General features: G+C 37.6%; 17 protein-coding genes, 1 long non-coding RNA gene and 3 other non-coding genes across 35 annotated transcripts; 8 read left to right on the forward strand and 13 right to left on the reverse strand.

Moving 5' to 3' along the window:
* Nucleotides 1-11,137: 11,137 nt before the first annotated feature.
* On the forward strand, nt 11,138-12,845 carry LOC103974989 (cytochrome P450 71A1). The gene is made up of 2 exons (XM_009389897.3): nt 11,138-12,060; nt 12,141-12,845. Exons 1-2 carry the CDS (start codon nt 11,158-11,160, stop codon nt 12,759-12,761), a joined length of 1,524 nt encoding a protein of 507 aa, XP_009388172.2. The 5' UTR covers nt 11,138-11,157; the 3' UTR covers nt 12,762-12,845.
* Nucleotides 12,846-20,795: 7,950 nt separating this feature from the next.
* LOC135633495 (cytochrome P450 71B26-like) lies at nt 20,796-22,588 on the reverse strand. Its single transcript, XM_065143019.1, has 2 exons — nt 21,653-22,588; nt 20,796-21,572 (listed from the first exon to the last, which is right to left on the reverse strand). Exons 1-2 carry the CDS (start codon nt 22,553-22,555, stop codon nt 20,952-20,954), a joined length of 1,524 nt encoding a protein of 507 aa, XP_064999091.1. The 5' UTR covers nt 22,556-22,588; the 3' UTR covers nt 20,796-20,951.
* A 4,849-nt stretch (nt 22,589-27,437) lies between these two features.
* On the reverse strand, nt 27,438-29,103 carry LOC135633227 (cytochrome P450 71A1-like). Its single transcript, XM_065142441.1, has 2 exons — nt 28,223-29,103; nt 27,438-28,132 (listed from the first exon to the last, which is right to left on the reverse strand). The coding sequence occupies exons 1-2, from the start codon at nt 28,892-28,894 to the stop codon at nt 27,512-27,514; spliced, it is 1,293 nt and encodes a 430-aa protein (XP_064998513.1). The 5' UTR covers nt 28,895-29,103; the 3' UTR covers nt 27,438-27,511.
* An 8,627-nt stretch (nt 29,104-37,730) lies between these two features.
* On the reverse strand, nt 37,731-37,814 carry TRNAL-CAA (transfer RNA leucine (anticodon CAA)). Its single transcript has one exon. It is a non-coding gene; the product is annotated as a tRNA-Leu (tRNA).
* Nucleotides 37,815-39,591: 1,777 nt separating this feature from the next.
* Nucleotides 39,592-39,675, reverse strand: TRNAL-CAA (transfer RNA leucine (anticodon CAA)). The gene has a single exon. It is a non-coding gene; the product is annotated as a tRNA-Leu (tRNA).
* A 1,510-nt stretch (nt 39,676-41,185) lies between these two features.
* Nucleotides 41,186-41,269, reverse strand: TRNAL-CAA (transfer RNA leucine (anticodon CAA)). Its single transcript has one exon. It is a non-coding gene; the product is annotated as a tRNA-Leu (tRNA).
* Nucleotides 41,270-42,032: 763 nt separating this feature from the next.
* Nucleotides 42,033-47,288, reverse strand: LOC103977843 (ASC1-like protein 1). The gene is made up of 6 exons (XM_009393478.3): nt 47,061-47,288; nt 45,237-45,463; nt 44,993-45,148; nt 43,672-43,857; nt 42,744-42,928; nt 42,033-42,522 (listed from the first exon to the last, which is right to left on the reverse strand). The coding sequence occupies exons 1-6, from the start codon at nt 47,211-47,213 to the stop codon at nt 42,491-42,493; spliced, it is 939 nt and encodes a 312-aa protein (XP_009391753.2). The 5' UTR covers nt 47,214-47,288; the 3' UTR covers nt 42,033-42,490.
* A 642-nt stretch (nt 47,289-47,930) lies between these two features.
* LOC135632293 (uncharacterized) lies at nt 47,931-50,350 on the forward strand. The gene is made up of 5 exons (XM_065140731.1): nt 47,931-48,085; nt 48,680-48,783; nt 49,759-49,813; nt 49,882-50,027; nt 50,106-50,350. The coding sequence occupies exons 1-4, from the start codon at nt 47,988-47,990 to the stop codon at nt 50,003-50,005; spliced, it is 381 nt and encodes a 126-aa protein (XP_064996803.1). The 5' UTR covers nt 47,931-47,987; the 3' UTR covers nt 50,006-50,027; nt 50,106-50,350.
* Nucleotides 50,351-51,005: 655 nt separating this feature from the next.
* LOC135633483 (pentatricopeptide repeat-containing protein At5g48910-like) lies at nt 51,006-53,566 on the forward strand. Its single transcript, XM_065142965.1, has one exon. The coding sequence runs from the start codon at nt 51,108-51,110 to the stop codon at nt 53,022-53,024; it is 1,917 nt and encodes a 638-aa protein (XP_064999037.1). The 5' UTR covers nt 51,006-51,107; the 3' UTR covers nt 53,025-53,566.
* Nucleotides 53,567-56,561: 2,995 nt separating this feature from the next.
* Nucleotides 56,562-60,264, forward strand: LOC103977846 (transcription factor bHLH49-like). The gene is made up of 8 exons (XM_009393482.3): nt 56,562-57,050; nt 57,158-57,916; nt 58,004-58,228; nt 58,314-58,379; nt 58,462-58,530; nt 58,625-58,696; nt 58,868-59,065; nt 59,804-60,264. Exons 2-8 carry the CDS (start codon nt 57,254-57,256, stop codon nt 59,894-59,896), a joined length of 1,386 nt encoding a protein of 461 aa, XP_009391757.2. The 5' UTR covers nt 56,562-57,050; nt 57,158-57,253; the 3' UTR covers nt 59,897-60,264.
* A 4,782-nt stretch (nt 60,265-65,046) lies between these two features.
* Nucleotides 65,047-70,664, reverse strand: LOC103977848 (putative U-box domain-containing protein 42). 2 transcript variants are annotated; one of them, XM_009393484.3, is made up of 4 exons: nt 70,527-70,664; nt 68,602-69,741; nt 67,486-67,795; nt 65,047-66,723 (listed from the first exon to the last, which is right to left on the reverse strand). In XM_009393484.3, exons 1-4 carry the CDS (start codon nt 70,530-70,532, stop codon nt 65,141-65,143), a joined length of 3,039 nt encoding a protein of 1,012 aa, XP_009391759.2. In that variant the 5' UTR covers nt 70,533-70,664; the 3' UTR covers nt 65,047-65,140. The 2 variants fall into 2 exon arrangements, with proteins under 2 accessions (XP_009391759.2, XP_009391758.2); XM_009393483.3 differs by lacking the exon at nt 70,527-70,664 and having other exon boundaries at nt 68,602-70,503.
* On the forward strand, nt 69,267-72,444 carry LOC135633090 (uncharacterized). Of its 2 annotated transcripts, XR_010494893.1 has the most exons (4): nt 69,267-69,398; nt 71,636-71,716; nt 71,985-72,156; nt 72,226-72,444. It is a non-coding gene; the product is annotated as an uncharacterized LOC135633090 (long non-coding RNA). The 2 variants fall into 2 exon arrangements; XR_010494892.1 differs by having other exon boundaries at nt 71,985-72,444.
* Nucleotides 72,445-73,927: 1,483 nt separating this feature from the next.
* On the reverse strand, nt 73,928-75,541 carry LOC135633207 (flavonol 3-O-glucosyltransferase UGT89B1-like). The gene has a single exon (XM_065142401.1). It carries the CDS (start codon nt 75,484-75,486, stop codon nt 74,080-74,082), a length of 1,407 nt encoding a protein of 468 aa, XP_064998473.1. The 5' UTR covers nt 75,487-75,541; the 3' UTR covers nt 73,928-74,079.
* Nucleotides 75,542-76,107: 566 nt separating this feature from the next.
* LOC103977850 (uncharacterized) lies at nt 76,108-82,442 on the forward strand. 3 transcript variants are annotated; one of them, XM_009393488.3, is made up of 3 exons: nt 76,108-76,581; nt 79,644-81,267; nt 81,998-82,442. In XM_009393488.3, exons 1-3 carry the CDS (start codon nt 76,195-76,197, stop codon nt 82,141-82,143), a joined length of 2,157 nt encoding a protein of 718 aa, XP_009391763.2. In that variant the 5' UTR covers nt 76,108-76,194; the 3' UTR covers nt 82,144-82,442. The 3 variants fall into 3 exon arrangements, with proteins under 3 accessions (XP_009391763.2, XP_009391762.2, XP_009391764.2); XM_009393487.3 differs by having other exon boundaries at nt 76,124-76,581; nt 82,014-82,442; XM_009393489.3 differs by having other exon boundaries at nt 76,388-76,581; nt 79,637-81,267; nt 82,014-82,442.
* Nucleotides 82,443-86,873: 4,431 nt separating this feature from the next.
* LOC135582925 (transcription factor BIM2-like) lies at nt 86,874-91,252 on the forward strand. Of its 6 annotated transcripts, none has more exons than XM_065144481.1 (11): nt 86,874-87,074; nt 87,156-87,334; nt 87,405-87,508; nt 87,834-88,113; nt 88,983-89,153; nt 89,271-89,382; nt 89,702-89,771; nt 89,852-89,947; nt 90,065-90,372; nt 90,530-90,653; nt 90,872-91,252. In XM_065144481.1, exons 3-11 carry the CDS (start codon nt 87,440-87,442, stop codon nt 90,932-90,934), a joined length of 1,293 nt encoding a protein of 430 aa, XP_065000553.1. In that variant the 5' UTR covers nt 86,874-87,074; nt 87,156-87,334; nt 87,405-87,439; the 3' UTR covers nt 90,935-91,252. The 6 variants fall into 6 exon arrangements, with proteins under 6 accessions (XP_065000553.1, XP_065000550.1, XP_065000552.1 ...); XM_065144478.1 differs by having other exon boundaries at nt 87,425-87,508; nt 87,820-88,113; XM_065144480.1 differs by having other exon boundaries at nt 87,425-87,508.
* Nucleotides 89,639-94,476, reverse strand: LOC103977853 (protein TIC 20-v, chloroplastic). 2 transcript variants are annotated; one of them, XR_010495261.1, is made up of 3 exons: nt 93,790-94,476; nt 91,239-91,342; nt 89,639-91,167 (listed from the first exon to the last, which is right to left on the reverse strand). XR_010495261.1 is itself a non-coding variant. In XM_009393496.3 (2 exons), the coding sequence occupies exon 1, from the start codon at nt 94,417-94,419 to the stop codon at nt 93,796-93,798; it is 624 nt and encodes a 207-aa protein (XP_009391771.2). In that variant the 5' UTR covers nt 94,420-94,476; the 3' UTR covers nt 89,639-91,342; nt 93,790-93,795. The 2 variants fall into 2 exon arrangements, 1 of the variants encoding a protein (XP_009391771.2); XM_009393496.3 differs by having other exon boundaries at nt 89,639-91,342.
* Nucleotides 94,477-96,226: 1,750 nt separating this feature from the next.
* LOC135634360 (rhamnogalacturonan I rhamnosyltransferase 1-like) lies at nt 96,227-100,353 on the reverse strand. Its single transcript, XM_065144777.1, has 8 exons — nt 99,454-100,353; nt 98,541-98,608; nt 98,333-98,421; nt 98,034-98,199; nt 97,651-97,940; nt 97,340-97,544; nt 97,094-97,251; nt 96,227-96,901 (listed from the first exon to the last, which is right to left on the reverse strand). Exons 1-8 carry the CDS (start codon nt 99,770-99,772, stop codon nt 96,658-96,660), a joined length of 1,539 nt encoding a protein of 512 aa, XP_065000849.1. The 5' UTR covers nt 99,773-100,353; the 3' UTR covers nt 96,227-96,657.
* A 12,810-nt stretch (nt 100,354-113,163) lies between these two features.
* LOC135634251 (dof zinc finger protein 4-like) lies at nt 113,164-114,398 on the forward strand. The gene has a single exon (XM_065144592.1). The coding sequence runs from the start codon at nt 113,354-113,356 to the stop codon at nt 114,140-114,142; it is 789 nt and encodes a 262-aa protein (XP_065000664.1). The 5' UTR covers nt 113,164-113,353; the 3' UTR covers nt 114,143-114,398.
* Nucleotides 114,399-115,642: 1,244 nt separating this feature from the next.
* LOC135582936 (uncharacterized) lies at nt 115,643-122,597 on the reverse strand. Of its 5 annotated transcripts, none has more exons than XM_065144725.1 (5): nt 121,592-122,490; nt 120,630-120,784; nt 119,339-120,073; nt 118,248-118,750; nt 115,643-115,979 (listed from the first exon to the last, which is right to left on the reverse strand). In XM_065144725.1, exons 3-5 carry the CDS (start codon nt 119,921-119,923, stop codon nt 115,886-115,888), a joined length of 1,182 nt encoding a protein of 393 aa, XP_065000797.1. In that variant the 5' UTR covers nt 119,924-120,073; nt 120,630-120,784; nt 121,592-122,490; the 3' UTR covers nt 115,643-115,885. The 5 variants fall into 5 exon arrangements, with proteins under 5 accessions (XP_065000797.1, XP_065000795.1, XP_065000796.1 ...); XM_065144723.1 differs by having other exon boundaries at nt 120,630-120,832; XM_065144724.1 differs by lacking the exons at nt 120,630-120,784; nt 121,592-122,490 and adding an exon at nt 122,515-122,597.
* Nucleotides 122,598-123,751: 1,154 nt separating this feature from the next.
* LOC135634406 (uncharacterized) lies at nt 123,752-128,897 on the reverse strand. The gene is made up of 3 exons (XM_065144859.1): nt 126,810-128,897; nt 124,923-125,207; nt 123,752-124,186 (listed from the first exon to the last, which is right to left on the reverse strand). The coding sequence occupies exon 1, from the start codon at nt 128,689-128,691 to the stop codon at nt 126,835-126,837; it is 1,857 nt and encodes a 618-aa protein (XP_065000931.1). The 5' UTR covers nt 128,692-128,897; the 3' UTR covers nt 123,752-124,186; nt 124,923-125,207; nt 126,810-126,834.
* A 2,914-nt stretch (nt 128,898-131,811) lies between these two features.
* Nucleotides 131,812-135,180, reverse strand: LOC135633041 (tRNA (guanine(9)-N1)-methyltransferase-like). The gene is made up of 3 exons (XM_065142092.1): nt 134,725-135,180; nt 133,253-133,612; nt 131,812-132,304 (listed from the first exon to the last, which is right to left on the reverse strand). The coding sequence occupies exons 1-3, from the start codon at nt 135,124-135,126 to the stop codon at nt 132,020-132,022; spliced, it is 1,047 nt and encodes a 348-aa protein (XP_064998164.1). The 5' UTR covers nt 135,127-135,180; the 3' UTR covers nt 131,812-132,019.
* Nucleotides 135,181-137,257: the final 2,077 nt, after the last annotated feature.

Consider the following 137,257-nt stretch of genomic DNA (forward strand, 5'->3'; position numbering starts at 1 on the left):
TATCTCAATTTGGTTCAACCAATTTGTTATTCCGATTTTCTAGAAACTAATAGATTGGATTCAATTAAATATATTTTTAAATTTCTAATCCAATATATTAGAATATTTGAAGTTATTTAGATAACTAAAAGATCATTTAAATAATTATGACATGATTAAACATAGAATGAATGAGGATACTTTGAAAAGAGAAATATCTCTAGATAATTATGAGAATACTCGATATATGTGATTTGAAATTACCATCTATCCCCTATATATAGATAAGGGGTCCATGTTGTATAAGTGTGTGGAGAAATTGTATCAAATGAAAAATGTGAGTGACTATCAAGTGAAAATGTAAGTGACTGTGAGGGCTTTTTTCCACTATATTCCTACCACCTCACAATCAGCTATTCCTTTCTTATCAGTTATCTTTCGGTATCAAAGAATCTTCTTCTTATAAATAGTATTAGAGTCTATAACATTATATCTATAACTCGTTCCTTTAACATTATGATATATTCGAACAAAGCCCTTCTAAACTATATCATAACCTTAAAAACAAAAAAGTTTTACCATACATTAAGATAAATCTTTAAATGTTTTAATCAAAATGTTGATGTAATATGATAGAATTAGTACAATAAAGGGAGGATCATATATGAGTGTGACCCTTCCTCAAATAGTAATCTAATCTAAGACGGCAAGAATAAATCCAGATAAACATATAAAAAGTTTTATTAATTTTTTAAATATCTTAAGCTATAATTTTAGACTTGATTATCATAGACTTCGGTGCTATAGAACTATATGATCTCTAATTAGATATCACAACTATAAATACTTTATACAAAGATAAAGTTATTTTATCTTATCATATTATATTTATATTGTTATATTAAAACTCTAGCACATTATCTGAGTAAGTTATTTATAATATAATTTTTTTTATTATTAGTTGTACCTAGAAATCAATGGTAGTATTATAATCAGTAAGTGTCCTTTGTCTCTTTCTTTCTTTCAATTATTTTCTTTGTTTAGACCTTTTCTTTGTCCTGTATATATAATTTCTCTTAGGAAATCATTAGACAAGGACATATAAACTTGCTTGTCCTTCTTTCTTTTTAATTTTTAATCTATTTAATTAAGGACAAGAAAACATATCCTCTTTATATATATATTTATATGTACCTTTCTTTCTACCATCAAGCCATGACTTGGGCAAAAAAAAAAGAGCCATCTACTTTTGACAACACAGGTTGAGTATCTTCTGGAGATTTCTTTTAGATGTTTGCACAAAATATCTAATCCTTGATGAAGTATTATTACTTCCTCTAACGACAGATGTGGTCTGATAACTGTGAGATGCCTTAATAGATGATGTTTCAGGTGCCAAAGGATAAAATGCAATTGGAACTATAGATTTCTTTTGTAGGTGGACAAAAGATTTAAGCAAGGTGTTGGCCAAGGCTTTTATGATCATAATTTTAGTTGTAGGTCCCGAGTATAGGTATTGAATCTTAATAAGCATAGTTCCACAAACCACCAATAAGGTAGATCGAGAATTCTTGACCTCTCAAGAAGGTCTTTAACAAGGTAACATTGATTGTATATTAGCAAACAAGTTAAATTGAAAGAATACAATAAAACCTTAACAAGAAGCTTGTATGGAGGAACCCATTTTCTCATAGAAATCATCCACTTATTTGATAAGGTCGAGTGATAGCTTGCACTTAAATTATTTTAATTTTTATAAGAATATATATTCTTCTCAACTTATTTGTTCTATTTTAATTAAATTCAATTATTTTAACAAAAGCTCAAGTCAAATCGTATATTTCAATCCTCCATCGGTCTTCATATGACATGAATCCCATGTCGAAGCGACTACATATAAACTTAATAAAGGAGATGAGAAATAACTGGTTGTAGTACTCGAGAGTGTGTGTCTTAAATACTTCTATGGCTAGTTCCGTTAAGAAGATGACTATAATAGAAACCTTATAATTGATCTCATATAATAAGAAATTTAATTTTTGCTTGAGTACATGTGAGTAGGATAACTTAAGTATCTTATAATTAATTTCATATAATGAGAAATTTAATTTTCCACTACCGACTTAGGTGAGAGTTGTTGAACTACATTAATCGTTTTTAAGTATCTTATTGATTGTTGATTATTGATCTTTAGTTTTTTTGTTTTTGTTTTTGACTTTTAATTTTTCTTCTCTCTCTCACCTTAACACTAGTGAATATTTATTTTAATATTATTTATTCTATAATCAAACAACTCTGAGTTAATTTTTTATTATTGTAACTATATGTGAGTTTACATATTGTAATCCAAGCCCCTTTAACATTAATTTTCTAATCAACAAAATATTAATCACAATAAATCTCACTTTTTTCATAGAAAGATCAAATTTTATTATAGTGCTAGTTTGTACAGTATAAACCATGCTTCAAGCAGCACAAATAGACCCAGCTAATTTTATCTATATTAAAAAAAAATTGGTAGAATTTGACATCAAATTTACTTGGCAAAGATTTTGATAATTTATCTTAAGATCTTGAATTTAAATCCTATCTTTATTATTTATTCTTTTAAAAAAGAATAATAGATGCATGCGAATAAGGTAGCAAATGATTACTGCGAATACATCAAAGAATTTACACTCAATATTCTTAATATATTTCCAAAGAAAACAATAGGATTCTCCTCGTTCAATATTTTGATTATGATCTCTGCATAACATTCCACTACCAATCTTGATAGTCCAAGTTGACAGCATATTTCAACATAATTTTTGTCCTCATCAGTTTGATAGCATGCTTGCTGCACGCGGAAGTTGATAGCATATTCATAGGCCAAATGGCTTTCCATCGGAGAATGCATCTCCGGCAATTGAGCTCCAATCATATGAAGAAGTGCCATGCTTGTGCTTTGCGATGGTTTCCTAGTTATTTATAGCTGCATCTCACGCTCAAGAACGAAAGGCCGTGGTAAATGGGGCCCGGAGGGGAGATTGCATGGTCTGTCTTGTTTTCATTTTCTTTTTGTTTCACAAGATTTTAAGATGACGGAGGGAGTAGGTAGAATAATTGATCGAAGATTGACCTAAATTTTCTTCCAACCAAAAAAGGTCAACCTATAAAGCATAATTAATTGGTCATGATTATGATCAGAGTCATTCGGTATGAGTCTAATTAGTTGATCAATTGATAACATAATATAATACATTTTAAATAAATATTAGAAATAATAAAATATATCTATCACATTCCATTATCAACTCAATAAATCTATCAACTTAAAAAGAAAAAAGAAAATCCCATCAAGTAAACTTAGAGTATTCCTAATTTAATTCAAAATCTTTTATTTTGGTTAGAATCTCAACATCACATTCCATTATCAATCTTGATATTCCAGGTCAGCTTTTATAGTCATCGAGTTGATAGAATGCTCCAGTCTCACTAATTTCTTGAAAAATGTAATCAAACATATGAATAAGTTTCTTCAAAAATGATTTAATCTATATATAAATAGGTGTATCCACCAATTAATGATGGCAATATAAAAAAAAAAATGTCTTGCTCTCTCATAAATTGTGAAAGATTTTATATATTGTGTCTTTTTTTTTAATCAATGAATAAGATCCAGTGGCAGGACAGAAATCCGACAAAAAGTTTTCTCTCTCAAAATTGTAGGCACAATTATCATTCTTTGATCCTATTTAACCCCTTCAAATTGGTCAGATTTTTTTTTTTTTGACCTTTATACTAACGTTACATACTTAGGACATTACTCGCGGGAGGGGAAAAAGGATCGTCAGATTTTTTGTTTTTGACCTTTATACTAACGTTACATAGTACATTACTTGCGGGAGGGAAAGAAGGATCTCCACGACCATATCTTTTTGTCCTAATAATGTATTATATTCATAGTTCAAATGCCTTTTGGAGGAGACATCTCTAGGATGTTCTACCCTTGTTCAACAAAAATAAGCGTATGCTGCTTGTGAGTTGCCTTCACACATTTTTCATGTTTCACAAGCCAACGAACGCAAGCAATAATTCTATCTCATGTTTATCTTGAATCATAGATTGACCAATGAGAAGGCCAACAAGTTGTTTACGATCATAACTGCTGCATGGACACCTCATTTTTCTGGATGTAGGCTCGCTCCATTGTGATGTGGACACATCGGCATACGTAGAATCTTAATGATCAATGGAAGCACAGTTCCACCAAACGCCAAAGAAGTTGGATCGAGCATGGCCAACAATTCTATGCATAAAGCCATGACCATACTTGGACCTATTTTGCGAGATTCTTATTCCATTAGAATACGTTAAGTCATTAGTAATAATTCTATGCATAAAGCGTCCTTCTCTATATTGATGGCTGCAGATATATCATGAATTCAGCAAAGGAGTAGTGCAGTAAATGCAGTATCAAAACAATTGACAATATGCCAAAAATAGCACTTATTGTTGTTGCTAACCAAAGCAAACGAAACAGCTGATCGTATGTATGTATACATAACTGTTGATGCAACCACAATGTGTGATAGTCTGATCAATTCAACTTAGATTCGAACTCCTGGAGAGATCTCTAAGACAAACATCAAGTCGAAAGCCCCAAGCATTATGTTTGCTGAAAACCGAGTTGGTAGAAGCACAAATTTACCGAGCTGGCAAAAACACCTAAAGGAAACAATCCAAAAGAAACATTAACGGACGTATAGCTTCGTACCATCCTCCAAGTCCAAAAAGAGCCATAATTACTCAATGTCATGCCGTATGAGTAATCTGTTGATCAATGATTAGCTATCGTGTACATTCATACCTCATACCGTCCTCCACGTCTTAAAAGAGCCATAATTAGTCAATGCCATGCCGTATGAGTAATCTATCGATCAATGGTTAGCTATCTTGTACATTCATACCTTATATCGTCCTCGAAGTTCAGAAAGAGTCATAATTAGTTAATGCCATATGAGTAATATGTCGATCAATGGTTAGTTATCGTGTACATTCATACCTAATCTGGTTAAGTGATAAGATAAGAACTCAAACTTAATTGGATTTTTGACCATTGATAAGATAAGAACTCAAACTTGGTTAAGTGGTTTCTATGTAAATATAAAAGCTGTCAGATTTTTATGGACTTATGTATGGAGTATACACTTTACTCAAAATGAACAATCCAACCCCAGATTTATGAAATATAGTCACACAATTCTTTTCACAATACAATAAATCATATATATATGTATATATATATATATATATATATAATATACGTAATCTCACAAAATTTTTTGTATGTTATATAATAAATAAAAAATATAATCATATAAATAACTATAAAATAATTCTTAAAACTAAATAAATAAAATTTTAAGATAAATCATGTTGGTTAGTGGAGACTCGATAGAAGGAGAGAGAAAATGAATGTAGTTGTGTAATGATAATTTTAGAATTTTAGAGAATATCATAATGTACTTTACAAATTTTTAAAAAAATTATTAGTATCACACAAATATTGAAATATTAATGCTACCTCAGTGTGTAGCATCATCATTTCGGTAATTTGCAATGTAGTATTCGGGTCAAATATGATTTTAAAAAATTATCAATCATTAATTTATATTTAAAATATGATTCCACTCTCAATATATATTTAAAATATATATATATTGTTTTAAGTCACCAATCTTTTAGGGCATGAGATCTCATTCTTTTAAGTCACCAATCTTTTGTTTGCCATAGTAGAGATGACTTTCCATCCATATCCATAATATAACATAATAGTATAATACATGTAATATCGTTAAATTTAAATCATCTGATGATGATTATAAGGCATTATTAGTCATCATTCCGACATCATCCTAATGATCTTTATAGATGATTCGTTATTTGAGTTTGCCATAAATTATTTATGATTATCGCTTGTGTCAAAGCGAGTAATTTTACTTTCAAAATTCAACTAAAATTTAAAAACCTAGTAATCGTAATCTAACTCACATCCAACGTATAATTGATCGGATAAGGATATGCTGATTAAAATTTTATCCAAAGATGTCCAAAAATAGGTCAAGTATGCACATTGATGAATACCATGCTCAATCCATCTTCATATGGTAATCAAGAGTGTATCCCTCTTTGTCCTGTCCAAAACTTGATATGCCGCTACATCACAATGATATATACCCTAACAGCTTCAGTTATCACTCGACTTTAACAGCTTAGTGGATGATTTCTGAGAGAAAATGGGTTCCTCCATTCAAGCTTTTTGTTAAGGTTTTATTGGATTATTTCCAACGTACAATTAATACGTTGATAAAGACCTTCTCCCGATGTAATCATCGATAATGTCCTTAAATATCAATTAATTACTATAAATAATGTATTAACTTATTATTAACTTTTTATATTGTGTATTATAGTTAAGGAAATAATTAAATTTGGTTTTTGGATAAATTAAATATTTTACTAATCAGTTAATATTAATTGATTTATTTCTTAATGAGTGATTTGATTTTTAGGAAATAAATAATTTACATTCTATTTATGTGAAGTATAAGAAATAAATATTATATTTCTCTAAAAAATTAAAAATAAATTAAAAATAAGAATTATATTATTACTTACCTTTTGGGAAGATCTCATCTTCTCTTATATAAAGGAGACTACTCCTCTCTCAAAACTTAACAATGAGAGGATTAAGGAGAGGACAACCCGAAAAGATAATATCGAGGAAAGAATAACTAAGGAGAGGTATGATCTTTTCTTTTTTTAACTAACTTTGATTTATATTTTAAAATCTTGATGTTGAGATTGTTATAATTTTTGATGCATAATGATGTTTTAATTTTAAAATTCATGATTAGTAAATAATGATAATTATTTTATGATGTTAGAATGATTATTTGATTTATATTGATATCTTAAGCTTAAGTGAATTTTAATATTAATTTAATTATTAAAAATTTTATTTTTAAATTAGTATACTAGTTATAATTTATTTAATTAGATATATCTATGTTTTAAGAATTATGTGTGAATTTCTATAATATAATTAGTTTTAAATTTAAGATCATGAATTTAAAGTTTTAATTAATGGATTTGAGTCATTATTTAATAATTTTAAATATTAAAATTTAATTTGATAAGAGGAGTGCAATTGGGTTCTGACTTGAGTCAAGTTGATCAATCAAATCGAATCGACTTATCCCATGTGGTCATGTACGACCTAGCTCATGTGACCAAGTATGACCTAGCTCATGTGACTCAACATGACCCAATATATGTGGCTGGGTAGAAGCCAGCCCATATGGTATATATAATCCAACCCATGTGGCTAGGCATGACCTAACCCATGTGGTTAGGTACGATCCAATTCATATGGCTATGTATGACTCAACCCATGTGGTAAGGTATGACCCAACTATGTGGCTATGTATGATTCAGTTTATGTGGCCATATATGACCTAACCCATATGGTAAGGTATGAACCAACCATGTGATCAGCATGGGCCAGTTCATGTGGCTAGGTATGATCCAGCCCATGTGGTTATGTATGACTCAACTCATATGGTAAGGTACGACCCAATCATGTGACTAGGCATGGGCCAGCTCATGTGGCTAGGTACGACCTAGTCTATGTGGTCAAATACAACCTCAACTGATGTGTCTAGATACGACCAACTCGTGAGCCAAGCATGGCCTAGTTCAATGGTAAGACTCAGCCCAACTTATAAGTATGACTTAGCTTAGTCCACGAAGTTAAGCTTGTCCAACTATACGATTGACATTAAACATATCATCGCTCCTTTTATATAACCTGTCATACCTCAACTCAACATATTACTTGGAATATGCATATGCAGCGTATGTGCCCATCCAAGACTTAGGTGGGTTGGTTCGGTTTGGGTTAGCACTATACAATATAGTCTGATTTCCTCTCTCTCTTTCTCTGTTAGTTGGAGCTTGTTAATTAACTAAATCAGATAGGTTTGATCAGTTAAAACCAGTTTAGGGTGATTCAAAACTAGACCAGTCTAGAATGATTCCAGATCGATTCTATAAAGATTTAAGGTTGGTTCCATTAGATCATAATTGAATTGAGTTTAGTTTAAGTCAATTAACTTATTCCAATTAAGGTTTTGGTTGATTATGGACTATTGAGAGATTGATGTTTCATGCATTTATAATTTAATGAATTTAAATATTTTATCTAAAGATGCCATTTAAAAATGATGATTAGTTTTTAACTTTCTTAAGTTTATGATATTGATATGATTATTATTATGTAGTAGATATGACTAGGCTAGTAGTTCACATTGGAAGTGCAATCCATGAAAGGAGCTACGGGCTCATCACAATGCGAAGCCACCAATGAACATAGTATAGCATATTTACATCAAGTATGGTCTCATAATATTTAATCATATTGATTTCTTGATACATGCGTGAGTGAATGGATGAGTGTAAATAAATGATCATGGATGTTTATATATCCTTGCCGAGAGCAGCAATTCCCTTTGGGGATTAGCGGACCACCATCAGACGTAATGGTTAGACGATTTCTCCATCTGCTGTTGGGAGGAACGTGTCTTCACTTGAGCGGGTGAGGGATACCACTTCATTCGTTATTAGAAGTGCGATATGGATTATCTCCATCCATTGTTTAGCGAAATCCATCCCATAGAATATGGCTCACCATCCGTTATTCGAAGAGTACACCATCGGGTGATGTACACATTTGTTATTACGTATGTGTTGTATGTGGTCGATATATAATTTTATTTATTATGTAAGAAATTATCATCTTTTTTTCATGAGTTTTATGACGAATAGATATATTATTATTTTTAATAAATTATTGATATTTATTTTTATTTTATGAATATTAAATATTATTTTAATGATTATTTTGAGATTCGTACGAGAATTTATAGTTATTGATATGTTTTTATTTTATATTTATTTTCAGAGCAATCTATTATTTTGCAATAAATTTGTGATCCTTAAGATGTGATCATTTTGTAATTAATAGAATATTAACTATTGTAAAGATAATAATTTAAATTTAAAAATAAATAAAAATATAAATATAAATTATGAATAATAAATTACTGATTTATTATTCTTTTTATAAATCCACATCAAGAATACTTTAGTTGGTGGAACTATGCTTATCAATATTCTGTACTCTATGGTGGGACCTACACCTAAAACTATGGTCTCTCTAACCAACACCTTGCTTAAAATCTTTTGTCTAGCTACAGAAGAAATCTATAGTTTCATTTGGCTCTAAGGTGTGAAACATCAACATTTTAGTATCTTAGTTATAGAGGAAGTAAGGATTAGATATTTTGTGCAAACATCCAAAAGAAATCTCCAGGAGAGACTCGATCTGTGTGGTCAAAAATAGGGGCCTCTTTTGTCCTTGCCCAAGTCATGATGGTTGAAAGTAATATATATATATATATATATATATATATATATATATATATATATATATATATATATATATATATATATATATATATATATATATAAAGAGGATATATTTTCTTATCCTTAATTAAATAGATTAAAAATTAAAAAGAAAGAAAGGCATGGAGTTTTATATGTCGTTGCCTAATGATTGCCTAAGAGAAATTATTATAGTTAAAAAAAAATCTAAACAAAGAAAAAAATTGAAAGAGTCAAAAAGACACAAAAGCACTTGTTGATTATACTATTGATTTCTAGGTACAACTAATTAAAAAAAAAAATCTATATTGCAAATAGCCTGCTTAAATGATGTGCTAGAGTTTTAATATAACCATATAAATATAATATGATAAGATAAAATAACTTTATCTTTATATAAAGTGTTTACCGGTGTGATAGATCACCAAGATATTTTAAAAAATAATAAAACTTACTAATGACGTAAGCTTACTGTGTGATCTAATCATCATAATTATGAAATCATAGGTTAATAATGATACTCGGACGATTTCTATAAGAAAACTACCAAGTTTTTAATTTTTTTTTCCAAAATGATACTCATACTTCAAATAATACATAAAGTACCTCTCAATAACCTCAATGATATTTTGTCTATCAATTTTTCCACTTATTTTTTTTTATCAGTTTTGAATTACAACGGTATTTTCCAATTTATTATAATATTTTATTAAGGTTCTAAAATAATTATAAAACTATTAAAAAATATAAGTGACATCATATTATGTCTTTTTTATTGTCATTCTTAATACAGATTATTGAGGGATATTTCAAATATTATTAGAAATAGAAAATCATTTAAAGAAACATCTTTTGAAAAAAATATTAAAAAACAATTAAGAAAATCGCACATGATGACAAATTGGTGTTTGCTTGAGAGGTTGGTTTTCCCATTGGAAGAAAATTTAGATCTAACTTGTCCTGCTATTTGGATATACAATTATCGTACCTATTATTTCCATTAATATCAAAAGAACAAAGTACTTGTTGTAGAGCAATTAATATCAAAACAGATCCACAATATTGAACTATAAATTAGAAGGGGATTTTGATCTAACTTATCCCGCTAGTTAGACATACAATTACCTGCTTAATATTTCCATTAATATCAAAAGAATAAAGTACTTGTTCTGAAACAATTAATATGACCACAATATCCAACTATAAGTTAGAAGAGAATTTTGATCTAACTTATCTCTCGCTAGTTAGATATACAATTGTCCAATATATTATTTCCATTAATATCAAAAGAATAAAGTACTTGTTGTGAAGCAATTAATATGACCACAATATCCAACTCTAAGTTAGAAGAGAATTTTGATCTAACTTGTCCCGTTAGTTGGATATTCAATTATCCTGTCGACTATTTCCATTATTATCAAAAGAACAAAGTACTTGTTGTGCAGCAATTAATATGAGAATAAATCAACTCAGTGCCCCAATATCCAACTGTCATTTAGAAGAGAAGAATTTTGATCAAACTTGTTCCGCTAGTTAGATATATAATTGTCTTATTTATTATTTTTATTAATCTCAAAAGAACAAAATACTTATTAGCTCGGTACAGTGTCACAACTATAAATCAGCAGGCACTCCTACCATTCCCTTATCAACAACATACGTGAGCTACCATCACAAAACGCAACCATGGCAGTTCTTACCCTCCTGCTCTCCCCTCTCCCTTCTCTTCTCGTTGTTCTCGCACTGCTGTCTTCACTTCTTCTCGCAGGTCGGAAGGCGAGAGGTGGCTCGGCGACCTGGAAACTCCCTCCAGGCCCACCCAAGCTCCCCGTCATCGGCCACCTCCACCTCTTGGGGAGCAGCTTGCTGCATCGCTCCCTTTGGGAACTCTCCAAGAAACATGGACCTCTCATGCACTTGAAACTTGGTCGAGTCCCCGTTGTCGTCGTGTCCTCGCCGGAGATGGCTAAGGAAGTGCTCAAGACACACGACCTTGAGTGCTGCAGTCGGCCTTCGCTCCTCTCCTTTTCCAAGTTTTCATACGGTTTCTCCGACGTCGCCTTCATCCCATACGGAGAACGATGGAGGCAGCTTCGGAAGTTCTGCACCGTCGAACTCTTCAGCACCAGGAAGATCAACTCTTTTAGGGACATAAGAAAAGAAGAGATGGAGCGAGTGACGAAACTGATATGTTCTCACGCTCGCGCTTCATCCATGGTCAACCTGAGCGAGTTGCTGCTCTCGCTTTCCTGCAATATGACATGCAGATCTGCCTTTGGCTCTGGCTTCGACGATGGAGGCGACATCCAACTCCACGACATGCTCAGAGAAGCCCAAGCGGCGGTGGGAGGCTTGTTTTTGTCTGATTACTTACCATTGTTGGGGTGGGTTGATAGGCTAAGTGGGATGAGATCCAGACTTGAAAGGGCCTTTCTTAAGCTCGATAGCATCTATCAACGCCGTATAGATTACCACCAAGATCGATTGAGGCAACAAGGTAAAGAAGATGGAGACGTCTTAGATGCTTTGCTCCGCATGCAAAAGGATGAGGAGGGTCTAACAGAAGACCACATCAAAGGAGTTCTCATGGTAGTTGATGCCACCCTTTTCACAGCATCCAGTTCTTGTTAACGCCTTTTCTCTTTCATAACAACCAAGCTCAAGTGCAGGATATTTTCATTGCTGGGACGGACACATCCTCGGCAACCGTGGAGTGGGCGATGGCGGAGCTCATCAGACAACCTGAGCTGATGAAGAGAGCACAAGACGAGGTAAGACGAAGTGTCGGAAGCAAAGGGGAGGTGGAGGAGAGTGACCTTCACCAACTTCATTTCTTCAAGTGTGTCATCAAGGAGACGATGAGGCTGCACCCTGCCGCTCCGCTGCTACTTCCTAGGGAAACCATGCAGCACTTTAAGCTTAATGGCTATGATATTCTACCAAAAACATGGATGTATGTGAATGCTTGGGCGATAGGAAGAGATCCCAATTCGTGGGGGAGGCCTCATCTCTTTGATCCAGAGAGGTTCATGCATGACTCCACGGAGGCAAGTGGGCAGGATTTCAAGCTCATACCATTTGGCGAAGGTCGAAGGATCTGCCCCGGTAAAAATCTTGGAATGTTAATGGTGGAACTTGTGCTTGCCAACCTCCTCTACTCCTTTGATTGGCATTTACCACCTGGAATGGTGAAGGAGGACATCAGTATGGAGGAAGCACCTGGTGTCACCGTGCATAGAGAGTATGCTCTTTGTCTCATGGCCACCAAATATGATGCAACAACAGCCTGAATTGCTTGTGCATGTTAAAGTACTAATATGTCCAAGTATTTTAAATGATACGCTTGTTTACTTTACAAGTGATTTAAATGATTAGTACTAATATGTTCCTGTTAAAGTATCAGATTGAATAAAGACAGTCATATGTGTCGATTTGTGCAATTAAAACATCTGGCGATATCTTCTGTTTGTAATTTATTGTTTCATGTAAAGAAGTGCGTGACTATATTTCATAACTTTGTGGTTGGATTTTTCATTTTGAGAAAAGAGTATACTCTTCTATCAACTAACCTAACATCACCTTCTGTCATTGTAAGGTTAAGTGATAAGAATTGAGACTTTTCTTAGTGGGATTATGGCATGGCATTGACTAACTATGGCTGTTTTATTCCTTAGGGGTTTTTGCGTTGAAAGTAACCGTGAAGAAGACAAAAGTAAATTTGTGCTTTCACGAGATTGGTTTTGAAGATTCATAATGCTTGGGGCTTTCAACTTGACGTCTGTGTTAGAGATCTCTTAAGGAGATCGAATCGAAGTCAAGTTGTGGCCCAGTTAAAATATTATTCAAACTTAAATAATTAAAAATCTCAATATAGTAGTAAAGTCGGATGATGCACGAAAATAAGTTGGATTAATGGATTTGATTGGACATGGCGTGGATAATGATCAAAATTGAAGTAAAGGTTGCTTGAAGTTGAAGAATTGTAACATAATGATTAGTCATATTTACCTCATAAAGAAAAATATTTTATTATGTCATAATTGATTCTTTACATTTATTCTTGATTGTAAGCGTCTCTTATATATTACCATGTATGATTAATTAGCCTTTTATGTAGGTTTTGAAGTCTACCTAAGTGTATAGTTGGGTAACACAAATCATAGAGGTGGATAATAATTTTCGTGTTCTCCATAATTCTCTTTGTGGTTCTCTACCTTTTCGCCCGTCACAATATGTTATACTTTATGTTTAAGGAGTAAACCTAAAATACTTGAGCCTAATTATTGTAATAATTAAAAATTATAATAATTCTTTTATTTTGTATTTTTTTTATCTAAAGACTTTGACTCTAGAAATTTAAAAATACTTAAGATATTTCATATAAAATAATTCATGGTCAATTAAAAGATCTTCATTAAAATATTTAATGATCTTTTTATTGAATCTCGTATTTTGATAATTATTTTATGATTTAATCTGTGTTTTGAGTGACGCAGGATGCTTCAATCAGGATGAGACAATCAAAGTAGGAAGAATCATGTTGGGCTGGAGGAAAACATGTCAGAAGATTGGATGTCGGGCCGGAGGATCAGTCGACTTATCGACAGAATGCTTCGGGCCATGGATTCGGGCATCGGGCCAAGAAGAGCGGATATTGTGCTAAGGATATCGGAGTTGCGGAGTCAACTGGCCGATTGGGCAATAGGCCGTAAGAAAGGACGATGCGCCGAAGAATCAAACGAAGCGTCGAGGGACCAATGACATGCCGGACAACATGATTAATGCTTAGTATTAATTGTATAAATCGAAGTGTGTTTTTACATGTGTAAGATTAACTATGATAGTAAGGTATGAAGTAAAATAAAGTCCCAGAGTCAAAGACGCGATTTCATTGGGAGTTCGAGAGTTCGTCGGAAGTCCGGTCGTTCGTCGGAAGTTCTGTCGGAACCAGCCGAGAAGTCTCGGAGCTTGCCAGAGAAGCTCGTCGGAACTCGCCATAAAGATCATCGTGAAGTGCAGGAGCTTGTCGGGAGTTCGCTAGAACATTGCCAAGAGATCGTCGGAAGTTCGCCGGAAGAAACTAGACTTACGGACTTATTTAGCTTAGAATATGTCTTAGGAATCGTAGTTAGCATGTAATTGGGTTTGGATTTGTGCCAACCCAATTAGGAGCAGTTGAGCCCATGTAAGGACTGTGTCGGGCCTAATGAGAGGCCCAAATAGTGCCCTAAGAGGTGACACCGTCGTGGCACAGTCTCCAAGACTATCAATCGGTGGTACCGTCAAGACATAGCCTCTGAGAGGCTACAGGCAATGGCACCGCCAGTCTGGGCGGTGGTACCGCCTAGTGGCAGAGTGCCAGGCAATGGTACCGCCCAGTGCAGTGTCAGTGTCAGACTGACACTAGCGGTAGTACCACCCAGCGTAGGCGGTGGTACCGCCCGGACCTAGAAAACCCCGGATGAGATATTTTTAGGCTCCAAGTTTGAATCAACTTGAAGTCTATAAATACCCCTCTTATCCCTAGTTAAAGCACACAAGCATAGAGAGTTTAAAAGTGAAGAAACGTTGTTGTAATCATTTGAGAAATCCCTCCTCTAGATCTAACTTTAGAATTCTGTTTAAGAGGAGTGTGAGTGCTTGTAAGGGTTGTCTCCTAAACCCAGTAAAAGGAGAATTGGGGTGTAAGAAGGAGGTTGATCTTCGCCTATTAAAGGAAGATCGATAGTGGATGCCGGTGGACTCGACGGAAGAGGAATCAGAGTAGTGGATGTAGGTCACGATGACCGAACCACTATAAATCGGTTTGCCTTTTCTTTTGTATAATTTATCTTACTATAAACCTCTTTACTTGCTTTACAACTACTATGCTCTTCTGTACACTTTCAAAGTTAATACCTTTACGAAATTTTCGTCGAAAACGAATTTAATCGTAACGAAGTTTAGAACCGACGTGATTTTTAGTGATGACCCCATTCCTAACAATTGGTATCAGAGCCTTATTATTTCTCACTTGGTTTAACACCTAAGAGAAATGGCTCTTTTCGGCTTTTAAAAGGGTTACTCTCTCATTCGTCCTTCCTTTTTCAATGGGATGGAGTACACTTATTAGAAAACTCGAATGAGAGTTTTCTTGCTTTTATTAAATCTCGATTTATGGCACATAGTCAAATTTGATTTTTAAAAGTCTTCTCTTCAAACAAATCATTGGAATGATTTGGAAAAGAAGACATTTTCTTTAAATGCAAAGGTTGTGAATGCCTTATTTTATGCCTTAGACAAAAACGAGTTTAATTGAATTTCTATTTGCGAAACGACTTTCAAAATTTAGCATACTCTCGAAATCATACATGAAGGCACTAGAAAAGTTAAATATTCGAAAATCAACTTTTTGATGCATGATTTTGAACTATTTCAAAATGAAACCAAGCGAGACTATTGGAGACATATACACCCATTTTACGGATATCGTCAATAGTTTAAAAGCTCTTGGCAAAACTTTTTCAAATTTTGAACTTGTTAGTAAAGTTTTACGATCACTTTCTAAAAATTGGGATTCGAAAATAACGGCTATTCAAGAATAAAAAAATCTAAATACTTTTTTGATCGAAGAACTTATCGGGTCTTTAATGACTTATGAAATGACGTGCAATACACGTGAAGAACTTGAGAACCACCTTCCAAAGGACATGAAGGATTTCAGATTAAGAACAATCGAAGACCACTCGAGCATAAACTCAAGTGATGGTGAACTTGAACTACAAATGAAATTTAGAAAATTCATGAAACAAAAATTTAAAAGCAAAAAGAACATAACTACTTGCTTTGAATGCAAGAAGAAGAACATTGGGATGAATCGAGCTCCTCCGAAGACGAGGAGAAAATCAACAAAGGCGTGGTGGCAAACTATGCCTTAACAACTTTCAACGATAAGGTAATTAAAATGCCCTTAGTTTACTTCGAAATTGCATGATGTTTTTCATGATGCATTTCTTTTTTATTTAGTTTAAAAAAACTATTTTTTAAAAAAAATTATATGTTTAAAAATGTAATGAAAATGTAAAAAATTGAGATCTAGTAATTTTGAAAATGATAATAAAAATTACATGTTTAATAACTAAATGATTTTGTTTGAAAATGTCTTATGCCCAATAAAACCATGATTAATGAATATGCTTTGTGTTTAATGGTTTCTTTGGCTTGTATGCCCATGATGAATGTTTTGAAAATAAATGTTTATATCATACTTGTATGCATGAGGACTTGAAGCAATGAGTTGAAATTATTTTTTTTTTGAATTATGTATAACACTATTTGAGCTTGATGTTTTTTTATCTTTCCGTTTTAAACGATGATGCATGGATTTGAAAGAAAAGAATATGCATGTATGAAATCAATCAATAAGTTGAAACAAAAGGAGGAAAGTATTTTTCTTGAAAATTTCTTTTTTCTCTATCTTATCGATTTTTCATTAAGGGACCAATAAAATTATTTATGCCATTTTGAATCTCTTGAAAGAAATATTGAAATTTTGATGATTTTGATAATTTAAATTTGAAAGAGTTTTATCAAAATCATGATCTTGGTTTCTTGGAATTACTTGAGATTTTTTGAATCAAGATCTCTTCTTTATACACCTACAATTTTTTTTGGTATTTTATTTACAAAAGAAATTTACTATATGAATCATACCTTTTGGTATTTAATTGGTCTTATCCTTCATGACATGATTTCTTTGTATTTATTGCTTGTATGTCTTGAAAAGTTTTGGAATGATACATGCAACACTATGATTTTTTGAAATAATATGAAAATCAATAATTATCATTTTCTGAAATAATACTCTAGAATGATGATTTGGAATCATGCATGTAATGATGATTTTATATTTTATATACATGATGATTTGGTATTATGCATGTAATACTTTAACTTATGATAATGATGCATGAAATGATGAAATATTCATGATAAAATAATTATTTTAATATTCATGATTTGAATTTTCATCTATACTATTTTCCTTTGTCATAATATGAAAATTCATATAAAAGAGTCTTCTCTTCTTTTTAATAATTTCAAAGGGGGAGATAAAAGATGCTAGCTCGCACAATTCAAGAAGAAAATAAAAATTACACTTCTCAAAAAAGAAGAAAGAACTTATTTCTTGAACATCTCAAATTGTTAGCTTCCATGTTGTAAAATAATGTAATATTTTGTTAGCTTATGTTATTACAAAGGAAGTACTAGCTTATGTATTGAAAGGAGAAGAACTTGATATCTTGAACATCACCAAAAATTTGCTACCTTGTATGATGTAAAATTTGATAAAATTGCTAGCTTGTGATATAAAGAGAAGCAAAGAGTTGCTATCTCAAAAGAAGCAAAAGTGTTATCTTACCTATCTTAAAAAGTAAAACATGCTAACTTGCATATATTTAATTATTGCTAGCTTGCATAATGATAAAATTGAAAATTATGTTTATTATGCAATGACTTAAATTATGTCCAAACACTTGATAGTTGAAACTTCTCCTTTTTTTGATGACAAAGGGGGAGAAGTATGATCATGTTATGCATGATAAAGTGTTACAAATATTCATGATAAAATTTGTAATGACTTGAATTCAGTTTGAATTCAAGGTTCTATCAATATGACATATTGATAGGGGGAGTTTGTTTAAACTCCGGGAATTTGTTTTAACTCCGTCATCAATTGGTTGTCATCATCAAAAAGGGAGAGATTGTTGAATCTCGTCTTTTGATGATGAAACCAATTGATAATTATTTTATGATTTAATCTGTGTTTTGAGTGACGTATGATACTTTGATCAGGATGAGATAATTAAAGCAGGAAGAATCATGTTAGGTTAGAGGAAAACATGTCAAAAGATGGGACGTCGGGCCGGAGGATCAGTTGATGTATCGACAAAAGGCTTCGGGCCATGGATTTGAGCATTGGGCCAAGAAGAGCGGATATTACGCCAAAGATATCGGAGTTGCGAAGTCAACTGGCCGATTGGGCAATAAGCCGTAAAAGAGGACGATGCAATGTCAGTGTTAGACTAACACTGACGGTGGTATCGCCCAACGCAGACAATGGTACCTCCCGGACCCAAGAAACCCGGGATGAGATATTTTTAGGCTCTAAGTTTCAATCAACTTGAAGCCTATAAATACCCCTCTCATCCCTAGTTAAAGCATACAAGCATAGAGAGTTTAAAAGTGAAGAAATATTGTTGCAATCACTTGAGAAATCCCTCCTCTAGATCTAACTTTAGAATTCTGTTTAGGAGGAGTGTGAGTGCTTGTAAGGGTTGTTTTCTAAACCCGGTAAAAGAAAAATCGGGGTGTAAGAAGAAGGTTGATCTTCGCCTATAAAAGGAAGATCAATAGTGGATGCCGATGGCCTCGACGGAAGAGGAATAGGAGGAGTGGATGTAGGCCACGACGACCGAACCACTATAAATTGGTTTATCTTTTTTTTTGTGTAATTTATCTTATTGCAAACCTTTTTACTTGTTTTACATCCACTACGCTCTTCCGTACACTTTCAAAGTTAATATCTTTACAAAACAGTTTTTTGTCGGAAATGGATTTCCTCGCAAGAAGTTTTGAACCGACGTGATTTTTACCGCTGCACTAATTCACACCCCCCTCCCCCCTCTTAGTGTCGCCCCCATTCCTAACACTTTTGAATAATAATTTTAATAAATAATATTTACATTAATTGATATTAAAAATATACTTTTATTTATTATTTATCAAACACAAAGAATTCTACAACACATTTACTCAAAGCAGGCGAAAAATTAGAGGGCGACACATCGCTGTTTTCCATTGGCTGCTGAACCGTATGCATATGTTTCTTTGCGCTTGCATCTCCAATCAGTCATTATCCCTCACCAAGGATCAAAACATATCCTTTGGATTATAATTATTGTACCAATTATAATTCATGTGACCATCCATATATACTTTTTTATTACCGGTCATCCTTGTCCATATGACTCGCCTAATATAAGTTGTTGAGACATCAAATTATTTGATTCTTGAGTCAAATTAATTAGAGCTATCATATATGATGCTTGCATTATTAAAAATATTCATTTATGTGATATGATAAAAAAATATGTGTCAAAAGATAGACACATTAATGTAGACCGAAAGAGTTAAGCGACATGTAATAAGTTTGATTCATGATTTAATGTTCAAATTTTTAGATCGTATTTGGTGTCTATTTTCGTTTGCATTAGTTCCGCCCAGCCCAGTTTAGTTATTAGAGTCTTGAAAGAATAAAGTTGATATGATTGGATTAAAATATTCTAACAACGAGAAAATTATAAATAAATCCTTAGATGACATAATATCTTTAGTTTTTTAATCATTTTCTCTGACCTGTTTAACCTAAAAAATTTATATATAAAGATTTTGGACAACTCCTATTTATAGCTCGACAATATCTCTTTCAGAAATTTGAGACTAAAATTATAATATTTTCTCTTTTTATGTATGGTTCAATTGAATTTGATATCTTCTTGTTATTTTTTAGGCTTCACGTATTAGTGAGACGTATCCTTAGTTTACTGACATAATAAAATATTTTTTATGAGGTAAATATGACTAATCATGACACAATTCTTCAAATTCAAGCAACCTTTAACCAAGTCAACCAACAAGGGGACATGCGATTCAATTCTATACCAAAAGCAGTCAACAAAGATAAAGATGAGGAAGCTTACGACGATGATGAGAAGGAGGATGACGTGAAACGAGATGACGAGTTCTATGAGCTCCTTGTGGCCCCTCACACCCGATCTATTAATAGCACTAACAGAGGAGTCCTTTGTCGGTTGACACTGAGCTTCAGGACTGTTGGTGTCCTTATGAGCATGATGTCATAAGTGACCATACTTTTAGAAGAGGGCACTGAAAGCTATGTGGTGACTCTCAACTTAACTTGATTTGAAATCCTTGAGAGATCTCTAACACATACGTCTAAGTTGAAAGCCCCAAGCATTCTGCATCATTGAACTCAATCTTGCGGAAGCACAAATTTACATTGTCTTCTTCACAGTTACTTCAAAGGAATAAAAGAGCCATAATTAGTCAATGCCATGCCATAATCCGACTAAGAGAAGTCTCAATTCTTATCACTCGACAGAAGGTGCTGTTTCGTTTAGCTGATAGAAGCTCTCAGATTTTTTATCGCTGGAGTATACTCTTTTCTCAAAATGAACAATTCAACCACAAAAGTTATGAAATATAGTCACACACTTCTTTTCATGAAACAATAAATCACAAACTGAAGATATCACCAGATGTTTTAATTGCACAAATCGACACATATGACTGTCTTTATTCAATCTGATACTTTAACAGGAACATATTAGTACTAATCATTTAAATCACTTGTACACTAAACAAGCGTATCATTTAAAGTACTTAGACATATTAGTACTTCAACATGCACATGCAATTCAGGCTGTTGGTGAATCATATTTGGTGGCCATGAGACAAAGAGCATACTCTCTATTCATTGTAAAACCAGCTGCTTCCTCCATACTGATGTCCTCCTTCACCATTCCAGGTGGTAAATGCCAATCAAAGGAGTAGATGAGATTGGCAAGCACAAGTTCCACCATTAACATTCCAAGATTTTTACCGGGGCAGATCCTTCGACCTTCGCCAAATGGTATGAGCTTGAAATCCTGCCCACTTGCCTCCGTGGAGTCATGCATGAACCTCTCTGGATCAAAGACATGAGGCCTCGCCCACGAATTGGGATCTCTTCCTATCGCCCAAGCATTCACATACATCCATGTTTTGGGTAAAATATCATAGCCATTAAGCTTAAAGTGCTGCATGGTTTCCCTAGGAAGTAGCAGCGGAACGGGAGGGTGCAGCCTCATTGTCTCCTTGATGACACACTTCAAGAAATGAAGTTGGTCAAGGTCGCTCTCCTCCACCTCCCCTTTGCTTCGGACACATCCTCTCACCTCGTCTTGTGCTCTCTTCATCAGCTCAGGTTGTCTGATGAGCTCCGCCATCGTCCACAGCACGGTTGCTGTGGATGTGTCCGTCCCAGCAATGATAATATTCTGCACTTGAGCTTGGTTATTATGAAAGAGAAAAGGCGTTAACAAGAACTGGATGCTGTGAAAAGGGTGGCATCAACTACCATGAGCACTCCTTTGATGTGGTCTTCTGTTACACCCTCCTCATCCTTTTGCATGCGGAGCAAAGCATCTAAGATGTCTTCATCTTCTTTACCTTGTAGTCTGAATCGATCTTGGTGGTAATCTATAAGGCGTTGGTAGATGCTATCGAGCTTAACGTAGGCCCTTTCAAGTCTGGATCTCATCCCACGTAGCCTATCAACCCACCCCAACAATGGTAAGTAATCAGATAAAAACAAGCCACTTAACGCCGCTTGGGCTTCTCTGAGCATGTCGTGGAGTTGGATGTCGCCTCCATCGTCGAAGCCAGAGCCAAAGGCAGTTTTGCATGTTATCTTGCAGGAAAGCGAGAGCAGCAACTCGCTCAGGTTGACCATGGATGAAGCGCGAGCGTGAGAACATATCAGTTTCGTCACTCGCTCCATCTCTTCTTTTCTTATGTCCCTAAAAGAGTTGATCTTCCTGGTGCTGAAGAGTTCGACGGTGCAGAACTTCCGAAGCTGCCTCCATCGTTCTCCGTATGGGATGAGGGTGACGTCGGAGAAACCGTATGAAAACTTGGAAAAGGAGAGGAGCGAAGGCCGACTGCAGCACTCAAGGTCGTGTGTCTTGAGCACTTCCTTAGCCATCTCCGGCGAGGACACGACGACAACGGGGACTCGACCAAGTTTCAAGTGCATGAGAGGTCCATGTTTCTTGGAGAGTTCCCAAAGGGAGCGATGCAGCAAGCTGCTCCCCAAGAGGTGGAGGTGGCCGATGACGGGGAGCTTGGGTGGGCCTGGAGGGAGTTTCCAGGTCGCCGAGCCACCTCTCGCCTTCCGACCTGCGAGAAGAAGTGAAGACAGCAGTGCGAGAACATCGAGAAGATAAGGGAGAGGTGAGAGCAGGAGGGGAGGAAGGGCCATGGTTGCGTTTTGTGATGGTAGCTCACGTATGTTGTTGATAAGGGAATGGTAGGAGTGCCTGCTGATTTATAGTTGTGACACTGTACCGAGCTAATAAGTATTTTGTTCTTTTGAGATTAATAAAAATAATAAATAAGATAATTATATATCTAACTAGCGGCGGAACAGATCAAAATTCTCTTCTGACTTAACAGTTGGATATTGTGACACTGAGTTGATTTGTTCTCATAGCACAACAAGTACTTTGTTCTTTTGATATTAATGGAAATAATAGATAGGATAATTGTATATCCAGCTAGCGGGACAAGTTAGATCAAAATTCTCTTCTAACTTATAGTTGGATATTGTGGTCATTTTAATTGCTTCACAACAAGTACTTTATCCTTTTGATATTAATGGAAATAATAGGCAGGATAATTGTATATCCAACTAGCCGGATAAATTAGATCAAGATTCTCTTCTAACATATAGTTAGATATTGTAGCAGATCTGTTTTTATATTAATTGTCCACAGCAAGTACTTTGTTCTTTGATATTAATAAAAATAATAAGTAAGATAATTGTAAATCCAACTTGCAGGACAAGTTAGATCAAAAATATCTTGTAATTTATAGTTGGATATTATGGTCATATTAATTACTCCATAATAAGTACTTTATTCTTTTGATATTAATGAAAATAATAGATTGGACAATTGTATATCTAACTAGCGAGAGATAAGTTAGATCAAAATTCTCTTCTAACTTATAGTTGGATATTGTGATCATATTAATTGTTTCAGAACAAGTACTTTATTCTTTTGATATTAATGGAAATATTAAGCAGGTAATTGTATGTCTAACTAGTGGGATAAGTTAGATCAAAATCCCCTTCTAATTTATAGTTCAATATTGTGGAGATATTAATTGCTCTATAACAAGTACTTTGTTCTTTTGATATTAATGGAAATAATATGTACGATAATTGTATATCCAAATAGCAGGACAAGTTAGATCTAAATTTTCTTCCAATGGGAAAACCAACCTCTCAAGCTAACACCAATTTGTCACGTAAGAATCATGTGTGATTTTCTTAATTGTTTTTATTTTTTAATTCAAAAGATGTTTCTTTAAATGGTTTTCTATTTCTAATAATATTTGAAATATCCCTTAATAATCTGTAATAAGAATGACAATAAAAAAGACACAATATGATGTCACTTATAATTATTTTTTATTAATTTTATAATACTTTTAGAACCTTAATAAAATATTATAATACTATTGGAAAATACCGTTGTAATTCAAAACTGATAAAAAAAAAAAAGCAAAAAAATTGGTAGACAAAATATCATTGAGGTTATTGAGAGGTACTTTATGTATTATTTGAAGTATCAGAATCATTTTGGAAAAAAAAATTAAAAACTTGGAAGTTTTCTTATAGAAATCGTCCAAGCATCATTATTAACCTAGGATTTCATAATTATGATGATTAGATCTCACAGTAAGCTTGCATCATTAGTAAGTTTTATTATTTTTTAAAATATATTGGTGATCTGCAATTAGATATCACACCGGTAAACACTTTATATAAAGATAAAGTTATTTTATCTTATCATATTATATTTATATGGTTATATTAAAACTGTAGCAGGCTATTTACATTATAGATTTTTTTTTCTTTGTTTAGATCTTTTTTTTTTAACTATATACAATTTCTCTTACACAATCATTAGGCTTGGACATATAAACTTCCATGTCCTTCTTTCTTTTTAATTTTTAATCTATTTAATTAAGGATAAGAAAATATATCCTCGTTTTTTTTTTTTTTTTTTTTGATATATTACCTTCTTTCATCAAGCCATGACTTGGGCAAGGACAAAAGAGGCATCTACTTTTGACCACACAAGTTGAGTCTCTCCTGAAGGTTTCTTTTGGATATTTGAATAAAATATTTAATCCTTGATGAAGTATTACTTCCTCTAAAGACAGATGTGGTATGATTACTGTGAGATATTAAGATGTTGATGTTTCATACGCCAAGCCAATTGGAACTATACATTTCTTCTGTAGCTGGACAAAAGATTAAACCAAGGTATTGGCCAGAGCTTTTATGATCATAGTTTTAGTTGTAGGTCCCACCATGGAGTAAAGGTATAGAATCTTGATATGCATAGTTCCACCTACCACAGATTGAGTATTGTTGAACTGTCGAGAAGGTCTTTATCAACATATTAATTGTACATTCGCATACTAAGTTAAATGGAAAGAATCCAATAAAAACTTAACAAAAAGCTTGCATGGAGGAACTCATTTTCTCTGAAATCATCCCTGATAAAGTCGAGTGGTAGCTTGAACTCAAATTATTATAATTTTTATAAGTATATATATTATTCTCAACTTATTTAACCTTCATATCGTCTTATCAAAATTTTTTTCATCACTCTGTTTATTCCCTCACTTAAAACCCTTGACATCTCCTTAATACAGAGATTCTTATAGTGATTATGCACAACTACTTGATAATAAGGGTTAGGAAAGAGATGAGAATTACAAGAGTCAATTGTTTAAACTATATTCATATATTTTTATTATATATAATATATCAAATTTATTAGTGATTTATTATTTTCACAATTGTCTGTTTCATGGTGATCGTTATTATGGTATGACGTCTTTATTCTCACTAAATTTTAGATGTTATAATTATTTTTACCCTCGTGATTATGATAGAGGTTTTAATCATATCTTTTTACCCAGAAATTAATGATGGTAATATAAAAAATAAATGTATTGCTATCTCATAAATTGTTAAAGATTTTATATATTGTGTCTTTTTTTTTTAATCAATGAATAAGATAAGATCCAGTGGCAGGACAGTAATCCGACAAAAGTTTTCTCTCCAGAAATTGCAGCCACAATTATCTTTGATCCTATTTTAACCCCTTCAAGTTAGTCAGATTTTTTATTTTTATTTTTTGACCTTTATACTAACGTTACATACTTAGAACATTACTTGCGGAAGAGAAAGAAGGATCTCCCCGACCAATTTTTTGTCCTAATGTACTATATTCATAGTTCAAATGCCTTTCGATTGGAGAAGACATCTCTAGCAATTGAGCTCCAATCGTGTGATGTTCTACCCTTGTTTAACAAAAATAAGCATATGCTGCTTGTGAGTTCCCTTCACACATTTTTCATGTTTCACAAGCCAACGAACGCAAGCAAGCAATTCTATCTCATGTTTATCTTGAATCATAGATTGACCAATGAGAAGGCCAACAAGTTGTTTACGATCATAACTGTTGCATGGACACCTCATTTTTCTGGATGTAGGCTCGCTCCATTGTGACAAAGAGGTATACATTTTTTATTACCATACCAAGTGGATTGAGCATGGTATTCATCAATGTACATACTTGACCTATTTTTGGACATCTTTGGATAAAATTTTAATCAGCATATTCTTATCTGATCAAATCTACATTGGATGTGAGTTAGATTAGGATTCCTAGGTTTTTGAATTTGAGTTTAATTTTGATAGTAAAATTACTCGCCTTGACACAAGCGATAATCATATAATGGCAAACTCAAATAATGAATTTGATGCCATTGAAGTAATCATCTACGAAGAACATGTCACGACTTGGAATTTGATGCCTTATAATCGTCATCAGACAATTTAAATTTAAGGATATTCAATGTATCATATTATTATGTTATATTATGGATATGGATGGAAAATCATATGTAAGCAAAAGATTGGCCACTTCAAAGAATGAGATCTCATGCCTCTTTTAGAATCTCCCGAGCATTACGATTCGATAACGTAAGAAATAGTCCAAGAATAAAAATAAGAGTGAGTAGAAAACACAACATTCGAGAACGCCAAGAGAGTGAGTTTGTATCAAGGAAAAAGCAAAACAATTAAGTGAAGGGAATATCTACAAACTTACTGGAGAAGAGAGTGGAAAGAATATTATTGAAGTAGATAGAGATAGAATGAATAGTTTTGCTTTCCATAATTTCATACCAACACGTAATTCATATATATATATATATATAATCCAAGAAATATAGTAACATAAACACAGGTGATATCATTTCTGACTGTTTCAAATAAAATTATCCCTGTTATATCTAATATAATTTGCTAACCAATTGGTGCATTGGTTACTTTTTCATACACACATATATTATATTAAAAATAGTAAATTTGCACAAAAGAATAAACATCCCTTGTTACATTTAACAGCTTCCAAGAGGACCTGTCTTACACTCCTTTCCCGATGACACAAAGGTTATTGTAAACAACCCCTACATGCAACCAACATCCATCGTCATCTCTAAGAAGAAACCAAGCCCCACCAATAGTGGTATTACCCTCAAAGGAGCCATCTGACCTAGACTCCCTCGTACTCATTTGTCCGCTTACCCTTTGTCACATCAACAATCACTTAGCAAGAAATTGAGATAGACAATGATTAAGGGTTTATTTGAAAACATAATATATATATATATATTGTGAGTACAATCATATTTTAAATATAAATTAATGATTGATAACTTTTTAAATCATATTTGACCCGGATACTACATTGCAAAATGCTCAAATGTGTAAGCATCTCTTATATATTAGCATGTATGATTAATTAGCCTTTAACGTTTGTTTTAATGTCTATATAAGTGTATAGTCATGTAACACAAATCATAGGGGTGAATAATAATTCTCATGTTCTCCATAATTTTCTTCATGGTTCGCTATCTCTTTCGCCCATGACATTAAGGAACAAACCCCAAGTCCACCTAACACAAGTTATACTTTTATGTTCAAGGAGTAAACCTAAAATACTTGAGCCCAACTGTTGTAATAAATAAAAAAACGCAATAATTATTTTATTTTGCAATGCAATCTTACACCAAGACCCTCCACAAAAGCATATTATCTCTGATCACCTAGACAGTGAATATACGTAAATTAGTCCTCTTTTCCTTCATATTCCGTGGCCATGAGACAGAGCGCAGACTTCCTATGCACAGTAATACCGGGTGCTTCCTCCATGTCAACGTCCTCTTTCGTGAGTCCAAGTGGTAAATGCCAGTTGAAGGAGTAGAGGAGGTTCGCAAGCACGAGCTCCACCACTAACATTCCAAGATTCTTACCAGGGCAGATCCTTCGACCTTCGCCAAATGGTATGAACTTGAAGTCTTGCCCCTTCGTGTCGGAAGAGCCATGCATGAACCTCTCCGGATTGAAGATATCAGGCCTCTCCCACGAATTTGGATCCCTTCCTATCGCCCACGCATTCACGTAAATCATTGTTTTGGGTGGAATAATGCATCCATTTAGTTCTATAGTCCGCATCGTTTCCCTCGGAAGCATCAGCGGAGCCGGAGGGTGCAGTCTCATCGTCTCCTTGATCACACACTTAAGGTAGTGAAGTTGGTGAAGATCACTCTCCTCCACCTTTCCTTTGCTTCCAACGCATCCTCTTACCTCGTCCTGTGTTCTCTTCATCATCTCCGGTTGCCTGATGAGTTCCGCCATCGCCCACACCACGGCTGCTGAGGATGTGTCAGTCCCACCAATGAAAATATCCTACACGGCCATCACAAACTTGAGTTTGGTGATTATAAGGGAAATAGCGTCAACAAGAACTCGATGATATAGAAAGGATGTGACAACTACCGTGAGCAGTCCTTTGATGTTGTCTTCTGTTATATCCTCCCCAACCTTTTGCATGCGGAGCAAAGCTTCCAAGATGTCTTCATCACCGTTACGTTGTTGCTTCTTTCGATCAATATGGTCATCGATAAGTCGTTGGTGGATGCCATCAAACTTAAGAAAGATCCTATTGAGCCTGGCTTTCATCCCCCTTAGCGCATCAACCCACCCGAGCAGTGGAAAGTAATCAGACACAAAGAAGGCGGTCAACAACGCCTGAGCTTCTCTGAGTGTGTCATGGATATCGCCTCCGTCGTCGATGCGACTGCCGAAGGCAGTTCTACAAATGATATTGTAGGAAAGTGAGAGCAACAGCTCACTCAGGTTGACGACGAGAGACTGGCGAGCGTGAAAACATATCAGCTTCACCGTTCGCTCTGTCTCTTGTTCTCTGACGCCCTTAAAAGAGTTGATCTTCTTGACGCTCAATAACTCGACGGTGCAAAACTTCCGAAGCTGCCTCCATCGGTCTCCGTACGGCATCAAGGCTATGTCGGAGCGACCGTATGAAAACTTATCAGTGGAGATGTGAGAAGGCCGGGTGCAGCACTCACGGTCATGTGTCTTGAGGACTTCCTTGGCCAGCTCCGGCGACGACACGACGACAACAGGGATTCGTCCAAGTTTCAGGTGCATGAGAGGGCCGTGTTTCTTGGAGAGTTCCCACAGGGACTGGTGCAGCACCTTGCTCCCCAAGCTGTGGAGGTTGCCGATCAGGGGGAGCTTGTCCGGGCCCGGGGGGAGCTTCCAGGCCGCGGTGCTACTTCTTGCCTTCCGACCTGCGAGAAGAAGTGCAGACAGCAGCGCGAGAACAAGGAGAAGAAAGGGAAATGGGGAGAGCAGGAGTGCCATGCTTGTGCTTTGCGATGGTAGCTCGTGTACGTCAAGGGAAAGGAGTCGCTGCATATTTATCGTTGGATCGTCACACTAGCGGCCAAGATGAACCGGGGGGGGGGGGGGCCACGTGGTTTGTTATTCGGTCAGGTTTTCATATGTTTTTTTTACAATATTTTAGAACGAGGGAGGAAGAAGGTCGACTGGCTCATTCAACTCCTCGTAAGTCAATTCGGATCAAAATTCTCTTCCAATTAAAAAATAGAATCATCCTTTGCAGAAAAATCAATTTCCCATCATTAAATGATCAGATTTTTAAAATAAATATTATAAATAACAAGATATAATTATTCTAATACTATTATTTTAGTATTTTTAAACATAAACACTCTAAAGTATTAACAAAAACCTGCCAAGTAATGAATATTTCTGATTCAATAACTCGATTGATGATAATCCAATTTTAAATTATTATAGTCTAACTAACAAGTCTGATCCGATTCTAATAACTATACCTGACTTCACTCACATATCGTAACTCAAGTCCTTTTTATCATTAATTTGATATAATTTCTTAAAAGAAAATACATATAGATTAAATCATATCCTATAAGAAATCAAATCTCTAATTTTCTTCAAAACCTTAATCACATGTAATTAATCGTACCCAGCAATTAAAGGTAGCAAATATATTCCCTTTCAGAAATTATCAAACACTTTTAGATACTGTGTATGTCATTAACCTCCATGATTTCGATTCCTTCACAAAAATTAACGTACCAATTTTTTTTGTCCTTCGTATGACAATTACGTGCTTGGCTATGGCTTGGGGAAGGAAAAAGAAGGATCTCTTTGACCATCTTACCGTCCTATTCGGTCCATTTTTAGAGGCAGTGGATTGGTCGACGACAAACTACGAAGCCTCTCCCGGCCATCGTTTTGTCCAGTGTCGTAGGACAAAGACATGCACGTCCAAGTACCTTTCATTTGGCCATCGAGCTCCATTCACATGCTACTCTTTCCTATAAAGAAGGAAAACCTTGTGGTGAAATTACCTTGTCCATTTTTCTTGCATGTTTCACAAGCCAGTTCTATCTCATGGTTCTCTAGAATTGTTCGTGCATGTCCAGAACTCCATCAATCGGCTGGCTCAAGTTGACCGAATCAAAGCTTACGTAGCTGGCTACTTCTTCTGGCGTGACACACAGAGAGTGCGAAGAAAGTCGGCCGTCATAGAAGACGAAAGCATGCTTGCGACGCAAACTAGTGTTGCACATTTCGATCGAGTGTGTTAAGAGGGCGCTCTCGATTAGGCTATGGTGCTGCGGAGTACACATGAGATTTAACGAAGTTACGCACTCGTGAAGCATGCTTTGCATGCTGCGGCCGCAATCCAGCTGAGAGAAACGACTGTCGACGATGACAACTTCTGCGAAGCTGCGGTGGGGAATTTGAAGCTTCCAAGAGTGTGTGTTACACGTAAAATAGCAAAATGAATCACGATCGCTAAGAAGAGAAGAACCTTAGATTCTGATGGATAGGGTCAACATACATAATTCAACCAAAAAAAACTCCTATTTTTCTAGCTCCTTGTTTTAAAATAAAATAATTAAAAAATTATTATATTAAATAACATACAAGACATTCAAAGTACATAGTTGGAACTTAAGATATACATCAGATTGAACATCAATTCAATCTAAAAATATTTAATTTATGTTTTTTACAATGTGTAAGTGACGAACGTGGGATTTTAGCTTTATATGTTGCGATGATATGTCAAAATCTTTATCAACTAAGATGATCAAAACCTTAAATTTATTAAGTTATGGATCGAACTCGATATATATCTGATAGACTTCTTTAAGTCTTAACGATATGATATCGTTCATTTATTCTTATATTAATCTCTGTCTCATACATGAATATTTTTTAACAATATATAGGTGAGCCTCCCGATCGTTGGATCGCCTTTTAATCTCTGTCTCATAAGATGTAAAAACAGCAGCACGAGAACAAAGAGACTGTAAGGGAGAGTGAGGGGAGCAGGAGAGGAGGAGGTGTCTGTCATGCTCGTGCTTTGTTATGGTAACTCGTGGATGTTGAGGGAATAATATCGATTCCTGCTTATTATTTACAGTTGGATCTTGTGGGAAAAGAGAGGGGTTGGAGATGAACTGAGTTGGTCTTGTTTTGAGATTATGTTGTTCTATTAAGATTAATGGAGAAAATAGATAGGATAATTTCATGTGCTCCTCGTGTGACAATTCAAATGTAAATTTTCTTCTAATTGGAAAACCAACCTCTAAAGCAAATATCAATTTGTCACGAAGGAAACATCATAATCATGTGATTTCAATTTATGAGAATGAGATTGGATAAGGACTTGGCTGAGCCTTGAGTCATTAGGATGATGTGATAATCGATAGATCAATTTGGTCGTGCCGAATATTTGATAAAATACTTAAATTAGTAATATAAATATAAAAAAAAATATTGTGTAAACTTAAATAAGTGAGAGTTATAGCTTGGTTACAAATTGTAGGGGATTCTTAGAATTAAATATAAATTTTTTCCAATAAATAAATATTATAAATAGGAGAGAGAGAGAGAGAGAGAGAGAGAGAGAGAGTGTGTGTGTGTGTGTGTGTGTTTATACCTTTTTAAGGTATTCAAAATCATCACCTCTATGACCTGAGCCACTTTAAATTTGATGATCAAAATTCTTAAAAGACACCTTCAAGTAGATTATCCTTAGAAAACATCAAGTCTCTAATCAAAATAAAGTTCTTATTTTCTATTAATTAATCAATATGCTCGTTCGATGTCATACCAAAGAATTCTTAAATGAACGTAATCTAACCTATAATTAGTTGTCACTAGCAACTAATGATAGGAACATAATCAACAAGTATATTACCCTCTCAGTGAATACGAAACACTTTCTTTTTGTTCTATATTACATAACATTCTAATTTGGCCGCAATGACATATAAACCTCTCCTTGACTGTTTTTTAATCTTTTTTGGTGCTATACATAATATTAGATTTCTTAATCCATTTATTTGGTTAAAATTAAGTAGATCTGATGATCTCCTTGTGTCTTTTGGGATATTTGGAACCAATGTCATAGGAGGACAAAGAATTCTAGTGTGAGAATAAGTCTTACAGAGAGCAAGATGTGAGGGATATTTTGGGTACTTTTGATTTTCAGTGTCTAGAGAGATACTTTTAGAATTTCTAAAGAAGGGTGAAAGAAAAATGTAAATTCTTCGGAATTTTTATGAGAGAATGAACAAAAAAATTAATGCTTGAGTATGAATAACTTAAACACCTCATAATTGATTTTACATAACGAAGAACTTAGTTTTCTTAAAAAATGTAGGCGAGAGTTATTAAACCATCTTATATTTTATCTCACTTTTTATTATGTTTTTATTGAACCGCATTATTATTGAACCACGTTAAGCCTCATATCATATATTTAAAATAAATATTAGCAATAACAAGAGATAATTATTTTAAAAATATTAGCTTGATTCGAAGGTCTAAGAAAGTTTTTTTGTATTTTCAACACTCTAAAGTGTGTGTGTGTATATATATATATATATATATATATATATATATATATATATATGTATATATGTATGTATATGTATATATATGTAATTATAAAATAAATATGTAATACATATATTCTAAAAGAAAAAATAAATATAATCATATTTTATGATTAACTGTAGCCATACATATACATAATTGTACACAGCAATCAAACGTAGAAACATAATAATCAAATCTATTGCCCTTTCAGCACTTACCAAAGACTTTTACGTCTTGTATACGTCTCAATTCTTCGTGATTTTGATTCCTTGTAAAAAATTAAGGTTTCCCATCCCTTTTTTATCCTTCGTATGATATTACATTCTTAGGCTATCGCTCGGGGAAGGAAAAGAAGGATCTCTTTTCACCATCTTATTGTCCGTCCTATTCATGATCATTTGTTTGATTGGTCAACGTCAGCCTGTCTCCGACCATCGTTTTGCTCTAATGGAGTTCGACAAAGACATGCACACCCGAATACCTTTCATTTGACGAAGCCATTTCGAGCCATCGAGTTCCACACGTACGCTGCTCTTTCCTTCAAAAACGAAAGCCATGTGGTGAAAGTACATTTTTCACAACCCAATTCTATCTCATGCTTCTCTCCAATTCTACGTGCATGACCAGAACTCTATCAATCAGCTTTTTATTAGTTGGGCAACTAATAGATTGGATTCAAAGTTCATTTTTTAAAATTCCTAATCCAATATCCAAATCAACTTATTAACTTTAAAAGGAAGGATCATATATACAAGTATAATCCCATTACCACTAACACAAGATCTAATTCCATAAAAAAAAAAAATACTTTATTTAACTTCTTAAAATACTTAAAATACCTTAAATTATGTCATGCGTCAATCTGAATAAGTACGTATCATTAACTTATTATCAACTCTCATACAATATAATCATCCCACTAGATATGAACATGATAATTCACTTTAAAAATAATATATTTAAATCATATTAAAATTTTGACCTTCATAAGTCATCTTTCTAAGCATATGGAACTCATAAGTATCAACCAAACTTGAAAATTTTTCGTAAAATCATGTATGAAGAATATGATATAATGCCACAAATCCTTGTATCATTCAATCTCACATAAAATATCATTGAGTATAAATAGATTTTTAAATTAAGTATAACTCCAATGGATCTATTACTAGATATATAGATATAAAGTATATCTAGTAGCTAAATGATTTCACTAAATACCTAGTGTTGACTTTACATAAATCTTCAATCCCGTTATTAAACTTATGATAATTTTAGTTTAGCTATCACTCAAGGTTGATAGCTATAATAACTAAATATTAGTAATATTTTTTTAAGAGATTTTGATTTATGATATCTTTACGTAGTAATCTCCTAACTTTGTTTATTCTTAACATCCCACTAAACATTGAAAAGCTAAAGCTATATATAGATAACTAAATGTTAACTAACTTTGTTAATTCGAAATATGATAGCTCCTTATTCCTTCAACAACAAAAGGGTTACACCATATATTTACTGGTCTAAATGGATGATGTCATTATCATAGGTAATAATTCTATTGAGATCAATCGGTTTCTTAAACAATTGACGAATCAATTCTCTATTAAACAATTGACGAATCAATTCTCTATTACTGGTCTAAATCGGTTTCTTAAACAATTGACGAATCAATTCTATATTTGTATTTGTATTAAGCTTTTTGTATTTGTATCTGCTTATCTTTTTATCTTCAAATATATTCAAGATCTCCAATCAAATACAAATATATAGAATACTAAAGAAGTTGTTACCCTACTTTCTTATCACTCAAACTACGTAATTACAATCCTACTACGGATTCACATACTATCGACAAATGTTTACTACGGATTCACATAGTTGTATCGACAAATATTTGGTTCCCTATAGTACTTATTGCTTATTTATCTAGATATCTCATTTACAATCAATAAAATTTCATAATTCATGTATCGACCCTCCACAACTCATCGGACTATAGTGAAGTATATCCTACAATAACTTAAAAGGAACCCTCTGTTAGGATCAAGATGACTAAGAGGGGGGGGGTGAATTAGTGCAACGGAAAACTTTTGACGTTTAAAACTGCGTTCATACGACAAGAGCAATTTCGGTAGAAAAACCGATTCGTAAATTACTTTAACTTGAGATCAGGTAAGAAGCAGTTAAAACAAATCTATAAATGCAGTTTGCAGTTATGATGAAAATCAGAATATAAGCGCAAACTGAAATACAATGTTCGTACGAGAAAAGCGATTTACGTCTAAACACCGATTCGGAAAATACTGAGCTTGGAAATGCAATCGTAAAAGCGCAGAAGGTAGTAAGCTATGAAGGAGGTTTGCAGTAAAGATAATCAGCTCAAAGTAAATGCAAACCAGAGAAGACGGGAGTTTACAGTGGTTCGGTCAATCGTGACCTACATCGACTCCTCTGATTCCTCTTCCGTCAAGGCCACCGGCATCTACTAATGATCTTCCTTTACTAGGCGAAGATCAACCTCCTTCTTACACCCTTCTTCTCCTTTTACTGGGTTTAGGAGACAACCCTTATAAGCACTCACTCTCCTCTCTTAAACAGAATTTTAACACTTAAGCTAGAGGAGGGAAATTCTAAAGATTGCAGCAGTATTTTCTCTCTTTTAATCTCTCTGTGCTTGTATATTTTACCCAGGGATTGGAGGGGTATTTATAGGCTCCAAACCAGTTTGAATTTGGAGCTCAAAACTGTCATCTCCCGGAATTCCGGGGTCTGGCGGTTGCACCGCCTGACAGAGCTCGAAGGCTGAGCCTCTGGGCGGTGCCACCGCTTGTCAGGGGTGGTTGCACCGCCTAGCAAAGCTCGGAGACCGAGCTCAAGCGGTGCCACCGCCTGATTGGGGCGGTTGCACCGCTGTCAAAGGCGGTTGCACCACTGTCAAAGGTGGTTGCACCGCCCAGCCAGAACTCGGAGATTGAGCCCTGGGCGGTGCCACCGCCGACCCAGGCGGTGCCACCTCTAGGCGAGAGATCTGGGTCCGAATGGGTTGATCCATTTGGTCCAATTTGGTTCTTTCAAGGGCCTAATTGCCCTTGGATTAAGTTAATAGGATCACCTCCCATTTCTAACTTAATCATCATGCTAACTACGATAATTCTTAAGACTTTTACTACAGCTTGCTCCGGTGCGTCAATCGCTTCTTCCGGCGAGCTTCCGGCGAACATCCGACGGACCTCCGGCGATGCTCCTACGGACTTCCGGCAAACTCCTGGACTTGCGACGATCCACTTGGCGAGTTCCAACGAGCTTCTTTTGGCAAGCTCTTGGACTTCTCGGATTTGTTCCCGCAGAACCTCCGACGACCGTCCGGACTTCTGTCAAGCTCTCGAACTCCTAACGTGATCATAGTTTTTGACTCCGGCGCAACTCCTACTGCATGTCTTACTTTCATCGTAGTTAATCCTGCACACTTAAAACAAAACTTCGATCGAGACAATTAATCCTAAGCAATTAACCAAGTTGTCCGGCATGTCATTGGTCCCTCGACGCTTCGTCCGATTCTTTGGCGCATCGTCCTCTCCTGTGGCCTATTGCCCAATCGGCCAGTTGACTCCGCAACTCTAATATCCTTGGCACAATACCCACTCTTCTTGGCCCAATGCTCGAGTCCACAGCCCGAAGCCTTCTGTCGATACGTCGACCGATCCACCGGCCCGACGTCCAATCTTCTGACATGTTTCTCCGGCACAACATGATTTTTCCTGATTTAATTGTCTCATTCTGATCGAAGCATCATGCGTTACTTAAAACACAGATTAAAACATAAACACATATCAAGTGGTTTCATCATCAAAATACGAGATTCAACCTCCTCAATCATGATATTTTTCTCTGAAAACAATCAACCCCTCATTTTTATACCTTTGCTAATAGTAGGTAACGTTGACGATACAACATCCATGTTGGTAAGTATTACCTACTATATTAGCTGGAGTTTCAAGAAATAAAAAAAATTACACATTTTACATGTGAGTAAGTATTACAAACATCACTCTACTCCAATAATCTAATGTGATAATATCAATGCTACCAACTTATGCTCAATATAGTATTTTATTATTATATTAAATATATTACTATTAACTTCTACTTCAATAAAGATCAAGTTATCTAATATCAATTATGTGCATCTCATGTCTATATTTCTGACTAATTGACAAGACTTCCCTACAAAACTGTTTACTTATGAGATGTTTTACCCATATTAGTGAGATTAATATCTATGATGAAAGCTTAATCTTATGGAGGTATGATAGAGAATGAGCCATAAATCAAGCATCAAATGGTTAACTAATTATGATATAAATACACTTACCTTTTGTATGTTTATTATGTTAATCACCATGATTCAAGGTAATCACATTAATTCATGAGTATGATTCAACCTAGATAATTTTAAGGAAAAAAAAAGTCATTTTTATTATAATAATTCTTCTGCTATATTCGCTTTATACGGTTTCACTAAATTCATCATTTGACACCCTACTGAGTTCATAATATTTGACTCTTCATATTAAATTCAACATTGAAGACGAAAGATTAACTGAGTTAGTTTATAGGGTAAAAGTGAACATTCTCATTAGGTTGGTATTAAGTATTTCATTCTCAAATGGACTAATTTCTTACATTCTTTAAAATAAAATAAAATAAAATAATTAATTATCTTATCAGATTGAATCGTGATAAATAGTATTAGAACAATAACACGACAAAAGGATCTATGTTTAAAATAAATTATTTTTATTAAACGACATAACATTGTTAATGAGATTTACTATCCTTTTAATCAGCATACAAATGATCATTTATAATCATATAAATTTTGAGCAGTGAAAAAATATTGTCTGATTTAATTCAAGAATAATTTTTTTCTAAAACTGAAGAGGTGTTTATTATGCATATTGTCATGCTTAATTCAGAAAAACAAAACAAAACAAAACAAAATCTTGTTATTATTAGAAAACTATATAAAAAATGTCAGAAGTGGGATTTGAACCCACGCCCTCTCACGAGGACCAGAACTTGAGTCTGGCGCCTTAGACCACTCGGCCATCCTGACTTCATATTAAATCTGGTACTAGATATAATATACATCTAGTAGCTAAATGGTCTAACATTACATTTATGTATAATAACTAAATATTAATAATTTTTTTGTCAGGAGATTTTAACTTGACTAATGATATCTTTATGCAGTAATCTTCCAACTTCATTTATCAACATCTCACCATATATGTAAACATTGGAAAATTATATATATATTTCATCAACCTCTAAGAGTATGGTACCACTGCTTTTAAGCTTTTTATATTTATATCTGTTTATATTTTTATCTCCCAATAAAAATATATTCAGGATCTCTTATCAAATTCAAATATACAAAATATTAAAGAAGTTGTCATCCCACTTTTTTATCACTCAAACTATTGAGAAATGCTTGGCTCTTTATAGTAATTATCATTTATTTATTTAGATATCTCATTTGCAATCAAACTTTCATAATTCATGTATCGACCCTCCATATCTTATTGGACTACAGTGAAGCAAATCTTATGATACCTTAAAGGAACCTTCAAGGTCTTTTTCTTCGAAAATAATCAACCCCCATCTTTATACATTTGCTAATGTTGACCGGATAGATAACATTGACGATAGGATATCTATATTAGTGTATATTGTATATCTCTTGGTAAATTCTATTAATTGAAGTTCTAAGAAATAAAAAAAATACACGTTCTACATGGAAGTCAAGTATTACAAACTCCATTATCAATCACTCTACTCCAACAATCTACTATGATAATATCGATCCTATCTACTTATGCTTCAATCTAGGATTTTATTCTCGTATGAAACATATTGCTATTAACTTCCACTTCAATAAAGATCAAGTTATCGAATATATTTCTGACTATGTCTATATTTCTGACTAATTAGTAGACTCTTCTACAAAATCAATTACTTGAAAGGTGTTTTACTCATATTACTCTGAGATTAACATCCATGATGAAAACATAATCTTACGGAGGTACGATAGAAAACGAATCATAAATCAAGCATAAATAGTTAACTCATTATGATCTAAATACACTTACTTTTTAAAAATTTTATCATATTAATCATCATGATTCAAGGGTAATCACATTAATTCATGAGTATGATTGGAGGACTATCAAATCCTCCTCAACCTATAAGTAATGAAAAATAGGTTATTTCGTTGAATTCATCATTTGACACCCTACTAAGTTCGTAATATTTGACTCTTCCTATTAAGTTTGACAATGAAGATAAAAGATTAAAGATTAACTGAGTTAGTTTATTGGATTAAAATGAATATTCTTATTAGGTTGGTATTATGTATTTCATGCAGACTAATTTTTTACCTTCTTTAAAATAAAATAAAAATAAAATAATTAATTAATTACCTTTATCATATTGAATCGTGATAAATGATATCAGAATAATCTATGTTTAAAATAAATTATTTTTGTTAAACGACATAACAGTGTTGATGAGATTTACTATCCTTTTAATCAGTATACAAAGGATCATTTGCAATCATATAAATTTTGAGCAGTGAAAGAATATTCTCTAATATAATCCAAGAATAATTTTTTTTCTAAAACTGAAGAGGTGTTTATTTGTAATCAATATAATCCAAGAATATTGATTTGTAATCACATTCATTCTTATCAGTGTAAGTACTTTATCTGGTTTGGCCTACGATATTTCCTTTATCAAGTTAATGGACTAATTAAGCATGATATACGCATCATGCTTAATTCAGAACAAAAAAACAAAACAAAATCTTGTTATTATAGAAAACTATAAAATGATGTCAGAAGTGGGATTTGAACACACGCCCTCTCACGAGGACCAGAACTTGAGTCTGGCGCCTTAGACCACTCGGCCATCCTGACTGCACAATAGATTTATTACTATATATAATATATTCTAAGATCCAAATGGTTTCACTTAGAAATATATTCATGATCTCTTATCAAATTTAAATATACAAAATATTAAAGAAGTCGTCATCCTACTTAATTGTCACTCAAACTATATGATAATAATTATACTAGGGATTTCATATAGTATTGAGAAATGCTTGACTCTCTATAGTACTTATCGTTTATTTATCTAGATATTTCATTTGTAATCAAACTTTCACCATTCATGTATCTAACCCTTCACAATTTATTGGACTAAACAATCAACCCCCAATCTTTATACCTTTGCTAATGTTGACTAGATAGGTAACATTGACGATAGGATATCCATATTAGTGTATATTATATATCTCAGGATAAATTCTATTAATTGAAGTTCTAAGAAATAAAAAGAAATGAACGTTCTACATGGAAGTCAAGTATTACAAACTCGTCGTTATCAATCACTCTACTTCAAAAATCTACTATGATAATATCGATGCTACCTACTTACGCTCCAATCTAGGATTTTATTCTCGAAACATATTGCTATTAACTTTCACTTCAATAAAGATCAAGTTATCCAATATCAACTATGAATTTTATGTCCATATTTATGACTAACTAGTAGACTCGCCTACAAAACCATTTACTCGTAAGGTGTTTTACTCATAATACAGGCATCATAGAGAACGAATCATAAATCAAGCATCAAATGATTAACTAATTATGATCTAAATAAACTTATTTTTTATAATTTTTATCATATTAATAATCATGATCAAGGGTAATCATATTAATTCATGTGTATGATTGGAGGACTATCAAATCCTCCTCAACCTGTATATAGATGTACAGGATACGTAGCTTTAAGGAATGAAAAAAAGATCATTTTTATTATAACAATTCAATTCATCATTTGTAGTATTTGACTCTTCATATTAAGTTGTTCGACAGGTTTGTAGTATTTGACTTTCATATTAAGTTCGACATTGGAAATGAAAGATTAATTGAGTTACTTTATAAGGTTAAAGTGAATATTCTCATTAGGTTAGTATTAAATATTTCATATGGACTAATTTCTTATATTCTTTAAAATAAAATAATTAATTAATTATCTTATCAGATTGAATCGTGATAAATGATATCTGAATAATCTATGTTTAAAATAAATTATTTTTATTAAATGGTGTAACATTTTGTTGATGAGATTTACTATCCTTTTAATCAATATACAAAGTATCATTTGTAATCATATAAAATTTGATCATTGAAAGAATATTGTCTGATTTAATCCAAGAATAATTTTTTTTCTAAAACTGAAGAGGTGTTTATGCATATTTATTTGTAATCACATATACTTTATCTGGTTGAGCCTACGATATTTCTTTGATCAAGTTAATGGACTAATTATCATGTTGCAGAGAACTATAATCGTATATCATGCTTAATTCAGAAAACAAAATCTTGTTATTATTATATTAGAAAATTATATTAAAAATGTCAGAAGTGGGATTTGAACCCACGCCCTCTCACGAGGACCAGAACTTGAGTCTGGCGCCTTAGACCACTCGGCCATCCTGACTTGATTGCTAGAATCTTTTGAATAATATTAATAATTAATGACTCTATTAACCTGCACAGTTTAACATTCAACCCACAAGTTACCAGAGTTGGTCTGTCTCTAGCATACAAAGGTTGGGGAGAACCCACCGCAGTAATCCACTCAGATCCAGAGCCATCTCCTGACACTAATCTTTATGGCACGAGAAAGGAGTAACGAGGTTCCTACTCCCTCACTCCATAACGCTGGGGGGATTAAGAGGAACACTCTTTTTCCTCTCGCTTCATGCTTTATATGCTAACTTGGTGAATGAGGCTTCACCACACATGCACATAAATTGAGCCTTCTGTAGATTTATTGCACTCCTCTTACCTTATTAATGGATCAGGAGATTCATCGATACAACAATTCCATTGCTTATGAATGTTTAGACTCCCAAGTCAGCCCTGCTCCAAATTTTACAGCACATAATATGGATATTTGTTCAAAACAAAATGTTCTTCAGACAAATTAGTATATGATGATCTCGACATAATTTTACTTCGAGATGCAGTGACTCTGTTTTAGCTAGAAAGGAGTGCCAACTTTTGATCGGCCATGTATTAAAGAAAATGTAGGTGGCTGACGAGTGTCAGGCTCACCGTTCAGTTGTTAGATGTACAAAGCACGAGAGATAGCAGAGTAACTTCTCTTTGCCACACTTAAGATGAACAATGAGAAGAACAGGCATCATTCCGGTAGATCAGCATCCCATCTTCAAACTTAAGATGTGCAACTTTAAGGATTGAATCAATGAGAAGAATCAAATCAGCAAATAGTTTGCAACTGTTGACTAAAATACAGAATACAGCATGCATCAGCACTTTTGGTTGACAAAAGATGTGCTGCAATGGAACAAATGCCTATCAGAAGCAATCTCTATGTGGATCCCATCTGTTTCTCTTGTAAAATATACAGATGCTCTCTGGTATGAGGAGGTATCTCTAATGACAACCACTCACCAATTGGGGAAAAATCATGCTAAAGAAGTTTGATTCCATATAACCAAGCTTAGTTGTGGAGCCAACCTAAAAATAGAGCAGAGGCTGATCTTTTGGCCAAAACTTGTGAGCCATTTGAGTACTAGCAGTTGGCAGATCATCAACAAAACACAAATCGAGACACTAATAACGATGAACTTGAATCGTGATCTTTCATGGGATCATCATTCACATATCAGCACTAGTCAGAAGATATCCCCAGTCAATCTTCATGTTCGTCTTCACCTTCTGAATCTAAAGAAATAAAAATCAAGAACATTAAAACAACAGACAGCATGGAATATGTGTAATATGGCACCTAGAAAAACAAAGGTAGACTGCTATAGAAAAGGGCAGACCATCCCAAGATAAAAATTACAAGCATTCTTGTGTATTTTGTTAATTTTCTGTAGAAATATGTTGGTCATTCATAACAAATTTGCTTTTCATATAAACGCAAATGACAGAGCACTTACCAGATCGAACATCATCACCGACATGGCCTCTATCCTGGATTTGCTTTACAAGCATTCGGTAGATTAAAACCCACCAATAGATGTGAAGAACAAGCAGTGAGAATAGAAGAGTGTTAAAGACATAATAGTATATAGGCCCTTCAAATTTGTGCTTTGCCTTATCCAAAGTCAAGACGACTTCATAACTGCAAAACATAAGGTTAGAAAAAATCACTGAATCTCAAAACGTCGGGTCTAATGAAAAATTCTTCAGAATACAACAGATGCAAGAAACTTCGTTGAATTTAGATTTTCTTTTTCCTTTTCACCGTGCTTCCAGAATTCTGCACCATTGCCTAAGGAACTCATGGTTAGCAGTTCTTTGTCCATTGATTGTAGCATATATTGTTGAATTGTTTTTCCCATCAAGCAATGTCAAGTAGATTGAATTGTCAAAGTGAAAATAAATCTCAATGTTGCAAAACATTAGAAGTTGGAAAATTCATGCCCATTTTCATAAATATTTTAGAGTCCTACCTTGGAAGTTGGAAGCACATCCTATAGAGGCCATATGATTTCATTTAGGTGAGCTTTAGCCATATAATGAAAAAACAAATGATGCGCCTGCGCAAATTAAGCTGTTTCTAGTTCTCCTCGTTGAGTCTGTGGATGGGGCACTTAATCCTTCTTATTTTGATTTTCTACATAAACTGATGTTCAGTAAAAAAGATGTTGCATGTATTAAATGAGTCCAGGGACAAAAAGAATCTTTATCTTCCACAAACATAGATTTAACTCTCAATACCAGGCAAATATATTGAATACAAGCTGACCATTGTGGTTGCCAACCTATATAAGCTGACCATTGCAGTGTTGAAAAGCTATTTAAGCAGCATCATCTATTAAAGTAAGTCAATCAATAACAAGTGGATTAGCATACGATACTTACCTTGTACTTCGGAGGATCCAGAATGGGAAGTATGTAAGACGAAGTAAAACCCATGATGCAACAAACAGAAGAAATGAAGTGTTAGCAAGCCATTCAGAGCCACTATACTTAGCCATCTTTCCCACTTCCAGAAACACATCACTTGCATCATGTATGGCTAAAACAACTGAACCAACACGTGCAAACCTGTTCAAATAGAAAGATAAAATATACATAGGCACCGAAGCTGTTAAATGAACTTTAAAAATCACTGTAGGAACATCATCATCCAAGCCTTTGTGTATCAAGGAGTTGTTTATGAACATAATGAATTCCATAAGTTGTTATTGATTGATATGCCAATTTAACACGCAAGAGCAAATTTTAGTTCACTTCTGGGCCAATCTAAATTGATAATAGAGTTCACATTGTAGCATGACTTAGAAGCAACCATTTTGTTTGATCAATTACCAAGGTTGAATAAGCTTGATTAAATTGTGTTTAGCCTGTAGTAGTAGAGCCACATAAACCTGAGGTGGTGCCCTGACATGTCCAATCCAATTTGTACATGAATACATCTTTTAGAATGGTAAGATTGCAACATAACGGCACATAATGTTAGCAATTTGTGGCCCTTTGTTATCAAAATCCTACCAGGACCACCTTACTTCACCGACTATTGTATCATCATTTAAGAGATATTTCTCACACTTTATTTATATGTTTATTTTTTACTATATTTTAATTAATCATCTCCTAGACTTGTATTTCCTTATATAATGGGGACATAGATGGGCTAGTAAATGAGACAAGTTTCTCGTATTGTCATCAATCCCTGGGATTTTTGGTCCTTGCTTCTTGTTATCTATCTTTTTTCTTTGTTTTTTTTTTTTTTTTGTTCGGTGGGAATGAGATGACCACCTTGGCTAGCAATCTTATAAAGGTGGTAAATATATCCTGAGGATCTCAAGGATCACATCAATTGGTTGATTATTTTTTATTGCAATTTCTGTAACTAAAAATGGAGTTCAAAACATTAGCAATCTTCCATCTTAATAGTTCATGAAGACTCCATTCTCTGAGTATCATAACTTCTGGTTCATGACAAACGTTCTACCTAAAAACAAAAAGGACCAGATTGCATTATTTTTTCTCCAATGGAAGGTTAATCAGGTAAAGCATAGTATTCATATGAGAAATATTAAAAAGTATAGAAATATACTAGAAGTTAAAAGTTGACCAACATAGCCTGCCAGCTTATAGAGCATATATCTCCACGTTATCTATTTGGCAGAATGATGGTAGAAAATTAAACTATCTAATATTCAGTGCGATGGCTAACCTGAATATGTAAGACAGCACAATGAGAACCACAGTTGCTACGTGATGAGACATGGACACTCCAAAGTCGGATCGCCTTGTTTCCCAGAACATGAGGGCAAATATAGAATATGTGTAGAACCCAGCAGCAAACATGTAAACAGCCTTAAGTTTTAATCTGGATCGAAGAAATATTTGATAAGTATGCCCATATCCAATTAGGACACTATTAAAAAGAAAATTGCCAGGACAAACGTAAATCTTACTTTATTTTCTGATCAGGCCAGACCTGATCTCCTGGTCCTACCCAAAAGTATCTGGTCCTTGTGAACCATGGCTCATTGTATGTAACAGACAAGGACAGAAGCTCTCCTGAAAGAAAATAAACAAACTTCCATGCTGACTCCTTAAATTTTTTGACTTTTCTTCTCTTCTCATTTTCAGCACTGAGGTTTTCATGCACCGTTTTAGGTATAAGCCATGTGGCCAATGTCTAGAGATAAAAAAAAAAATCTTAGATCAAAATGAGTATCTGATACTCAAAAGGTACTGAAACAATTGCTCGTGTGAATTGAACAAAGTAATGAAACATGTGCAATTTATTAATCAAAGAACATAAGGAGTTTAAATAACCATCCTTACGTTGATATGAACATGTGGATCAGATTTAGTTGCATGTCTGAGTGCCTTGGTAAGAATAAAAATTTGTGCCTGAGAACAAGTTAACCAAGCTTCTATGTTGACAAGCAATCAAAATCAAGATTGACAAGACCTCAACCTATACCTAATTATGTTTGACACATAACCTAATAGGGCCTGATATCAACCACATAAATTCTTCTACAGTAGGCATCCAACTCAACCTAGCATCCATCAGGTCTTTACTCTCAGAATGGGCAGAGGTGACTCAAAAACACCCTAGCGCAATCAAAATCAAGATTGACAAGACCTCAACCTATACCTAATTATGTTTTACACATAACCTAATAGGGCCTGATATCAACCACATAAATTCTTCTACAGTAGGCAACCAACTCAACCTAGCATCCATCAGGTCTTTACTCTCAGAATGGGCAGAGGTGACTCAAAAACACCCTAGATGAAAATGTTTGACTTCAATGTTGTGAAAGTCAGGATTGCAGAATCATCTTTTGGGATGGTCAGTCAATCAGGTTGTTTTTTCATTCGTCTCTACCCTGATTTCCAGCCTAGTTCCATTGTGGATTGAAGAAAAAAAAATTTTAAAATTGAAAAAGATCTGCATGTGCGTGTTCAACGACTGTATTGTCAACATTAAGATACAAGATGATAAATATGTCGCAAAAGAAAACAAAGTTACACAAACTAAATCAATGCTTTTGATTAGTTTAAGGATCCATGTTAGATGGAATTGAAGAGGCTGTAATTACTGTAGGGTTGGACAATTCAGGATCAGATTAAATCATGAAGAAGGATATATGCAAATTAGTTTTTATCTCGAACCCTTATAACACTTTCAACGAGGAGCAAGAATTACAATAGTTTATGTAGAGAAGTCGACTCTGTAGCGGCTTCGACATTATCAATAATGTGACCTGCTCCTAATCTGAACAGATTAGCAATCATCTTCACTTAGGATTCCAACTTCCAAAACATATAATGTTGCTGTGGAAATCAAAAACCACAAAAGGAAACAGTTTACTGTTTACAAGATCAAGTGAATGCAAAAGTCGTCATACTTTCTTCTAAGAAACTACTTGAAAAAGCCAGAAAGATCCCAAAAGTGGCAACCTTTGTTTCTCTTCAAGCAAGTTCTCACACAAACACAAGACTAGAATTCTTCTTTTCCCACAAAACCAGTTCGTTGGACAAGATTCTTTCGACAAAGAAAGGAGATCCAAGACTGCAAGCTAAGCTATTCACACATCCAAGAGTACAAACTAAGCTATTCGCGCGGACTGAAGCTCTCATCAAGCTAGTCGCAGCAAGATCGGATCTTTGGCATAAATATGCACCTAAAGTCATAAAGATCCGAACTTTATGGCAATTCAGGGCTCTTAAACACACAGAACGGACACAAATCAAGCTAAAAGGGTGCCCAAATCACGCACCTCGAAGACGAACTTATCGAGGAAGAATCTGACGGTGGGGAAGAACATCGCGAAGACAGGCAGGGCCAGGAAGTCTGCGTACGCGGGGTATGACTCCTGCTCCCATGTCATCGATCGGAAAGCTTCCACCACGTCCATCTGCCACCAGATCATGGAGCCGCGAGATCCGAAGAGATCGGATTTGAGAGGCGGCCGGAGCGAATCGATGAGGCGAAACGGAACAGAAGAGCAATGAAAAGGATTTTATATTAATATCCACAATCGACTGGCGTCATGTGAAGTCTAGGAGGACGGCTTTCCGATGGCAGTTTTATGCGATCGCATGTCTCATTGTTCACCAATGCATGGAGTGGTGATCGACTGGTGAATGGTCGCATCGACCTCCGTTGGAGCTCGGATTCGCCGGGTCTTGCAACCGCGTAACATGAATGAACAGTGAAATTTTGTTGCTTGATCGCAGCCGTCCATTTCTTTGATTTAATTGGACGGTGTCGATCGAGTATCAAGAACATTGGATTAGACCAGATGAAGGATTTATGATGTTGACCGAGTCTGGTTGAACCTGTAGCAGGTCAACATCAAATTGACACCCGATGAATAGATCAAGACAATTTTGATTTTTCATTGAAAAGTGGGTCAAGTTCAATTACATCCGAATCAATAAATTGTGTCAAAGGTCCACTTAAAGTGACTCATACATCGCAGGCATGTACAAATTGGGTCTTATACGTGGCATATGTAACTGTCTAGATATGTGATCTCCACACCACCGTGATCCAGTTGCGATCGGACCGTTCACATCCAGAAAAACATGGATGGACCCGGAAAATGGACGGCTACGATAGAGTTTGATGAGGTAAACCATTGGGAAGGATCCCGAAAAAGCCCTATTTCCACATCGAAGAGGGGAGACGAGCCGGAGGAACAATGGAAGAGGAAGGTGGCGGGAAGGCACGACCGAACGAGGAGGACGAGGAGGCTACCTCGACCATGGAGGCGAGACCTAGCGAGCAAGAGCACGTCCCGTATGTCATCTGCTCCCCCTCTTCTCCGTCTTCCTCTTCTTCATCTGTCAGTCTTCTGTTTTGTTTGCTCTTCTCCTGGGAACGGCGACGAATCCGACAGGAAGTGACTCGGATCGTGCAATTTCCAGGTGAAACCTTGATCCCTCCTTCGGTCTCAACGTTCATCAGAAGCATTCGCCTTAGAAGCTTTAATATTTTGTTTCGCCTTTTCAGCGTCACCTGAAGCCAAGTTAGTCTGCCGGTTGGAGTTCTTTCAACTTCGGATTTGATATCTATTTTAGCCATACATAAACCTAATAGTCAGAATTAAAGCTAATTTCCACAAAAAAATTGTTTGGAAATAGATTAACTTTATCTGTCAAATCTTCAAACTTCTCAGCATTTTCTTTAGATATTGATTTGAGAAAAAGTATAAAACCATACCAAAATTTTCGGGCATGAATACATCATAAGTTGATGATTATCTCTAAACCGTAGCCTTCTTGACTGTTGAACGATTCCTCAATATCCTATAATCAGTTATTTAGTTAATGTACTTGCTTAATTGCTTTCCTAGCTGGTGATGACTGGAAAATCATGTTTCAACCTTGACAGCGAAATAGATGCTGCAGAGTCTGAAGAGAAGCACCAGCGGTATGAAGCACTTTATTCCCGCCGTTTGAGGGCCAAGTACTTCTCCAAAAAGGCCCTAGATGGAGGTACAATTAAAGACTGAGCTTTTGTTCAAGTTCATCCTACGTAAATTCATTAAGTGATGAGATCACTCTCACCCTATGGCGTCCATATTTGTAGCAGGAAATCGATTTTCACTGATTCTCTAGATATTCATATGTGTTCAAGGCTTCAAAACTAAACAATACAGCTCACTGCTGTATCTAGGTTTTAAATTTTCCACAGCGTCTTTAGTAAACATTTTATCCCCTCAATGACATAACCAAGTTGCTGTTGACTTTATTTTGAGATTAATTGTTTGGGTGTTAAACATGTTGTGTTTTCTATTTTTTTTATCAATATTATCTTGTCCTTGTTCACTTGCAATTAATGTCTTGCATTATTATTTCAGATGCACTTTCTTTTGACTTGCATACAAGAGCTTATTGACCACTTTGGTATGAGTTACTTATTTTCCTATAAAGGCTATGTAATTCTGTGAGGCTCTTGGCTCATAAACTAGATGATGCACTATTATTCATGATAGGCCCCAATCCAAGCTCCAAGGCTTAAGTCATACCTGATTTTGAGAGGATCTCAAAGCATCAGATAGTGTGCAAGATCTTAAATGAGACTGAAACCAACTCATGAACCCTAGGAGTCTCTTGTGGATCCATGAAACCAACTCTCAGAAATCTTTTTCAAGATTGAAAGACAGCTGCAGAACAATCAAACTAATGAGATTGCAAAACTAAAAAGATTATTTTATTGTATGTATCCAATAAAATCAAAGATATTGGTCCTGTTTCAGCTTAATTTTTGTTGTTCTGTTTCTTTTTTTATTTTTTGCTGCATAATTGAGATAAGGAATTCCATATTTATTTGATATCTTCTGGTAAAACATAATCAGCATCTCTTTTCTGATTTAACGTTTTGTTAGACCATGATATGCAATCTAACTTATCCATATAAATTTTTCTATTTCTGTAATCACTTATTGTACTGTCTGCATTCATGCTCAGGGGACATATATGGCCATGAAACAACTATTGATAACGAGATTATAAAGTCAAGCAGGTAAACTTCATGTTTATTTATATTTCAAACTAATTCAATTTTAATTACTCTTTTTCTGGTCCTATTAGATGGCCCTGTACAAGATCGTTTGCCGACCCAATCAAATACATGGAAGATCAGAATCAGTCATCTTCTGAAGCAGAAATCAACGCCACAACCGACAAGAACCAGGAACCTAAGAAAAGCTGTTAATAATGATTTGAAAGATGCTATGGTGAGATATAAGGTTATTTACAACTATGGGTTATCTTGCTGTCTCTTTCATTGCTTTCATCCTCATGGGTTATTGCAGCCAGGATACTAGGACATCAAAAGATACGGAAAGAGGTTAGCTACCAAGACTGGCTACAAGTGTCATCATGGGGCACTCAAGCTTTCACCAAATTGATGAGGGAATTCTGCTTACATTTGAGTAGTAAAACATGAGAAATGTTGTTGGTCTACATGGATCCTCTATAATACTTATCTTGATATTTCTTATTGAACAACTATGATAAGACCACTTTATCTAAATTCTAAAATTTAAGGTTATTGCTATGGGAGACTTTTGCTGGTTTATCTTCGATCAAGTTGGTAATGGTGGATTGATTGTAGTTCAACTTAGAGAAGCAAAAAAATTATGCAGTATTTTGTGTTTATTTTTTGAAATCTGACTTACGTGGCACTAAATAATTCTCACTTGGTTTCTTGAGCTGTTTGTTTTCTATGTAGAACTGTACAAAACTGAATCAGAGTTGCGTGCTACTACAATATGATCCCACTTCAAGTGCAAGCAGCATACCAAGAAAGCTCCATGTATCACCTGATGGAAAACTTGTTTCTCTATAATTAGGTATTCTTATAACTTGGGTTCTTAAGCGGATTAAAGTATCCAGGATGCTTCCTACAGATCAGTCAATTGTCGGAAATCAAATCAGCTATTTCATTCCTCTACGGAAAGGATTTCTTTGTTACTCCATATACATAGTTCCTTCCCAAAAAAGGTTGGGGGGGGGGGTTTCGATGCAGTAAAGTTGATAAAGGGTAGATAACCTGATATTAGATATATATTAAATATGTTAGGAAATCCATTTTAACCAAGAGATGTGACAATTCCTTACAATGTTTACTTTTGATGGTAATTGTTCTAACTTTAACCAAATTAAAAAGGATCTGTAACCACATAATTCAAAATATTTGTTTTATTTTATTCAAATATGCCGAAAGCTAAAGCGCTTCTCCTGTTCCCAACTGAACTCCCAACTGTCACTTCCTCTTATCACTCTTATTCATCACAATCCGAAGGAGCGTCCCAATGCTTTCAGCAGCCTCAATTCCCGTCCTTTCCGCTCCCCTACCCGTCTCAATACCAGCAACATCAGTGGCAAAGCCACCCCCTCCGCCTCCGAACACCAACCTCTCCCTCCTCCACCTCTGCACCCACCTCCAAGAAGCCACCCAAGTCCATGCTCTCATGGTCAAGACCTCTCAAACCGCCGACCCCTACTCGGCCGGCCGCCTCGCCGAATTCTACGCCCTCTCCGACCGAGGCAGCCTCGAGCACGCCGAGAAGATCCTCGATTCGTTCCCACACCACCCGCCCACCTTCGTTTGCAACACCCTGATGCGTGCCTACTCTGAGAGGCGGAATCCCCTCCTCTCCATTAATCTTTATCGCCGGATGCTCGTGGATGCGGTTGAGGCGGATCGCTTCACCTTCACGTTCACGCTCAAGGCGTGCACGCAGCTGTGCGCGCTTGCGATCGGCATGCAGATCCACGCGCAGGTCGTCAAGCACGGTTTGGAGTCCAACGCTCATATCCGCAATAAGCTCATCCACCTGTATGCGGTTTCCGGCCGTATTCGTGATGCCCGCAAGGTGTTTGATGGAAGCACTGAACCGGATGTTGTTGCATGGAACAGCATGTTGCAAGGGTATGCTGACATGGATGATGGTGAGAATCTTCACAATCTATTTGACAGCATGCCGGCTCGTGATGTGGTATCTTGGAATACGATGATCGCATACTACATTGAAGCGGGCGAATTTGAGGAAGCCATTTTGATGTTTCGGTTGATGCAACAAAGCAGTGAGTGTGGACTAAATAGAGTGACTCTGATTAGTGTTCTTTCTGCTGTGACCCAGTTGGGAGCATTGGGCCAGGGTCAGTGGGTGCATGCATACATCAAGAGACATGGCATTGATCTCGATGAGAACCTTAGTTCAGCACTGATCAATATGTACTCAAAATGTGGGTGCATTGAAGGTGCGATTTATACATTTGAGACGACGCATCGGAGAAGTGTGGATACTTGGAATGCGATGATAGGCTGTTTCACAGCAAATGGCTGCAGTTTAAGAGCCATTGATCTATTCTCCAAGATGGAGGCTTCTGGTCTGATGCCGAATAAGATCACCTTCACCTGTGTTTTGAATGCTTGCAGTCATGGAGGGTTGGTCGATAGAGGCATCAGATATTTTGAGAAGATGAGTAATGTTTATGGCATCGAACCTGATGTTGGTCATTATGGGTGCATGGTGGATCTTTTCAGCCGTGCAGGTTTATTCGAAAAGGCTGAGGAGATCATCCAACGAATGCCAATTGAACCTGATAAAGTCATGTGGAAGGCCGTAGTAGGTGCTTGTAGAGTTAACAAAAACTATGAGTTGGGTGAGAAGGCTGGACTTAAGCTTATTGAAATAGCTCCTGATGACAATGCTGGATACGTGCTGCTATCGAACATATATGCAATGTCTAACAATTGGAATGGAGTTTATAGGGTGAGGAAGCTGATGCATGATAGAGGCATAAAGAAGGTACCTGGTTGCAGTTCTATAGAACTGGATGGTCTGGTCCATGAATTCATCGCTGGGGATGCAGCTCATGCTAGAAAGAAAGAGATATATAAGATGCTTGATGAGATGGCTCAGAAGTTGAAGCGTGCAGGATATGAACCTGATACGACACAGGTTTTGCTTGACATTGAAGAGGCAGATGTGAAGGAGAGCTCTCTGGCTCTTCACAGCGAGAAGCTGGCGGTAGCCTACGGACTCATCAGCACCAGCCCAGGTGCCACCATTAGGGTGGTGAAGAACCTCCGCATATGTGGGGATTGTCATTCAGCATTGAAACTTCTCAGTCAGATTTATGACAGGAATATAATCGTCAGAGATGCAAACCGTTTTCATCACTTCAACAGAGGATCCTGTTCTTGCGTGGACTACTGGTGATATACAGCTACTAATTGAAATTATATACGTACAGAAGAATTTCTTTCCCTTCACTGAAGAGTGTACATACGGGGAATCATATGAATGATGCAGCAAACTTCATTGGATGGATCAATGAGCCTTTATCTTCTTACATGAAACTCCCACCTCTGTTCCCATAATTCATCTTCAATCATCTTTCCCTCTGGAATTGGGATAACTTATCTTCAGATTATCACATTCTATGAGATACCTGTCTGCTAAAGACCTTCATTTTCCTCCAGTGGTGCTATTACTAGTTCTTATTCCAGCTTGACATTGGCTTCGGAAGTGCCCTAACTGCCTGATGTCTTCACAAATACTGATTGGTTTTTGGGCGAAATCGAGTTGCTTGGTTTGTATGTATATAAGGTACATAAGCATCAAGTCATATCTTGTCAGATGAGACTCCTTAGTATTTGCAAAAATATTTTTTATTAACAGAGAATAGACTGTAAAGTTGCTTTCTTGATTGAGGAAACTATCTTTGTATCTATTTGCTGTATACATTGATCCTTCCTAAATCTCACATTGACAAGAGTCTGGTTTTGCTCAATATTCTTTGCTTTATTAAATAAGGTTGGATTTAGTTTGAGCTGGGATTTATATGTTGAGGTTGAATAAGCCCCATTCAACCTGAGTTGGCTAGGGGTTGAGATTTTTCAAACCTAATACACAAGCCAAAATTAAGAAAAGGAGAAGAAGAACATATAATCTTGTCTGGCCCAATAATTGTGTTGGATAAGCCTGGTTTTGGTCAACAAAAGCCAGGTTGCAGCTCTTCAGCATGTCGACAGAGTCTTCCATTTGAAGGAACTGAAGAAAAGAGAGGGTCTGCAGTGTAGCAAGTACATCACATATGACACACAAGTGCTGTGATCCATCGTCGTCGAGGTGTTTGATGAAAAGCTAAAGTCGAACCGTGCGCGTGAGACCTCAAAAGGAGCCCAACGCCATCCTCCTTCCTTCGCTTTTAGATGGATTTGTTCCCAAGCTTTAGCTTTCCTAAAAGGAGCGCCATGCCACCTTCCTCCATCATGCATTTGTCTGTGTTAGCCACAACGCAGCGTAGCTCATGCACAACCAACCCTTCCATCCTTTCTCGCACGCAGTCATGTTGCACCTCACAAAGGCAATGGTTGAGTTGGGATGGATCCACACGATCTGAGCCATCCATCAAAAGAACACGACCATCAACCATCATTTCCGTGACTTGAATTCTGATCACCAAAATCATCGAAAAGAAAATGATGTTAAAAAATTCGATTGTCGAGACGAAATATCGATAGTCAACTAATCAGATGAAAATTATTATAATAGATCTTAGTAAAAAAGGAAAAAAAAAATGAACTCCTTCCAAGAAAAAACTCTTTCTTTTTTTCCCACCCCTACCTCAGAATCTATATTTAAAAGACTTCTCCTAAAAACCCTAATGATCATATAATTATATATTTCAATCATGAAGGGAACACAAGTTTACATGGCAAAGGAATTCACATCACATCCCAACAAAACCTGTAGCCTCACCCAGATAAGGCCTACAGGAAAAACCCCAAGAATCTAGTCTTTGAAGACTTTTTCCTTGTGAATCCATCATTCTTTTTCCTCTCCCCTTGCAAGCAAAGGCACATCCTCTAACTTCCATACTTGCTCATCTAAATGTTCAATTTATATACACTAAAATAACATCTTAATATCTTCTCCTCATCCTCCTTTGGTTTTGTGTCATATCATAATTTTGAGGAGGTTAAGTAAAAGGGAGGTAAAAGAACAAAGGAAAAGGAAGGTCTTATCAGCCAAACCTCATCAGTACAGACCATGTTCCTGAATGCTTGCTTTGTCATCACACTAAGGATTAGCATTTACACTTGGTAATTAACAAACCAAAGTGTGAAGAAGGCTTGAGTAATCTAAAGCTAAGTCTCTAAACTTGCTCGAGTCCCAAGGTCACCTTATAATGAAATGAGAGAGGAAGAGTTGAGGTTCTCGGTAAACTCATCTGTTGGAATCAGAGACCGTCTCAGAAAAATACATGCACAAGTCATTGGGATGGTCCTGCTAGTACTATCTGCAACATAAACAATGACTCCCCATCTATCTTCTCACCCTCTTTCTTAACCAATATTTTGATGTTCCTACTCGTTCTCTTTTTTTCTTTTTTCTATGATGATTGAAAAAGACAACCAGTGCCAACAATGTGTAACTATCTCCTTCTCAGACAGAATTTTGAACCTAGTTATGGATGAATGTAATGAATTCCACCAAGAAAATTGTGTACTTAATTGGTTGGTCACTCGCATTAGGATCAACAAATTCTTTGATCTGCGGAGGAATTTATATGCTCCGGATGTAGTTAACAGGCTCCTGTTCATTATATTTGGGCTATTTATGAATGAAGACTACCTGCATCAAGGCTGTTTGTGACTGCGGAGTAGATGATAAAACAGGTTTCATTAGTTTGAACTGACCTCATAAAGAAGAAGAACCTTGCCATACGAACATGGTTAGATGCTTGCTTAAATGTTGCATTAGCCTTCAATCATAAAAAAAGGTAGGAAATTGTAGACCATGTCAGATTGCACCGCCCAATTTACAGCATCTGGAGAATAACTAATTCAAGGGACTTGAAGATATATGAGGTCAGTTTCATCTCAATCTATGGGGAAATGCCAGTTATCATCCTGCTGAGCTTGGTTAGATATTGTCATGTAGGGTGAGTAACGAGAAAACCTCTTAGATTTGCTGAATCTTTTATTAACCTCCCGAGGTTAATAAAAGGCAAGTCCGTTACGTTGCTTCACACGCACCCCTATGTCCATTATCTCGCATCATTGTTTCAGATGGACCACCAAAAAATTTACGGTGGATATATATATATATATATATATAAGCTGAGCATTCCAAAGAAGAAAAATGTCGATTTTGGATTTGCTTCCTCATGTATAGTTTCTTTGATTTGTGGTATGCCTTTGAACTGAACAGCTCTACTGGAAGGACATTGAAAGAAGAGCATTCCAGCTCATAAGAACAGGTAGTAATTTGGTTTGAATTACAAGTTAATATAAGTTCAAGCAAGTGATCGTCAAAAACTTCTTGGTGCCATTAATGTTCAGTCTAGTGGATTGCTCGTATGATGTAAGATCTTTAAAACCAGAGGTGTTAAGTTGAAATGGAATGCAGTAAGTACATTGGTTCCAGTCCTGAAGTTTCCTACAATTCCAAATGATCCAAATGATTGTGGCAGAACCTTTTGAGATCCTAAACATGATATCACTGGAATGGTTGGCAATGTCAGGTTGCTAGCTAGCTCGAAGCTTGTAATAAGGCAAGTAAAGAGGGAAAAACAAAGCTAAGCATCAGAATAAAATAATGCAAGCTAAAGAAAACCTGGTATTATAATGTTGCTTTGGAATAAAGAAACTGACAGGGGTGAGTTGGAGGGAGTCAGGAGTGTCTTCCTATAGATTTTGGATCATCCCCAATGTTGGTGTAAGCAATGGCAGCAGCCAATCCATTTGGTTGCAAAATTGTGACAGAAACTTCAAAGATTCATCTCTCTTAAGAGCATCATGAAGAAATCTTAGCACTGTAACATTTACTGATTTATGAATTTGGCCTTTTTTTTTTTTGTAATGAGACAAGAATAGCTACTGTAGAGTGGCATTGGTTCTGTAGAGTGATACCTTTAACCAGACCAACTTTGATTCATTTCACTGCTATGGTTGCTGAGAAGAGGGGAGACACTGTAAGGCCTAATCTTTTCACCTCTGGTTACAGCTGGTACTTGTGTCCTTTGTTCAACTCCTTGGGTTTTGGAATCTTTGGCCTGACACATTATTCATTTCTCCATCTCTTATATTGTGTGATATGCAAGCATCGGATGATACAGCTCTTTTAGATCCTTTTTGCTGTTGAAATCTGGGTTTTATGAGTTCTGGCTTTTATGGTTGTCTGCCTTCTGTCCTAATGCCATTTATCCATTTTCTTTGATTCATGTATCTTGTTGTGGTGAGTGTGTTCAGTAGGTAAATTCTGCTTTTTACAGATTCAGGAACTTTCTCTTTCACCTGCTTCATGTTTATCTTTGTGAGCTTATGATCCATTCTATTGGGCAGTGACATTAGACTGACCGAGATCGAAGTCAGTAGGTAGTCGTTCTTTGCTGGCTTGCCTTGATAGATCTAGGTTGTGTATATATAAGAGGCATTGGTATGGATATGCATGGAAAAGATGGGTGTAACTCACTCAAGAATGAGGATAATCTGGACTACAACTACTCTGGGAATTCTTCTGATTGGCAACAATGCAATCCATCCATAGGTTGTTTGGATTCTGGAAATCCTTCGGCAGCTGTTAGCCAAGGAAATCAGATTGGTTCCACCCCATGCTCATCGATTTCCATGGCTGACCCTTTCAGTGCTGGTCTTTGGAACCTGTCCACAGAATCAACAAGCTTGGATTTGTGCAAAGATAAGTTGCAGGGGAGCAGCAATCAAATCGCCGGTAATTCGATGTCGGTCGGAGGAACTCTATTACAAACTGGTTCTGGAGTTCTTCACCAAAGTCTATCACATTTCCCATCTGATTCAGCTTTCATCGAGAGGGCTGCAAGGTTTTCATGCTTCGGTGGTAGTGATTTAGGTGGCTTGATGAATCCTTATAGCGCAGCTCAATCACAAAGTCCTCATTCTAATGCTTCAAGAGAGAGCTCCGGAGCTCAGATTCAGAAGAATGAAATCAACATGATGGAAGCTGTCAGGGGTGCCTCATTGTCTACCACTGACCATGGATCAAAGGAAAAGGATAATTCACATGCAGCTGGGAATTCTTCTTCCACACTGCCTGCCGCTATGAAACGGAAAAGACCCAGTGAGGTAGTTCTTATCCCATTTCTCTCGCACATTCTTTTGTCTCTTCTCCATCGATCACAAGTAGGCATCTTAAGGAACACTACATTGTAGGACATGGCATTAGATCAAGCAAAGGTGGCCTCACAGATATCTGGTGAAATGGATGATGACAATATGGAAATCGAAAAGAAAGCCGAGCACAACAGTTCAACTGCTGCAACTTCCAGGCCCGGAGGGAAGCAGGTCAAAGATAGCAATGAATCGTCGAAGGAAGATTTCATCCACATCAGAGCAAGGCGTGGCCAGGCAACAAACAGCCATAGCCTTGCAGAAAGAGTAAGATCCTGACTCCTATACAGATTTCTTGTTCACCAGTCTACAATTATTTCATTTGGTCTATATCGATCCATATTTATCTTAGGTGAGAAGGGAAAAGATCAACGAGCGAATGAAGCTTCTTCAAGATCTTGTTCCTGGTTGCAGCAAGGTAGCTTTCTTGAATTGTCTTCAGAATTCAACATATGAAGCCTGTTCTAAGAATTCTTGGTACTGCCAACATTTGAATATAGGTCACGGGAAAGGCAATGATGCTTGACGAGATCATCAACTATGTTCAGTCACTACAACAGCAGGTTGAGGTATGATTTATGATCGAAACACGTTTTGTTATGCCTTGAGACATGAAACCTCTGCTGAAGAGTTGACGATTTATTTCATTCTTTTCATTGCCAGTTTCTGTCAATGAAGCTTGCAGCTATTAATCCGAGGCTGGATATCGACATCGAGGCTGTACTTTCGAAATATGTAAGTGGCAGCAGCCTTTGATCTGATGAAACTAGAAATTTTTTGTTGCTTCCACTGCAGAAGTGTTCATCATCTGCTTGTTTATTTAACAGATGAGTGATGCTTATTATCATTGCATCAAAGCCACTCATTCATTTGGGTAATCCACTCTCATGTTCTTCCATATGACAGCTGCTTCAGACCTGCAACGGCCCCTCAGCTGCCATGGCTTCCTCATCAGGCATTGTTCGTCCTCCTCCAGTACATCCATCTCAACAGGGTCTGGCTCAAGCTGGGTTATCAGGCAATGTAAATCTGCCTGATCTATTTAGAAGATCGATAAATGCTCAAATGACTGCACCACAGGGATACAAAGAACCAAAAATGCAGGTATACTCGCTTGTCTGGTCATATTCTTACAGCATCATGGACTGAATTCATAGACTTCTATTCTGTGTGATATCAGAATACAATAGTTTCAGTTCATAACTTGTAATGATACTTCCGAAATCCTAAGATGAAAAAAATGAGTTCAATAAAAAGGAAACAGAAGGATCTAAGAAAATGTTGAAGAAATTCAAGACACAATGCACAACTTTCATTGATGAAAATGCTAACCAGTTGAATCATAATCCTCCTTTTACTATGATAGCAAATGTGGATTTCACAGCTGATATTGGTGAAAAATGCGGCCCCGATTTTCTTTGCAGTTAAATTTGCAGCTGTATATTGCATTCAAATCAACTTTTGTTCAACTTGGTCAAGACTTCAGCTGAACTTGAAGAAAAAACCTTTCTTAATCATTTATCACCCTCTTGTTTTATGTGAAATAATCACTCATCTATAAAATGTTAACATCTCCATAACTCTACCGCATTGTGATTTCTCTTATCACTAATTCAGTTTTTATTTCTCTTGTTCAATCCAAGAAGGAACCCTATCTTCTTTTCAGAAACCTGTATGTTAGTGAAACAACCAACTTGTTGGATTGATCAAAAACTCAAGAATTTATGAACTTAATGTGCATCTGCCGATGTTGTCCCATCACATAATCATCAGCTAACGATAAATATTTACAATTTATAGTTTCTAGTTCTTGGTGGCACTTAGCTCTGCTTTTATGTGCAGGTTCCTAATGCATGGGATGAAGAGCTCCACAATGTAATGCAAATGGCATACAATGGCACTGCCAATCTCAATACTCACAGAGTTCAACAGTAAACCTCAACATGTGCATGCAGTATCCGATCATGATTCTGCAGTTGTTGCTGACTGAACTGAGAGTTGCAAAGGCTCCAACAAAAACTTCACTATTGCCTTTGAACATCTTGTGCTTATTGGTTTTCGGGTTCGATCTTCTGCTAGAAAATTATGAAAGATTAAGGGGAAGATGCAGGCTGCACACTCATCTGGAAAACCATATTTCTCACTGAATAAATCTGAATCCTGAAGTGGTTTTGGTTGCCTGTTGTGTAAAGCAATTTGAGAGTTTCCTCTCCAATCTTCAATTGCATTCTCAGCTGAATATGTTGTACTCTGCCAATTAAATTTAAGAAATAGCATAATTATGTGGGCATGAAGTTTCTCTATCCACAATCAGAAGTGAAAGTTTGTAATCAGAACTTCAGAAGCTCAGATTGATTATTAGCAGACTGCAAAATAAGTTACATTCAGAATGTAAAGTACAAACAGTGAAGAAAAAAAGAAATAATAGTAACATTTGAATGGAAAAAAAAAGTAAAAAAAAATTATAATAGTAACAACGTAATACTAGTTCAAGATTAAATTGAATAGAAAAAAAATTAAGATGAAAGTAAATATATATATATATATATATATATATATATATATCTTTTCAAAATGAAAAATACTTTCAAGATCTTGAATTACTCTAAGACTTCAGCCATTTAATTCTAAACACTTAAAGATCTACACATATAGATGATCATCTATTTATAGGTGTATGATAATAATTTAAACCAAGAGACCCTTATCTTTAAAACTCTATCCAATCAATTTATTAAAATGATAAAAGATAAAAAAATCTTAAAATCCTTTGAAAGATAATATTTTAAATCTTAAAATATATATTTTTGAAGATAAATCTCTGTTTATTTCTCCATGACTTTAATGATTTCTTAAAACAACTTTTCGAAATGAAATGATGTTCAATTTCAATATACTTAGTTCTTACATGATAAATTAAATTTATAATCAATTCTAAAACACTTTGATTATCAAACTATAAAATAATTGGTTTGTTAATTTGATAGTAAATGTTATTGATCAAATGTTTTAACTATATACATTCTTGAGCAGCAAGTAAATAAGTATGTATGTAACTAAAAGATAACTAAAAGTAGATCTATTGCATGGTTATTATTTCTTACTATACTATGAGATATCATATAAAAAGATAACTAAAAGTAGATCTATGATTATCCAAATCACCTTCCAAATTAGTATGTATGCAACCATGCAATTCAAAATGAATACCCTTATAAAATAACCTCAAATCAAGATATGACTTCCTTTAAGATTACATAAAATGACTTACAAAATTAATTGAAAATATAATTTTGTTTTATAATTATTAAGTAGATGAGTCTACCAATAAGACAATGAAAGAATGAGAGTTAGAAAAAACCTTGTTATCATTATAAATTAGCTTTATGTTTACATCAAATGGAGTATAAATCTTCTTACTTTTATTAGTTCCAAACCTTTCAATAATTTCATTTATATAATTTATATGAGTGATAAATATGTTTTCTTTTATATTCATCACCTCCAGATCAAGAAAAATATTAAGCTCCCATAAGACTTTCATTTAAAATCAGAGGGAAAGATCACTATGAAGTTTGAAAACTTGATTTTATCATTATCAATGATAATCATATCATACAAATAGAATATCATAGAAGAAAATTAATTATAGAAATAGAAATATTGAATAATCTTTTCACTTTCGGAGCTTGCTTTAACCCATAGAATATTTTCTTGAGTTTAAAAATATAATTTTATTCGAAAATAGAAGAATAAAAATATAATTTTATTCGAAAATAGAAATTGACATTTGACTGCAGAGAAAGACATTCTTCACATCAAGTTGTAAAAGCTTTTATCTAGAACAAGATGCTAGAGCAATTATCATCCTAATAGATATCATCTTAGTCATAACACTAAAAAATTTTCTCATAATTCTCTTCATATTTTTTAGAAATCTCTATTGCTACAAGTCTTGCCTTATATACTTCTATCTAACATAGACTTATTTATAAGTAATTAAATCTACATTTATAAACTTTGGTACAAGATCTCAAGTTTTACTTTTAGGAAGAGTTTTTATTTCTTTATCCATGGCATCCTCTTACTTTTTAGCATCTTTGGTTTTATCAAAACAAGTAGACTCAAGATCATCAATTGATGGAAAAAAGAAAAAAATCACGTATGTTTATATTATCTTCATCTCTATAATATATTGGTTTGACAATTTTTTATTCTTAATATTAAATTTTTTTCTTCATGAACATCGTTACTCCTATCACTTTGCTCCACTATTGGTGATGAAAAAATAATATAAATAGATACAAATGAGGAAAATAAAATGTCAAAATCCATAGGAGCACTACTGATAATAAAAACTTAGCCATAAGTTTTAATCATAGGTCACTTTCACTGTTGTTTTTTATATTTTTAAAGATAAATACTCATGGAGGATAATAAAAAGAAATTATCAAACATAACATATCTAAAAACTATATGTTTGTCGATCCATATATTATCAATCAATCTTTCTTTCATCATAGCTAATAAAAATGCATTTCTTAGTTTTAGTATTAAGTTTGCTTGTCTTTGAGTGTGATATATGAATATAGTAAAAAAGGTAAATACTTTAAAATATTTAATATTTGATTTCTCATCAAATATAAATTCATATGGAAACTTCAAATTGATTGAACTAACAGGAGTTTGATAAATAATATAAGTTGTGCATGTCATATTTTTTACCCATAAGACTTTAGATAAATTCGAAGTCAATACTTTATTATGTAAGATGTCGAATCTTTCATTTTGTTACATTATTATGTCATAATGTAGTTGTACAAGTGAGCTTTCTCTTGATATCATGCTTTTGCAAAAGAAGAATATATTAGAAGTGAACTCCCTATCATTATTATTAGTATGTAGTCTTTTAAGTTTTCTTTTAAGAATATCTTTAACTGTTAACTTAAACTTTTAAATTTAAAAAAAAATATTTTTTTCTTCACAAAGTAGACTAAGTGAATCTTGTAAAATCATTAATAAAGAGAGATATATAACAAGAAACTGAATAAGATAAAGTTTGAATAAGAACTATTAGATTACTATGAATAAGTTCTAAGGAAAATTTATATATTAAAAATGACCTATCAAAGGTTTGCTTACGTGCTTTGTCATACTGATAATCTTCATAAACTTCATTACTACTAAAAGTAGTAAGGTTGTGAAGATCACTAACTATACCTTTTTTAATCATAATCTATAATTTGAGAAAAATTATATGATCAAGTTAAGTATAGCACCACCATTTATACTTATCCTATCAACATAAGAGTTAGATGCTAATAAAATATATAATTATTTGATCTTTTTATGATGGTGCATTTTTTCTCCACTCGGTGAATAGTATTATCTATTATGATAATTATATCATTACAATCATATTGATGAAAATTGGTGAATTTAGTATCATTATCGATGAGCTGATAATCATATTCTGAATCAACTATCTAGTCATATTCAAAGTTGATCGATGTCAGCCTCCACTACAGTAGTTTCGATTATAAAATATTCAAAAAGAACAATCTTTTTTTTTTTAATATATTTTTTAATACTTGATCTACTTTTAATTTATATCATTATTAAAAGAAGACTCTTGTTAGTATCATCCTTTTTTTATCTTTATTATTATTTTTTTTTATTCATAAAAAAGTATCTTCATCACCCTCCTCCCGAAGTAAAGACTTATTCCTTGATAAACTAAAGATTATTGAGAAGTATAGAGATTTTTAATTCTACTAAAGATAGATTGTTGAATCGATTCTTAAATAAATATTATATAAAATTTATATTCTTTTCGAAAATCACAAGTAATATAATGTTTTATTTGTATGTTCCTTTACATGTAATAGTGATATCTTTAAATATAAATTTTTAATCTTAAAAAAATTAAAAAATTTAGAGATAATCTTGGATAGTATTTACCAAATCATTCTCCAAATACTACATTTAAGCCACATTCTAAATCTCTAAAACTGATTTACAACTAATAATAAGTGATAGATCTCTCTAACATAAATTTAGTTTTCGCATTTAATGGCCTCTATCTCTTCATCACATCTTCATCTATAGCATATGATGTTATTGTTGCCTTGTCTACAACCATATCTCATGAATCTTCTCCTTTGAGATAGGACTATAAACAAATCTTTTAGACCTCATAGTTAAGACTGTTTGAGAAGTTCAGTATCAATGTTATCTTCTTTGTCGAGTAGATCTTAAAATTTATAGTAAAAAAAAGTTACTATTATAATTTATAGTAAAAAAAGTTATCTTCTTTTATGATGGTAATTTTAATAGAAAAAATTATCTTCTTCATAAAGGAAATCTTGAAATATAGATTACCATTCTTGTGGCTCTGATAACATGTAACAAAAGGAAAAGATCACATATAAGTATAACACTATCTCAAATAGTTAGTAACAAAATACTACTAGACCAACATCAAACCAAATAAAAGAAGAAGAAGAAATTAAGATGAAAAAATCATATTAAACATAAAAAAATACTTACAAAATTCAAAACTATTCGGACTTGAGTTCTATACGTTTGAATGCTTGGAACTTGAATGAATTTATATTCACATGTAGATGTTATCTATTTATAGGTGCAGAATAACAATGTAAACCAAAAGACTTTTATCTCTAAATTTTTTTATAATTAATTTATTTAAAAATAAAAGATAAAAAATATTAAAAATATTTTTAAAAAGAATACTTTAAATCTTAAAATAGAATGCTATTTTTCTCATGCAAGGTTTTATTTTCTTTCCCTTCAAACGCAATATTATGGAAAGTATGTTGTAAACTGAATCATCTTTCTTTGATTGTGCCTCCATCCCATCCCTTTTCTCTTGACAAGCTCATTAATCCTTGGCACTTGTTTCATCCTTTCTTGGTTTTCTTTGTTATTTGAGCTGCAGTTTCCTATCTGTCATCAAATGAGTCATTCACTGATGTTTTCTTTTCCCCTTGAAATGGTGAAATATCTTTTGTTTTATGTATGGTTTGTGTAGTTCTAATACGAGTAAGTCAACGAAGAAGAAGACGGAAAGTAAAACTGTCACTGATGCACAGCTCCAAGTTTCCAGCCTTACGTATGGTTTGTATAGTTCTAAGACGATCAATTCTAATGGCCATATTTCTAGCTCAGTGGGGGTATATTGTTCAGATACCTCAGTATGTTCTCAGCCATCGTCTTGGTGCTGCCACTCCCTTTATGAACAGCAGTCACTAGTGCAGCGCGCACCATCCGGTCATCGGCGATCTCTCCTACAATACTATCTCCACCACTCATCAAGAATCTCTCGATCACCGAGAAACACTTCTGCCGCACACCTTCCTCCCTGTGCTCCCGCAGGGCCCCCAGCACAAAGCTCAGTGCATCACCCTCACCCAGCACCCTCACACCCTCCTCCACATCGACTCTCTCATCCAACAGTGTGCTAATGGCCGACAGTGCTGCCTCCACCACCTCTGGGTTTTTCTGTTCCAGGCAGCCCAGCAGCCGTTCCACAGCTCCGGACTCCAGTAGACAGAAGGTGGTGGAGGAGGAGCAGACACCCTTGTGCACCAGACATAGCTGAACCCTCTGTGATTTCTTTGCCTCCTGTGAACTCGAGCTGAAGCTTTTTGACAAGAACCTCCTCCTGCTGGGGATCGGCACCTCTGGTGGCCTTGAGAGATGAACAGACTGGGAAGAGAGGTTCTCAAGTCCCGCTGCTGCTAGCCTCTGCACTTCATTGCTCCCCCCTGTCCTAACCAGCAACTCTGTGAACACTGATGTCAAGTTCTGTCCTCGAGCCATTTGAAGGATCTCCTGGTCAAAAAGAGTGGCTGTAAACCTCACAAGCACGCCCACTAAACCCTCGAGGTAGCACCTCGTGTACCTCGTTGTTCTGGTTTCACCTCTCAGGATCCCCTGCATTCTGCTTATAATTGCAGGCACTGTGCCTTGATGGAGCAGAGACAGATTGAGTGTCAAATTCTTGTGCGGCAGCTTCGCAATTAGATTTACTGAGATTGCGTGCTTCTTTGTGATTTGATCGATGTCGTAGCTCTTGATTAGGCCCTCCGGCTGGCCTTGGGTCTTGCAGAGACCTTCTGCTATTCTGTGGCCAATGTGAAATGACAGTTCTGTGAGTAACTTCGCTGCAGCAACGACGAGCACTTCCACCGGGGAATTTAGCTGTTCGATGAGCGTGTAGCTCACTTCAGTCTCTTTCATCACTGACACCACTGTGGCAATATGTCTGGGGATTTTGGCCATGTAGAGCAAGATATTGATAAGGTTGATGTTGAGCTTATCTGATTTGGAACATTTCAGCATGTGGGCAATGTTGTAGATGGAGTAATGTGAGGTAATGGTGTGGCCATGCTTATCGACTTGGATCGTCTCTAGGTCAGTTGTAGATTTGGCTATATTTGCAAGGATTGTAGCAGCTTGTTCCTTGAAGTCTATGTATGTGTTGTAGATTCCACAAGTGAACATCTCTTCTATCAGGATAGGGATGATGCCATCATTTACAAGCATTCGGTTGTTCAGGGGGTGGGATGAGATCTGGACAAGAGCTCCGAATGCTGCTCTCTGTGTAATAATGGTATGTGTGGTGGTGACCATCTTTATTAAGACCTTGGAGGCCTTCTCTGCGACATAGGTTTTCATGTCATGTTCAAGAATTAGTTCACTGAGGTAACTTGCCATCTCTATCTGCACCTCTTCTGTGCCTGCATCAATATGATGATTAAAGATAGGGATCAGAATTCATGTAAAAGGTTTGAATTAGATTCTCAAGAATTACTTAGATATTTACTGTTAGTTGATTAATCAAATTCAGTTTAAATTGACAAGAGATGACCTTTGTCATCAAGCCCTTGATGAATGGAGACTTGCAACTTATGATTAGCTGAGCTTGAGTTTCCAGATACAGAGCCCGGATGCTGATTATTTAGAATGCATATCGATACAGGAAAGTTTGTGAACTATAGAATTACAGATGACAAAAGACAGAGTTCATGTGATCTTCAAACTTGTAAATCCTGAGAATCTAAATCTAACAAAAATAAAGTATCAAATACATGTGGTGGAATTGGAACTTCAAAACTTTTTAGAAGTGTGCATCCAAGATGGAAATTATTAGCTATGAGCAATTGGGTAAACTGTGTGGTCCTTTCTTGAGAAGGACAGAAGGGAAACAAACCCCAGCAATGTAAGACCTATTGATTGGATATATCTCTGAGGTCTTTCGTGATCCTTGTAATGTAAAACCTTAATTCTGTTTATGTTAATTAGCTAAAAATATTAAACTTGGATCTTTCTTCATATTCTGTTGATATTGTATGGATTTGCTTTCACAAGTCAACTATGGCACAATACTTTCTTAGATTTTTGTGCAACAAAAAACACATGGATGCTTAGGTGCTTCTGTCCAGGAAGAGAAGAGCAAATAACTGATGTGATTGGCAATAAAGTGGAGTTATGTGATTTACCTGAAACGAGATGGTCCAGAAGGGGTTCCAAGTATCCATACTCTGCCATGGATTTGATGTTCCTCAGATACTTCTCCAAGTTCTTGAGAATTTTTTCTGCTTTATCCACAGCTAAAGAACCAGCGGACTCGTTATACTTCATGGTAGTGAGTGTCAGGATGCAACCAGCAGTAGATCCAATATTTTCCAGCAAAGTTTCAGTTTCTGAAAGTTCCAATAAGAATGCTATTGATTCATGCCTTACTGAAGCATTATTGCTTGATAGCATCTCAGTTGTTCTTTCAAGGGCGTTGGTATTTGCAACTATAACCTGCAAACAATCCTCCACAGACTAAGATCTATCTCCATTCCAAAGCATTATCTGCTTAATTATTTTGTATGTTTTACTTTTCAAATCTCATTGATTTGTTTTTTTTCTGGATACCTTAAAATATCTATTAAGAGACATGTCAAAAGTAAGTTTTGACATGCCCTCCCTCTTCACGGGTAGGAATTTATTAACAATTTTCTTAGGACCTATTGCATTGGAAGGGTGGCTAGAGATGATATATATGTAGTTATATCATAGGTATTACATTCTTCATGTCCTTCCATGTTCAAGTTGGTTTTTCAAATTGATGCCTGTGGTCTAGTGGTGACTTGAAGGAGCTTTATTAGCATCTGAGACTGATTCCTTAGATAAGACAAGAAACACTACACTATGGAAGAGTGTAAACCACAGTAGTAGAGCTTAATGTATTACAACAAAATCTTTATATTCATCATATAATTAGATGAATCTAGCATGACCAAGTGTAATGCTTCTTTGAGTGGCAATTGACTTTTAGCACTTTCATGTGATTACTTTCATGAACCTGAAATTATTATTTGTATATGTTTTTCTTTAGAAGCCATATAAGAAGTAATTTGAAATTAGCCTCTTGTTTCTTTTGGTATTTCAGATTATTTGATAAAGATGTGCAATTTGGCTTGAAATTGTCCTCTACGTACAGAAGTTTGTAGATTTACTATAGTGGTTCTTGATGTAATTCTGTGCTAAGCTTATTGGAGTAACACCAGCATGATTTTTTTGAGCAGGAATAAGTATAACATGTAACCCTGGGAAATTACTCATACCTTTCCCTCTTCGTCCTCCACAAGTAAGCGTAGAAGTTTCAAAGCTTCAGTCCACACCATCATGTTTTTATGTTCTAGAAAGCTTGTGAGTAGCTTTGTAATTCCTAGGTTGTGCATCTCCTCCCTGTTGTATCCTCTTTTTTGGCTCAAGATGTTTAGGTCTCTTATTGCATCCAGTACCATGGCCTCTGATTTGTCTAATAATAGAACATTATGAGCAACCTTGATTCTCTTCACTTCATTTCTTCTTTTCCATTCAGCTATTATGGTCCTTAATGCTTTATTGCTATTTAAAACTCTGCTTTGCAGTTTAATACCTGTTGCTGGACAAGTGATTGTCTCTGAAACATCTTTAAACCTCCCAAGCCACTCGGCTATCGCCGTTCTTTCAAATGTTATGCCACTTTCAATTGTGACAGGATCATCCATGATTCTCTTTGTTATTGGGCAGAAGAATGTATCATATAGTGGCTCACTATATTCTGCTATTTGTGATAGTGTCTCAATCGATCCGCTAGCATATTTCCATGCATCATAATCCATGCCTTCAAGAAAATCTCCCAGACGTGGCATATACCCACTCCATGTACTGTGTAATTTATTCTTCTCATCAGAACTTGGAACTAGGTCTGCATCTTTTCTCTTCACCAATTGTTCTACAGATGAATTTTCTAACTTGCGTTCTTCTGTAATGCAGTTTCCAGTTCCATTTATGTGGAAACAAACATTTTTCATCTCTCTTGAAAGTGATTGAACTGTGATTTCAGCATACTTCTTATTCTGAAAAGTAGGCAACGGTATGGTGCTAAGATCCTGCCCAAGCTTTCTTATAACTTCTTCCAGCTCTTCAGTGATGAATTTAAGATCATCATCCCTAATTGACTTAGCTCCTGTGCTGCATTTTGCTACAAGATTATTTGCAAGCTTGACTTTAGCAGATAAAGATTGTAGAATTTGTAAGGCACTCGGAGAGCCATTTTCGATTGTCCGAAACTCCATAATTACAGGAGAAATGCGATGGAGATAGCATCCCAATTCCATGAAAGTTTGATGTTCAATCTCCACAGAAGCTACTGATGACATGATCTCTGAAATAGCTGCTAGTAGAGACTCTACCACAACAACCTTCTGGTCTTTGACCTTTTTCATATTTAAAATTGAGAGCCAGAGGGATTATTAATGCGAAGGAGATAATGGTTAAGTAGTTCAGATTCTAAGATGCATTGACGGGTAAAAAGAATTAAACAGTCATGGTCAAAAAAATGTTATTTCAAATCAGTAACTGTATTCATCTTTTGACAATCTACCAAAACAGGAAGGTCTGATGAATCAAACTGGGTTATTTTCTGGAGGGAGAAGTTTAAATTAAATTAATGCTCTATCCAAAAAGAAAATGTTTGCCTGTTCCAATGTTATGATGGAGGCAGCTGCTGAAGTTAACTTCACTATCAGCAACTATGTAGTTGTAGTTTCTCATTATTTTGCATGCTGAAAGGTTTTGTGACCAAAGTATGGGTGAACTGAAGCTTATAAATGTTGTATCTCAAAGGGGTAAAGAAAATAAAGGGAAAGAGAAACAAATCAGAGTTGATTCTTGGATTTCCATTGCATAAAGTTATTCAGTAGTATTTTGAAGGCTATCTTAATTATTTTTCATTCTATTCTCATATTTTCTGCAGCCTTGTTAAGTTTTCCGTTCTTTTATTTTTATGATATCCTGATCTTGTCAGAGGATCTAAACTTCTTAATTAGTTTTGGCATAAACCAGAAACAAGGTGAGTTTCAATCTTTTCTTTCTGAAAAAATAATATATATACATATATAGCAACATATGATGATAATTTTAGTTAGATCACCAGATAAACTATTGTTGGATCGCTAATGTCTACAAATAATGCACACAGAGGGAGATTGAAGGTGCTTACAGACATCCAACTGAAACTCTACTGCAAGTCTCCCCTTCTGCAGTTTTGCTTCATAAAGACACAGAACTTACTGTTGTCTTCCCAAGCACTGGTTTTTAATCCCTTCTAAGTGTTGCAGAAGAGAAGTCTATGTTGAATAGGTCAAAGGTTTTATGTGTGCCTTGCTTTCTTGATGTTTTAGATATGTTAGGTACAACTAACATCATTTATTACTATTATTGCTGTGTAGAAAACAATATTCTACTCTGTCAAACTTGCCTCAACCATTTATATGTAATCTTTTTAAGAGTGAAAAGATGCAGATTCCAAGAATGCAAATCTACAATACTTTAGGAGAAGATGAGATACATAAACTGCACATGCATATCCTTATCAAGCATAGTTTCCAGTACAATATATTAAATTGCTGAAATTGATAATGAAATTACTTTGAATTAGATCTTTCCTTATTTCCATTTTGACTCACATTTAGATCTTCTTTCTATTAAATCGCTGAAATTGATATTTGAACCAATTTTGAAGCAAGCAGTGGTTTTTGTTGTATAATAGCCAAATTACTACCAGATTTACATGCACAAACATGATAAAATTGGTTACCGCTTTTCCTGAACATTTAAATTTCAAGATCAGCAGGCTTTTCATGTATGGGTGAAACAGAAGAGGTAAAGCAAGGATTCAAACTCATGACATTCTCTTTTGTGATGTCATGATAAAACTATAAGTTGGACTACCACTGTTCATAAAAGCTTTGTTAATGAAAAAGGACTCGACTTATAATTGCACTCTAATGTTGTGTATATAATTACTGTTCAAATTAGTAGATGAATTCTTGCCTATATTTGAAATCCATAATTTGATATAAGCAGTTGAAAACATGTTGGGACTTCATCACTTTGCTGTTGCTGTAGTAGTTGAAAACATACTCTGCTTCCCACTTGACTATGTTAGTGGGAACTGGAGGTCTTACAATTTACAACCAAGCTAACATCTTGCACCAATCTGTGAACGTTGATTAAAGGATCTTACAAGTTTTTTGGCTCTTTTGATCATAGAAGCACTCAAAAATCAAATCAATAGATTATTAAATGGTTGTGTTTTCTTGTTCTCAGGTACTCACTGACCTGCTCCACAAGTGATGCCATCCCATGGAGCTGGACTGGGACATTCAAAAAATCCAAATTGAAGAACAGGTCAGCATAACCCAACAATATTTCTTTTCTCTCTCTAACTTGGCTACTAGAATGAGATGTTAGGTAAGTTGGAAGTTGACTTTTTATAAATGACAATAGCAGAAAGTTACAAATATTTACAGAAACCACTGGAAGTCAATGCAAATATCTATTATCATATGCTTAAATCACAAACATAAACTTTTCTCTGAAAATATCAGCATTCTAGATTTCATTGATCATCAGGATATGGTCATCAATGAGGTTTTATGTGGATGTTTACATGTAGCCTTGTGTGATCCGGTCATCAAACCTTGTTGGATTGAGATATTCCAGCCAGTGGAAGAGAACAGGAGGTCAGCAAAACTCAAGTTATTAGTGCTTCTGAGTAAGGATCCAGTTGCTGGCTTGCAGCAGTCGATCGACAAATTATAGAGGGAATGATGGCCTATAAAACATTGGTAAAATGCTTGTTATATGACCTTTATATGTATAACATCAAAATAACCTGTTCAAATATGCTTAAACAGGCTTTACACAGAGACTATGAGACAATTATAGGAAACTATCAGATGCACAGCCATGCAGAAAATAAAAGTGAGAGAGACTGATGAGAATGTTTGGCAGCAATAGGGAATTTATCATGTTTTTGTGCACATTAAAAAAACATCTGAATTTTGTCTGTGTTTTCTTAGCCAATACTAAATCTAGAGTTTTGGGATACTCATTTGTTGTAATGACTAGTTGTAGTTGGCCATCATGTTTCACTCATGAAAAGGGTCATATATTAGGTTTGGGAGATGCATCCCTGCTATTACTGTAATCATGCTGTCAGTCTGAAACATTGATGTATATGTGATTTGACTGTAATCAGTCAAAACCATGAAACCAGGCACGCCGATTGCTTGGTCGTCCTATTTGTTTTAGCGCGGTTTCTTCATCCTCAAGTTACCTTCGTCTCATGGACTGTCGTATCTAAACAAAGAATTTATAGAAGCAGCCAAAACATGGATGATATCTTAGTCGGAAGATGCTTAGGCTGGATGGGTTTGCAAGCTATCAAGTCACCATCATGGGATGAGGAAGCTGACTTGATTACTCTCTCTCTCTCTCTCTCTCTCTCTCTCTCTCTGTGCTACAGGAGAGAAATGGCCATGGATATAATATATATATATATATATCAATAATATTTTTAGATTTATGGAACCTTAGAGAATAAATAATTTAGATAAGAAAAAATAGTTATGGGAAGGAAAGAAATTTTTGAAAATTAGAGTTCGGTTGATTTATGGATATCTCATTTGGCCTAATGATGTAATGATATTTTGAATAGTAAAAGTTTCTCTATAGTAGATTGAGAAAAGAAAATTTATGTGAGAAAGTATGCTGAGGGATTTGGATGGGGTTTATTGAGTATAATTAGAGAGAGATAGGAAATATTTATATGAAGGAATGTACAAATGAAGTTTAAGTTAAAGGAATTTGTCTATCAGAATTTTATTTTTCTTGGTGGATATAGATAATGAGTTTTAAATCACATAAATTTAGTATTCATTATTTTTTTGAATTTGTATTTTATTATGAATTTTAAAATGGGTGATTTCTAAAATAAATAGTTATAATATATTTACATTATGTTAGAGTATTTTCAAGAAAATAATACTATTATGTAGTATAAAAATATTATATTTTTTTTTCTGATATTACTAAAAATATTATAATAAAAAAAAATACTAGATCGGTTTATCCTATGGATCTATTGATAGGAAAAGAAAGAGAAAAGGGGTATGTGGTTGGCTATCAAGTTCGGAATATTTCAGGTATTAGATTAAAAAAAAAGTGTTATTAGGAAATTTAAAAACGAGAAACACTTTCCCGAATAAATTAGAAAAATAAAGTTGTTTTTTTAATTCACTATTTTAAAACTGTTCTTTTGTTACATAAGCATCTCATTGGCAATTTAGGATTTGATTGAACTTTCTATACTCTAATTGCAATTGATTGACTTATAAATAGTAATTCACTTGGTAACATATTAATTAGAACTTCATAAGTTGAAGATTTCTTCCCTAAGTAAGGAGAATTCTTTTATTATGAAGCTCGACTGATTCCTTTGGAACCCCTAAAATAAATTTTAGATCCATTTCATGTAGCCATAGCTGATTCAATCTTTCTTGTTCTCCTTAAAAGAGACAAATTCTACAATGGCCCCCTTTGTGGATGATCTTATAAAGCTCTTAATGGATTGTCGAGCTCCATGTGGTCTTGCTTCTAAAAACAACTGGTTTTCTATTTCTTGTCAATTTGCGAAGTTTTCCATGATTTGAGAAGCAAAAACACAAACGCACAACAGAAACAAACAAAGCATTTTTCTAGTCCGTCTTTTACATCGTGACAAGCTTGGACACTTCTCCCACAAGCTTCACGAGGTCCTTGTACGAGCTGCCACCTTCTGTGGTCGCTTGCATCGTTCTGGTAGCCATCGCCTTCGCCCTCTCCCTCCTCTCCCTTCCCGGCTCACCTACGGACTCGGCCACCGCCCGTGCCAGCTCGTCTGGGTCCGGCACCGAGGTGGGACCGCCATCGCACACCCGAACCCCGACCCCGGCCTCCACCAACAGCTGCGCGTTCGTGAACTGGTCCGCCCCCATCGGCCATGCCAGCAGCGCCACCCCCGCCGCTGCCGCTTCCATCACCGAGTTCCACCCGCAGTGGGTCACGAATGACCCCACCGCCGGGTGGCCCAAGATCGCCACCTGCGGCGCCCACCCCCGGATAACTAGCCCCCGCCCCGCCGCCCGCTCCTCGAACACCTCCGGCACCGCCGTGCCAGCCCTTGCTGCCCACACGAACCTAGCGCCGCTCCTCTCCAGTCCCGCCGCCAGAGCCGCCGCCGCAGGCGGCGACAGCATCGCCTGGCTCCCGAAAGCGACGTAAACCACGGACCCCTCCTCGCAGCCGTTCAGCCACGCAGCCACCTTCTCCGCCGGGACCGATTCCGGACCTCCGCGCTCGGCGGCGGAGGCAGTGCCGTGGGACGGCGCCAGGGGCCCCACCGCCCAGACCCGCGGGTTGCCAAGGTCTTCGTTGCGCAGATGATCCAAGTACGTCCCCTCGAGGTCGGAGAAGGTGTTGACGACCAGCCCCCAGCTCCCGAGGTTGGCCAGCATCCCCTCTCTGATGAACTCGGAGACAGGGTCGCCCCGTTTGTAACTTCTCCAGAGGGTGGAGAGCTCGCACCAGCGATAAACGGGCGACCCTGGAATGGAAGGGAAGGCGACGAGCTCGTTGGGGTCGTCAACGTCGGACCTTTGTGGCATCCGGCGCCATAGCGAGTTCATGACGGCAAGGGCGAAGGCGCCGGAGGGGCTGAAGACGAGGCGGGGAACTCCCAGCTCGGCTGCAAGTCGAGCAGTCCAACCGACGAAGAAGTCGGAGAGGACGGCGTCGGGGGGGTCGGGGCGGGCGCGGGCCCACCGCAGGATGGGGCCGTGGAGGCCACCGAGGGCGCGGTGGAGGAGGCCGAACTGGGGCTGGGAGAGGAACATAGTATTCTCGAGCCCCCGGGGGACGGACGGGTTTTCTGGGAAGGGAAGGACGAGGGTAGAGACGGCGGGAGAGCGGGAGAGGAGCGGGGAGAGGAGAGGCAGGTTGCCCTGGGTGACGGCGACAGTGACGACGAGGCGGAAACGGTCAGAGAGGAGGCTGGCGAGGTCGAGGAGGGGGAGCATGTGGCCTTGCGCCGGGTACGGGATCACCAGGATGTGAGCGCGCCTCTGCCCCTCCGCCATGGCCTTCCTATCCTCCGCCCCGGTTCTTCTCTCTCCGCTCGTCGTCTCGCCTTTCGAAGGAGACGGCCGTGTGCGTAGCCATCCACCTTTACATCGAACGCTTAATCTACCCGTCTGGCGATTCTAAGATAGTGGTGGCCCCACCAATGAGCTCCCGTGGACCATAGTCTCTTAATGTCGAACTCATAACTAATAACCCTAAATTGATTTATCTAATCTTCCTTGTCCAATCTGAATTAGCTAACCTTTTATTATGTCTCTAGCTCTTAATCAGATGAAAAATAAATAATACAGGAGTGGGTAGCATAAAAAATAAAATTAGAAAAGGAAAATTGACGAACATATTTATTCTTGTGACTTACCAAATCATTAGTGTGTTTAACGACAGAGTACCGACTACACCTAATCGATACGAGCCGACAAATCGTGCAATAATGGGTCCGATCGAATCAGACAAAGTAATCATATTTTTTAATATTTATAATTATAAGAATATACTCGAAGAATCAAAAGTAATTGTTCGCATGAACTCAACATAGATAAGAACGTCGCATTCACTATCGAACCAAATAAAATAAGAAGAAATCGACCAAACCCAAGTCTGATCCGAGCCGACCTATTTAGACTGCGTCGTGCCGCAACCGACTAGGGATATAAAAGAAAGCGGCGGGGACGGAGGAGACGGACGTGAAGGGAGAGAGAGAGAGAATGGAGGGGGTGGCCGAACCCTATCAGGCACCGGCTAAGCGCCTGAAATCCCTAGCCGGAACCATGGCTCAGAGCTCCGGATCGACCGGCAAGCGCAAGGAGAAGATGGAGCCGGAGCTTACGGCTGCTGCAGGCGAGGGTTCTTCGGCTGCGGTGGAGGAGGAGGAGGGGGAGACGTGCGGCATCTGCTTCTCCGATTGCAAGCGGTCGATCCGCGGTCGAATCGACAGCTGCGACCACTACTTCTGCTTCGTCTGCATCATGGAGTGGGCCAAGGTTGAGTCACGGTGCCCCCTCTGCAAGCGGCGGTTTCGGTCCATCCGCCGACCCCCGGTGGATGGGGTGTTCGTCGTTGAGCGGGTCGTCGATGTTCCGGTCCGCGACCAGGTCAGGCGAATTAGTTGAAAGTAGCAAATTATGTGGATCTTGCTTAATTGCTCAATGTTTCGTCTTATCAATAACAACTAGGATGTGCAACTGTCGTTGGAACTGATTTGCTTGTCTTGTCTCAAGGCGCCCAGGACAACGAGATTTATGATAGGCTTGCACATATGCACACAATTGTCGTTCTAAGAATTGATTTGTTTCTCTTTTCTGAATACAGTTTCGAATCAGTTCGACGCCTATATTGTAAAAGTAAAATTGAAACTTGATCTATGGTATGAAGAAATAGAGGAGGGGAGATTAAATAAAGTAGTAAATTTTGTACAAGAATAGGATGGTTAGCTTGGCCAAGGCTTCGTCTATAAGCATACACAAGACCAGGATAATGATTATTTAAACATGGGCGTTAATGCTCTTTGATTCTTGTGTGAAGTAAATCATGGTTTGCTGTGTCATATCTTGTACCATCGTTACTTAATGTCAGGAGTGGAGATGTTAAGGACCTCTTGGACTTGGCAAGTGAGGGTAGATAAACTTCTTGAGAAGAAATAAGTATTACAAATTTGTGTACCAATTAACCATGTAGTTAATCCCTTGAAGTTGAGTGTATTTGGTGTGAGCATTGGTGATATTTGATCATTTCTTAAATAAATGGAGAACTCCATCTGGGGATTCTATTCGATATGCTAGGTTGGTGTTGCTTTCCTTAATGAGAGCTTGATTTTGATAGATGTGCTTATTCATACTAAAAAAGGGCAAAATTTTCCCTTATTCCTTTCATCCTATTGTGGATGCACAATTTCTTTGTCTCTACCAAGCACAAGTGTATGAGAATTATAATTTTGCCCAGCTCAGTACCTTTCAGTTGGTATTTACTAGTCCGATCGGTTAGTGGAAAGTGGATACTTAAAATTGAGCAGTCCAGTCTTCTATGCCTATCCGTTCTTTTGAAAAAAAAAAAAAAAAACACAATGCAGTAGGGCTCATGAGGAGTCATGAACCTCATGTTCCCTCACAAGTTTCCTCTCCACCATCATTGCTCATGGATCCACCGCTATCGGCCACCGGTTCTAGTACATCTCATCCTTCTTCTTTTTTTCTCCTCTTCTCCCTCTACTGTTTCCTCTCCTCTATCTTTTCCTTGGAACAGACCAAACCTATATCGGTCCGGCAATGGGCTGGTTACGATACCTGGAATTGAAAACCTTGGTTGTATCATAAGATGAAAAGGATGCTTCTTTGCCATGCACTTGCTATCCTTATTTATTATAACCTTGCTTACGAGCTTTGAATTCTTCACCAGCTGCATTGCCTTAAAGTGAACTGTGAACCAACAACTATAACCAAGAGATTTTAGTAATGATCTATCTGGTAGGAGTTCAAATAGTTTTACCACCATTTCTTGTATGTAGTTCACCTCCTCTCTCCCTTCCTTCTCTTTCTACCTTCTCTTCTAAATACCAGTACAATTCTGGAGGTAGATTGCACAGTATCTGATTCTTCTTAAAATGTTTTTGGAGGGATTTTCTGCAATTTAATGTAGGACTAGAAATGGTAGATATATTAAGGAAATAACCTTATTATTTTTTCTATCATTGTTTATGACCTTTGACTTTGGTAGTTAGAATTGCAATGCTTGTAGTGATTTGCTTATTTGTATTGGTTGTTTTTTATATGATATAATATCTTGCTTCTTGTTGAATAACATTTTTACTAAATTATATGGAACATGGAAAACTCATAATACTGTGTAACATTATTTATTCACCAAAATGACTTCTCTTTTTATAAGAAAAAAGGATTTGCTGTGTCATCATATGCGAATTGTGTAATATCCATATTTTCTTGCTTTGTCATCTATTTGATACTTCCTATATATGAAAAGGTGTTTTGTCTTTTTACCATAAGGCTATTACATATATACCTCTGATAGTTAGAAGAATTTAAAATGATCCTAGAGGTATAGTACCAGACTTTGTTGCCATATTTTAATTTTTTTATGTTTTAGATCAAGAAAATCGATTTTATACATGTTAATACGATTTTACACATGTTGAGATCATCTTTGTGAATATATTGAAACAAAGGTTAAAAATCTCGATTTAGTACTGATACTGATCCTTGGCTTAACTGGTATGGTATCAGTCCAGACCGTCATACCATGTGATTATACAGGTTGGTACTGGCTGAACCACTAGAGGCAGAGAGTGAAAGAGAGATGAGGCCATGAGGGAAGGATAGGGTGGAGAGGTGTACACTTGAGGGTTTGACAAACAATGATTAAGGTGACCTTGTTGCGGAAGTAGGTAGCATATGCAAAACTTGATGAAGGTGGTGGTGCAGCAAGATTCATCTGTCCCACTGTTGCTCATCCTATGAGGCTTAGCAGGACTAGACAGAGGGGGGAGATTGAGGTGGAGGCGGCAATAGAGCAAGAGGGGGGAGAGAGAGAAAGAGATACTAGTACTTGTTTGTCATCTTACTGGGAAATCCAGTCCAAACCACTCATACAATTTTGCTTGAATTATTGAATGGGAGGACCTTAGTTGGCATCTTGTTGTTCTTCCCACGTTTGGTGCTGCCTTTATTTCTTGAAGGCAGTTTTTAATTGTTATTCTGTTTATGGCCACATAGAACATATATTTTTATGATTGCCACCTCTGTTGTACTCTGTTTTTAGCATCACCACCTCTGTTGTACTCACTATTTGTACCCTTTTTTTCCTTGCTATCTGACATTGTGATGTGAGACAGATAATTGGATTCCAAATTTGATGAGATCACACCATTGGAAAAATCATTATAGTTTCATGTCATTTATATATAATGCTGGGAAATATATTTTTATTTATTCGGTCATTCTCTGATGATCTTAGAACTCACCTCATTCCTCTTTTTATGCTTGTTTTATGCTTGTAAGCTTTGATCAGCTAGCTATCTTATGTGTTTTGAAGTTATTCTCATTTTGTTATCTGAAGTGATTTCTAGCAAATTATTCAAAACAATCTGGTAAATTGCCTTGGTCTCCTTGTTTGAGGTTGATACAAAAATTGTTCCAGTTTGCAGGTTTACCATCCACTTGGCAACGAGAGTGTGGCCCTTTCAGATCCATATGCACATGTGAGCTGCAGTATATGCCATGGTTCTCAAAATGAGGAACTGCTGCTCCTATGTGACTTATGTGATTCAGGTTCTCACACTTATTGTAGTGGTCTGGGAACTATCGTACCTGAGGGTGATTGGTACTGCCCCGATTGCACCATTTCCAGGGATAAGCATTTGAAATCTCAGTTTGATGATGATCGTTGCCCACAAGATTCCGTAAAAAATGTGGATACGACTGAAGTGCCTGAACAATCAGTGTCAATCTATGACATTGTAGCTGATGAAATCACTTCTAATTCATCAAGAAGGTTCTCAACTATAGATGTTCTTGAACCACAAAGTACTGGTTGCATATCACCATCCAGAAACTCACATCACGGTGAAAATCAAGACTCTGGACTACAGACTGACCAGTCTTCCTCTGTTTCTACTGTTGGAAAAACTTTATGTGGCCCAGCAAAATGTATTGATACGGGAGCTAGAACCTTGCGCAATTGTCGTAATTTGCATGATCATATACAAGCCCTGCGTGAAAATTGGAATTCGCTTCGTGCTGGTTCATTGTGCTTTTCTTCAAATTTTTTGGGTGCAAAGACAAATGAGAAAAGACAATCACTTCCTGCAAGAACTAGTCCTAACATATCAAGACAGCGAACCACCACATCCCACATCAACAGAGAGCAAACATCTGCTAGTGCTTACAGTAGTCCTCACATATCAAGACAGCAAGCCACCACATCTAACACAAACAGAGAGAACACATCTGCTAATGTTTATGGCAAGACAGCTAATATTGGAAATTCACAGGATATTGACAAAGCCTGGAAAATGATGAAAATTGCAAAGGCAACACAAGCAACTCAAAGAGATAGCAAAAGTGATAATTTTCTAAATTCCCCTGGTAAGAGGAATGTTGTACTGGATGCTGTAAACTACCCTAGGAAGGCTAATGTCTTGAAGGGAACTGAAAAACTTCAGTCTGGCTCAAGCAATTGCAATGGTAAATCACGTGTTGGCAAAATAACTCTTGGTACTGGATCAGATGACAGATGTTTCACTTTATATCAGAGTCAATGGTCCCAAAGTGATTTCAACCAAACTCCAGATGCACATAAAGTGACTGATTTGCAAGGACCTCGTTGGAAGGGTGATCTAGCACAACAGCTAGTCTCATCCGGTACTTCAACAAGGTCTAATTTTCAAGAGTCAATGGTCAATCCAGGTTCTATCGCTTGTTCACAATCATGTGTTTCCACCCCACCATCTAAAAAGCTGATTAATTTCAGTACCTCAAACATTGAAGCCAACAGCGAAGAAGTCAACGGGAACAAGATGGATGGGAATTTGACCATGAATAATGATAGGGCAAAAAGCAATTCCAGCAGCAATTCTAAATCATTGGATGAGATCAACTTGAGTCTTCCAAGTAGAGAGCGACATTTTGATAATAGGAAATGTGATTTGGGTACACATGTTTGTGGTAGTTTGATGAAAACCAATGGTTTAGCTGACAACAGTTCTAAAAGTGAGATTCAGTCTTTGGTTAAGCTAAACTTAAAATTGCTAAGCAGAGATCAACAATTAGGTAACTATGCTACTTCACCGAAAAATTTATTTTACTACTGTATGTAGAGAATAGAAGTTGCTACTCTTTCATACTTCTAATATCAATCTCAACTTAAGAGTTATCCAATGGCCATCTTGATGTCCTCTTGCCAGGTTTTGATTGTTCTGATGTTTTAATGCTGTATGAATCCCCTTGTTTCCTTGCTTTAATTAAATTTGGTCATTGCATGATCACACAGTTAATCTTGGAATTAATCATGTTTGTATAAACTGGCTTAACATCTGCATCTTTATCATAAGGCTTTTAGCTCGCTGTTCTATATTTTTTTTTTTGACTGATCTCAAAACATTGTGACGTTAGATATCTTTTTACTATTTCTACTGTACATTTAAAATTTTAAGACTGGAAAAGAAGACTCCTTTCTGAGAATTTACAACTTTAGACTTGGATAATCATTAGCAGTTAGGACAAATATATGGTTCAACAAATATCACCTGTACTTCCTGTTGATTTAATGATCTCTTTCTTGTTTTCTTTTACTTTTCCTGAAGTTATAACCATGCAATACTGGATTACAAATTGTGTCCCCATAAGCTAGTCTGTTAACAATCTGGCTACGTACTTGTGGGGTCCAAGATCTTTGATATGAAACAATGTTACAAATTGAACTTTATGATTCTCTAGCAATGCCTCTTTTTGATGAACAGATCTAGTTTGATATCCTTAACAGAAAGAATATGTTGAGTAGATGTTGCTTTCTGCAGGAGCTGCGAGATTCAAAGAAGTTGCAAGAATTGCTACCCATACCATCTTGGCTGCTTGTGGGTTGGAACACTCGAAGTCAAGTGCTCGTTCTTTCCCCAGTCCAGTATGCCAACACTCGGAACAAATTAAGCAGCATCGTAAGTCTAAACTGATGCCCAGTTCTTGTCGAGAATGCTTCTATACATTTGTGCAGAACGTTGTATACTCTGTTATGACAGAAAAAAATTTATAGCAGTCAACTCTGATGTCAGTCTGAATCATATAATATGTATAATTATTATTATGTTACGCCCCTTGGATAACTGAGGGAGCAACTGTAATTCCATGTTTTTTTTTGTCTCATTTGGATCACTAATTGCGTAATATGGCGGGTATACTGGCGACTACATTTATGTGAATAGCAAATGGATTTCACATCTTTATAGACATATTTGAGCTATGTTTTATGGTCACTCGGCCATCTCTCATCTGTAACTTGGATGGGATGTTGATGTGCTAATCCGTACTGGCTCGATATAGTCTTTTCTTTGCCTGCGTACTTTTACTGTCCTGATTTAGCCCTATGAAATGGTGCAATGCCATTATGTTTTACTGGTCAAACCATGGTTGAGATGTGTTTGGGATTATATGGTCACAATAGTTTGTGCCTTCTAAACAAACACCCTTTGTAGCTGGATTTTTCAAAGCAAAAACTATGACCATAGTTTCATTTCGAGAGGTGGTTTGGTCGCCACTCAACTATTTTTTCTTTTCAATACTAGTGCATTCGAGCATGGTCTCTGAGCTTGATAAATATGAAAACATAATAAGAAATAATATTAATAGAGAGGAGAAGTGCACCTACCATTCGTGATGCATGTGATCAGTGTTGGAGAAATTATAAATGCATGGTTTGAATCTACAACCGATAGGATCCGACAGAGGATAGATCTTAGTGACATTCAACTCTTTTTTGTGCAGGAGCAGACGTTACCACGACGAACGCAAATGCCTTCCAATATTTGTTGGGACGTGATTGGAGCGGTAGATGAAACGCCCTGGGTGAACCATCGTGCATGCTTCCAAAAGACGCCGGCCACTTAGCAGGATAAAAAAGAAGAAAGCGAGCAAAGCAGAGCAAGCGTGAGAGGTAGCGACAAGACGGGGCTTCCGGGCGCGAAAACGCCATCGTCCACGTGTCGGGAGACGAACGGGGCCCACACTTCGCTGCCTCGCCTCCCCGTCCGCATCAGACCGGGAGAAGGTGACAGGCGAAAGGACGCCGGGTCACGTGTGGAGTCGCATCGGTGATCGCATCACTCGCTCGATCCCGTGTCTCGGCCTCGGCGGCGGGGTCCATGAGTTGCCGAGCTTCGTGGCGTACGACCGCTTGTGTTGTGGAAAATCCTGTTCCCTGTGTTAGAAGAGACATCGAAGCCGTACCCCCCTTCCCCACCACCCTCGTGTGGTTGATGGGCGTGCACCATCACATCGCCGAGTCCACGGCACGTGCCCCCTTCCCCTGCCTTAAACACCCAAAAATACCCCCAGTTCTGGCTGTTCAGACGCAGACGGACGGCAACAGACGACCGTCTTGACGGAGGACTCGTCCGTGAACTACGGGTGGGGCCGGCCCCGCTCCCCTTTGCGCCCAACCCATGTGGCGACGCCCGAAAAGGTCAGGCCCTCCACCACCGTCCTCACGTGCCCCGCGGCGCCTGGGCCCCTCCGTCCCGCTTCTCACGACAGAGACCTCCGCCGGATCCCCTCCATCGCCCAAACGTCCTTTTCTTAACCCCTCACACTTCACTCCCTCCCCGCGCAGGTCGACGCCGAGACAAGCGGTTCCCGTGTATCCCGCCGCGACTCGGCCAATGAGAAAGCGGATAAGGGCGACGGGTCGTTCGTCGAACGTGTGGAAGCCATCGATCTCGTCGACACATGTGCGCCGGTCATGAAAGCCGCGTACCCCACCACAAAGCCCGGTATTTTGTGGGACCCGCCGTGCGCTGGCCACGTGATGAGTGAGGCGACGGTAGGCGAGCCCTCCATTTTTTAAACCACGTGACGCCACCTCATCCACCAACCATCTCCCGTCGCTTGTCCTCTCCGATAACGTAACCAAAAGAGAACGAAGACGCCACCCACGAGACTAAAGCCAATCTCTCCCTAATATAATACACATACATTACATTAACCGTATCATATCACAAGCAAAAGCGAGACAGAGAAAGAGCGAGAGAGAGAGAGGCACTGATACATTACAGATCCCTAAGCGGATATCTTAAAAGAGAATGTTCACGAGTACGAACAAAAACCTCAGCTTAGTTGTATTAGTTAATTAAACCCCCTTAGCTCTTCTCCTTTCGAATTCTAGTGCTAAAGTGCCCTTCCTTCCCCGCTGATTCCTGTGTTCATCATGAACGTGGTGGCGTTGCACTGTTGCTTCCTTCGCGTGCAGTACTGGAATCTTCTTCCCCCCTGTCCGTGTCCTCGTCTCCTCCCTCCCTCTCTCTCCCTAAAGAAACGATGCTACGCAGCTCCACCAAACAACGCATGTGTATGATGTTGATGGACCTGCAACACCAAAACAAAAGTCGCCGTCCACCCACTCTTTGCTGTGTGTCTCACGCAACAAGCCTGGAATCAAAGCACACACATAACAAAAACTATGTGAGCTTTTGTCGTTTTGGTTTAGAAAGGTTGGCGTGGGAGTGCTTAGTTCTCTTTTGTGCAGGTGGCTGTGGACACCGGAGGTGTGGGAGTCATGTGTGACAATTATATGTTATGATGACCTTTGTTATTTTAAGTTGATGATGATGAGACAAAGCTAGATGGAAGTAATCAGATATAGTATGTGGTGTTTGGATGGAGACAAACGTATAGGAGCTTCAAGCATGCTTTGCCCGATGCATGTTAATGGTGTTAGGATGCATGGGAAGCAAGTTTCTGTAGGGTTCTAACTGGGAAAGTAGATGATATAAATGATTGAGACTGGTTGTTCGTTAGATCTCAAGCAACGGATATGATTGGCAGCGATGGCTATCGTCTTGGCTCTCAACTTCAAATCTGAGATGCAGACAGAAGCATATGTGGAAACATCACAGTTTGGCATCGGTAATTGAGGATTTCTAGAGCTGCATGTATGCGTACACTGATCAAGTATACAGGCAGATAAGAGAGCATAAGTTATGATCCGTCATTATTTTTCTAAATAATAAGAATAATCGTTATTAAATTTCACAAAAAAGATGTCAAATATGATTGGAAGGCTGCTAATCATATGGCTGACGGTGGTCTTTGAAGCATTGGTTTTAATTAGGAACAATGAAATGGATGTCTTGGCGTTTAAAAGACCTGCAATGCAGAGAACCTGAGATGAAATGTACAGGGACACGGACAAGTCAGGTGACTCCGACGAGGGGTTTTTAGGGTTCTACTGCAGGTCAAAGGAGGCTCCTGATGTTGTCGTACTTGAGCTGCTTGCCACTGTTCGCACGTGTGGTGTTCCCAGTGAAGTCATCTGATCGCCACCTGCCATCAGAGAGACATGGGCCTCAGACACGCAGATCTCATTGCACGCTATAGAGAGGTGTGCCATGCTCAGATCCTTTTGCTCTCCGAGGGACCGCACGCACCTCTGTCAGCATGTGTGGCGCTGTGGTCGTCTTCTTACCCATCAGATACAAGACAACAGAAACGGACAAGAAAATGGCGTGGGTGTAGCTCTTCACTTGGCCATGGCTTGTTGGTTGTCGAGTGATATGCCTACTGTTTACTGCGGCCACTCAATCCACACGGTGGTATCGTGCATGTCGTTTTTGCGTTTCCCTGTTTTGAGCGTTCCATGCATACATATATATGTGTGTTTATGTCTCTTTGACCATGTTGATCTCCTGAAGCAATTCTATATCTTTGCAGATTTATATGTTTATAACATATTTATCTCATGTAATCTCTGTCAGAAAAAGAAAATAACATAATCATCTCACTCTTGGCATTCACCAAATGGGTGGCAGTTGACAGTGTGATCCAAAAAAAGTTTCACCCGAGTGGATCAATCAGATGCTGAAGCAAACAGTGAAAAAGGATGCAGCAGGCACATTTCTTTCAGGAAGTGGGAGAAGCCACGAGCCTCATGTCAACAGCTGCACGAACAAGCTTAGAAAGAAGACTACAACTATACCAAAAGGATCGAAGCATTTCATTCATAACGCGAGCTCCACCAGGCACGCTCCTTCCATGCATGTGCATGCTGGATAGAGATATCCTGTTCTTCTACCTTTCTTCCCTTCCTTCTACGTGTGATCTCTCCATCCCATCAGAGACGAGATTTCTCGAGATATTATGTGATTAATATCAGTAACTTGTCATCCATGGGCTTGAGATATGTAAACATCAGATCTCAGAGATTTCTGAGACGGAGAAACGGGAAGACAGGTTGCAGAAAGATGATGGCTCTGATGTGGATGGGAAGTGGGCGGGGAATCTGCAACACATGAAGAGCGTCGAGGCCTTCTCCTCCCGCAATTCCCGCTCATGTGCCTGTCACGTGTCTCCATTATTATTATATGGGTGATATTTATTTAATGTGATTTGCGCCTAATCATCACCTTATGGGATTTAATTAAAGGTTTTTGGAGTCAACGACCAACTGCGGTCAACCGCCGTACGTCACGTGCACTTCCACCCGCCGCTTCGTCGCCTGCCTGGTGAGAGAACAGCCGTACGATCCGATCTCGCCCACGGGAACGTTACGGCGGAAGCACCTCTACCGACGCGATGTAAGCACGCGCGAGGCCGTGAAGAGACGCTGACGTGACGGCGTTAGTCCCCTGGAGGAAACGGCGAGCGGGCGACGGGAAACGATAAATAAAAGCGAGAGGGGCGGAAAAGGAAGTGGGTTGAGCGCGGCGTGTTGAGTTGAGATCTTGGCGGAGCCGCTCGTTACTTCCTGTGCGAGCGAGGCGAAATTTTCCTGAAGCAGAAATACGCCACGATCTCTTCCTCTGTTCCGATTCCGTCTAAAAGAAAGTTCGATCGGTCTGCTCTGTTGAATGCGCTCGGCTTCTCCTCGTCAGGTTAGGGATTCAAGAGAACTCTGTCGTAGATGAGATGGAGCCTTTTTTTTCTTTTTCTCTTTTGTGAACTTCTGATTTCAGCGAAGGATTAGTCTGATACCGCGGGCGATCGATTGGTTCTACTTCCGCAGGAAGACAATTGGGTGTAATTCTACTGCTGTCGTCATGAATCCTTCACGAGAAACCGCAAAAGATAGCAATTTGGAGTGAGTGAGGAAAAAGGTTTTTCTTTTGGTGGTCAGGGAGAATGGAGCTCCAAGGTAAGGCTGGATGCCAAGAATTCCTATTTGTGTTCTTGCTATTTATTGCTGAATTATGATGATTTTTTAGTCAATTTGCATGATATACAGGGAAGAAGGTAACGCATGATTTCCTTTCGCTTTGCTCCCCGGATTCGTCTTTCCAGCTTCAAGATCCAAGGGCTTCATCTCAAGGTACTCATCTGCTGACTCCACAATTTCGATTATGCCGCGGAATTCAGTAGAATTCTACTGTTAATCGATGAAATTTCACTTTTTCTTTTTTGTTTGCTGTAATCATTGTGAACTCGATTTTTCTATTTCGATGCCTGATTGAAACGCTTTCTGAGAGAATCTGGAACAAGATCGAGGAGACATTGGCGACTCGGCTCCTTGCATAATTCACTGAATTTGGCATCAAAATCGCAGCTTTAACACGAATAGCTTCAAATTCACTGAATTTGTCATCAAAATCTCGTTTTTCTTCTTCCTAATTTTGTTGTCAGGTTTGTTTTTGAAGACGCGGGACTTCTTGCAGCCGTTGGAGCGGGAGGGGAAAGGCGGCGAGGCGGCGGACGGCGGAAGCGTCCCTGCTGAGAGAAACGCGTCCAGCATCAGCCACGTCGGGGCGGGGCAGGGCGCGGAGAAGCCTGAGGGAAGCGCACTGCGGGTGCTCCCTATCGGGTTGCAGACGAAACCCGAACCCGATTACGGCAGCCGGAGCACCACCACCAGCTACGGCTCCTACGCCGGCGGTGTCTCGTACACGCTCTGGGACGACAACGACACCGCATCCAGAGGTAACTTCTCGTCAGCTCGGTGCCCTCTTTCTTTCTTCCTCTCTTCTCATTCTAATCCCCCCATCAATCGTCCTTATTTTCTTGAAACAAATACACGTAAAAATGTCTTCTCTTTTAAATATTCAAACGAATTTGAGAATTATACCCATTTTTTTCTTAAGAAAAGTTGGTTTTTTTTTAGGACACGACCAAATTATTTGACCTCAGATTTGTAGTGAATATGTGTAGATTTCTTGTTGTTTCAGGACGCATCCATTCCATCCATCAAGGTCTCATGCGAATCTTAAAGATACTATATGACCAGATATACCAATGGGGAGTGCTTCCCTCTCCTCGCCATCTACAAGGAGTGAGGGGGAGGGAAAAATCCCCATTATGAGGTCTCTATATTTTTCATAATTAATTTATTTAAATTAAAAATTAATTAATAATATCAATATTAAAATTTATAAAATAATCATAATTATTGAATATTGATATTATTTTATTTTATTCAATCAAACCAAATAACTTATAATTGATTTTTATAATCGATCAATCAAGACTTAATTCAATTTAATTTGGAGTAATATTTACTGTAGTAAATACAGAGCGAAGAAAGAAGTGTATTTGATATTTGATTACAGAGTGAAGAAAGAAGGATGTTGATGTGGGGCCCCAAATTGATTTAATTGGTGGTAGGGCTTCACCACCATTAATTAGTGGAAGAAGGAAAGGAATGGTGGAAGTGGTCATGTGCTAGATACAATAGACATATACAATGGTTTCGATTTAATATATGGAAGATTTATGGATTTATGGATTTTGGAATGCTATGTATTGTATGGTATGGCCTCCTAATCTTTGCATGCTTTTTGTCTCGTTCTCAGGGCAGTGGCCTCCTCCTTCCTTGGCGGCCCTCGTCGCCACCAAGCACACTTGGGCGCTGGAGAAGAAGCGATTCATGGAGGCAGCCGCGTCGAGATCCAGCCGTGGTTACCAAGTGGATGACGAGGAGGAGGCGTTTGGAAAGAGACAAGGCTCCTCCTCCTCCCATAAAGGTGTAGCTACTTTCTTCCTTTCGATTCCATGTTAAATGATTTTGACGTCGTTAAAACTTTTTGTCTGGAGCGGAAACAATATGTGGTTTTCTTTGTTTGGTTAATACTGGATGGCAGACTCGAGCATCAAAGCAGAAGGAAAGGCGTTTAGCTCGGAAGAGACGCCAAACACTCCACGGTCCAAGCATTCTGCCACCGAGCACAGAAGGCGAACCAAAATTAATGACAGGCAAGTCAACGCATTCTCTGAGCATTTTCGATATTCAATACATTGTTAACGTATGCTTTCAAAAATAAACGCATGTTTGTGGAGACAGCGATATAAAGTTACAAGTTATTATATTATCCGTTGTGTCTATAAATTTTCCTGCTCCAAATGATTTTGAGTTGGCTAATTGTTGCAAGAACATGTGTTGTTAAACGAGGAAACAAAATCTAGATTGTGTTAATTGAGATGCTACTTCAACACTGTGCCTTCTTTGTGATGCTATAACCAATAAGTAGAGTTAATTTAACAGTCTATGATGGAATACAAAACTGTTGTGCAGATTTCAGATACTAAGGGAGCTCATACCTCACAGTGATCAAAAGAGAGATAAAGCATCATTCCTTCTGGAGGTATCAGTGTATCGTACAATTGTGTCTCTTCTTTCTATGATGGTGTCCTTTTGAGATTTTGTTGGTGAAATTTCCATCAGGTTATTGAATACATCCGCTTCCTGCAAGAGAAGGCACAGAATTACGAGTCATCTTACCCGGGATGGAATCAGGATGAGATCAAGTTAATGCCTTGGGTAGAATCACTAAGCTCAATCTACATGTCATGTACAAGTCTGCCTTTCTAATTAGCTCTCATTCCTTGTGTCTTCTTCCTCACCATGTTGGTTTTCTTCTCTTCCGAATGTTTACAGCAGAAGAAGAACCCAGCCTCAGAAAATGCTTCTCAAATCATAAGAAATGATTCTGCTGCTCCTGCACAAATATTATCTGAAAAGCTCACCAGCAACATGCCATCGACAATGGTTGGCTCACCAGCAACAGATGTGCCTGCTGGTAATTCTTGCAAGACAACAGAAGCTGCCACCAGGTTTGCAAGTAACATGGCAATCCATGATCAATCTCCATGGTCAGTAAGATCATGCAGGGATATGTTGAATGAACCAGAGGAGCTGGCCCTCGATGAGGGAACCATTAGTGTGTCCGCTGCCTACTCCCATGGGTATGTGTTAGCGTATCTACAAATCCTTCCTTTGCACATTATATCCTTCGAGACTTCAACCACAAGTCTTTTTTGTTTTTCTCTGGATTTGCCTTTGATCTTATGAGCAATTGTTTGATATTTGATTGTTCTTTGATCCGGTAATTTTCTCCAACAGGTTGCTGAATACACTGACCCAGGCATTGCAAAGCTCTGGTGTAGATCTGTCTAGAGCCAGCATATCTGTGCAGATCAATCTTGGCAAGCGTGCAAAAAGACCTGCAGCCACAGCCACTATTAAGGTGATGAGGACTCTTCTGTTCCAAGATATTAACATCTCTACTCCAGTTCTTAAACAACAAATGATCTCCATTCCACTTATGTTGGCATATCAACTGTAGTCAGCTGAAATCAACCATTCTACCATCCCAAAATACTTTCGACTTATTACTGTAAACCTTGTAATCTTCAAGTTGACTTCAATACTGATACTATCCCCCTTTTTATTTTTCTTTTGCAGGAACAGAAAGATCCTGCATCCATTTTTCAATCATCTAAAAGACGCAAAGCCGAGAACAGCTAATACCAGTTTCTCGGTCATGACTTTATATTTTGTCCTGAGGTTGAGCTCTTCAGATTATTGTATATTGTGTATTCAGGAATCTCATTGAGGCTGATGAGAACTGTTGTGCAGTATCTCACTTGTGTCATGTCTCTTCCATGGAGGCTTCCATTACAAATTGTGAAGCTGCTCTATTTTTCAGGCTTCCACTCACATGCGGAGTCTCTTTGCATTTTTCTGCTAAATGATTCTTGCTGTAACATACAATGAGTTGTAACTCAGTGTCCCTTTGGGTTAGGAAATATTCTTATGGACAGACCTTTACCTTTGGCATTTAAATGCATCAGCTTGAATTTTCTTTTCTTCTTCACAACTTGAGTGGAAGCAATCTGATTTCAAATGCTGCACAGTTTTGAAGTATCATATCACCTGCAATATGATTGTATTAAATGAATTGTTAATAAACTACATAGCACATGTGCAATTAGCTCCAACTGTAACTGGAACTTGGAAACTTCATAGCATGTGCTATTAGGCTTGTGACAATTGACTCAGAGAATTTTCAGGATCAAGTAGTTCAAAATCATTTAGCAACTGGCAGCTAATCTCGCCAGCATTTTAAACTGCAGCATGGCATTAATAGTTGCTATCTGATAGCAGAACCTAAAGATAAGGTTTCAATCATAGAAAATATTAAATTTAGGCTTCCACTGTATGTAACAAACTGTAAGGCAAACAACACATAATTGGGAAATCAAAACATATGTCATTGGCACCGAATCAACAATAAACCACATAACAACAAAAGTTTTAGAGAAAGTATGCAACAACAAGCATGGGGATGGTGATACAGCATTAAAAGATCAACTAGACACCAAATTGCCAAAAAATTCAGCCACAATTAAGACCAAAAATGAACAGGCATCCATAGGCACACAATCGGCCATATAGAGCTTCCGAAAACCAAGCACTAGGAACTTAAAAAACATAAACTCATCAGCAAAATCATATGCATTCATTGATTGGTGAATATGTTATAAAAATAACATTGTCACATAGTCAACCTGTGAAGTTTTTCAAAGAAAAATGTTGTTTAGGTGGACTGGATTACCCTCTAAAAACAGTTGGAGTTCATGTTATCTCTCACAGTCCTAATGTAGTGGGGTCCACATCCATGCGCCTTATAATCACATCCTAGTAGAATAACATCAGAGATGAACAGAATCCCTTTTGAATGACATATGACACAATTGGCAATAACCTTTGCAGTAGAACCAGATGGCAAATGGAGCTAGAATATACCAAATTGGCAACATATAACAAAAAAAATATTTTGAATATAGTTTTAAATAACCAAATAATGGTATGAGTTTCTACATCATTTACTACATGGACTCAAAGAATCAAAATGTTTGATAATCAGAAATGCCATATGATATAAGCATGACCAACGAATTGAAAGATGGGTCATGTATCATCATCCATATTTATGCACATGCCTTCACATGTTTAGGATTCCACTTTTACCAAACTTGAACACAAGTAATGTAACATGTTCCTAGTGCAGACAAAGGGCCATATACCAGTAGTTGATTAAATTGGGTTCTCTTTATGGAAGATCTGGCCATGAAAAAGTGAATGCTTGGATAATGCGACATGTCCCGACTAAAATAGGATGGCCAAGTTATAATCACTTCCACATAACAGCTTGAAATATAGAAACATCAGAAAAAAAAAACAAAACAAAACAACTAAACTTAAGCAGCATAGTCAAGCGCAACCAACATCATTAATACTGCAAACCAACATCCATGTAGAAACATCAGCTGCAAGTTTTATATCACCGATGTGCAAATCATAAATTGGTTTAATCCTAAAGCTAGGTATAATAAGCAAGAACAAGTCATAAACTGCCAGTCATGCATCCAGTTATAACCCAAACAAAACCAAGCTGTAAGCCAATGTTGAATGAGATAGCACTAGATAATCACATAACTTTAAGAAACCAAACCTAACCTATAGCACCTCCCTAAAAAGGGATAACCAAAAGGCTAAGCGCTTCTTACTGCTTAAAATAAGCAAAAATAAAGTTGAAGGAAAAAGTCAATAAGATATATATAATATGTAGGTTGTACGATCAAACTGGGAAACCTGAAAGTGGATTGGAGCCAGTGTGTTTGATTCAGTTCAGCGTAGTTTTTGTAAATCTAAAATGTTTTAATTCCTAGGCTCAGTTTCAAAAGAATAAGTAACTTATACACAAGAGTTATCTCAGTGAAGTATCACATGAATCATTCCAAATAACATATGAAGCAACTGGTTGCTACCCAGCTGTCCTGAGATCCATACAAGACTAATCAGTACTTATCATAGAGCAGCTACCAAAGTTTGTAAACGTAATCCAGATCCAGTTACAACAAAACTGAGGAATGCCTTTATTCGATTGGTACTTACCCGCCAGTTCTTTAAAATTTTGGAATTTTAGATTTTCATAATATGTTCAGTGTTACCTTTTCAGCTCTTGAGAGACATGCAAAGGCTTATTTAATCAGATTAGGTGCTGCTAAATGGAATGGTGAGACAAATATATCAGGTTCATGGGTTCAAGAAATCTGCTTTAACCGCAAATATGCTGCATCATTTATCATCAATTACTAGTTTGCTCCCTATTAGATTTAGGATTTTAAGTTCTAAAGTAATGAATCACCGAAAAGACTACCAATAAAGTGTATGATCATTCGGATTCTAGTTACATGAGATTCCACCCAGAACAACAATTTATTGAGTGTAAAGCCAGAAAAAGTTCCAATCTTTCTCCCCATCAGAATGATGTAAGGAAGATTAAACGAGATAGAATCAGAGCATAAAAGCTTTACATGGCATCACATGACCCGTCTCTCGGCGGCCTCGGCGACGAGTGGCAACCGCGGAACCTGCCCCAGGAGGCATGCCGTGGAGCCGTAGACGAACGACGCGAGCAGGAACAGGAAGACGGTGCTGTGGAGGCTCTGGAGGAGCTCCAGCCCGATCCCGCCATTGGGGTTGAAGGTCCGCTCGAGGAGATCGGGGAATATGAGGAGGACGTCGAGGACGATGGCCTGCATGGTGTTGAAACGGACGAAGCGGCCGAATCTGGATGGATTGCGAACGACGGCGAAGTAGAGGGTGAAGAAGAGGAGGGAGGGGGTGAGAGGGGAGGAGCGGAAGAGGTGGATCGCGGGTACAAACGGCTGGAGGACAAGCTGCAAGGCAGGGAACTGGGTCAGCACGAAGCGCCCGTAGTGGACGCCGTCGAGGAAGGGGTAGAGATAGCAGGCGGCGGCCAGGATGCGGTCCGGGGGGTCGGCGGGTTCGCCGTTCTTGGTGGCGCGGGCAGCGAAAGAGTCGAGGAAGCGGCGGCGACACCGGGAAGAGAGGCCGGGGAGCCGATTGAGGTGGCGGCGGTGGTGGTGAAGGAGGAGAGGAGAGGGTTTGGGGGAGAAGAAGAGACGAGGAGAAGAAGCCATTCGCTACTTCTTCGTCCTGTGATCTCGTGGGGTTCGGTGTCTGGAAAAAGGGAACGGTGGCACAATGCAAATAAAGTAGGTCAGGCCGGGTCGGTCTGTATTGGGCCTAATTGGGCCGTACTAAATCCCAACTACAATTATTACATAGATAAGCCCAAGACCAGCCCATTACAACACGAGACCTAATGAAGCCCCTAAAAGGGTTCATCTTCTTCTTCTTCACAGAGTTGGGCCTAATAAGCCTAAAAGGGTTCTTCTTCTTCTTCTTTCTTCTTTTTCTTCTATCGGCTATCATCATCTGGCAAGTACCAGCTTTAGGTTCACAATCTTGGAATACTCGATCACAGAGCCTCTTTGTCAACCTCGGTTAAAGCCTTCAGACGTACTGCTTCAGTTCTGGACAGGCCACCACAGATCATCCTTCCTGAAATGTAGCTGCAAACCCCAGCCAAAAAGGTGAAGACTCCAAAGTGTGACCACCACTTGGAGCGTGGCAACAATCCATTATATGTTATCTATGGTTGCAAGAACACTTGCGGTTGGCATTTGGGAAAACAAGAGAAACTTGTTCTTAATGACAGGAGATTTACCATTATCTATCATGTCATAGAAGAAGATAGCTCTTAGGAAGTCCTAAAAGTGTTTAAACAAGAACAGGCTGTGTAATCCAAACAACTTCTTGAAAAGATAATGCAGCCTCTTCAACTGTGATCATCCAACTTAATTTTCAGATCACAAAAACACAAACAGAAATCAGTGCTCATCTTGATCAGAAAACAAAAACAAAGTCAGATTGTAATTGAGATGTCCAATACATTTCATCACATCCAGCTGATCAGATGTTATTTAGCATCTCAAGGCATGGACCCCAACATCATAAAAAGTTCTCAGAAAGTAGCTCAAACTTCAACAATTTCTGCTACTATTTAATTGGCTCATTGGATCACACACCAGGAGATTCTTCTCCAACACAGTCCTGTTCTTTGGGTCCATTTTATCCTCCCAGTTCACCAACCATAGACATCCAATCCTTTGCTCCATAAATGACCACTGAACTCAGTGCCAACAGAAACAAAGCTTGGACCCCATCCTGGAAGGCAATGCCACATATTTCAAGTGCTAGTGGAACTAAAAAATAAGAGAAGACTCGAGATGCTACTGCAATGCAGTCCCATTCAACCTTTGGAAAATTCATCATCACCACCTACCAACTAATAGGGCAACTTTTGGAGTTCAATGATTCCCAGCTGAAAACAAAGCATGAGATGATGACCTTACACCATCTTGAATGATGTAAGAATGGTTTAATCTGAACATGAACATAGTCAATGATGATACAACATTTTTCTTGGTATTCAGCATGTGGAACTTCATGGTGCAAAAGCAGTGGCTACTCTTGGATCCCAATATCTTAATTCCATAGGTTAACATGTAATAATGGAAAAGGAATTGCTAATAGATAATACTTCATGAGTCTGCCATATAAATGAGGTTTAATTGGCACTGAACATGTAGTCTAAACACAACAAACTGTCAAAAAGAATTCCCCATTCCACTATGACCAAGCCATAACAAAGCTCAAATTTTGCCTTCTTTTTCTCTCTAGCTCTCCTCATTTCCAAAGGATGACATTATTTGGAAATCGCACTTCAGCAATATTTATAGACACAAGCATTTGTTGCATGTATTGATGTTTATTTCTGAAAGAATTTGCTTGCATGAACATGCATATACCCTTGTCCAAATGTAACTTAGAGAAAAAAACCTGATGGAGCAACAAAAGAAGGAATCAAACTTGCAGTGGAGATAACAGCAAAAATTTGAACTTGAATTTGAGAGATATCTCATGACTGTGTATACGAAGGAGCTCCTGAAACAACCTAAAATCCTTCCAAACACTAACCTCCCTATTACAATCTCCTGTGTTGTACATGAAGATTTAATTACATGAATCAAGCTCCTTTCTGCATTCACCTCTCTCCCACTCATCCTTCTATACAAGAATAAATACTTATTTGAAGAATATAAGTAAAGCTATCGTATAAATGTGTATATTCGCCAGCTGCATCAAAACGACATCTGCAACGTGCTAACCTCTTTGGTTCTTTTCTCCTCCATGGAAGCAAACCCTGGGCAGCATTCCCATCATTCGGTCCAATAATTAACTTCTTGTTAAATGATTTAAATCAATGGCATTCTTGGAAAGTTGCAAAATAGAATGGTGTCTTGACAACAGATTCATGAAATCCATGGTTTATCCGGCTGTGGGAAGCACTCTTCGGGATTTGCATAGAAGTAGTCCTCTTCCTTGGGCTTGTCAGGAATCATCACTCTCCTCACAGGGTTTCCCATGCGATTAGCATGTGTTTCCTTAACTGACGAAGAGAATTCATCCCAACTAAGAGTACCATTATTGTACTGATCTATCAGATCAACTAGGAGTTTTCTGTCCAATAAGATCGTCTTCCGAAAACCCAAGTACCTGAAAGTATGCATAATAATTACAGGTCTTAATTCCCAAGTATCTGGAACTTGCAACATGGTTTTGTATATCAATTAGTATTGAACATGTTGACCTAGTAGGAGTTGGTTTATCCACCAACATTGTTAAACTGAAAAGCAACATCACCAGATAATTTTATAAATAACAGTAGTAAAGTATAATGTACAGTACCTTCGATGACCTTCGACAACTTTAGCCATGTTACCATCATATGTAGGAACAAAGATATCACTCTCCAATGAAACCAGGTAATCTAATGCTGCCATTTGCGATGAATGGTTCTGAAAGTATCTAAGATCAGAAGGTCCCAATAAAGTTTCCTTTTTTACCTATTAATACAGACAAGCAATATATCAGACAAAAAATAAAATTACAAGCAGGAACAATTAGAGATGACTAACTGTAGCTAATACTGACCACTTTTGGATAAGTAGCAGACAGAGCAGCCATTCTCCTTTCTCCACCATAAATCTCTCCAGCTGCAATATATATTTGGATACTGCGATCGACATCCAGAGCCCTCAACACCAAGGTGGTTTCTTCTGGCGTTAAAGGACAGAGACCATCTCTTCTTTTCATGTCAGAGTCGATGACTTTCTCTTTCCACCAGGGATAAGCATATCTATATCCAAAAGGAAAGAGCCACTCAGAGCCGATATGATGATCTTTATGAATCCAATGTCAAGAGCAAGACAAAAGGACATTCAAACAGGATGTTCTTTTTGTACCTCATTCTTGTCAATTCTTCTGTTTCCTCGCTCGTGCAACCTTGAGTACATCCAGAGAAGGCCAACATGTCCATTTCATATCGTAAATGGAGAACAAGAAAAGGGCCTTTCTGTCGCAGAATTCTAATTATTCTTCTGCCCAGTTCTTCAATTTGAGGAGTGAATCTAAGAGAAGCATAATTTACTCTGCAGCGTAATTTTTGTATCTCTAATGGCAGACCATTATTAGCAAGCCGAGCATCTGTTCTATTCAAATGCACAACCTTGTGCTTCCGTATCAAAGGAAGAATCTGGTTTCAAGACAGGGAGACTATCAGCTTTTCTACTGAGAAGATCATACATCAATTCATTTGTTTTCATTATCCTCACAGAGGCATACCAACCTGATTTTGGTAATAAGAGACATCAGACCAGCTAACAGGTGGCATCGAATAAGACATCCCAAGCTCAACCCTTGTTTTCAACCTAGGTGGCAATTCCTTCAATATCCGGACCTCATCTCTCAAAGAGGTGATAAAATGATCAACATCAAATATATCTTGAAATTCACTGTCATAAAAGAAATTCTGTTATTCTTGCAAAAAGAATGAATAGTAAACTACAGCATTTTATTATACAAATTAACTCATCAACATGTTAAACCCTGATCGTTAAGAAATTTAAACTGAAAATAAAAACATACCTAGGGTCATTCCAAAAGGAGGTTTTGTCCAATTCTGGTACTATGAGTGTCACATTTAAAAATCTCGCAATAGCAACCATGTCACAGATCTGAAGGAAAAAATTGTAATATGAGAATCTACGCACAATCACTTTCACTAGCAAAGAAGAAAAGATGATATACGCTTAAACTTCTCAATTGAACTATTGAGAATTTCATGAAGTCTTACTGCTGCTCGCATTTGATTAAGCCCACCATTGCATGAAACCATCAGGTATCCATTATTTCTGTAGATTCCTAAAGACAGGTACGTACATAATTTGGATGAGAAAACAGTAATATTGACAAACTGGCAAACGATGTAATTAAACCAGTCATCGTAAAATAGATGATAATTTGGGCAACTATAGTGCTGCATAAAAATGAAAACCATACTTGTTTATACCTGAACTTGATTAAGTGCTAGATGCAGCAGAGATAAGAAAGATTAAGCTAGAGAAGGATAACAACATTAGATAAAACATATTTCTAATGGATATTATAAAACAGGTCTTGAATTATGAAACAGGTATTATAAATTCAGCACCCAAGAAGCTGAATTTATGGGATAATGTTACATGCTGATTTGGAGGTTTATGCCTTATATATGAACTGACGAAAAAACAGGAATCACATGGCCAACTTAAAAGCTAATGGTACACCACTTAGTCCTCAATTAATTGCTAATAATCAAAGATAGTAAATTTTCAAGTCTGCTTAAGAACAATGTATAATTTTATTTCTCTTTTTGTTGGCAAACAAACTTGAATAGCAGTTAGTGAATTCTAGGCAATTATCACTGAAAAAAAGAAGCCTCATAAATTAAATCATAAATTCTATATAATACAAAGAGGATTTTTAAAAGGACAATTAGAATTTATACAACTCAAAGACGTCCACAATTTAGCATAAAGCAGGCAAAAAATTGTGATCCATCATAAGTAATATTCATAATTCTCAAATCAAAAATCAATTTCTTGGTCACAGATTGTAAAAGAAATAAATGATATAGAGGGTCCAAAAAACAAAACAATACGATCAACAGATCTTAAATTACATGACAAGCAACAAAAAAAATTGCATGACGAGCCGAAAAAACTCACTTTTGGGTGGCAGAACAATTTTCTCGACGTCAATCAGAGAGGATTGTTTCTCCGTGAGCGGCGAATCTGAGGAGGTGAAGCAAGAAGGCCACCCCTTCAAGACCTTCGGCCCCCATATCTCGCCTATCGCCATGAGCTGGAGGACGCATGTCCACAGTAATACAATCGTCGTCACCCGGATCATCCAAAGTTTCATCTTTGGCCTTGACACCATCGGGCTCTTCAGCTTCTCCGCCCTCGAATCGCTTCCCTCCGTTTTCAGATCAATCTGCCTCTTTCCCAAGTAGTCAGATCTTGTTGTCCTTTCTAAGCGGCACATCCCTTAAATCCGAGGAACTCTGCCTCCCATACATGAAAAGAGAATCCTTAAATTTGATTTCTTACCATACCAAGCCTCAAACCTTCGAGATCTCTAAAGCCAACACGGGATTTTTGCGACCAAATAAAATAAATAAAATGAAATCTGCCTTTTCCACTCAATGCAGCTTGATACAACGAATCGGACTCCTTAAACGCCTCGAATTCTATTAGAAAAGGCGATGTCTCCACCAAAAAAAATTTGTTTTTTATACACATGAAATAAATCCAGCTCAAACACCGATGCTAACCTTACATACCGCTCAAACACCGATGCCCACCTTTCTACCTCTTTAGCCCACCTCTCCCACAGCTTTCTTCTCCGATTAGGAAAACAAGGGTGGCACCTGAGTTCTTCGCAATTACGAGCCACTCACACCGTCAATTACTTGCAAGAAGACCCTCGCAACTCCGTGTTTTTCTACGGGTTCATGATCCAAGGGCCAAGTTCGGTGATTTAGAAGATAATTAGGAAGGAGAAATCAAAGGTGGGCGGCGATTTCACGAGGGAGGGGGAGAGAGAGAGAGAGAGATGGGCGGACATTAGCTGAGGGGGCGTCGGTGGCATATAATATAATATACGTATACGTCTTTCGCCGGTACTCCTCAACCACGGTTAAGTCCTAACCCTCGGCCGTCGAATGCGGCGCACCAATTATTGCCTGCCAGCTCACCTACTCCCGGGTCCCCCCTGCATTTTAACGCGTGAAGAGAAGCAGTGCGTGATCGGACGGGGGTGCACACACCACCATGCGATCGCATCGTGATGGACGGGCGTGATCTCGCGGCGCCGATTTATGTGGGGGCGCCGTGCGAAGTAGAGACGGGGATGACCGTTTGAATCTCCCGTGAGGGGCGTCCCCGTCCAGTTAGCGGTCGTACCGTTAGTCCACGACGGCGCCGTGTCAGAACGGTCCACCGAATCACAGGATGTCATGTCACACTGTAATCTTCCCTCTCCACCACCTCCTCCTCTCTCTCTCTCTCTCTCTCTCTCTCTCTCTCTCTCTCTCTCTCTCCTTATTGAAACACCGTAGAAGATATTATTGTATGAACGTGAATGTGTGCTCATACTTCCAAATAAATAAATAAAAATATAAAATTTCGAAATTAAAAAAATCTATTGAGATAGATTTTGTAAGGAAAAATAAATCCTAATAAATTATACCAACACATTAATTGTCAAATCGATGGAATAAAATCGCAAGAGTAATCTGATTACGCCAAACGAAGTTGGAATTGAAAAGGGCATTTGACCAAATTAAAGAATTAATCCAACCGAGAGAGGCACATCGGGGTTGGTGGACTCGGTAACCCATAGGAAAAGTATTAGAAATGTCCAAACAGTCGATCATGATTGAGACATGCAGATCATCGACTCGTCGGGGACTTTGAGATTCTCGAACGAAGGGGCATGAGATGTGATCGCAGAGGATCAGATTGAAAGAGCGGAGCAGTTGGACGGTCGAGATCTTTCATACACCCTCCCGTGTGGTCCTCGACATGGAAGGCTATGGGTGCACCGCGGGTGGGTCATTTCACGCGCTAAAATCTTGTCATCGTGAGAAAAGATTGTATGAAGACAACATTACGTATGTTCGTACTTAGCATGCATGCTATTTAGGTCTCCCATCCTTTTCATTTATGTAGGATACGAGCTCAAGATCATGATCCTTCCATTTGAGCTAAATGGCATGCCTCGGCCATTCAAAGAGGTCACATCGGATTAGCTACTTTTAAATCTGTTGCGACCTATTAAATGACCGGCAGGTATGATGGTGAAATGCAAGAGAAAGAGAAAAAAGATAATCATGCTTAATCAAAACAAAGCAAAGTTATGATGACAAAACACACCATCATTAACAATTTCAGGTCAAATGGCACTCATACGGGGAATTAATTTTTAGATTCGAGCTTTACTTGTATGGTAAAGAAGCAATCTTGGTGATCTTTCACCAAACGTATAAGCTGCAGTAAGATTGGTAATAGAATGAGCTACCAACCAACACTAAATGAGTCTGAACCTAAGAAAGACAAGATTCATTGCATCATGCACAGAGAAGAGAAGGACGGTGGATTTGCCCCTGCAGAGATGGAGGAACTGTCCCAGTGTTTCCTTTGGCTCATGCACCACCCACCGTTTTCAACAGGAGAAGGTACCGAGATGGGCCTGTGGATGTTCATGCAGCGCTCGTCTTCCAACTCATTATGGCTCTCCTCCACGACGGGGAGATTCTTCTGCGCTAGGGGTGCTGCTTCACCATCCCTGCAGGTTCCATGGGTAATTGACGGTACGTTGCTTCAGTGGCCAGCCCATCTGCCATGAATGACAACAGGACGATTAAATCTGCAGCTCGTACTGCAGAGCTGCTCGGTTAAACTCGGTGACACCAAAGTTCGATTTGATGGGGAAATGCTCAAGCTGGAAATACTACTCGGGAAAAAAAGAAGAAGGGTATTATCACATCAAATTTGATGCAAAAAGACAATCGATTGAGGGGGAAGAAGTGCTGCAGTCAATGATGATCTCCTCAGCCAACAAACTCCATGGTGAGATAGATGCATCGTTTTGTGTGTTCCAATCAGCACATTCACATGATTCTCTTGTTTTCTTCCAAGGTGTGCTCGAAAGAAGAAAGCCTATTTATCCCACTTTAACTGGTGAAGTTGGGAAACAGCATGGATTATGATCGACCGATGCAGAAAATTGTGGCTTCTTCTTGTCCTATAATTGGTGTTTTATGGACCACATACAAGAGAAGAAGAAATCAAAGGAAAAAAGCACAAGGAAAAGAGAGTACAACTCAATTGGATTCTCCGAGTGCAAAAAAATATAAGCATGAAAGTTTCTTCAAGTAGATCTTTCTTTCACACATCCAATATTCAAACAGCATCAGTCTCGGAAGTTTCCATTGCAAGTTTTTCTCGGCGCCCAACTTGCATGGACTGTCGGAAATTTCCAAGAAATACAGCACCGAATTCCACAGAGAAATCAGAAAAGACAACATGCTTAGCTCCATTTTCCTGGTTCAGAGATTTCTGGAATTGGCATCTTGAAGAAGTCAGAGAAGTTACCTTCTCCGAGCAACAAATAAATCTTACATAATTTTGGGACGAGTGACATTTTTGTTCATATGTTGTGAAGCCACTACTAATCCAAGTCGCATCAAATTCTGCTTTCAAATAACAGGAAAAGGAGAACGAAGCCACTCGATTTCTTCTTTTCTTTTTCTCTCTTGCAAAGATGAAGCCATAATGTGACTGATTTAAAATGCAAAAGCCGACGCTCTCAAGATCTCAAAATGATTTCATTGCAGCGAATGCAATCGGAAGAAGAATTGAGATGGTCAAAACAAAGAAAAAGTCCTATTCTGCGAGTACACGGGATTGCTTCACTGTCCTATCTCACGAGTCCCATTCAGAGAACAATTAGTTGCCAGCGATTCAGGAAGAAGTAAAACTTATTTTAGCTGAAGACCATAATGCACAAAGAGCTGAGACTGACTTGATCAGTATCTTTCGTGACCTAAGAAACCATTTGAATCATGCAAATAATCTTTTATGCAAAGTCAGAGTAAGACTCAATACCTGAACAGAAATGTGCACAGCTGATGCTCATCTTCAGATTCACCTGAGATGCTTCTATGAAATTATACCGACTGCTTGAAGAATATGTATAAACTATTCCCTCGTAATATAGTGGCTGCTGTAATAGTTGTCATTGGGAGTTCACAGTGATTCATTTGCATGTGTATTAAAAAAAAAATCACCATCCAGACCATCATCATCGAAATCTATAATAGTATGGGTAGAAAATGACGACAAAAGATCCATGTAGTTTTATATGACCGATTATTGTTGTTGTATGAAAAATATTGTTAATTTGTAGAAAATTAGAAAAAAAAAGTATCTTATACATTTAACTGTAATTTTGACATGTTTTAAATACATGTGCAGATAAAAATATTAATTAGTGCCTTAATCATCACCCCTAAGATCCCCTGTGAAAAATAAATATCCAGATTTTCTACAATCAATAAGGTAGATGCTTCTAATAGTTTTGATCCTTTTGATTATGTTATGGTACCATTGGCATTTCCTGGATGCTATCGATTGTTTTATCTCTACTTTCTTCTTCCACTCCTCCAAGTGCTTTTGATAATTATGATTAAATGTTCTTGTATGGAAAACATTGTCAATATATTGAAAAACTATAAAAACATTTATCTTATATGTTCAACTACAATGTTGACATGCATCAAAAGTATGTGCAGATGAAATATGAATTAACTTGTGATAAGGTAGATGTTTGTGATAAATTTTCTTTTATTGGGGGTGACATTGGGATTTCTTTGATGCTATTAACTTGTTTTGACTCTGCTTTCTTCTTCAACAATTATGGTTAATCGGTATTGTTGTATGAAAAAACATTGTAAATCTAAAGAAAATTATAAAAAAAATTATCTTATACATTTAGTTGCAATGTTGACATTAAGGAAAAACATGTACATATGAAATGTGAATTAGCACCCTAATCATTACTCACAAGGTCCTAACTGAAACAAGATAACACCAAATCTTGTGCAATTCATAAGGTAGAAGATGTTTTTGATGGTTTTGATTCTTTTGCTTTTAGCTGTAGTCACTATTGGGATTCTCATGATGCTATCTCTCTGTTTTCATCTTCAGCTGCTCCAGGTATCTTTCATAGCAGATTAAACTCCTTAATCAATTATGGATTAATTATGATTGTATAAAATACATTATCAATCAATAGAAAATTGCAAAAGCATGTATCATATACATTTAACTGCATTGTGGATATGTATCAAAAACATATACAGATGAAATATGAGTTAGCACCTAATCATCACTCAGTATCCCCCTTCAAAAAAAAAAGCATCTTGATTTTTTTCACAATAGATAAGGCTAATGCTTTTGATAGTTTTGATGTTTTTCTTTTATGCTTCTCATTAACTGTTGAGATTTTCTTGATGTTAGTAATTTGTTTTATCTTTACTTTCTTTTTCGACTCCTCCATGCACTTCGACACTGCATCATTATTTATATATTTTGTGTATAATAAAATAATAAAATAATTTATCAGAAGACATCATCATTATAAATCCTATATCCCCATATGAAATTTATAATTTAGATAGATTGACAGACTTCCATAGAAAATGGTATTTACAGAAGAATCACATGACTATTTACAGGAATGATTTATATCTACCAAAATTTTATCTAGTTCTGTAGCATAGCATGGATATAGCTTATATCTTAACTTTTTGATATTTTCTCTCCAATTTCTATCTAATTGCTGCTCATGGAAGAGATATAAAGAAAGAGGTAAAAACAGAAGTATCTTCATCGCTGACAGAACAAGTGTATCATGTCTTGCTTGTCATTCATATGATATTGTGGGAACATCAGATGTATCTGATTCATCTGCTAAAATAATAATGTACTTAGATTCACCCATTAAATCATAAGGACTAATCTAAGAAGCAAAAAACCATAAATACTAACAAATTTCACGACAAAAACAAAAACATTGCTAACCTTTATTCAAAACCCCACAACATGTTACTATGAAAGAAACCAGACTTCAAATACATATAAACAGTTTCATTGGAATACAGACAACTTACCTATCAATTACATTCAATACAAATGAGTCAAAATAATCCAACGACATTTAACAAAGAGATTCTACTATAAGGTGAAAAGAAAGGATCTTGGGAGGGTCTGATGGGTGATCCCTTCACAAACTCCTTACCCAAGGGTGTAAGAATTAGACGAGATGGAAATGCTCGGTTGCAAGAGTCTAAGGTTATATTTGGAAATATATTTATATTTTTTTTAAATATGTATTTAGAGAAAGGGATTTAGTAAATATATATAGAATGTTTTTAAGTGTTTGGTAAATAATAGATAAAAATTATATTTTAAATATGCATTGACGTAAGTGTTATTTAGTAAAATTATATTTCAAATTTTTATTGAATATTATGTGTAACATTTTTAATATTTATTCAAAAGTGAATATATATTATTTTATTTATTTAAATAAATATGAAATAATATTTGAAAATAAATAAATAAATAAATAAATAAAATTTTGCCTATAGAATACATGCAAGAGAAGGAGTCGGCGAATAATCAAGAGAACGGCGAGGAAACGAGAATTAAAATTTCTATTATATAGTATCGATATTATGATTTTAGAGAATGTCATATGGTAGTTTAGGAAATTTAAAAAATTTCACTAGCTTCTTGCAAATGTTAAGATGTTAATACTATACTAAGTTACCTTTAAAATTTGAATATTTAATTATTAATTTTAAATCAAAAGAATATAGTACTCTAACTTTTATTTTCAATCGTAAAATATAAAAAAAAAATCTTTTTTTGTTCCGTTAAGCATAGAAACAAATAATTTTCTTAATTGGATGATATAAATAATCATTAAGAGGAAATCAATCATCATCTCAATAATTTTGTGTAAGTGTTAGTCCAACTCCATCTCAATCTCATTCTATAGTTTTGGCTATGAGTGTCCCAAAATTTATTCTTCATTTCCTTCTCCTTAGTCTTCATTTTTTAATAGGTAAAATGATGCAAAGGATGGGAAGAGTGGATCAAATTTAATTAAAAAATAATGCAAAAAGATTTAGATTGATTTTAAAAGTGCATAAAGATGGGTTTATTATTGTTTTCATCAAAAATATAAAAGGTGCCACAAAATGTCAAATGTTCCAAGTTCAGTGGCCTATTCTAATCAATTTGGTTTCAGGAGGACAGTAACTGATCTTTTAAGAAGTTGGTTGAAGTCCCAACTACAAAGATTTCCATATAATATGTCATATCATTGTCACCTTTGCAACCTCACGTCCATCTAAAGCAACTAAAGTTGGTAAACTATTCAAGAAAAATAAAGAATAATGAAAATCATGTTTTTTTTCTTTCAATTATAATATATTTACACAGACTATATATATATCAAGAGTAATAATCAATATCACTTTATTAAAAACCTAAATTCTAAGAATTTATTATAACTCATTTATTATTCAAGACAAAAATCAAGCAAATAGTTATTGACTCAATTATGATGTATGAGTGAGGTTATAGGCCAATTGTTTTACTAAAATTGTTTTACTAGCATATATCGAATACCTAATGGAGAAATTATATCATACTTTCAATAGTAGATGAAGTGATGTCCTTCCCCTACTAAGATTAAAACGTGTTCCTCGTAACAATGGATAGAAAAATTATTTACCTATCACATCTGATGACCCACTAATCTTAAAAAAAATCTCCTTACCTATCCTCTATAAAGAAAACATAATCATCTCATAACATGATATATCGATTTCATGATGAAATAATCTCATTAAGACATCTAATATTAAATATCCTTTAAATATTAATAATATCAAAGAACATACATTAATTAGCTCAATTGATATGAACCTTTGCTAAATTATGATTTAGGTAAATCATAATTTACTTCTAAGCTTTATTTATACTATTTTAAATCACCTTAGATTAATCCAATTTAGACTTGATTAGGTTTAATTTGAGTTAAATGGGTTTGAATCGATCAAATTTATTCAGAATCATTTTGAACCAGCCTGAATTGGTCAAGTAATCTAGATTAGGCTAAACTAGGTTGACTTATATGAGTTCCAAGTTAGGCTAGAGATGGTGGCCGTGTGGGCTAAAGCATCTACCTATGAGTTCCAAGTTAGGCTAAACCAAGCCTGCGATTTGGTTTGAACTTAGCCTCATAATTGAATTTGACTCAAATGAATACAACTTGGGTTGATCGAGTCCAATCGACAACCTCACTCGGGTTCGACTCGATCAACCCTCTTGTATTCAATTTGATTTCAAATCTTTTTTGTTTTTATAGCATCAATATTCAGTTAAATTAAAATAGAACATGTATATTACCATCGAATGGTTAAATCATGATAAAATTATAACATGATTAAATGGTTATAGATGAATTCAATTATATCATAATAAACTTTACTAAAAATTAGTATTTAAATTAATCAACTAGCATTATATGAACATAAAAGTATCGATTAATAATTCCAATAATCTAAAATAATTTAGCAATAAGCATGCATATAAGTATTTTTTCTTTTTAATATATATTTTAAAATTTGTGAGTCATTAAAGATCATAATATTAAAATATGAATATAATTTTGAATTAAACACAAAAGAACATATTTAAATTTAATCTAAATAAATAAAAATTTAGAAAACTGAAAAAAAAAAAATTGTATTCTCAAAAACTACCAAAAACCTATAGTGAGACTCCACTCCTTCTTCCTCCCACCACCAATACGAGGGAGAGGGATCCCCAAGATAAGCCATCCCCAATGGGTAAGAAATATATTATTTTCATAATTTATTTATTTATTTGTATTTTCTTTTAATACGCTTACTAAATTATCACAAACAAATATTCAATAAAAAATATTCATTTCCTAAAATCTAACAATAAAATTTACAAATCAACTAATTAGGTCATGATAGGGAAAAATATGGTAAAATTCTATAGGTTTCTCTCTCATGACTTTTCTGAGTCATGCAAAAAAAAAAAAGCATAAAATTTCCTCAAAAACTACAAGTTGAAGAATATTGTATTTGGCAACCGTGTATATCACCAAGTAAACTACTTTTACATGTGTGAGATCCTCCCAGCAGATTCTTGGATGAAGCTGTAATTTTTTTTGATGATTTTTGCCTTGACATTTGAATGTTTTTATATGTGATAACACAAGCTATTTGTATGTGATAAGGTCATTTACTCCCAGAGGAGTATAGGAACTAAGGATTTATAAGTTCCTCGTATCTTCCTTACCCACAATGATGTTTTTTAGAGCTTACATATTTCGAAATGATAAAATTGTATGTGTACACCCATTGTTCGCTTCCTATGGGGCGTATCAATGGTCCCTAAGTATGCAACGCTTTAAGCTCTTGTCGATGAAAATGTCAAACACTAAGGTTATCTCTATTGTATATGTTGGAAAGTTATCTTGGACCTATACCATCGGAAGTTCATCACAAGTTACTACATTTTGTTATAGTAAAAACCAATATTTCCTATAACAAAATATTTCCTGGCTTAATCCTTTACAAAAATCAAATATAATGGTTGATAATTTAGTGGTAAACTATGAAGATAAATGGAAATATTTAGGACTGCACCTCTTAACAAGTACACTCATATAAAATGGTCCTGGAGATTGATAACTGGAAGAACTAGTTATTTCACTCTTGATGTCCGTCCATTAATTTCAGTTGATGATACAGCTAGCAAACCCAGAGTTTGTCCCCCATGGACTCATCTGTGATGCTTATGTGATGTACTGATGTTAGAGGAGAAGAGTACAAGATAGATCGTTGATCATACTCATGTGCCAAATGTACCAAGTGCAGTCGACCTGTTTTTATCGGTTACCGGTTCTTCCAGCTGGTCTGATGTAAAAGATAAGCAGGAAGGAGCTTTAATTTCCTCTACCACACCCAAGCATGTACATATTTCCTACAAGTATCGTTTCTTTTTACATCCTAGTTTAGCATCACCTTGTGTTGTCTTTCATGGCCGCTCAACATTTGTGTCAGCCACTGGTTCCCACCTACAAGGTGAAAAGAACAACTCATTGCTGTCATGATGTGTGGACTGACAAGAAAACATGGTGATCTGACGACTGTGGGTTAATCTGTGGAAGGAGTAATCATATGCAAACATTGTTTTGGATTGTGCCTGGCAATCTGTCAACCTAATGGTGAGTGCAATCTCGGCTTCATACAGTGCTTTCATTGTACCTGAAATGGATGCATGGGATAGGACTGGATGCAGTTGGAAGTATCTGTACATATGTTGTGTTTGTAGAAGACAACTTGATTTGTGTCGCTTTGTGCATCACTTTCATGAGAATTCAGTGGCTTGGCTGTATACGATTCACTAATCTTGCGTGCTATGTAGTGAAAAGAACCATAGAGAGAATAACTTCAAGGAACTAAGCGTCAGAGCAGCTGTTGGAAGCTAAGTTTACGTCCAGTGGTTTGCATAATGACATGGGAGAAATCAGATCTAGAACAAGAGAAAGCAACAACTCAAGGTTTGCTGTGTGCATGTCTTGAGATGTGCAGAGGGCCTTGGCATCACGTGGATTTCTAGATATCGGAAACATGATACCGCATGTGTACCTACAGTCGATCACATTCTGTGGATTTGTGAGTTTATGTAGAGTTACAGACAAATGAAACCCTACAGGTCTTCATCAACCTAGTTAGAGTTACAGACTAATTAATCTGACCTTTGTGCTCAACTGCAGCTTTTAGTTCAGCAGTCCAAATTTCTGTATTCTGCCACTGTTTTCATTGTTTCTTCCACATAAACACACTGTTGAAGCTGCTGTTCTAAGTTTACTTTTTATCATATGGTTTACGCATTTTAACCCAACAGCAGTAGATGCATCACCCATTTATTGTCATTCTGTTGGTGGGACAGCAGGATAAGAACTGATGCTAGGATGAGAATAATGCAACCTGGCAGGATGTCTACTCTTACGGACATGTAACCATGCAGGTCAGCTTCACACGAAGCTGGGGGAGCTCCCTTGGCTAAACATTTGGACTTCTTTGGGGTCCACAGCAATTCAATGTCAAAAGCTTTCTTTCTCCTGAGTTCAAGGATCCTTATCTAAAACATTGTGACTGCCAGGTTCCACCCACTACAATTATCCCATATGTATATATATATATATATATATATATATATATATATATATATATATGTAATTTCTGGGGATTATTTCACATGATATCAGGCAATGACAAACTATGTAGATCACTTGAATCCTGAACATTAGTGGGAGAAAAAAGGTGAAGGACATGTTATATTATCTTCTCAATGAACATGTTTGAAGTGGATCATAGTGAGGATTCCAAACAGTGAACACCACATACATGAGAAGCTAAGGTTCTTTGATTGCTTCCTATGATTTCTGTTGCACCACCTACATAGGCCTCCTTGAGCTGACCTGTTTTAATGCTGGTGTGTTGATTCTGTACATTTATTTCTTCCTATAATGCAAGAAACATTGAGTGAGAAAGGTGAATGCTGGTGATGGAAGGGTGAAATAGACATCCACCAACAATTGCAGCTCAGCTAGAACAGGAGGGTGAGGATCGGGCAGATGACACTTTCATGGGGTACTGCAATGGCATTATCTTTCTGCTTTCCCCACGACAGGGACTGCCCGTGGATGGAGGGCAAATGCTCTCTCTCTCTCTCTCTCTCTCTCTCTATATATATATATATATATATATATAGAGAGAGAGAGAGAGAGAGAGAGAGAGAGAGAGAGAGAGAGAGAGGATTTGAGTGACATCAAATTCCAAATTCTACCATACATTGTCAATGGACACATCACAACCACTGCCTCTTTTAAGCATATCTTTCACAGCCTTCCACCTCTCTCTCTACCTACCAAACTCTCCACCGTCCCATGTGCTGCCCCGTGTGGCAAGACAACTGCCCATGCTTGACATACAGTGGGAGCATTTATCCTCCTCTCCATATTGACTTGATCTATTGCACCATTTGTAATGGCAGATTTCTGTCACACATACACATATATATATATATATGTGTGTGTGTGTGTAACCAATCTTGTGTAACTTGTGAAACCAATCTTTCTACTTTAATCATACATCTGATGCCTGTTGCATGGATACTTAATTCAGATGCAAGACCACTGGGAGTTGTTTTTCCATGATGGCAACCAGCTGTTCTACTTCATGCTAAAGAAATTGCGACACTATCTCCCATGCAAGCGTTCTTGGCCATTAAACTTGAGGTAGCAAAACTTGCGACAACACCAAACCTTCAACTTAGGGTTTCTACACCCAGTAATTAAGCTGCTCAATGCAGCAGCACTAAGAGTGGATGACAAAGGAGCTAAAAGCACTTAAATCATTGCACTTTTCTTTATCCTCTTTTTTCTTAAACAAACACGCAGGAATGCGGACCAACTTGTGACATTAATGAGGTTTAAGTAGTTGGGAAACAGCTTCTGAAGGATCTGTGTCTGAAACTTTCCCAGGGGAAGAGGGCAGTCGACCATTGGAGCAAACCTCATCAATCAGGATGGCACAGTACTGTTTTGAGCTACTAGTGTAGATCTTTGAATCATATATATCGACCTGAGGAAGCAACTAATGGACTGCATTTGAGTCAAGAGTTGTGCTTGTTGTATATCAGTCTGCTAGCCTGGCTGACATGATATTACACACAACCTATGCAAACTCTTAAGAGTTATCTATCTAAAGAATCAAGCGACAAAGCCTTCTCCATGCTATATAAATTGTAACAATGTACATAACTTTATGCAAACTCTAGAAACCCATGCACATTTCATTATACCCATGCATTTGCATTGTTTTATATCGATTTTTCATGGTGTAAAAATGATTTCTATGCTCTTAGTAATTCAAATCAAATCAAATCTTGCTTCATTCATACTCATCATCTGATATGTGAACTAGACGAGTGAACTACCACATAACTTCACCTGGGTGTGGTAAGTATCAAAGAATCAGAACAGACAACAAACAGTAGTCCTACGACATATGGAAGCGAGCAGCACAGCAATATCTACGAGGTGGGAGAGAGGGAAGCAGTCTTCCTACGCTACGTGGGCCTGTCCCTTGGCGGCATCCTAAACCCCATGCAGGAAGGGAGGTGAGCAGTAGTTCGTGAGGTCTCGTCCTCTTCGTGTCAGAGAAGGCGTACGAGGGGCAGCCAGCCATCGTCCCGTCGTCCTCTTACGTGGGTCGACCGGGGCCTCGAGACGAGGAGATGAGCACAGCAGAGGCGGAGGATGACAGGGTGAGCTGCCGGTGGGGACGACGACAACGCCATCAGACGGCTCTTCTTCCCAGCCCTGTCGTGTAGTGAGCAGTAGAAGCAGTACCCGTGAACAGGGCGAGGAATAATTACGAGGGAGTCGGACAGGAGGTACGGGCTCCTCTTCTACTGTACTGCACGTCCTTTTATACGTCACGGGCGATCGATCATCCGAGAGGGTCGCAACATAATTTACGGAGCCAATTATTATGATGTGCCCAAATCTTGGCAGAACTGGAAGAAGATTGTTGACGCTAAAATGGACAGCGCTGTGGATCTGATGATGGGAGTAATAACACGGTGAGTTGGGGCCACTGCGGTAAATCCAAGAACGGAAGATATTTGCGCAGTGGCCAAGCGATAACTCTTACCACCTCCTCCTGATAATATAACACCATCCCTAGCCATACAAAACGAGACTTTGCAGAAGAAGAACTAGTGGCTACTGCCTCTCTCTCTCCCTCTCTCTCTCTCTCTCACACACACACATCTTCCGGAACGTGGAACGCCTTCGCCTCCCCTTCCCCTTTGAACCACAGGAGAAGATAGCAGAGTCTTCTTGAAGAGCTCACGCCTTCCGTTGCTCTCCCGCGAAATGCAGGACTTCCATCCTTTACCCGGTCGCGTCTTCTGTGGCGGCGGAAGAGCTGGGGCCGAGCTACGCCGCCTAGTGGGATACCCTGGGGCGGCCGTGGTGCAGCAGCAGCCGGTGAAGTGCCCACGCTGCGAATCCACCAACACCAAGTTCTGCTACTACAACAACTACAACCTCTCGCAGCCCCGCCACTTCTGCAGGTCCTGCCGTCGCTACTGGACCAAGGGCGGCGTCCTCCGCAACGTCCCCGTCGGCGGTGGCTGCCGCAAGTCCAAGCGCCCCTCCTCCTCTTCCTCCAAATCCTCCTCCAAGCCACCCCCCGCCGCGGCCGATAAGGAGCACCAACGCCGCCGCCTCCCCTCCTCCGCCTCCCGGTGTAGCAGCGAGAGTACCAACCTCACGGTCGCCACCACCTTCGCGGCGCCGTTCCCCGGTCAGACGCTCCTCAACTCCCAGATCTCCATCTCCAACCCCAACCCTCCGTTCGAATCACCCTTACAAGTGGATCCTCCTCTATGCCCGGCGCCGGAGATCTTCCCGGATCCTGCAGCGGGTACCGTCACGGCAGCCCCTGCGGAAGTGATCAGGCTGGGATTCATAGGTCAAACGGCCACCTCGGCTCCCAGGTCGATCAGCGGCGGCGGCGGCGGCGGAGGCGGGCTCGCCACGCTGGATTGGTCCGGGCCGGTGGACCCCACGCTCTTCGATCTCACCACCACCGTCGATCCTACGGCGTACTGGAATCAGAGCCATTGGGCGGACGCCGACCCCACCATCTATCTGCCTTAGTCCCTTCATCAACGGAATCAACTTCGGTTGCCCGAATCATAATGCACATATATTTCTTTTCTCTTTTTTTTTTTATTCTTGTGATGATGTTTTGTTTGTTTTTGGGGGGTTTGAATGTTTAAATTGAGCCTTTGGTTGATAAAACGACGGCTTTCGGCTGCAACAATGGCAAGAGATATTTATGGAAGGAGGAAATGGAAGGGTGTGATTTTTTTTTTTTATGTATGCAAATGCTTAATATATATGTATTCCAATATTGGTTTGGGTGTTATTTTTAAGGAAAAAGTTACATAAATATCTAAAAAGTGAGTGAGTTTATATATATATTTATTATTTTTAATTATAAAAACAAATATTATTACGATTAATCCCCATCTTATAGTTATACAGATCCTTAAATTTTTTTATACTTAGAATATTAGTTTAATAATAATGCAATACTTATCGATGATTTAAAATCATATCCGACATATTTAAACATATAGAATAGTAATTTAGTTATAAGATAACAAATTTATTAATTAAAGATTAAGGGGTTATGATAGTTTAATATATTCATTTACCAGTTTGATCGATAAAAATTTTGTTAAAATTAAAATCTATTCTCACCATTTACTTACTCTTTCTACAATGGAAATAAAAAATCACGAGTTTGATGGTGATGTACGAGACTCACTTAGAATAATACTCTTTTTTAAGTGATGTATGAGGCTCACTTAGAATAGATAGGCACATAAATTTTTGAATGTGATGACTATATATAAAGGACCTTGGAATATAATCGCAAGAGATCAAAACATGCATGCCTTCATCGTTTACCCTTAATCAACTAGTTAACCTAATCATACATAAATGAGTCATGTGGATCCAAATCAAATTTTTATAGGAGTTTTTGGATGCTTAGTGACTTTTGTTTACAAAGGAAAGGTCCTGTGAAAGACTTTAGTGCGTGCAATAAGTCTTTTTCCCCACAAAACGGTGGATATTTTATTTATATTTGCATCGGATTAATGGATTGAAAATGACAAGAGATTTTCTTTTAAATACAAGATATGAAAGATCGATATTATTTTATTTGGCCATTTCAATATGAAACCACAAACTGACCTTTCACATGATATAAGCAATCTTCCATGAAAGAAACACAAGCACAGGTATCGGAATGCTAACCAGGAAATCATACAACAGTAGTTGTGTACTAACCCACTATAGTTTAACTTCCTGTCTTCCTCTTACTGGAAAAGGATACATAAAGGAACTTAGTAGAAACACAAGTAACGTTGACACAGATGACAACTGACAGGCTGAAGGATTATGAGTTAATGTAAAGATCAATGCAATTGCAAATTTCACTTTCTATAAGAAAAGTGAACACAAACGAGAGAGATCAGCAACTCATTGAACACAAAAACACATGCAAGCTCTGAGACCCTAATTCATATTACAAGTGACGAGCTTGAACCATACGCAACTCTCACAAAGGATTGTGTAAATTGCAAATGCAAAATATGATATTTTATTACGAACAAACAAATATTACCTATATCTCTTGTTACATCAAATTAATCCAAAATGCCAATGCCACAACCTATTGAGCTTCTGTAGAATCAATACACATGCTGGAGAGAAATTGGTAAAGGAAAAAACAACAAAAAAAGGTAAAGATTGATTGAACATTGAGGTATAAAGCGTCAGTTAGGTATAAGGGAACAAACTCGAAGAAAGAGCCTAATAGATATATCTTCAAAATTTACAGCAAATAAGACTCATCCTCCATCGTCGCGACTTCCTTGCTTTGGCCATTTTCACTGGACTGGTATTCCACTCTGTTTGTAAACTACATTTCGTAAAAAAAGGTTATTAATATCTTGAAATTATTAGAAAGGATACAACAGCAACAACAAAACTGTTGTTCTTTGTATATATGTTGTTTTTTAACTATCCTATAATACATTGCTGATCTAATAACTATTTTACAAAAGTTTTCATTTAATTTCACCCAATATTAGAAAAATGTTAGAAAAGGATCATAACACTAAATTGAGAACTGATAATAGGCAAAATAACCTAATCTCCTGGAGTTATCCGGATATCTTGCAAAATTTATTTTGTTTAGTGATTAAGGACAAGTTGTAAGAACAAAAATCTCACGAGGGTTCAAAGCTTCAAGATCTGCATCAAAAAAATGATGGGAACTATTTTATATACACACTCCATAGCTTCTACTTAAGCCCAAATCCCATGAAATAGTTTCTCCCAGGACTTCAAATCATCTTTAATTTCCTCCTAGGCTTCCATTACACCAGATAGCAGTCCTACATCTGAAAGATTGCTAAAGGTCCTTTCAGCTTGTTTTCTCTTAGGGAAGATTTTACACAAGATTAGATACCCTAAGCTTTTTAGAGGGTGCAATTTTGCTGATATTTGTTTTCTCCGATTAAAAATGGAGAGTTAGTGATGTCTACTTCTAGCTACCAAAGATTTCTCATCCAATGGGGTTAGAACCAAATTTTCAACTAATGTAGCTATTCAAAAGCAATAAATAGCACCAGATGATAAGAAATATTAAATTTAGTTGTAAAAAGAAATCACATGAAAGTCATTTACTGAAGCAGAGGCATTTATTAGACTAATACTGTAGGTGCTCTAGTGCAGACTAGAAGTTAATCAAGTATATTAGCTAAAAGGACACAAATTTTAGCTGACACAGATCATCAAGTCAACAAGTATCAAAGGCATGATAACTAATCTTGGAGCAGTCGAGCATATTAAGTACAAAATAATGTATCGTTGGCAATCCAAAAGTATAAATGTTGTCCAACGTGTGTGCAATATGTTATACGAACAAAATATGCAGCAATACATATATTGTATTTGCATATTACAACTAGCATTTTCATGATGAATGTTTCTGTCGGAAGTCAAAACAGCCAGGAATTAGATAGCATAGATGTTTTATTAACAAAATTACCAATGACATATTAGTCTAGATGGGAAACTTGTATGTTTATAATTTTTATCAGTAACATCCAGATAAGATACCATCCACATATTTTCTTCAAATGGTTTCACCCATCTTAGGATATTTTACAAGCTTTAACAAAAATTTATCAATTAATACCAACTATCAGCAAAAATGTTGTTTCAGAAAGAAATTGTCCTCCAGACAGGTGTACACTAACCCTACTGCTACTAATGATGTATGATTCTCAATGGTCAATTAAAAGAGAAAATTTTTGGATTCTTGAGATATCAGCCTTCCATTTTTAATTTCTCCAACGGCATGGAATGCATGTGTGAGCAAACATAGGATAAAGCCCTTTGTTTCATCCCATGATAAACACCCAAATAAAATATCAAGAAGAATATCACTCTTTATGTGGGGAATATTCATTCATAGCAAATGGGGTACAGCACTGGAAGATAATGACCCACATATCTCGAACTAAAACCAGACCATCCAAAAGACTAAGGTTTATTGTAACTTAGCTTCTCCACTATTAGAGATAAATGATTTAAACATAATAAATACCTCCAATATCTTCCTCATTTAAACATCTAACGAAAACAATTTCTATATAAACCACAAGTGAAAGGAAAAGTCACCAAGTTTTAGATGTCGAACAAGAAACTTTCTTTTGCTAACTTTTCTACAAACTATGCCAATACGACTACAAGTGTGATTGGAGAGAGCATAATCAGTATGTTTTTTTTCAACTTTACTATTTATTGGAAGTCTATATTTCTTCCCAGTAGTTCATATTAAACAATTGCATAAATGGAGTCTCATTAAACTACAATGATAATGGCTATAAAAATATAAATAGCAACTACTGTGAATTTTTGTCAACCAAGTAACGAGAATATAATTTAAACTGCACAAGGTACTGCATTAATTCAAATATCCTCCCTAATCATATAACATATTCAATAAATGATGATGAACAAAATGATGTAGGTAATCATAGCCACATAATGTAAAAGCTATTGATTATAAATATTCACCACTTATCAGGAAACATTTAATTACTTACAAGCTAATCGTTCTATGCATATGGCAAGTTCAAAAGATATTTCAAAGTGCCAATGGTGGAAGTTATCTTACATTGGGAAGGCAAAGGAGCGAGTACTGGTGGTGCTACTATCAGATCGCATAGAAATGTTGCCAGAGTATGCAATATGCCCTGAAGATGCTTTTGGGCCAGAAAAGTTTAGATCCCCATGAGTACTGTGATATAATAAACTTTGTGCTGGAGCTGTTGTAGCATCAGGAACTGTCATGTCAGAGACAGAACGGTTTTGAACTTGTACGAACTCTTGACTATCTCTATCTCCTCTTCTATTCTCCTTGACAGTTGTTGCTGCACCAGATTCAAATGTAGGATCAGTGACTCTAACATCCATCTCACTATTAGCAGGATTTCCCTCGGCTGCACTGTGGTTGGACACTGTTACATCAGAAATCATGTGTGTGGTAATAGAGCACCCATCTCCCATAATCTTTGACATATCACTAGTAGAATTTTCTTTTACCACATTGCTTTTATCAGGCTCAACATCACTAAATGGCAAAGTTGTCATTGTGGAGCATGTGTCTTCGATTTTATTCTGTCATTGCAAAATATCATAATATTCTAGTTAGGTTGATCATATTCATATATCTATTGTAATGCACCACATATTGGAAGTAATGACCCATTTGGAACCTAGAAAACCAACCAAAAAGCATAAAATGAACAGTCATGAGAAAGAAGTCCCAATTATAACATTGACCACACGCGAGGTAAGAAGAAAAGTGTATTGTTATAGGGCTTTAGACTTCAACTTTCAAGTAATAAACTAAAATCTTGAACTATTACCTGAAATTATATAATTATAGTTCTGTAGACCCCAACTTTAGTGTTGACACCAGTAACCATTAAATGAAACATCACATGCCAGTTCAATAATTCTAAATAAATAATAGGTTATAAATCTTTTACCCTCAGATCAACATTAGACTCAATGTAGAGTAAAAATTAATAAGCACTATGTTAACACAATTTTCTTCTATTTTTTAAACATAATTTTTGTCCATAAGATGCATAATCCTTAAGTTTTTTCCTCTGCAGCCAGGATGTCAATTGTCCATCTACAAACTGCATATAGACGAACTCTTTTAAGACAAAAAAAGAAAAAAAATTGTTGCTTGAGTACCTGCTCAATGTTCGCTTCATCAATACAGTGTCTCCGATCACTACTGAAGTCAAAACTCATTGGAACTACATGATTGTGATCTGTCTCGGACTCTCCTGCTGAGAGCAATAATTCTGAACTCAACTTCAGAACGGAACTATTACTTTTAACTTGGTCAGCTGTGTTCGGTTTCTCTCCAGCTACAGATAAGCTCCAAGAATAGTTTTGTTCCTCAACAACCTTATCAACTGCTGAGATGAACTTTGAATCTTGTGCGGCAGGTGCAGCATTATCTGTCATTTGTCCATTCACATCACTGTTCATATTTATCATTGAAAAAGACATCTCACTGACCTCTTTATTTTCTAACATAACTTTCTCAAGAGAGGATGAACCTTCCGCTATGCACATGTCTTTCACAACTGAGCATGTGTCATCTTTGGAGAAAATTATTATCTCAATGGGTTTAACTTTTGTAACAGATTTTTCTGGGTATAATTTTTCTTCTTCTTCAACTGATCCAGTACTGCCTGCTGGATTACGAAGCAAAGCATCTGTAAATTCGGGATCGAACTGATTTCTATTAATTGAAGCTTCATTATCCATGAAACTAGTTGGAGTTGACTATATCTTCAGGCTCAATTTTACATAGAGTTGCTTTAAGATCTGTCACTTCACATGTAGCCTCACTGTCTGGCTTCAACAAATGAAACTCACTGTCATGGTGTCTCATGACATTGATCAGAAGCACATGTTCTGCAGAAGTATACGAATGGGGTGATTCAACATCTGAGAAGCAAGCACAGAATTCAAGTAGTAGACATAAAGACAAAATTTATTTGAGGCAAACAAGAAAGAGAGAGAGAGAGAGATGCAGAGAAAGAATCATAAGGATGCAAGTCTCTGCATGATTATCAGTTTTATGCAACATAAGAACAAGTACCGAGAAAGAAGCTACTGACTTCAAAAAAGCTAACAGAATCTCGAAACCATTAACTACAGAGCTCAATATTGCATTTTACCCATCTTTTCCCAAAGGGAAACCTTTTAACAGTATTTCCTATTTATTTAAGTAGATAAGGATGCGATAAGCAACTTTGAGCCTAGAAAATTATTTTAATTTATTAGCAACAAATTAATGATTGCATCCTTGAATCAGAGAGGATCAAGGATAAAAAATGTAACCAAAAGAGATAACATATCATACTGAAAAGCTTGGTGTCCTTCTTCAAAAGGCTGGTATAAAAAGATAAGCACCTTTATTCAAGGTTTGACGTACTAAAACATACCGCTCGATACGGAGAGTACGTACCAATCCGATAGAGGACCGGTACAGATGATACATCTGTACACTGTAGTGTATCATATGTCAGTACACTCGGTACAGCTCGGTACGTACCATACCGACAGCTGGTTGGTACACTGGTACGGATCGGTAATGCAAACCGTGCCTTTATGTATGATATCCTGTGATTCCAAAGAGCAAAGACATCTAGGAAATACTTCATGCTCAAGCTATAGGGAAATAAGAACATGAAAAAAGAACATGATTAATAAAATTCCACACAACTCTGCAAAACTGCATATGTATAAGATTCAGTAACTAGACATCTGAAGTTGATGATATAGGTATATAGATTAAAGATTTGTGTGAGATCTTGATATTGCATTAAGGGAGAATTCTTTTTAGGAGGATTTGTGTGAGAGCACCAACCACAGTACCAAACATACTATAAACTTGAAGAGTTGACTATTCTTAATCAAAAATCGGCTTCCACAATCAACAACAAAGCATCAAATTTGAATATTTCACATAAAACAGTTCTATTAAAAGCTTACAGGCCTTAGATGCTGTTTTATAATAATATTAAATCCATGTATTGACCACAGGTCCGATAATAAGAACCTCATCGGAAAGACTTGACAAATTCTCCCACAAATTCACCACTAAACAAGATATATATGACCAGCATAAAACTAGTGACCAATCAATTCAAGAAAAGTATATCATTTCTGAACTCGGAGCAGACGGAAGGAACAAACATTAAAAAATCAAAAAGCTAAAAGTAATCTCTCTTTTGTTTTCGTTTACTGCCAGATGCTTTGACTTTCATCAAGTTTTTTCTCCTAAACCTCAAAGAACCAAAACTTACGAAATCCCAATATCAAAAGATCCACAAAGATCTACAACCATGTCCAGAAGCCCTCAGATCCACAAAGGAAATAGAAGCTCTTAGAGGAACACAAAAGTAGGAAGATCATAGGAGAAAGTACCTCAACATTTCATGCCTCTTCTGCTTCCTCCAGAACGAAAGATCAGAGTTTCTAGAGATATCAGCCAAAAGAGGATCCAAGAGGTGGTAACCAGGCATTAAACCAACATATACATGAGCAACTAATCCAATCCCAGATACCGAGCCCTTGAATCTCTCAAAAGTGGAAGCAAAAAAAAGGCTTTTGTCGTGTTTATGCAAGCAGCAGACAAATGGAGCTGGAGGTGGTGGTGGTGGGAGGATGGCATTTGATTAATCCTTTTGGATGGTGGCTATTTGTCATCCCTTTTAAAGTCAAAGGAGAGAGTGATAGATTATGAGAGAGAGAGAGAGAGAGAGAGCGAGAGAGAGTGATTAACGAGATGGGTAGATTAATATATGTATATAACAGCAACAAAACAAATTTTGCCCGAATTCGAATGAGACGCAGAGGAAAGGTTAGGGTTATCAATATAAAATCATTTAAAAGAAAACCAAACAAATTCGGTAAAATAATTGGGGAAAAAAGACCCGGAAGAAAGGGTACATGAAGGAACTCAACTTCGGATTTAAAGATTAGATCTCAGGAGCGAGATTTGGGGAGATTTTTAGTTCAGTTTAAAATAGAATTTAGACCAAAATCTTTCTGCCGCGTTGCAGAATTGATCAAAGAGAAGTCTTATACTCACTCTACCTCCAGAAAAATCCCAGATGGAACAGGAAAAGAGAAGTAAAATTTTCTGATTAGTTTTCCACTCCAAGATCAAAGATTTACTCTCGTCACTGATCCAACCATGAATATCTTCCAAGAAACGAAAAAAATTAGCTCGGCCTACAGAAATAAATACCACACGAAAAACCAAATTCTAGACTTTGGTAGAGAAGAAAACCAATGGGACAAGCTACGAAACCTATATACTGACAAGCTATGATTTGCTCTCCTACCTTCTTGTTGAGGTGCGAGGAACAAATCCCTAATCGTCAGATGCAAGCATGCGGTCGATTAAAAGGATAAACGAACGAAAAGCTTCATTCTTTTTCTTTTATATATATATATATATATATATATATATAAAATAGTGGTGATTTGTATTAATTAAGTGGTCCGCCGCTATGCGCCAGGTTACGGATCCAATGTCTCGAACAGCGGAAGCACCCAAAAAGTCATCTTTTGACTGGACAGAAATGCGGACCCCAGTTTTCACTAAGGAATAGGAAGGATGACTATGGTGTCCAGTGCGACGGCCGTGACACACGAGCCTACAATCAATGACCTGTCCGGAATAATAGGCCCCTCACGTCAAGTCGACTTATGCCTCCGGTCCAAGGTAAATTGTAAATCTTCACTTGCAATTTCACGAAAACACCGAATGGGACCATGGTGATTGCTTCTTGGATCACATTACGCGAGAGTGACTCGGAAGTGACGCAACGTATGCTCTCAGTCTTATGTTTAATCACCACCCAACATAAATAAATCCTCATTTTGATTGAAAGCTAAAAAAGCTCATAACTCTGTAAACTTATCTCCCTCAAAAGTTAGGACTCTCTCTCTCTCTCTCTCTCTCTGCATAATGTATGGATAAAAAGAGATGATCTCTGAGCACCAAAGCAAGCACTCATGAAAGCATGCCACATTCCATGATTCTTATGAAGACAACTGCAACATCACATACTACTCAACTCCACAAGTCAAACCTAAACTTTTAACTATTTAATGAGCTAATGCATTCAATTTAATGGACACATATGATGGATTCAATAGATGACAGATTTGTTACGAACTAAAGTGGTGCCTTCTTCATATTTCTGACACAAGAGGCTATTACTTTGACTGGAAAACCATGTGCCTGATGAGTTTAATAAGTCTGAAGTCAGGTTTGTCTTGATTAAGATCATAACACAAGCACTAATCATGTTGTTCACAAGTCCCCAATCATATGACATAATCAAGTTTTAAGTCTACGCTGCTACACAAAATCCAAAGAATGAGAATTCCCAAGAGACACCAGAGAGTTCTGTCCTGCTCTTCTTACTAATAAAATAATCTAAGGATCCAATCTGTGTCACTCTTGTGATTATTTTATGTCTTCTGATGGATTGCTTGCACCCCACTGAACTATATATTTTGGCATTTGTACCTCTCTGGACCAGCTGCCTTGAAAGTGCCAAAGAGGGCAGATGAAGCCAAGGAATTCAGTGAGTTGCAGTTTACTATCTTGAGTGACATCAAAATACAAGAGGAGAGACCTACGAATTTAGTTTTTGACCTCCTATTATGAGATTATATCAACTACAAGTTTTAACCCGCTACAGTTCTGATGTGAATGACACCCAACTGGCTTTTAAGCCTTTTCAGACGCAGAAACCTCAGCATCAATTGATTCCAACTACAACCATCTGTTTGTGTTATCATTGTTTGAGGAGGGAAAGTCTGCATGCTGTACTTTGACTAAAAAGTGGGTCAGCAAGTAACGGCTATGAGTTACAAGAATGGCTTACACTCTGTTCTAGAAGCTGTTCCTCTCCCCTCATCCTTCCTGGTCAAGGTGGTCTCAGCTATATTCATTGTGTATGTGATGATAAAAATGCTCTTGGCCACAATTTTGGGACTTACCTGAGAAAAAAATTGATGCTGATTAGAACATTTAGGGTATGAGACTAAATAATATATTTTAAAGCAAAACATTATGTAGATATATCATCTTCAAAAGGAAGAAAGCTAATTAACCACCACCTTCATGGAAACCAAGTTAACAAAAAGAATGGAAATGTGAATACAATGCATAAACCGATGGACGTGAACATATTCTTGCTTGCGGCTAATCTTACAAGCAATAAAGTAAGCTTAAAGCAATGACACATTCATCTAAAACTGTGGACAGAATCAAGGCTGATTCCAGAAGCATTTTGAGCTACAGATATACATCGTAGTATGTAAACTCAAAACTCAAAACACTATCTTTTAGTGCTTGCTGAGACCATTCCAAGGAACAACACATGAAGATAATGCCAAGAACTTAAACAAAAGAAAGATTACTTGCCAAACATTAGAAATGATAATGGACAAATTATAGAGTGTGCATATTTTTGAGTTAAAAATGTCATTTTTATTTCCAGTTCATGATGGACAAAATTTCCTGGCCTGATTACTGAAACACCACTTTCACTCCATATCAGCATTCTGTAAACAATTTTTTGAAGTAAAAAGAAAAACCCAGTTGCAAATGATATGACGACGGCACCATATTTTCCACAAACAGGAATTAACACATTAGAAAGCATATTAAAGCAAGCTATTAGTCTCAATTGCAACCTATAAACTTCTGACTAACCAAGTTACGGTGATGTACCTGTATCACCAACAAACTGCTACAGTGAACAGATTAAACTGCACAAGCATGTAAGAAGCCAGGTTTTCTTCATCGACAGGAGTTGATGCGAGTTGACAAAAAGGTTCTCACATTACACTTTCACCATTCTTGGTTTAATTTAGTTTCAGAGAACCCAGTACAATAGCACAGCACAACTGTCTATTAGATTGTGAAAACACTTGCAGCTATCATCTTCTTCTGGTGTGCAGTAACACTTCTACTGGCTATGCCTTGGGATATAAGTGAACGGGTAGGTCAGAGTTCCTAAATAAACAATAGAAAGAGATGTTTATTAGAGTAATACATATATTTGAATACTTCAAAACTAAATTAACAACTGGACCCTTGTTTAAATTCAGAAATGTCAGGGATGTACACAAAGCAAAACAATCTATAATTCAAATCATAATCTTAGTTACGACAAGATGTCATTATTTTATTTCTTCTCCTCTGTTCTCTTTGGGCTAAAGGCCCAGCTGAACATTGCGACACCTTATTGGCATATAACATAACGTAACATAGACTATCTGTGCATGACTAAGCAATTAGTTCTATGGTGATTTTGTAGTCGTGCCCACTGTGCTATGGCCTGACACACTGTCACAGAACAATCATCTCTTTAAAGATTTAACAGAGACACTCAACTGCTTTGTAAGAGTGCAGATGAGGTTTGTTGTAATCTTATACTTTCACCTTCGAAGTCGATGATCTACACTACAACTCCATTCATGTTCAACTACACTTCAACCTACAGTTTACAACCTCAACTCTACATTAACCACCATTTCAGGTTAGAATCATCATCCTCAAAGTTCCATCATTCTTTGGTACATTTTTTAACCTAACAAAAATCTTAAAGTTATCATCTAACATCGATCAGTTGAACAAATCTCCTACATGTTTCTGTCCATTATCACAAAAGCAATGGTTAGTTAAACCTTAAAGTTATCATCTACATTATATGCCTATTTCCTGCAGAGAACGATCACGAATCCAACTGATTATTCATCATTGTAGAAAGTTAATGCAAGATAAGGAGGATCAACCTCCAAGGCAATTAAAAAAGAATACTAGGTGAACACATTCGATAAGCATTAAAAAGCCCGGGATGCACATAACTTCAGAAACTGAGAAACATAGGCAGTGTACCTTAGAACATCAACACAACCAGCAAAGAGTCACTAAGGACCTTGAGCATACAACCAGGTCTCTATTCCATTATAAACCATAAGGCTATCCATAATTTTCCTACTCAATGGAGGGGAAGTGGCCTTTATTCATGAAGCAATCCTCTAGATACAGTAGAAGAACATATTGTGAATATCATATAACATATCTTAACATCATCAATTAGGTAAAGCTAATCCATAGAAGAAAAACTCAGCATGAATATTAAATAACATGTTACAGTGTCATCAATTAGGTAGAGCTAACACATAGAATTTTGTCAACAAGTGAATTGGATAATAATAAAAAACAAGATATGATTAGAAACTATGCAAAGAAAACTTGAATGTAGGCATAAAGGAAATTTTAAGTAGGAAAAAGGAATCATCCTAGAGATCATTATCATTATGTAAAACATTTCAGCCAAAGTGCTATAAGATGCGCTATATAGAAACTTGAAGCTCAACAAGCTCATCTGTCAAGAAGCAAACTTTAAAGAAGCTAAAATACTTGAAATAAAACATCAGTGATAAGATAACATATATCTCTAGTCTCTAGAACAATGACTACAACAGGACCCTGCTAATATCATCATAAGTTACAAGTCCTACAACAACATCAATGAGGAACCAAGCCAGACATGCTTCTCCCAGATTCAAGATGATGGGCATGCATGTCTAAAGCTTGGTATATTCATACCCAACCAAGTTGCCAACAACTCATGTTATGCAGGTGTAAGACGCCGTTTCTTTGAATGCTCAATCTCTCGAGACTTGCTCCTTGGCCTCGATAATCTTCCTCTATCCCGGTCATCACCACGCTCGGACTCACGATCCCTATGCCTATGATGATCACCATGTCGATCCCGATCATCTCGATACCTGTCCTTCTCTCTTTCCCTCTCCCTGTCTCTCTCCCTTTCTCTTTCCCTCCCTCTGTCTCGTTCCCGCTCCCTGCCCCTCTCCCTCTCCCTCTCCCTCTCCCAATCCCGAACCCTATCCCTATCCTTCTCTCTCTCCCTCTCCCTCTCCCTCTCCCTGTCCCGATCCCTTTCCCTAACCAAGTCTCTATCATCATAATGCCTCTCTGGCCGCTCCTGCCCATGGCCCATCTCCTCCTCCCATTCGTGCCTCCTATCTGAAGCTCCCGGTAGATCCCTGTCAGAAGCCTTGTCCTTTCCATGGCTTACTTCGCCATACTGCTGTTCCGATGCTCCATCATCCCTGTAACTCGACTGCTCTTCACCTACCCTAGCACCCATACTGAGATCAGGCCACATCCCAACACCACCGGCTAGCATCCCTCCTCTTCCAAAGAAAGCAGGATTCATGTGAGGAGCAACAACAGGAGGGAATGAAGGCATCAATCCAGGGAATGGAGCAGCAGCAACACCAGGCCCTGCAGGGAACCCTCCATAAGCACCCCCCATTCTACCCATAGCAGCACCATAACCAGTTGGATCAAAGCCCTGGCCCATCATTGCACCAGGATGCATCACTGGAGGAGGCGGGCCAACCATGCCACCATTTCCCATAATACTGCGACTGCCGCCGGCACCCATTTGTCCCATCCGGTTCCTCAACTGTCCTCTGTTCCCCATACCACCCCTCCCCCAACCACCACTTCCACTGCCACCGCCGCCGCCACCACCACCACCACTCCTTCCATAATTCCCACCCATCTGCTGACTGCCCCTGCCCTTCTGTGGAGCGACACCAGACTGTTGTGATGCCAAATTTTGGTTCTTGAGTTGTGCCTCGCCCATCCGTCGAACCGTGGCAGGTGTAGCAAATGCCACGACACAGGGTCTACCATTGAACATATGACCATTCATCCCCTCCTTACAAGACGCAGCAGCCATCGGATCATAGAAATCCACCTGGCAGTAACCCTTCGATTTCCCGCTGGCCTTCTCATCAAAGAACTTGATCTCTTTCACCTGACCATACTTGCTCAATTCTGCCAAAAGATCGGCGTCCGTAGTCCACCAGTGGAGCTCCCCCACAAAGAGAGTACTACCTCCAAAGTCCCCTTCCCCCACACCACCACCATTAGTGTTCGCTCCTCCTTGCCTCATTTCACCTCCAAAACCACCACCTTGCCCGTGAAGACCCTCGTTAGAGTAACCACCGCCTCCAGTTTGGGCTTGTATCTCGCCAGTCCGTCCAGAAGTCTGCCCTAAGTCAGCTCTAACACCACCAGGAATTGGCAGCGGCACCACAGCAGCCGTTTCGCCACCTCCTCCCCGAAACTCTTGAACAGAAACACCAGCGGATCTCTCCATCTTTATCTCCCCGGTGATCCCAGGGAGATGGACCTTCTCCGGCAACGGCGCCGACGGCGGGAGGGGTGGTGGAGGAGGCAGAGGAGTTTCGGCCAAGACCGCGTCCGGCGCAGGCTCGTCGCTCCGGCGGGAGGATTGAAGGAAGCCCTCACCGACGTTAACGTCGCTGTATAGGTCGTCGAAGTCGTCCTCGTCCCCGTAAAACTGTTCCTCATCCTGGACTGCGGCAATCGCCTCGCCGCGGTGGAACCCACCGGCGGCGCCTCCGCCAGGAAACCTTTCGCCGCCGGAGTCCATGGGAGAATTCGTCGGCCGGGGTCCGGATTACGGCGGTGGGGGCGTGCGGGGGGGAGGCGAAACCCTAGAACTGTCTGAACACTGGAAGGCGTTCGAAGGAACGACAGGGGCGGCCGAATCAACAACCGGAGAGTTCCGTTTAATTTAGGGTTGCTTGCATAACAATCACCTGCCCACACAAACCCAAACCCCCTCGCCCCCTTTTTTTTTTGTCCATATACTTGTGAGGTCGAAAGGTTCGCGTCCCGAACTTTTATTGCACCAGCTCTGTTAGCAGTTGAAAAGAAGGGACTGGTCCACTGTCTCTGGTGGGTCCCATTGCTTCTGTGACCATAAAGAGATCGGGTGGGGTACGTTCCGGGTACCGTTAGGTTGGCTCGAGATTTGGTTGCATCCCCAGATGGATCCCAACCGTCGGTTTGGTAGATCATGAGAAAACCCGAGATTGAGTGACTCGGATGAGTCGTCCGCCGCCACGTTACCGTTTGCGCGGCGAACGCACTGCCAGGTAGAGAACGGTACGATAAGATTGAGAAGGGATCGAGAAAAACGTACGTCCGATGCCCACCCAAACAACTTTCTCGTCCTACGTGCCGTTCCTCTACTCCTGAAATCTGTGGGACCCATTCTTGAGCCGTTTCAGAGCGTTGTGGGTCCCCGCTCCTGTATTTACTTGTTTATGGGATTAGCGATTAAATGACACCAACGGGCTCCATTCCTTGTAAAGATTAAATGAAGGTATCAGAGTGGGTAATCCATCACAGAGTAGGGGATCTACGAAGTCGAGTCTTGGATTATGTATCTTTCTTCGTCGAGGAGGTCTAAAGCCTTTCCATGCGCGGTCGTTTCGCCACCTGCATCTCCCGTCAACCGCCCACCGGGTTTCCACGTTACAGGCCCGACCGATCACCTCGACCTCTCTTTCCCCCACCGACGATCGCGGCCTCATACTGCCGCTTATAAATGCTGTTTCCCCGCACTTCCTCCTCCAATCCCTTCCTCCTTCCTCTATCTCTCTGCCTTCAGATGGCCGCCCGTCTCCGCCGGAAATATGCAGCTCAACGCACTTCTCCTCGTTGTCCTCGTCCTGGCGGCGGTCGGCCCAGGAGCCAGCGTCGGCGCCGCTTTCCTCAGCCGCGTCGCCCCCTACCGCTGAGACCCCCTCCAACACCCCCGTGGCAGCCGCGACGCCCGAGTCTTCGGCGGCGACCCCTTCCCCTCAAATGCCCAAATCTTCGTCGCCCGCCTCCGGCCCCGTCTCAGGACGCTGCAGTCGCCTGTGACGCTCCCACCGCCGATTCGCCATCAGATATGGATGCTGGGGCCACGCCGGCCTCGCGACGGCTCTGATCGCAGCTTTTGTCGCGTTTTAAGCTGGTTTGATGGGAATTTTGAGAACTTTTTCCCCTTGGAATTCGTGCTGGTTTGATGGGAATTTTGAGAACTTTGCCCCCTTGGAATTCGTGCGGGTTTGATGGGAATTTTGAGCACTTTGCCAGTTGGAGACGCGAATTGTTTCCCCAAGCATAAATTGGTTGGTTCCAAGGATTCCATTTTTGCTATTAACCTCTCAATTCAGATGAGGTGATACGTCTCACTGCGACTAATTATCATAGCATTCATTGTGCATCATTGGCGTGAGCTTTGCCTTTTTGATTTGTGTTCCGATCATTTTGTGGAAGCATGTGATGATGCTCAGAGTTTTTGTCATTACACTCAGTTGATCCTCGTAATTTCTGAATATTAATTAAAAATCAGCATCACGTTTATAAGTCATTATTTGTTTTGTTATATAAATCATATAAAAAGACCAAAAATAGGTGTTTAGCAAGATGACGAACTGATATCAGCATCACAGCTAGATTTACTGCTGCCACTTGTTGAAATATAAAGACTGCGAAAGTCAACTCATCAAATGAAGTATATGGCTTGTAGTCCTTATTTATATACTCCATAATTAAAAAAACAAATTCCTAGAAGATGAGAACATACAATTTCCTTTGTTCCAATTATAACTCAAATGATGCCATTCATACAACTGCAGGAAGAACACCTACACCTTAGGCACACAGTAATTGCACCACAATCTCCATACGTCTCACCAACCCTTTATTCCAGTAGAACCCCTCCAGTGTGGTTGGTCAGCAATACCAGGTTTAATAGCTTTGGAAGAAACAGAGCAGAACGACGGTGACCAAAAGAGAACCTGAGACTTGACCGGACAACCTCAGTGGAGGTGAGGCTGAGTAATTATAGTAGGGCAGGTAAGAAGAAGGCTGAGGCGGAGGAGGAATCTGGCAGCACTGGACAACTGTCGTCGGCGGGCACTCAGACCGAGCAGGAGGAGGAGGCGGCGGCGGCGGCGGCGGTGCTAAATACTTTATATAAGCAGGTGGAGGAGAGCTGGAATAACAAGTGCCACATGGTGTGCAGTTGGAACATGCAGGTGGAGGGGTGTACTCCCAAGACTCTGCATGGCTGATGCTGGCAACCAACAGCTCAAGCACCAAGATGAAGCTGACTGCAGGCAGAGAGAAGATTGCCTTCCTATCCATGGCAAGGCAGCAACGAGGAGAAGAGGTGGAAGAAGAACTGTTGGAAAAAGATGCAAGATGTAACTGGTTTTAAGTATGCAGCTGATGCATTTTCCACACGATTGCAGCTATCAATGTGCATTCATTCGAGTGACGGTGTCATGTATGCATGCAATCTGCCACATGGAACAACAGCTGTCCAACCGCACCTTTTGTGGTTGAAGGACGAAAAATCTTAATCACCAGCAGCTAATTCTCCTTTCATTTCCCAACTTCGATGAAAATTTTGTGGAGCTTTTTCCCTCCTATTGTTTTTTCTTGAAATCTCTACAAGTATGAAGAGAGATGCTGCAAGGGTTCATATGCAGTGTAATCTCCAGGTAGAAGGTTTGGTTCATCATGCATTTATTATGATGCTGAACACAAGATAATTAATGAGCTGTTGTACTTCTCCGATTATCCATCTACAACATGATAAATTAAATGTCGAGTAAATGACAGATCATGTATACACTAAAAATTATTCAGGTCAAGGTCCATGCCTGAAGATTATCCTTTAATTAAAGCGAATAAAACAAATCAACTCTTAAGATAACTACTCTTCTATTAGATATGATGAAGCATATAGACCGAAATGCATCCTGCATTACAAGGTCAATGTCTGAAACCTGCAAACTACACAAAAACGTTCTTGGGAAACTGGAAGACAACACTAAAGTGGTGTTTTTGATGGTTACTTCGCACTACATTGGCGACTTCTGTGGTGCTTTTCTGTCTTCCCTCACCTTCGAAACTTACTGCTGCTGATCAACTCCATCTGTTGTTGCAGCAACTTCGGCTTCGATAGTACGTGGTTTTTTTAAGACAATACCATCTTCTTCTGCAGATTCTAGTTCCACTTCATCTTCACTTAATTTTCCTATTGCAGTGGCTAAAGTTTCATCATCTTCACCTTCATAGGTTTGAGCTTCAAGTTCACCTCTTTTTCTTTGGGGAATTACCTGAAAGAATGCATCTTTCCAGTCCTTCGTTTCTATAAATTTCAGCAGTATCTCAAACACTTGGTTGACTGTAAGAACCTGGGAAACATATAGAAGCATCCCATCATGTTCCACATTACAGCAGAATTCTGCAAAATTAAATGTCATCTAAACAGTATCATCATTCGTCCAAAATGTATAGATGCACTCCGCATGATTAACAAAGCACTATGGCCTCTTGCTGCACCCCAAGCAACTTCAAGGTGCTCTAACAGGTAGCTCTGGAAGGATCTAACAGATAGGAGACAAGTCACAAGTACTGGCCCTGGCATATACTTGTACATTGGTTTCATTATTTTTGGGGGTTGTCAACTGCTCCCTTAAAGGCTTAGATCGACTCGGTCACATGTGTAAAGCCCAAAGCTTATTTCTTAATCTGTACAGTGATTAATAAGATATTACATCTTATAAGAAGTTGATGAGGCTTTTAAATCTACATCAAGGTCTACATGGTTTTATGTGACTTATTATGATTTAAAAGGTAGTAGTTTAACCTGTTCTCTTGCTCCAACCTTTTTGGGTCATAAATTTATATATTCCCTGAAGCTGAGCCCGGAGAGAGGATAATCTTGTTAAAGCAAACAGAAACCAAAATAAAGCTAGAGATTTACTAGAAGGTGAATAGAAAAGATGTGTGCTTTGTAGCAAGACTTGAGGCTATATTTGGATATGTGGCATGTCAGTTCTTAAGCAGTGAATGACGAAGTCCTAGGGGTCATTGTGACATTGTAGATGCATGTGAGATTCACAACTCAATTAAATCACGCTAGTTAGACTTTAGCTTTGTTCATAGGCTCAGAAGTCAAGTCAATTCCCAGGAATCAAAATAAATATATTCAAGATTCTATGGATCATGGTAAAAATCTTAATTGACAGCTCTGCATGTCCAAGGACAGTTGCTGGCTGAATGATTAAATTTTGTTTTGTCTAAAGAACATGTACATCTACATAATAAAAATGGTACCAGCATAAATGAACCAGTCATACCTGTGAGCTTGACATCTTTAAGTAGTTTCCAATTGGCAACTTTGCAGAGTGAATCCCTTGTTCATTTGCTTTTTTCATAGTTACCCCTTTCCAACGGTTCCGATCAACTAACCCACCAATAATATAGATTTTCTTCTGATCAATCTCCTCTAATGTAGTTTCTGAATCAGCTGTTAGATAGACAAGATTGTCCTTTTGCTCCTGAAAGGCTTCTATATAAGATCTGCTTTCCTTCTCAATGATCCATTTATCATATCCTGGAAGTCTCTGTAAGTGGGTATCTAACTCTCCTTGACATCCTGTCAACCAGAGATGAGCTGGAGATGCACATCTCCCATTTACTGCATAACAATACATAATCTGTAACTTCCATTAGCAAAAGAATTGAAGTTTAAAAACTATTATTTTCTATAGAATCATCAGTGTCTTTTTTTCTTCCAGTCATGCAGTTATCAGAATGATTTTAAGAAGAAAATGCATTCACAAATAAGATGACTCTTTGATAACGTATCACAATAGTTCCTGCCAATCGCAACCATGTAGCTATTTGAGTCTAGAAATTAGTTCATTTACTTTATTTGCCATATAGGTTTTCAAAATAAGTCATTATTGTATTAATCGTTCCTATTTCACTATTAAACCTCTCTTTGTTTACCCACAAACCCAGGAGAAGAAAAAACATTTTGGCTGGTGTCTATAACAAACATATATGCATTAAGAGTTAAATAGGCTAAACCAAGAAGCCATCCCGAATATTCAGTATCCAACTCTACCATCACAAAATGAATTAGTCTTACCTTTTCACTGAAATGGAAAACCTATGCGAAACTATTGACATAGAAGGAAAAAAATTCACAACACAAAGTAGTATCAATCCAAGTTTCCATATTGACTGCTACAAGCAAGCATTCATGTGTTCTTCGACCTGTCCTGTTGACCTTTGAAGAATTTGCTGCAAACTTATGTCAAAGATTTCATCCATGATGACTGAACCAGCATATTCTAACTAAGCTCCTTTGGATGACATCATATATGTACCAAACCACCCTAGTTGCATCTCGCACAAGCTTACAAGCCCCATCCAGAAGAAAAGCTGGTTATGAAAGCTATTATATAAATAAGTTGCCTTCAAGCCTTGGATGCAACGGGATAATCACATTATCATTATGAGCGTGAGACTTCGAAGGACAATTGTGTGATCGCAAGGTTGTAATGTTGTTAACAACAATCATTCTGCATGCAGGGAAGCACTCATCTATATTAACTACGCCGCTATGCATGCAAGATCTTAAGCTATATGAGTATAAGGTGAGAATCAATTTATATATTGTTCACAATTAAATTAAAAAAATGTTTGAGGCATTGAGAGGAGGCAAACATCAAATAATAGTCTAAATAAACTCTAATTGCATTTATTGAGGAAAGTGAATAACTACAAACTAATTAATGGAAAGGGGGCGAATGAATGGCACCTGCTGGACGAGGCTGTGGATCTCGTTGGGCGTCATGAGGTCGGAGAACTCGAGGTCGAGGACCACCTTGGGACCCACCTCGGCGGCCCGCCGAAGCCGCAGAGCCCGCATCTCGCGCTCCTCCGCCCGCCGCTCCACCCGCTCCCTCCGCGCCTCCCTTCGTGAACCGATCATCTGGGCCCGCTCCTCGTCGGTGGCGGCCGCCAGCGTCTCCTCCCACTCTCGGCGGCGTCGCTCCACATCCCGCCGCCGCCGCTCTTTCTCCGCTGCCTTCCGCTCCGCCTTCCGCGCCTCCAGCCGCTGCTGCTTAGCCAGCTTCTTCCGCGCACTCTTGGAGAGGGCCGGGCCGGCGTCCGGGGCGGCGGCAGTCGCGTTTCGTTCTTCTACACTGGCTTCGTCCATTAGGCGGACGCGGAGCTTAGGGTTTCGAATCGACGCGGGTTGTCGCCACTGGTACCTAACATGTATCCTATTATATAAACATATCCGATATATGTATATAACGAAACTCTATGCTACGTATTTATGACTGAGCCTTCTATTTGGGCCGGAAACTTGGCCCAAAACTGGATAAAAGCCCACTCGTCAGCAATCTTCTATAAGTGAGCTTTCTATTGAGGGCGGCGTTCGGATCTTTTAAAGATGACATTGTTCTTTAGGTGAAATGTTAGGGACCAAATTCATGGTATAGATTGAAGTATGAAACTAACTTTTTTGGGATGAACAAAAATATTCCATTAAATTTCTATCAAACTTAACGTTTTAGAAGTGACTTTGCATTAATTTCAATCATTTTTAAGATGGTTCTTTTATATTATTATAAGAGATTTGTATTCATAATCCGTTATTTGTATCCCAAAATTTAATATTATATATATATATATATATATATATATATATATATATATATATATGTTCACATGAAGCCATGCACAAAATCCATGACTCGCTTCATACATTAGGGGATGCTATTAGTTTCATCTGTATGTAAATACCAAGACTCCATCTTGTTCTTTGTTTCAAGAACATACTAAGGAAGATAGAAAAGGTAGTGTGTCAGTAACGTAAGCCAAGATGTATCACAGAACTAATAATACACCGACAGGCCAAGTCCACACTCGAAGTGTTGTTTCTTCTTCATGCGCAAAGTCCTTCACCCGTGCGCTCACGCAGACGTCTCGCTGATTCAAGACACAAGGAACAACGTATGAAGAGTCTTCCGATCTGTGAGAAATGAGATTCTGAATGATTCGTTGAGAGTAAAAGATTTTGCATGAAAAGAAAGAAAAAAGATGGTATGAGCTGTGTTTAATATGAGATGTCAAGGAGATTTGAGTACCTCGATCGGGTGGTCAGTGAACGAGGAGAAAGATGTGAGATCAGGGTTGCATCGCGGAGCTGTGGGTTAAAGAGGAAGCACGACCGCGTAAAGAAACTCCTAAAGACGGTAATGACAGAGAGAGGAGAGAGCACACTCCCAGCAAGAGCGAACGCCATTCTTTCGCCAATGTTGGGCTGTGCTCTCTCTCTTCTGTCATCATCACATCCATCGTTAGGACTCCACTGCGTCCTGCCAACCGAACGATAGCTGCAACAGAATAGTTTATTTTCTGGTGCTGTGTAGAGGAAGGAAGCAGCACAAGAAATCATGGAAAGAATGCATGTAATGAACTACAAAGGAACAGAGGAAGAGATGTGCATGAACAGATTGATGTATACTTTCCTCTATGCTGTAATCATTCATGCTATGCAAAGGATTTGTTCCATGGATGGATGATGATCTTGAATGAACTCAGTTGCTTTAATCCTCATATGAAGTACCTGTGTGTGGATCATATACTTCTACTACTACAGAAAAAAAAAGACACGCATAGTTATAATCAGTAGCAACAGAAAGGAAAAGAAAAGACTGATCGTCTATCAGAAAGAACACTAGACGAAGGCAGCATAATGGTGCAATCATAAAGCAAGATTTTCTCGAGCTATCGATCGAAGAAGGAGAACAGCGAGCGGAATCGATCAAACAAACACAATCGAAACCAGAAAGCAAGAAAGAGAAAGGATGGCAATTTACTGAGATTGCTGAAACGGGAATGCGAAGGAAACCGGCCCACTGCCTCGCTTATGTAGAAGGAAGAGCCATGTGGTCCTACAGAGTTACCCATGCAAAGACATCTGCATCGACCAGTTGCGGAGGAACACTGCACAAGAGATTCTGCCCCAAGTAGCTACGCATGGTTGCAAGTTGTCAGTCTTAAAGGCGGGCCATCAGGCCCTCGGTAACGCTTAGCACCGTGGCAGGGGACGTTAAAGTGGAAGGGGGTGAAAGAAGAGGAAAGAGGACCATAAATGGTGGGCTGGAATTAGAGGGTTAGTGACGTTGACCCGCCTCGTTCTGACTCCACGAAGAAGAGTAGTCTCACGTCTCGGTCTCACCGTCGTTGTCTCTTTCCGCTCTGGTCGTCTTGTTTACCTCGTTAAGCTCTGCGTCAGGCGCATGGAATGGACTCCTCGTCAATTTCTTAGGTAGAGT

This window comes from Musa acuminata, chromosome BXJ3-3, assembly GCF_036884655.1.
Source record: "Musa acuminata AAA Group cultivar baxijiao chromosome BXJ3-3, Cavendish_Baxijiao_AAA, whole genome shotgun sequence".
Taxonomy (NCBI): Eukaryota; Viridiplantae; Streptophyta; class Magnoliopsida; order Zingiberales; family Musaceae; genus Musa; species Musa acuminata.

What these genes read in the sequence shown, in the direction of transcription:
- LOC135634406 (XM_065144859.1), bottom strand. Translation starts at nt 128,691, where the DNA reads ATGGACTCCGGCGGCGAAAGGTTTCCTGGCGGAGGCGCCGCCGGTGGG.
- LOC103977848 (XM_009393483.3), bottom strand. Translation starts at nt 69,750, where the DNA reads ATGAAAAAGGTCAAAGACCAGAAGGTTGTTGTGGTAGAGTCTCTACTA. An exon ending in TGGAGGACGAAGAGGGAAAG is followed by an intron (nt 67,796 to 68,601) that starts GTATGAGTAATT and finishes GATTGTTTGCAG; the next exon opens with GTTATAGTTGCAAATACCAA. An exon ending in TCTGGACCATCTCGTTTCAG is followed by an intron (nt 66,724 to 67,485) that starts GTAAATCACATA and finishes ATATTGATGCAG; the next exon opens with GCACAGAAGAGGTGCAGATA.
- LOC135582925 (XM_065144478.1), top strand. An exon ending in AAGCATCATTCCTTCTGGAG is followed by an intron (nt 89,772 to 89,851) that starts GTATCAGTGTAT and finishes AATTTCCATCAG; the next exon opens with GTTATTGAATACATCCGCTT. An exon ending in AGATCAAGTTAATGCCTTGG is followed by an intron (nt 89,948 to 90,064) that starts GTAGAATCACTA and finishes GAATGTTTACAG; the next exon opens with CAGAAGAAGAACCCAGCCTC.
- LOC135634360 (XM_065144777.1), bottom strand. Translation starts at nt 99,772, where the DNA reads ATGTGCCGCTTAGAAAGGACAACAAGATCTGACTACTTGGGAAAGAGG. An exon ending in TCCTTTTGGAATGACCCTAG is followed by an intron (nt 98,200 to 98,332) that starts GTATGTTTTTAT and finishes CTTTTATGACAG; the next exon opens with TGAATTTCAAGATATATTTG. An exon ending in GAAGAATTGACAAGAATGAG is followed by an intron (nt 97,545 to 97,650) that starts GTACAAAAAGAA and finishes TTTTGGATATAG; the next exon opens with ATATGCTTATCCCTGGTGGA.
- LOC135633041 (XM_065142092.1), bottom strand. Translation starts at nt 135,126, where the DNA reads ATGGACGAAGCCAGTGTAGAAGAACGAAACGCGACTGCCGCCGCCCCG. An exon ending in TCCACAGCCTCGTCCAGCAG is followed by an intron (nt 133,613 to 134,724) that starts GTGCCATTCATT and finishes TGGAAGTTACAG; the next exon opens with ATTATGTATTGTTATGCAGT. An exon ending in TAAAGATGTCAAGCTCACAG is followed by an intron (nt 132,305 to 133,252) that starts GTATGACTGGTT and finishes TATGTTTCCCAG; the next exon opens with GTTCTTACAGTCAACCAAGT.
- LOC135633227 (XM_065142441.1), bottom strand. Translation starts at nt 28,894, where the DNA reads ATGCACCTGAAACTTGGACGAATCCCTGTTGTCGTCGTGTCGTCGCCG. An exon ending in ACATCAAAGGACTGCTCACG is followed by an intron (nt 28,133 to 28,222) that starts GTAGTTGTCACA and finishes ATGGCCGTGTAG; the next exon opens with GATATTTTCATTGGTGGGAC.
- LOC103977850 (XM_009393487.3), top strand. Translation starts at nt 76,195, where the DNA reads ATGGAGGGGGTGGCCGAACCCTATCAGGCACCGGCTAAGCGCCTGAAA. An exon ending in ATGTTCCGGTCCGCGACCAG is followed by an intron (nt 76,582 to 79,643) that starts GTCAGGCGAATT and finishes TCCAGTTTGCAG; the next exon opens with GTTTACCATCCACTTGGCAA. An exon ending in AAGCAGAGATCAACAATTAG is followed by an intron (nt 81,268 to 82,013) that starts GTAACTATGCTA and finishes TGCTTTCTGCAG; the next exon opens with GAGCTGCGAGATTCAAAGAA.
- LOC103974989 (XM_009389897.3), top strand. Translation starts at nt 11,158, where the DNA reads ATGGCAGTTCTTACCCTCCTGCTCTCCCCTCTCCCTTCTCTTCTCGTT. An exon ending in ACATCAAAGGAGTTCTCATG is followed by an intron (nt 12,061 to 12,140) that starts GTAGTTGATGCC and finishes GCTCAAGTGCAG; the next exon opens with GATATTTTCATTGCTGGGAC.
- LOC135632293 (XM_065140731.1), top strand. Translation starts at nt 47,988, where the DNA reads ATGGAAGAGGAAGGTGGCGGGAAGGCACGACCGAACGAGGAGGACGAG. An exon ending in AGCGAGCAAGAGCACGTCCC is followed by an intron (nt 48,086 to 48,679) that starts GTATGTCATCTG and finishes CAACCTTGACAG; the next exon opens with CGAAATAGATGCTGCAGAGT. An exon ending in CAAAAAGGCCCTAGATGGAG is followed by an intron (nt 48,784 to 49,758) that starts GTACAATTAAAG and finishes ATTCATGCTCAG; the next exon opens with GGGACATATATGGCCATGAA.
- LOC135634251 (XM_065144592.1), top strand. Translation starts at nt 113,354, where the DNA reads ATGCAGGACTTCCATCCTTTACCCGGTCGCGTCTTCTGTGGCGGCGGA.
- LOC103977853 (XM_009393496.3), bottom strand. Translation starts at nt 94,419, where the DNA reads ATGGCTTCTTCTCCTCGTCTCTTCTTCTCCCCCAAACCCTCTCCTCTC.
- LOC135633207 (XM_065142401.1), bottom strand. Translation starts at nt 75,486, where the DNA reads ATGGCGGAGGGGCAGAGGCGCGCTCACATCCTGGTGATCCCGTACCCG.
- LOC135633483 (XM_065142965.1), top strand. Translation starts at nt 51,108, where the DNA reads ATGCTTTCAGCAGCCTCAATTCCCGTCCTTTCCGCTCCCCTACCCGTC.
- LOC103977843 (XM_009393478.3), bottom strand. Translation starts at nt 47,213, where the DNA reads ATGATCTGGTGGCAGATGGACGTGGTGGAAGCTTTCCGATCGATGACA. An exon ending in TGGCCTGATCAGAAAATAAA is followed by an intron (nt 45,149 to 45,236) that starts GTAAGATTTACG and finishes TCTTCGATCCAG; the next exon opens with ATTAAAACTTAAGGCTGTTT. An exon ending in TGGATCCTCCGAAGTACAAG is followed by an intron (nt 42,929 to 43,671) that starts GTAAGTATCGTA and finishes TATGTTTTGCAG; the next exon opens with TTATGAAGTCGTCTTGACTT.
- LOC135582936 (XM_065144724.1), bottom strand. Translation starts at nt 119,923, where the DNA reads ATGGATAATGAAGCTTCAATTAATAGAAATCAGTTCGATCCCGAATTT. An exon ending in ATGAAGCGAACATTGAGCAG is followed by an intron (nt 118,751 to 119,338) that starts GTACTCAAGCAA and finishes TTGCAATGACAG; the next exon opens with AATAAAATCGAAGACACATG. An exon ending in CGCTCCTTTGCCTTCCCAAT is followed by an intron (nt 115,980 to 118,247) that starts GTAAGATAACTT and finishes TACGAAATGTAG; the next exon opens with TTTACAAACAGAGTGGAATA.
- LOC135633495 (XM_065143019.1), bottom strand. Translation starts at nt 22,555, where the DNA reads ATGGCCCTTCCTCCCCTCCTGCTCTCACCTCTCCCTTATCTTCTCGAT. An exon ending in ACATCAAAGGAGTGCTCATG is followed by an intron (nt 21,573 to 21,652) that starts GTAGTTGATGCC and finishes GCTCAAGTGCAG; the next exon opens with AATATTATCATTGCTGGGAC.
- LOC103977846 (XM_009393482.3), top strand. Translation starts at nt 57,254, where the DNA reads ATGGATATGCATGGAAAAGATGGGTGTAACTCACTCAAGAATGAGGAT. An exon ending in TTGTTCCTGGTTGCAGCAAG is followed by an intron (nt 58,380 to 58,461) that starts GTAGCTTTCTTG and finishes ATTTGAATATAG; the next exon opens with GTCACGGGAAAGGCAATGAT. An exon ending in AGGCTGTACTTTCGAAATAT is followed by an intron (nt 58,697 to 58,867) that starts GTAAGTGGCAGC and finishes TCCATATGACAG; the next exon opens with CTGCTTCAGACCTGCAACGG.